General features: G+C 41.4%; 3 protein-coding genes across 5 annotated transcripts; 2 read left to right on the top strand and 1 right to left on the bottom strand.

The window, feature by feature from the left end:
• Window positions 1–4,150: 4,150 nt before the first annotated feature.
• Window positions 4,151–69,222, top strand: COLQ (collagen like tail subunit of asymmetric acetylcholinesterase). Its single transcript, XM_067561642.1, has 17 exons — window positions 4,151–4,256; window positions 33,083–33,195; window positions 35,165–35,269; window positions 39,285–39,329; window positions 40,234–40,260; window positions 41,946–42,017; window positions 44,608–44,670; window positions 48,565–48,591; window positions 49,207–49,251; window positions 51,240–51,275; window positions 52,503–52,583; window positions 58,506–58,602; window positions 61,114–61,253; window positions 64,990–65,109; window positions 66,040–66,160; window positions 67,151–67,253; window positions 69,153–69,222. Exons 1-17 carry the CDS (start codon window positions 4,151–4,153, stop codon window positions 69,220–69,222), a joined length of 1,371 nt encoding a protein of 456 aa, XP_067417743.1.
• A 30,141-nt stretch (window positions 69,223–99,363) lies between these two features.
• PLEKHA8 (pleckstrin homology domain containing A8) lies at window positions 99,364–133,330 on the bottom strand. Of its 3 annotated transcripts, none has more exons than XM_067561975.1 (14): window positions 133,222–133,330; window positions 126,220–126,349; window positions 125,045–125,200; window positions 122,978–123,102; window positions 121,525–121,683; window positions 120,578–120,618; window positions 118,762–118,919; window positions 116,806–116,974; window positions 115,506–115,591; window positions 115,048–115,106; window positions 113,075–113,205; window positions 111,964–112,034; window positions 106,312–106,373; window positions 99,364–105,251 (listed from the first exon to the last, which is right to left on the bottom strand). In XM_067561975.1, the coding sequence occupies exons 2-14, from the start codon at window positions 126,239–126,241 to the stop codon at window positions 105,051–105,053; spliced, it is 1,440 nt and encodes a 479-aa protein (XP_067418076.1). In that variant the 5' UTR covers window positions 126,242–126,349; window positions 133,222–133,330; the 3' UTR covers window positions 99,364–105,050. The 3 variants fall into 3 exon arrangements, with proteins under 3 accessions (XP_067418076.1, XP_067418075.1, XP_067418078.1); XM_067561974.1 differs by having other exon boundaries at window positions 126,220–126,336; window positions 133,222–133,287; XM_067561977.1 differs by having other exon boundaries at window positions 105,146–105,247; window positions 126,220–126,336; window positions 133,222–133,287.
• A 310-nt stretch (window positions 133,331–133,640) lies between these two features.
• Window positions 133,641–143,182, top strand: FKBP14 (FKBP prolyl isomerase 14). The gene is made up of 4 exons (XM_067561978.1): window positions 133,641–134,552; window positions 136,798–136,949; window positions 139,922–140,049; window positions 141,761–143,182. Exons 1-4 carry the CDS (start codon window positions 134,356–134,358, stop codon window positions 141,917–141,919), a joined length of 636 nt encoding a protein of 211 aa, XP_067418079.1. The 5' UTR covers window positions 133,641–134,355; the 3' UTR covers window positions 141,920–143,182.
• The last annotated feature ends 536 nt before the right edge of the window (window positions 143,183–143,718 follow it).

Raw genomic sequence — 143,718 nt, forward strand, 5'->3', positions numbered from 1 at the left:
TTTATTTAATATAGCATCAAATCTGGATTTTTAAAGTCCCAATTTATTCCCTGAAATAAAAATACTGAGATATCCCACTATAACGACCCAAAAGACTAAAACTTAGAGTGGTGTTGAGGGTCGTGGTTGTGGAATAATTTATTTGGGCCAGATCCCTGGGGTACCTCACCTGCAAGATTGGGGGTTCTGTTGAGTTTTCCTGAAGCTAATGGAATTAAAAATAGAAATGCTCCTAAAATCAATGTGCTTCCATTCTATTCACAGTAGTTCTGCTATTGGAGTAGCAATTCCAGGCAAGACATAAATATGGTTCATGTAAAATACACATCTAGTTCAGTCTCTTCTGTAACATCACTGCATGGAAAAACTGGCTTGTGAAAAAGGTTATGGGATCACTGTGGTAGCTAGATCTATGAATCACTTTTAATATGCATTTTAGCCATACCAGTAAACAGCAGATGCAATAAGATAAAAGAAAAAGATCTCTGTTTAGCTTTAATTGTCCTTTGCGTGGTAGATAAGGGGCTTAGCTGTATGAATTCCCAAAACCTTGCCAAAGCCCTGTATTAAGGGCCTGATCCAAAGCCCATTAGCATGATTGGAAGCTTTCCATTGACTTGGATCAAGCCAAAACAGAACAGCTGGGGAAGCGAACCATTTGACTGAGGAGCTTCACTGAATGTAATGCAGGGGCTGGGGGAAGCCTTTAGGCAAACCTAGTGCTGTTTTTTTGCTAAATACTCAAATAATTTTACCATTTCATTTTCATGGAGCCTGATCCTTCTCCTGTTGTAACCAAAGGAAGTTTTGCCATGATTTCAGTAGGAGCAGGACTGGGCCGTTAATGAAAACAAAGCAAAATGCCAGCACTTGGGCCTTGACGGGGCCTAGCTGGCTGACTTCTACTGGGAGCCATTAGGCAGGCTGAAGGTCAGAGGTTACCTTTGAGTTTCCAATGGCAACCTCAGTAATAACTAGTGATGATGCTGAACTAAATCCTCCTAAACCATGTGGTGATGAAAAAGCCCCTTTCTATTTAAATGCAAACATCTCCTATATTCACCCTACTTATGGGGGTGGACATGTTTTCCGTGGTAGTGTTTTGCCTGATTCATTTTTGCTCTCCTTGACACATAAGAATGCCCCTTTGGCACCAGGGCTAGCTTAGGGATGGTTTACCTAGCTCATGCAGGATAGCATTAAAGAGCAAGATTGGATTGTTTGTTCCATAAAAGAGAAGAGGGTTGTTCACAAAACTATTTTTTTTGGGGGGGGCATTAATTTTTAAGCGGAATTCCCCATTAAAAGAAATAGGGAGAAAGTTGATGGAAGGCACTGAAAGAGTTAACTGTAGGTTGCACAGAGACCTGGTCTACACTTAGGAATTAGATTGACCTAGCTACAGTTATTCAGGCCTGTGAAAAATTTCACGCTCTAAGTGCTGTAGTTAGGTCAACTTAACCCCTTTGGCAGCTGCGGCTAGGTCAGCAGAAAAAATTTCCCCTCAACTTAGATTATGGCTACATTACTGAGCTTACAGCAGCGCAGCTGTATTGGTGCAGCTGCACCGCTGTAGCACTGCCAGTGCAGACTCTCTAAGCCAACAGGAGAGAGGTCTCCCGTTGACTTAATTACTCCAGCCCCCGCGAGGGGCAGTAGCTGGGAGAAGTTTTCCCACCAACAAAGCGCCATCTACATCAGCATGTAGGTCGGTGCATGTAGGGCTTATTCACATCCCAGAGCAACATAATTTATACCCGTAAGCTGTAATGTGTACATAGCCTTAGCTATTATCGCTCGGAGAAGTGGATTAACTATCTAGATGGAAAACCACCTTTCATGGATGTAGGGAACACTATGGCTCTACAATGGCGCAGCTTTAGCTGTAGTGTAGACATGGCCTCACTTTTGCTGTATCACTTCTGAGCTATGCTAGCTTCAATGCAGTCGTTGCTTTTGTAGGCACCCTGTGTGCTCTCTGTTCCGGCACAATAGGGGCCTCTGAATAAAAACGTTGGCAAGATTTTAAAAAAATATATTTTTATTATTATTTAAACATTTCCTCTGCAGTGTGGGAATTTTCCCATGCTGTTTTTTCACCAGCTACCCAATTTGGGCCCTGATCCTGCAGAGGGACCTGCCACTGCAGACCTTTATGCCCTTCAGGAGTCCTATTAGAAGGATTCTTCTGAAGGAGCAGGGTCTTAAATGATAAACTCCTTGGGGATGTCTACCCTGCAAAGTGAATGTATGATTGGAGCAAATTTAGGCATACCCATGTTAGCTTTAATCCACGGGTAATAATAGCAGGGGCTTCAGCACTGGCTAAAAACCAACATACATACCCAGGGGCCTGGAGGGCTTGTTACTCTGACTGTTAGCCCCTGTTGAAGACTGTGCTGCCATGTCTACAATCACTTTGCCGTGTAGACCTACCCCTTCTGGCAGGAACCACGTCTTCCCCTATGAATTGCATGGTGCTGAGAAAGTTAACAAACACTTAACTAATAAATAATCCTGTGGCCAGAAGTGAAATGGCCCAGTCCAAAATTAGTGAAAGGCAAAAACTGAACAAACTGCAAAATGATAAGTAAACTAAACCTAAATATATATATATATAGATTTTAGTCATGTATAGTGTTACAATAGAAGAAAGCAATTTTTTTTAAATATTATTTTTGTCTTGAGAGTCTCTAAGGAGAGACACAGTTGTGACAATAATAATCATAGTAGGACTCACTGTTTCTTCCAATTGCAGTTTTTAACCCCAAAATTTCATTTAGAAGGATTCCATTGAATGTGTTTGAAATATATTGAAAATAAAAGGTGAGGCTATTAACATGATCTTTGCGTGTTGGTGTTTTCTGGCATGTTTTCCATGAGAATTAGCACCAAGGATGACAGATCATTGTCTCCAGTGGTGACTGCAGTTTGATAAATGCAAAAATCCCAGTCTGGATTGAATCCAAAGTGTTTCTGTGTTTGCCTGAGGAGAAAAAAAAAATCCAGGTTTTGCACAGATGTGACATCTCTGTCATGGGAGAACTAATGCTCTTTTTCACCAGAAAAACACTGTAGAAAACACTGGATGATTCCCAGCAAATGTGAAAGCTTCAGAAGACCAGCAATGACAGGATTCTCCCCAACCAGTTATCTTGACAATATGAATTTCTTTGCACAGCTCTCTTAATAGGAGTACGTATGAGACCTTTAAAAACTAAGTTCCTATGTGGATATTAAAGATCGGTGTCAGTTTTCACAAGAGTAGGGTTTGTTCCATTTCCTTGGCCACATAATTTCCCTTCCCAATCTGCTGTGCAGTGTGCTGTCAACCACATTTCACACCCAGAGCTGTTTGCATTTCAGTGGCACTCCACAACTACTCATTTGTTGTTTCAGCCACATGTTGCATCTTGTCAGTTACCAGGGTTGTTAGCTCTTTGGGACAGGGCTTGTCTTTTTCGCTATATGTGTGTACAGTGCCTGGCACAATCAATGATAATGTCATTTCATTTTAATACTTGCTGATGATAAGAATATTGCTGAATAGTTTGGGGCGTGCTTTGGGATCCCTCAGGTTGAAATGCAGTTTATCTATATAAATGCTAAGCAGTATGAGTTATACAGAGATGTTAGGTCATTATGAACATTTCTCTAATTTTCAGCCATCAGAAGATGATCAATCAGGGAGCTTCTCTATCTTGATGTCTGTATCTGGTTGTCAGTAATGAGGGATGCTTGTTCATAGCTCAGTTTACTATTTCTCCCTTTCCTCCTCCTTGTTGTTATAGTCCAAAATGCCTTTTGGTTTCTGCTAACAAAAACAGAATCCCCAACACCATGGTTTTAATAGCTAATATCCATGGTGGGGGCATCTGATCCACTGCTTGAGTTAAATATAACCCTGTCTAGTGTAAGGAGAAGATTTAATGGGAAATGGTTGGCATTCTTTCTTCCTAAAGGCACAGAGAGACAGAAGGAGAGAGAGAGAGAGGGAGACATACAAACACACACTGACACACACACTCAGAGAAAGGGGAAGAGAGAGCAAGCAAGACAGACATAGGCAGAAAAGACAGTGTAGAGAGAGAGAGAGATCCCCAGCGCAGACCTGCGTCTCTAAGTTGGAATTCTACAGAGTGCAGCCAGCATGGTCGTCTTCAGTTTAATTGCTTTGGGATTTTATCTTCAGCTTTTTTTCTGCTTTGTTCTATCTCACACTTCGTTCATCGACCGCGTCTTCCCAGTTTCATCAGGTAAACGATGATGTTGCTTTAAGTCTTTTTGTTACTTTTTTTGGCTGGATCTTTCCTCGGCAGCCCAACTTTCACATGTTCTAGCAATTGAGGGGGGTGGGGGGATCAGTGCTTGATTGCACATCTAGCAATCAAAAACCTGTTTCGCCACATGCAGTTGGTTTTTGTTTTTTAATTATTATTACTGCTGATTTCAAACATCCTCCCCTCTCCCTTTTCATAATAATAGACATTCTCAGCTGATGTAAATCAACGTGGCTCCATTGACTTCTATGGTGCAACACCAATTTACACCAGCTGAGGATCCAGCCCGATGATTGTATTAATTGCATGTCTGCATGTTTCTTTCTATTTTGGATGAGCTTTAGGTAGATTAGTGCAAGGGAAAGAAAATGAGTTCTGATGTATAGCTGCTTCTATAAATATATCCCTGACCTCGTCCAATGCTGCTGGACTCCAACTGGATGTTAGCAGAATAAACATCATCTGGCTCTGGCCATGACACTAACAAATACTCAGATGACTTTCATAGCAAACAAGAGCCCACTGCATGGAAAAACCCTGACAGGCAAAAGGCAAAACAGATTAATTGTCAGCTGAGCCAGGGCACTGGAAATCCCATTTAATAGGTTTTACAGTTCTAATCAGCTAGGCTTTCCTTTGCCCACTAGCAGGTGAGAGGAAAGTTGAGGAGAACTATGATTTACATCTCTTCTTTGAGTTGCTTTCATCTTTATATGGCAAGTGTCTTATCTTTTTGCTCCTTTTTTCCTCTATCCCGAATGTGTAAAAAGAGATGACCTCCAACTCAAACCTTGGGTTCAGCCAGCCCTAGATTTGGGTCTGTTCTAAAACCAGATCCCAGTTTTGCAGCCTGAGCTCAGCTGGATCCCGAGATACTGTCTCTGTTCATAGCACACTGTAAGTTACCCAAAAGGTGCATGTTTAAAAACTGGAAATAAAATCACTCTTGAAGATATACTGTCTCCTATTTATTTTAAATCTCACTGGTGAAATCAAAGAACAGATAGATTATAGTCAAGGCATTTAAGAGGGAACAGTGCCCAAGAAGGAAGTGTCTGATGATAGACTTCTTAGCCATACAATATTAACTGCCTGGGTGATTTCCTTTAGGTGTTTTTATTCTTTAAAAATTTGCAGTTAGTTTCACTGGCCAAAAAATGAAACTAATTGCATTTGCTTGCAGAAGGTGTAGTACGAGCTTCTTCTCACAGCTCTGTCAATATCCATGCACTTAAATCTTGATCTGTTTTGATATTCCACATGGAAATCTCTCCTTAGCTGAAACTGACAGTCAAATGTCCCTTTACAGATCAGACTAAAACCACCACATTAATTTTTTTCATTTGGGATCTAATTTCTTTTTTTTGTTGGTTTTTGTCTCAGTCAGATTTAACTGCAGAACTATCATTTAAGCCCACTGCACCCAGTTAGCTCCCTCGGTTTGAACTCCTCATTCATAAAAACATATCATCATTCATGTATTAATATTTTGCTGGCAACAAATATAATGGAGGGAACCCTTTGGGAAAGTCCTGTAGCACTTAATAGGGATAGAACCAACAGGGTTATATAGAAATGTAACTGGCTTCTATGGCAGTGTACTCTTCAAAGCTATAACATTTAAAAGAGAAGTTATAGCCTTTGTGTAGTGTTTTTTTAACCATCCTATATAATTCTGTAGGGCAGCAAGTACTTTTCCATTTCGTTCTACAGGATGTTTCATAAACCTATAGAAATGTTATTATTTCTATTCAATTGCATATGATTTTTCCATAAGGGAAATGTTAATACTGAGCTATTTTTTATATCATAAAGCCCCCTATTCATATCTTATAATGCCAAGTCATATTGGATTGTTATGTAGTATACATGTTATTAACCCTGAAAAAACATTTTGTTTACCTAAATGCTTCAAATCTCTCTTAAGATACTAAATTCTAATCAAAAGAATGAGAAGTTCAGGTCATAATCCTGGCCTTTCTCATTAAATGATTTTCATTAATGCAACATGGGTTTTTTCCTGCTAGAAAGATAACTCACACTGCTGTTAAACAAACAAACAAACAAACCAGGTGGGGTGAGTTTGCCTTCTCTACTGGAAAAGCCTGTTGGAGAGGCCATGGGGTAGGAAAACCTCATAGGAGTTTCCTCACATTCCTCCATTGGTGCAGGAGAGGTGAGTTTGCACCAGCAATGGGGAGACTGAAAGTGCTGAGTCTGTAACTCTGCAACAGCATGAATGCTGAAATGGAGAATCAGTATTTACAAGAAAATTCGGAGTGAAAAATGCTATTCACCTGTTTTACATAAAGATTGACACACCTACAGTGCTGAGCCCTGCACATGGAGCACATGGTGATAGGAATAGGTGGGGACAGCATATAGCACTTGAGAGTGACAGACTAATCTGTTGGCCCTAATATCATGTCTGAAGAGGAGCATGGTCGGTGCCCTGTAGCCCTGCAACTGGCTAGCTGTCAACAGTGAGCACTGGCTGTTCACAGATGGAGACAGACTCTGCTCCTAGGAGCTCAGAGGAGCAGCAAAATATTTTCCATGGTGCATCCCCTATGGCTTGCCTATGAGGAATCCTGGCCAACAGGATTCCCAAAGCAGAGTACATCAGGCAGTGTCTGTGCTCCCCTTCTCTGCACCAACCAGCCTGTGGTCTTCTAGTAAAAGTCTCAGAAAAGGGTGCAATCTATTGCATAAATGTAAATGGAATATAGAGGCTCAGTGATATTAGCATAACCTAGTCACTGTCCAGCATTAAATGGTGTGAAACAAGGTTCGGGGTGTGGCATACAGGGACCTCAGCCAGTTTAGTACCATGGCAAACACACCATTAAAAATATCCTTCTAACCTTTTATTAAAGATAAAGAAAAGAAGGAAACACAGCTAAAGCTTTTGAAATGTAAAATATTAAATATGGCTTTCATTTTAACCACATCCCTTGTTCCCGTTCCCGTTAGCTGGAGAGAGTTTTTTGAAGGAAAAATCCCTTGTTTGACAATCTCTTTGATGATATCAAAGCTGGTAATAACTGTTCATTTGGAGAAAAGAGAAGAAGTTAGCTGAGATGGGCAGGAATTGTTGCTGCCGCTGTTAAAGTCCAATCCCATTTCATCCCAGATGGTGGTTGCGATTCAACTGGAGCCGGTAGAGGTGGTAATGTCATCTGGGTCCCTCTCTCTGGCCAGGTGTAGTCAGGACATTTCTCAGGATCAGGCCTGGTGGTGGTAGGTATGGCTGTCATGATGGTGAAACTCGTTCCAGTTGCCAATTTTTCCTCCTCTAAGTTTTCTTTAAGGACCCAGAAAGGGATTGATGACTGGAGGAGCCCATCCCCTCATTCTTTTGTTCACCAATTAGGCCTAGTTTCCAACACACCAATTTTGCTTCACTGATTTCTGATTCTACTCTTCTCTTGTTTACCAGATGTTATCTTAACACACAGTCCTTGAGTGATGTCTGTAGGCCTTTTTGTTTGGACTAATTTAGTCTTTCTGTCTCCCTTTAGTACCTTTTCCCATCAGCATTGATTGTTACAGGTTATTGGGACATCTGAACTTACACTCACTTTTTATAATTTAAGTCACAATTAGGTAAATTTGTAGGTCCAATTATCACAACAGATCCAAATGTCACAGCTTGGGTCAATCTCTAATTTCAATGATCGCAATGTACAACATGGCAGTTCTGGTTCCAGTGAATCTCTGTTCAGGGTGTAGTTCTGTTTTTAAAAACTGACATTATTATTATGGTAGCAAGTGAAGGCCCGAGTCAAGGATCCAGGCTCCGTTATGCTAGGCACTATACACATCCATAATGAAAAGACAGCCTCTAGATTACAAAGGCCACTGTAATATATTGAAAATTGGAACTCTCCTGTGCAACCCTCACAACTATTTTACCGGGTATGAAATATTTTGTACTAACCTCAACAGGATCACTCTCATTAAGCCCTTGTTTGATACTTTGTAGGAAAAAAGCTCCTAATGGATGATGTAGTCAGAATTCCTCTAAATAATGGTTTAAAAACTCTCTGCGTGAGATCCTGGCCCTCCTGAAGTCATTGGCAAAACTTGCATTGACCTCAATAAGGTCAGGATTTCATCCTTAATTTTTAAACAGTTAGCTATAAGGTCAGTGAATCGTATGCGAAAGCAAAGGGGCTGATCCAGCAACCTTAAAGGAAAGTGACCATTTAGGAATAAGAGTGGGGAACACGAAGGTGGTTTAAGTTTCACAAACCTGGTTTGCATGTCACATAATTTCTACCCTTATTTTAAACTAGAGATGGCCCAAAGAGGTTGGGGTTTGGTTTTAGAAAAATAGTGATTTAAATTAATTTAAAATTTAAAATATGTTTCCAATTAGATGGATGTTTGTACTACCCAGTCATTAAATGTTCTTTATTAGAAGTAATTCTATTCCTACATCTAGGCTAAATGGGGAGAATATATAAACAAATGCATTTATCCTTCAGACCAGAACTTACATTTTCCCAAAGTCAAATGTAACTTTAAGTTAAACATTTTCAAATTCCGTTCTAAATCTACAAGTCACCGTTTTCAAGAGGGATGCTAATTTAGGCCCTGATCTTGCAATGTGGGATCTGCACAGATCCCCCTGAAGTCAAAAGAACCCTATGCAAGGGGCAGGAGTCCATCCACACAAAGCTCAGTGCAGGACTGGGGCCTTAATGGAGGAAATTGTTCTCCCATCCTCTAACATAGGATCAGAATGTGAACCCTTTACTCACACTGGTGAGTACCTGTTTACACGTGTATTGGTAATTGCTTGCTAAGGGGAGCGAGGGACCCAATAATAGGAAAAGGTTTATCAATGACAAATAAAATAACAAGAAGAGATTGCTCTGACTATACCTGGATTTGAAACAATAATCTTTTAAGGAAGAAGCAAAGTTCTGTATCTGATGATAGAAATCTCACATCTGGGAAGAAAGGGGGAAACGAATATTTCACAGTTTGAATTCCCAGTTATCGTAATGGCCCACTGCATTCAGTCACTGTAAGCCTGGATCCCAAGCTAATGATCTGTATTTGGCAACTAGAGATGACTTCTTATTAAAGAACAGGTTTCAACACTAGCCTTGCAAAGTATAAAACTAATCATTTAATAGTGAGACCATTCTTGAGTGATGAGTATTTCCTAAAGTTGTAAAAATACATCTGGCTATTTTCCAGATACGCTTGAAAACTTGTGGTCTTTTATTTATGTCCTCACATATCTGACCATGGCAACAGGTCACAAATAAAGAGGTTATCAGGTCACGAGGTGGTAACTAGGAAGCAGAGATAAATAACATAGGAAAAAAACGTTCTTGATTACACAAAATATTTTGGGACGGAATGACAACTTGGATCAATCTTTTAAAAAGAAAGATGTAGATTAAAAAGTAAAACCCTCACCCCTTTCCACCCTGCTCCCCCACGGATCCTCACCAACCTGGTGCAACAGTGCATCGCAGTTCCTAGAAATCCTGGAAATGTCATGTCAGCACCAGCCAATCTGTTTTCCTAGTGCTGAAACATCATTTCTAGAGGAAATGCTTTAGGGAATAATATTACAGCATGTTCAGGCATGTGACCATGGCTCCACATGTCAGTGTAGCAATATGGCAATAAAACCATGGGGAAGGGCGGGTAACTAAATCCCTACTTGTGGCATCAGGGTTATTTAATGGCGCGTTGTTCTCAGAGGGTCCTGCAGCATCGCCTGCTAAAGATGAAGGGTGGCTGAGTTGCTTTATCATATTTTTCCAAAATTCTGTTCTGGTAGGTCCTTGCACTGCGTCCATCACCCTGGCATCTGAGTGACTCTGCTGTACAATAGAGGAATGAAGTAATTAAGTATTAATGAATTCTAAGAGCAAATTCTCACTCATTTTTAGTGGGGTTAAGTGAATCAGTTTGGAATTTCTAAGAAGCACACTGAAGCAAACCTTCAGAGTTCAGAGCAATTAAAGATCCTTATTATCATTGTTTCTTTATTATTAGCAACTAGGAGCCCTGAGCATGGGTAAGAACCCCATTGTGCTAGGCGCTGTACAAACACAAAACAAACAGTCCCTACCCCAAGGAGCTTATACACTAAGTCCTCTCTCCCTTTCCTAGTGACCCAGCCTGAAGGTTCCTGAGGGTTGTATAGAGAGAAGGGAAGCCACGTAACATGCTGGAAAGCCACAAAGTGGGCAGGGAGGAGGAGACAAAATATTGGGATGATTAATCTGACAGAACCCTCCCTTTTATGCCCAACACAAATTTGTAACATGATTGAATTATCTTCTGTGGGCTTCTAAGAATATTGATACCCAGTCCTATAAGATGAATGTGGTAGATTTCACTGATTTAAAGGGCTACAAAAAGATTATAAAATGCAGCATTATTGACATTATTGCTGCCATTATTTTTGCTTGCTCTGAGTTACAATGATGATAAATGGATGCTTTTAGATGGTGTATTTTTCAGTGAAAAGGAATGAAGTGTTATGCTGGGGGTTGGGTGAAACCTCATTGAAGCCGGCAGGTGTAAGAGGATAAATGTAAGAAGCAATTAAACTCCTTTATGGAATAGCAAGCTAAACAATAGGAACCACCACTCAAAACACAGGCCACATATAAGGTTGGTCACAAACTGAGTTATGTGGGCAGAAGGGTTTCACTAGGAGTTCAGTGTGAAGATAGGGGGCTGGGTATTGTTTGAGGGAAATGCATATGTGCGGAAAGAGGCAGCAGAAATACCACAGAAAGTGGCACAGAAACACCAGAAACAGCCAGAGAAGCATTTGCAGCATGATCCTGAGAGAGAGAGAGAGCTTGTGGGCAGCATATTGGCTGGAAAGAGGCTTGGAGCTATGAGCAAAGAAACTGCTTCCTGCTGTTTGATTGCTGCTGTGTTCTGGGAAACAGGACTGTGTACATTCTTTAGAAAGGAACAGGATTGCATCAAAGAAACAGCTGGCTCTATCTCAGTTTCTCCCCAACTGGAAACAACCGGCAAGAATATTAGCTAACCACTCAGGTCAAAAGGATAACAATGGTATATCCTCACCCCCTTACCTTTGCTTTCTACTTTAGACTACGTGTTTTTTCCTGCAATAAATATCAGTTTGCTAAAGACCACTAAACACAAGAGGAAAATATTTAAAGAGGTACAATAGGATAGGATAGGACTTAAGGCATAAACTCATTTCCCATTGTGTTGCATAAACTCCTATCATATCTGCTCATTACTGGAGATATTTTATTTAAATAAGGAATTTTCCCTCCCAGCATCTCTTCTCTTACTGGATGAAACAATGAAGACATAATTCTGAGTTTCCACAGTAATCACACTAATAGCCACAGAAACAGACTGTGATGTCACAGTAACAATTTGTGACATTGCAAACAAAGGAATATGACTTCATTGCCCAATGGAATAGAAGATGAAGCTGGTTGGTGAAGGAGAAAGCTCCTCTTCAAACACCTCATGAAAATAATAGCCAGGGGACCTAATAGCCAAGTGAGCTGAATTTATATAAATGTTCCCTTTCTGTTTGCTTTAAAAGTCCATCTCCCCTGTAGAAAGGGAATGTCTTTTTTGACTGGAACTCAGAGTTGTTTAATTTTATTCAACCTGCAGGGAGGGAAAGTTCCCTTGTCTGTCTATCTTCATCGCCAAAGCGCCTCATAACCTTTAATGTATTTAGCCTCACCACATCCTTGTGAGGTAGGGAATTTCTCTTATCTCCATTTTATAGATGGGAACCTGGGGCCTAGAGAGGCAAAGTGACTTGCCCACGGTCAGACAGGAAGCCTGTGACAAAGTGGGAATGAAACCCAGGTCTCTGGGCCACAAACTCAGTGACAAGGCTGTCCTGCTTCACATGAAATAATATGGTATATAAACTGTGCATAGAACTACTGTATAGAAAAGGTATTGTGGGTGCTCTCCTGCTTCCCTCCTCCCCCACCACACCCTTTACCAATGCAGGATTATTCCCAATGGTGTATATTTCTCGTGCTAATGCTACACTGAACTTTTCTCAGTTATTTACTTTATTTTTTAATGTGAAAATTGGGACTAAGCTTTGAGGAAACAAGTTTGTCCTGTGTCTCAAAATGTAAAACCAGCTTGGTCAGCGCACTGGAGTACCTGTATTTGTCTACACATCCTGGCACGAGGGTAGTTTAGAACTTTAGATGACCTAAATAAAGGCTTTTCCATCTCTTAACTTCTACACTTCTCTGAATATCTCTTTCCTTTAGTTCAGACTTAACTCCCACACAATTTACACCCAGGCATGGGTATGAAATAATGTTGGTGTCATCCCAAGCATTTTCAGCTGCACCATCTACACACCCCTTTCCTTTCATCTCTGGATACACAGGAATACATTACAGGCACTTGTGGTATAGTATACTGCCAAAATAACATTCACAGAGCTATCAGTGCTGCAAGTTGTTAGCACCCCATTTCCTCTCTTAGTGCCACTGGGGTACAGCTCTCTGATTAGGAGATAGAGACACACATCATTCTCCAAGAGTATCTGTAGTGTGGCATCCCCAACTGGGAGCTGGGCCACAGTTTTTTGCACTAGTTCTAAGTACCATGGCTGTGGATCTGGGGATGTATGGCCTGGCCACTTTTAAGCAGTGGTCCTGTACTAAATCAGTACGGCTTCTGCTGGAGTGGTCCAAAGCATTGCTCCGGTTGAGTGGTCCCAACATCACTGAAATTTGACCCTGCTGCCCTTCCGTACAGATGGACGGGAACTGGGCCAAATTTCAGTGAATGGCATTCAAGTGGTTGCGGCCAAGCACACCGGGTCTCAGTGTCACTCAAATTTGACCTGGCTGCCCCTCTCTCCAGACAGGGGTGGCCAAACCAAATGGGTCGCAACCTGGTGTATGGGGCATCTGTTCCTGCATGGCAAAGTGCAGGGGAGTCTGCCAAGAACTTGATGACACTGTCTCATGCACTGCTTGGGTAAAAAAGAGGGGAAACTCCGTGGCCAAGGGAGACCTGGGGTCCCTGCGGAGGGCAATGAGTGGGACTGGAATGCAGTCCTGCTGGGGGAGAAAGGGGGCGACTGGAATTTTCTGTGTTGGAACCACTATCAACCAGTACCTACTATAGTCCGTTGTATGTATTTATCCCTTCTACTCTTGAGAGGCCAGAGAAAACCTTCCTCTCAAAAGTACCGGCTACTATTCCCCTACCAACTCAGTCTATAACAACAGATGGCTCAGGTCCAGCTTGGATTAAAAAACCCAAAAAAACCACGTACACTGGAAATTACAACAGCGAAAAAAGAAAATACAAATATGATTAAATACTAAATGCCTGACACAGTTTCTAAAGAGCTCCTGCAAGCTAGTGCTAGCAATGCATTGTGTAGTATTCACGAGGTATGGAAAGGCCCAATTCACAGGTCAGTCGAAGCAGGTGGGCCTTCCGCAGCAAGTATGTTGCACCATCTTAGGCCTTGTCTACACCACAAATGTGCTGCCCGTAGAGCTAAGACTAGTGCAGCTGTGCTGGCAGAGCCTCCAATGCAGAAGTAGAGTGCACTGACAGAATTTTTTCTGTTGCCATAGCTACATCTACATTGGGGTTTTTGCCAGCATAGCTGTGTAGACCACAGGTGTGCGATTTTTTTTTTTTCCACACTTCTAACCGGCACAGCTATGCCAGCAAAATGTTGTAGGGCAGAATAACCAGGCCTTAGATTCCCAACACTGACTAATGTGCACCCCCTTACACATCACTCTTGATTTTGGCCCATTAGTCTTGGGGCACCTAACGTTATATAATTCCAGGTGAATGAGCTGGAAAAGAAGGGTATAGCAGGAAAAGCAACGACTCGGAGGACATAAGAAAGTTTAACTTAAAGTAGGTCACACCCTTCTTGTGCTGCCTTCCGGCTCCTCAGCACAACATAGACCTATTTGCATCCACTTAACCCCACCTATTGGACTCTAATTTACACCCCCATCAAGGTTATCTCTGAAGTTAGCCTGAAGTGTATTTTAGGATTTCTTCTCCCTTTTTGTAAGGTTTCAAATACAAACGCCTTTGATTTGAATCAAACTGAACTGGTGTCTGACTGTTATCTGGGGCAGCAGCTGGCAGGTGCACGTCGCAGGAACTGAACGGTAGCCTCGGAAGAGGACTCTAAAGGTAATTCTGCCTGTGCAGCAAATCATAGGCACAGAGACAGTGGTGATCTCCCTTTTTAGCAGTGCCACAACGCATTGTGAAAGCCCGGGCTGTTGTTTGGGGTGCAGATGGTGATGTTATCCTAGACTTGGGTTAAGCAAGGAGTCCCCAATGCCCTGCCGGCATTAATGCTTTAATGCTGCTTTGCTTGACAGTGATCAGCAGCAGGAGGTGCCTGAGTCCTTGAGTTTTCTGGTGAGTCCACATCTTCTTCCTCTTTCACAGCTCCCTACTGACCAGGACCTACCCCCTACACATGTAAGCCCAATGGGATCAAACTGGGAGGAGACAGAAATATGTAGCGGCACCAGTGCCAATTTGCAGCATATTATGGTGTCGTAACATAAGCGACTTTACTAACCCACTCAGGCCCTCTCTCTGTGGCAGGAGAGGAGGGGGGAAGAGCTTTAATCATGGGCTTTGGGGAGGGAAAGAAGAAAAACTCCAGCTGGAAACCCCCTGCTCTTTTTCTTGAGGGAGATAATACCAGCCTTCCCCCACCTCCCAGGACCATCTCCCCTCACCCAAAAGAGGCCACTGGAGCTGGCGCTTGAGCGAATGAGACAGTAATGGTCAAAGGCGAGCGGGAGGGGGCTGAGAAGATGGAGAGCGATGAGTGGTGGTGGTGGTGGGGAGGGAGGCCGCCTACTATTTTCCTCAGCAATTGGAGCCTGGCAGGAGAGAAATGGGGTGGGCAACGAGCTTGTGTAAAGCTGTGTGCATATGGTGACCTCATTTACATGGCACACCTCTTGTGGCGGCATGTAGGGTATGCGTTGCTACACGCACAGTGAAAAGCAGGCTGCAGCCACACTGCAGCGTATAGCTACCCATGTCAGTGAAAGGATCTGGCAGCGGGACGCAGAGGGGAAAGGCTCAGCAGCGGGGAGCTACCAGAGCCTTCCCCCCCCCCGGTCCTCTCCCCCGGCAGAGCCTTTCTCTGTGGCGGGGAGAAGCTCCAGCAGGTTGCTGTGGTGGTGGAAGGTTCCCCACTGCTGCAGTCTTTTCCCACTGCTGGAGCCTTTTCCTGTATCAGGGAAAAACTCCAGCAGTGGGCAGGCAGCAGGACACTAGACTGCTAAAAATAGCAGTGTAGACATGAGAGGCACTGTTTGGGTGAGCAGAGAGCTGTGTAGGGCATACACGCAGGCACATACCTACAGGCTTCAGGTGTGTCTTTACTCACCTAAGCAGTGTCTCAGCATGGACACTGCTATTTATACTTTTATTGGTGGGCTATGCAGTGTATGTACTCTGCACGTTGCTGAAAGGAGTGTGCTGTATAGACATAGCCAGTGTGTGTTTGCATGGTGTGTGTGTGTGTGTGTGTTTGTGTGCACACATATGTGGGGGGTAATAAGGGGTGTCCCCATCTGCAGAGAGGCTGATTGACCTAAGGAAGTCATGGATTCAGTCTCAGTTTTCTTCAAATAGATGAATGGATTACTCATGATAACGTTCCAGAAATTTCAGAGGTACAGGTTTATGCACTACACCGTTATGGGATTAGTTTCTGTAAGAGTCAGGGGGGAAAAGGTATCCCTGCTGTGATTCTACTGAAGCCAGTGGAGACACACCACATAAAACTGGCATACAGATTCATCTCAGAAGTCTTTTGAAGAGTACAGCAGCATCTGCATTTACATGGTTTGACATTTTGACCCATTTCTGAGGCGCCAGATTATTCTCTTGCCATTGCAGAAGCACAGTGCTGGTGTTCCACTGTGTTATTGTTACTAATCTCTCAGATAAAATAAGATAGAACTGTATAACACTGCACTGCATACAGTGCTCTTGTGGGACTGATACAGCAGCCTTACTGCATTGGCCCTGAGGAAGCCCAGGCTGCTGATGAGTGCTGAACTTTTACTAGTTATGAATATTTTGTTTCTTTTAGTTTTCTAATGGTTTCTGAAGGTGTTCTGGCTGCATTACAGGACAGAGAAAACCCCAGGCTTCTGCTAGGGCTGGTTGAACATTTATTGTCAAAACTGTTGTTGATGGACAGTTGAGTTTTCGACAAAACTAAATGTCTATGCAGAAAGTGCCTGTTTCCTGTGGAAAATTTCAAATTATCATTGAAGAATTTTTGGCTGAAAACTTTCCAGTTTTGGATGAAAAATTTGATTTTCTGACCAGCACTAGTTCCTGCTCTAAAGAATTTACAGTCTAATCTCAGAGGGGATGCAATGCAGAGATTAAAAAATACAGTTGGAAGGGGACTGGGTCTACACCAACAAGATTCTATGGTTCTTCAGTTAAATCTTGTGCATATACCAAAACACTGGGTGGGTCATTAGAGAGGGTTGACCTTAGAACTTCTAGTTCCAAAGTACACTCCTCTACCACTTGAGCTAAGAGATTAAGTTTGCTAACTGGGCGCAGTAGCAAGCAGCTATCTTCAGTTGATCAGCCACAGATGATGGGACATGCTGCATTCACCAGTGTTACACATAGGTCATGATGGACCAGATTTTTTTAATACTGATGTCATTGCTGACTCGCTTCTTTTGGGGGTTGTGGGTTTTGAGAAGGGGTTTGGATGAGGAGAGCGTGGTGCTCATACCTGCTCTGTTCTGTCAATAGAGCTGTCTCGAGAACTGTCAAAAGGCTTCCTTCCCAGGCATTAAATCATCATTAAAAACAGGATAGTGCCTTGGCCACAGATGTTTTCACTCTAAAAATCATAAATATATACCTGAAGGCTGCTGCGTACAGAGTGATGTTGTCCTTGTGGGGAGAGAAAGAGGAGGCTGAATGAATGAAAACAAGGCAGAGGAAAGTTTCACTTTCTGGTGAGTGAGCACATACACATTAAGAAACTGGCTTGCCCAGCTTGTTGTTTATGGTTCGTTTTGATCAGCAGCCAAGTGGGAAATGCACCTGTGATGGAGTGTCAGTGACTAGAGGTCTCTCTCCGCCTGACAGAGTCTGTCAGTCAGAATTTGGGCAAGCCATCAAGTCTGATATTGGGAAGACAAGTCGTTAGACAGCTGCTGTGATTCCAGTCAGGGATGAAGGTGAGAATGGCCACACGTAGTGGAAGACAAACACGTTAAATATTTTTCCATGCTATCCCTTTGTCTGGAAAGCTGGTTCAACAAGCTAGACTTTTTTGAACTGAGACTAGAATTGTTTTTTATAAATCAGATAACTTTGAGCAATGAAAAACGGAGAGCCAGATTCTGAGCTCCCACCAGTATTATCCTGCTGTATCTCCATTGACTTCAGTGGATTTTCAGTAGTTATCCATGTATAAGTCCCTATGGATCCTGGGCCTGCAAAGGGATGCTATTTGAGAGGGCCTCTGTGTGGGCATATGGGCAGGACTGAGGCTTTAGTTTAGACCCTGTCTCAGATGGTGATTTTCCAAACCCTAGCTGAAATAGGCAACATGCAAAAAGAAAATTAAATGCCACAGCAGTTTAGTCTTAAAATATTTTTTATTTTGAAGCAACTACTAGACACAAAATACATGCATAGGACTAAATAGTGTTCATATCCTTGATTTAGCTATAAAAATAACCCAGACTCCAACAACAATTTAGGTGAAAAATTATAAGCACTTTTTAATTCAAGACTGATCCTGTTCCACTGAAACAAACCAATGGGAGTTTTTTGACTGACCTCAGCAGTGCATGGTGTTTTTGAGCAATCAAATCAAAGCTTTCCCAAAGTGCTTCACCATAACCTGTATTTATAACATCTATACAGGCAAATCTAAACTGTATTATGAGTAGTCCCACTGAAATCAGTGCGTTCAATCATGGAACAAGTTACTATTAAAATGGGATCAGAATGTAGCCTATAATGATATCGAGTGTTACTATTTTATTATATATGGTTATAAGGTGCCCTTCCCTGTAGTATTATGCAGTTTGCTCCAGTTGCTGTATATAGGAGAGAAAATCTTGCCCGTTCACTTGAAATCAATTTAAAGAATATTACTAATAAAAAATATGTCATCTAAGGTCTATTTCCAGGAATAGCAAATCACTGGTATTCTTTTAAATAGTAGTATTGCAATAAAGTGTTGTAATAAAGAGCCCCGCATTAAAATGTAAATATTGAAGCACAATTCAGGGAAAATTAAGTAAACCCATGTTTAATAAGGGCCTATTCTGTTGGACTTTGAATCAGGCTCCTAGTGCAGCAATACAGTATACAATCTTAAGGCCTGATCCGACTCCCACTGAAGTCAATGAGAGCTCTTTCTTCAGGAGTAATGTTGATGATGCTCTTGCATACTTATACCAGATGTGCCACAATCTTGGAATTAAGGACACCATGGCAGTCTGCAATATTAAAGATCCAAATTCTATCCTCTGTTACACCCATACAAGAAAGGTTGAATTCAAAGTAACCCATGGCAGAATTTGGCCCTACGTTTGTTTATATTTTATTGTGTTGTGTCTAAGCTAAAGACAGGAGAATTCAGAAGAATGTACAGAACCACCAAACCATTGGTTCTTTCAGCTCAAAGTCTTCAAGAAGCACTTCACAACTTTTTAATGTGATGATGTTTTTTTGTTTCTTTTACCAAAGATAGAAATCTTTTTCTTTCTCCCAAATAGAATAAAAGCTTCTGCTGAGGTTCAAATACCACAACCTAAGAAATTCAAAAAGGTGCTTAATTATGGATTCTTTCTGTGGGTGAATTACCCATCTCTAAACTCAGCTAAAACTATGTTTTGGTAGGAATGCTGAATAATATAAACAAACCCAATTTTTCTACAGGTGCAATGCAATAAATATTCTAATCTCTTAAGTAAATAAAAACCTTCTGCAGCTCTTGCTGGTGAAAGTGAACCGGTCCCATCTTGTAATAATAGCTTCATTTAGAAAAGTGATTGGAAGGGAGATCTGTGAAATGTGGGTTTTTATTTTGGATCTTGTGCCCAGAATGTCTTTACCGCCAAAGTGTGTGATATAATCTGGCATCAGTTGAGTCAAACAGTAACTGGATTCTATTCTTGGATAACTATATTCCAGAAGTGTTTTTCTGGTTTAACTGACAAATCCCAGACCTGTTAAAACACCTGCTGTCCTGCTTGTTGGGTAGCTACTGAAAACATGTTCAGAATCACATTGCTGCAGACAACCTCTTTGTGCATGGAAGTAATGAGGCTAAGATTCTCTAAGGGACTGATCCAGTTCCTATTAATATCAGTGGGTGCCGCATCAGGCCCTAAACTGGTAGGATGAAAATCAGCAGGGAGGAAAATCTGGATATTGTATTTTGATTGGCTGAAAAAGAGTGCCCAGGCTGCCAGGATTTAGGGCCAAATGTTGGTACTATTGAAACCAATGGGAATTTTACCATCAACTTCAATGGGTTCAGGGCTTGGCCATTTGAACAGAGTTTTTCACTATCTGAAGTACTAGAATAAATAAATTAGGAGTAGAAGAATTCTTCTGTGATAACAAAACATTATGGATTAGAGCAGTGGTTCTCAACCTATTTACCGCTGTGGGCTGCATATGCAGCTTTCTTTGTGTTATGTGGGCTGCATCCGCACAATATATATACTACCTGTATGGCCCTGAGGATGTCACATGGGCTGCAGCTGTGTACTGATTGTGCTGCAAGTAGAGTGACTGGGCATCCCGATTTTATAAGGACAGTCTTGATATTCAGGGCATTTTCTTATATAGGCGCCTATTACCCCCCTATCCCCATCCCAATTTTTCACATTTGCTATCTGGTCACCCTAGCCACAAGCGGCCCACAGGTTGAGAACCACTGGGCTAGAGTGTGCTGTTGGGGACAGCCCTTTGCTCCCACCAGACCACCACAGGAGGTCATGGAGAGCTCTCCTGGAGCACAGGGAAACATGCATTCGGCTATATCCTTTGATGAGGTCCTGCTCCTTTGGGCCAGTGTGGAGAAGGGGAGAAACACAAAGTCAATGGGACTACGCACGTGCTTGAATTTCGGCATGTGCTAAAGTGCTTTGCTGATATGTTTCCCCCTCTCTCTCAATCAACTCCTGTTCAAAATTGCTCCATTTGAAATTTTAAAAAGCAATTAGTCTAACTGCCAACAACTTAAAACTCAACTTGAGTCTGAAAAATCAAGCCACTGCAACCATTATTGGTTGCATGGGGTCAGATGGACTGGCTGCAAGGAACTGTGGGGCTTCTTTATGTCCCATGAAGCAGGCTTTCATCGATACACGTGTGTCAAGTTCAGTACTTGTGGCACGCACAGAGCTGGATGTGAGAACACTGTGGTTTTATTTATTATTCAGTACACATGGGCATGTAGAGTGCAAATTGGATGTCTCAGATGCTGAGACTTACAATATTTTTGTGTAACAACTAGTCTTGGAAAGAATTTAAAAAACAAACCCAATTTAAAGGTGCCTTTCCCTTCCCGGCTCCTGAGTGTCCTCCAAGCCAGCAGAGGCTGACGCTGTACCTGGGTGGAAAGTCGGTGGTGAGTCAGTGTGAAGGAAGTCAAGGATGCTGCAGCCAGGCTTGGGCAGTGGGAACTCAGTGGCAGGTTGGGGTGCTGGGCACACTGCAGCCTGGAGAGTCGCTGGGAGCCTGGGGTGGAACCAGAGCTGAGCAACGTTGGGAGCTGGGTAGCCGGGTCACCGGGACAGCAGCGCCCCCTGTGGGAAGCAGGAACTGGCACACTGAGGGGAGATGCAGGGACAGGATGGGGTCTGTGGGGAATCACTCCCTGCTGCCCTAGGCCCTCCCTTGCTCCCACCATTGCATCTTCTTTCCTTCAGCTACTTCTGTTCCCTCCCAGAGACTCCCACTGCCCTTCCCTTTTTTTTTTTTAACAACTCCAGCACATCACTAACAATCAGAAACAACACTTGGAAAGGCTACTCGACAAGGGAGTCCCGTTCCTTTTGAATAGTGCTGTGTCCTCTTGTCCCACTCTGCAGTTCTATAACTGGTGCTGACAGCTGTCTGGGACATCTAGGCTCAGGAGGCTGAGTCGTTTCGTAGCTACAAAATAAACCTGGACTCTTGACAGAAAGTAAACCTTGACTCTTCCAATAAATTTTACTCTTTGAGTTTTGAGCAAGCAGTAGGATGGCCATCAAGAAGCCAGTGTTTGCCTTGGGTGAATAACAGGGGTCCTGATTTAGTGTTTAGCTGCACTGCCATTTATTCTCAATGCCTAGAGGCCCCAACCATTACCTGGGACGCTGGAAAAATACATTGGGTATGTCTCCATTTGGAGTTAGGGGTACAATTCCCAATTTGTGTAGACATACTGGCATTAGCTTTCATCAAGTTCACATGCTAAAGATAGTCGTGCAACCAGGGCATTGGTATCGTGGGCTAGCCGTGCTGAGTACAAACCCGTGAGTAAGTATTCAGTATGGCTAATCTGAGCTGCTCAAGTTGCCCAGCCTACACGACTATTGTTAGCATGTTGACTCCACAGGAACTGGAGTGAGTATGCCTGCACAAGCTGGGAATCACACCCACCACTCCAAGTGTAGACATATCCAGCGTGGGGGAGAGTTCCTGCCCCAAAGAGCTTACAGTCAAAATAGACAGAGAGGTGACTTGCACAAAATCTCATAGCAGGGCAGTGCCCGGGTCAGGAATAGAACCCAGGTCCCATGCCTCCATGGCCAGGGCACAAACCACATTGCCTCTTTAAATGTTTTTCGCATCAGTGGAAAAGCCTAGTATAGACATGCTACAGAATTTTAAATTGGAATAAGATCCATTGGGACAAACCACTTTTTACACCAATGCAGCATGTACACTATATAGTGTACATGTATAGTGATTGTCCACCAGTGCAGCTACATTGATGTAGCTATACAGATACAGAAGAACCCAGTGCAGACAAGCCCATAGGCTGATGACTCTCTATGGAACGTGGAGGTTACAATTTAAATGGAGATGGTAGAATACCTTCCTACTCATCATTCTTAATTATTTTTATTAACACTTTTTATGTGGAGACCTTTTCTAATTTGCCTGCAAAGCTAATGTTAAATAAATAAAAATGAAGGAAAGTCATGCATATTTTATTAAATAATGGTCCTTAAGAATTAGCCCCTTCTGCTTCTGCATAGGAGTCATGTGGCTAAAATCCTGTGCCATGCTTTGAAAATGGCACAATAAGTAAAAGCCTAGATTTAAATGACAAAGATATTCATGGTAATTTAGACGTAGGGCCTGATTCTCCATTGCCCTAAGATGACACTGCTCTCGTGGTGAAAAAGGGATGTAAAGGGGATAGATACATCCACCAGGGAACTCTAGTATACACTGACTCTAGGTCACTCCTCTCCTCACAGCTCTCAGCATGGGGCATGCCAAGGGGGTGGCCAAAGGAAAGTGGCATGGCCTGTTGTATTCCGGCTTTTTGTGGTTGTTGAAACAACCATTAAGAGACCTAGGTAGCTCTTCATAAATTCATAAGGCTGCTCTAACTTATGTGAGGCCCCCCAGGCAGCCCCAAAATGTGGGGAAGATGTATTGCATAGCTCAAACCAAATGAAGAATCAGGCCCTGGAGATTTAATTCACCAAATGACAAATATTCTCCCGGTAAGTATTACAGGCTCTCTAAACTCTTATGTGCCATGTGAGTTACATGCAGCCCCTGTTTTAGGAAGAGCTTTTAGCTGAAATTATGTAACAAGTTTCAATCTGGAACACAACTGGTCTTTTTGACCGATTTAAGACAGACTTTTCAATGTAATTTTTGTGTGTTGTGATGTTACAATAAAATTCCATTCCTTGTGAAGAGTATGGAATTGCATTAAAATGGCATGTTATGTGAATAAGGAGACAGAAACAGTCCCATATCCAGTAAATAAGCACTAGAATGTAACTCCTCAGATGTCTGCTTCAGCTAGGGTTGTAATTAATCTCCAACACTTCTGTCAGATTTGTTTTCCTAGAAACTTAATTTGGAAATTTTATATTAATCCCTGTCTTCTAACAGTGGCCAATGCCAGATGCTTCATAGGGAATGAATGGAACAGGGCAATTTTTCAAGAGATCCATTCCGTGTTGTCCAGATCCAGCTGCTGGCAGTCAGAGGACATCCAGATCATGAGACTGTGTCCCTGACCATCTTGGCTAATAGCAGTTGATGGACCTGTCCTCCATGAAATTATCTAGTTCTTTCTTGAGCCCACTTATACTTTTGGCCTTCACAACATCCCCTGGCAATGAATTCCACAGATTGACTGTGCATTGTGTGAAGTACTTCCTTATGTTTGTTTTAAATCGGCTGCCTATTAATTTCATTGGATGTATTATGTAAAGGAATAAATAACAGTTCCTTATTTGCTTTCTCCATTCCATTCATGATATTACAGACCTCTATCTTATCCTCACTTAATTGTCTCTTTTCTAAAATGAACATTCCCACTCTTTTTAATCTCACCTGTTCCATACCCCTAATCATATTTGTTGCCCTTCCCCGTACTTTTTCCAATTCTAATATATTTTTTTTGAGATGGGGCAACCAGAACTGCATGCAGTATTCAAGTTGTTAGCATACGCTGGATTTATATAATGGGAGTATTATATTTTCTGTTTTATTATCTATCTCTTACCTAATGGTTGCTAACATTGTTAGCTTTTTGACTGCCACTGCACATTGAACAGATGTTTTCAGAGATCTATCCACAATGACTCCAAGATCTCTTCCCTGAGTGGAAACAGCTAATTTAGATCCCATCATTTTGTATGTATAGTTGGGATTATGTTTGCTAATGTGCATTATTACTTGGCATTTATCAACACTGAATTTCATCTTCCATTTTGTTGTCCAGTCACCCAGTTTTGTGAGATCCTTTTGTAACACTTTGCAGTCAGTGTTGGACTTAATTATCTTCAGTAAGTTTGTATTGTCTGCAAACTTTGCTACCTCACTGTTCCCCCCTTTTTCCAGATCATTTACAAGTGTGTTGAACAGCACTGGTCCTAGTATAGATCCTTGAGGGACCCTGCTATTTACCTCTTTCCACTATGAAAACTGACCATTTAGTCCTACCCTTTGTTTCCTATCTTTTAACCAGTTATTGATTCATGAGAGGACCTTCCCTGTTATTCCATGGCTGCCTACTTTGCTTAAAAGCTTTTGATGAGAGATCTTGTCAAAGGCTTTCTTCAAATCCAAGTACATAATATCCACTGGATCTCCCTTGTCCACATGTTTGTTGACACCCTCAAAGAATTCTAATAGATGGGTGAGTCATGATTTCCCTTTGCAAAAGTCATGTTGACTCTTCCCCAAACTATTCATATGTTCTTTGAAGTTAGGCTTACTGATCTGTAATTGCCAGGATCACCCCTAAAGCCTTTTTTTTTTAAATCGGCAGTACATTAGCTATCCTCCAGACATCTGGTATAGAGGCTGATTTAAGTGATAGGTTACATGCAACAGTTAGTAGTTCTGCAAGTTCATACTGGATTTCCTTCAGAAAGCTTGGGTGCATAGCATCTAGTCCTGGTGACAGATTGTGGTTTATCAATTTGTTCCAAAAACCTCCTCTATTGACACTGCAATCTGAGACAGTTCCTCACCTAAAAAGAACGCTCAGGTGTGGGAATCTCCCGCTTATCTTCTGTAGTGAAGGCCAAAGCAAAGAATTCATTTTGCTTCTCTGCAATGGCTTTGTCTTTCTTGAGTGATCCTTTAGCTCTTTGATTGTGCAGTGGCCGCTCTGATTGTTTGGCAGGCTTCCTGCTTCTGATGTGCTTAATTTTTTTTATTTTTATCTTTATTTAATTATTTATTTATTTATATATTTGCTGTTAGGTTTTGGGTCTTTTGCTAGTTGCTCTTAATTCTTTTTTGGCCTGCATAATTGACCTACCAGACTTTATGTTCCTTACTATTTTCCTCAGTAGGCTTTGACTTCCAATTTTTAAATGATATGCAGTGTAGTTGTAGCCGTGTTGGTCCCAGGATATTAGAGTGACAAGGTGGTGAGGTAACAGACACTGGTCCAATAAAAATATTACCTCACCCACTTTGTCTCTAATTTTTAAATGATTTCTTTTTGTCTCTAACTGCCTTTTTTACTCTGTTGTTTAGCCCTGGTGGCATTTTTTTTTTGGTCCTCTTACTGTTCTTTTAAAATTTGGAGTATGTGTGTGTGTATATATATAGTTTGAGCCTCTATTATGGTGTTTTTAAAAAATTTCCATGGAGCTTCCAGGCATTTCACTTTTCCTTTTAATTTCCATTTAATTAGCTTCCTCGTTTTTGTTCCATTACCCCTTTTTGAAGTCAAATGCTTCTGCAATGGGTTTCTTTGGTATTTTTCCCCCTACAAGGATGTTAAATTTAATTGCATTATGGTTGCAATTACTGAGCGGTTCAACAGTATTCACTCTTGGACCAGATCCTGTGCAGCTCTTAGCAGTAAATTAAGAATTGCCTCTCCCCTTGTGGGTTCCAGGACTAGCTGCTCCAATAAACTGTTATTAATGGTGTTTAGAAATTTTATCTCTGAATCCCATCCTGAGGTGACCTGTTTCCAGTCAATATGGAGGTAGTTGAAATCCCCCATTGTTATTGGGTTTTATGTTTGTGTAGCCTCTCTAATTTCCATGAGCATTTCACAGTCAGTGTCACCCTCCTGGTCAGGTGCTCAGTAATATATTCCTACTGCTGTATTCTTACTATTTAGGCATGAAATGTCTATCCATAGAGATTCCATGGCACCGTCTGAGTCATTTAAGCTTTTTTGCTATATTTGATTCCATGCTTTCTTTCATATGTAGTGTCACTCTGACACCATTGTGACCTACTCTGTGATTCCTATATATTTTGTACCCTGGTATTACCATGTCCCATTGATTATCATTGTTTCACCATGTTTCTGTGGTGCCTACTATATCAATAACCTGATTTAATATCTAGCACTCAAGTTCACCCATCTTAGTATTTAGACTTTTTGCATTGTATATGAGCACTTATAAAATTTGTCAATATTTAGTTGTGTGCCTTCATGTGATGTAACTGAATGGGACTCTTTTTCATTTGACTTTGTCTTTAGCTCCTACCCTTATTCCTGAGGAATGACTACAACTATGGAAGAGCTAGGCAGATTATTCTGTTGTGCCCCATCCATCAGCCAACCAATAAAAGTGTCAGCTAAATTCTGGTTGCAGAATCTTTATTACTAGTGATGATGGATGAGTCAGAAATAACAATAACTTGATTTTCAGTTCCAAGTTAGGAAAATCTGTGCAAATGTGATATGGAAGCCATTGAGGGAATACATACCACTTCCCTGATTGGACTGAAACTTTGAGAAGTTTAGTGGGAAAGTGGCACAAAATGTTTCCTGCGTGAATACCAGCGGCAAAGGGCAATATTAAGATGCAGATTCAAGAAACTTTCCTGGACGAGAAGAAATATCATTTGAAGTAATCTGTATGGTACCCTTCCTTGGAAGCAAAGTGGCAGGGCTTGGCTACATGGGGAAAAAGCTTGCAGTAGCTAATGTGCACTAGGTACTCTGAACTAGCTACTTCACACAAACTCCCTGTGTGAATGCATTTACTGCACCCTAAGAGTGCATTAGTGTACAGTAGCTTAATGCACTTTGGGAGTGCATTAAGCTAAACCACCCAAGGGCACTAAGTGCGCAGTAAGGGTATCCACACAGGGAATTAATACGGAGGAGCTAGTGCATTTTGCATTCACATCCTAGGTTACTGTGCACTACATTTTCCATGTAGAAAGCCCTCAGTCTTGTCTGGTGAGTGAATTTAAGGCATTTATGTGCTTATCTCCCTCTGAAATCAATGGGAGTTTGGTGCCTACACGCCTTTGAGGATCTGGGCCTAGACGCCTTGACGAAAGGTTTGGTTGTCCCTCTGATGGGTGGCGGAAGGTTGTCCAATTCTCTGAGAGAGAGACTGAGTGTCTGGGAACCCAGGTAATGCTTTTAGACAGGGATGTTTATCTTCTCTAAGTCAAACCGATTTTAATTTGGTATTTTCTTCGATGTTAGTGCTCTTAGTAATTTCTTTGTGTGTTGTTATTCTTTCAAGCCTGGTTGAATTCTCCGGTTCTGAGTTAATATATTGCTGCTCGCAATTATTAAGATTGATTTACATACTCCATCTCCTTGTCTATGGCAAATGCATTGCTTGAACTAGCAATAAAATGCAAAAGGTAAGGAACAGAATCTATCGTGAGCATGTTTTTGCATATGGAGCTCACTGTTCCAGAGGAATCTGGGAGACGTTTTCAATCATAATTAATTTAAACACTGAAAATGAGGGTTAATTTGGCGGCAGTAGAAATCTAGGGCTAGATTCTGGCCACCCACTGCAAATGTTAGTTCAAGAAATGCATTTGCCATTCCACCTCGGCAGACAGGGCCTGTAAAGAGGCTACAATGGGTCCGAGGAGAATTCCCCAAGCAAAGGAGAGGAGTAGGGCTGATGTAAGTGGCATTATGCTGCCCTCGCTGGCAGCACACAGGGATGGCTGGCTCACCTGCCTTATGGCTGGGGAATGCAAGCGAGGAACATCTGAAATCATCACTGCCTCCTTCAAAGAAGGCATTCTATCAGCCACCCAAGGAAATGCAATAGTCCTGCCAGTTCTGACACAACCTACACTCGATGCCAATGGCCTGGCAAAGTAACCCCCCTTCCCCACGCTGCCCTCACTTCCAGCCTCCCCTTCCTGAGAAAAGTGAGCATGAAGGTGATAGCAACAGTAGCCTGGCTCCCACACAGTCAGGCTTCAGGCCAGGCCATGGCATAGAAATGGCTTTGCTGGCACCAGTGGTATGGGAGAGCAGTTCCTGATCAGGCCTCCATACTTATTCTGCTTGTTCCCTCTGTGAGCGATGAGACCTCTGATCTACACACAGCACATAGCAGGAATGGGGGGAATAGCACTCTGCTGGCTCTAATAATTTCTTGTAGAAAGCCATGCATGATGCTCCTCCTCCCAGATGGAGTCCTGTTGGGCTCAGCATTGTCATCCTTTCTCTTCAGCACAGAAAGACTGTGAGATGAACTACTGATCAGCAGTATGCTGAAGGCATTCAGGTGCATGTTACTTTCTGCATTAATACAGCCTCTGCCATCACCTAGTTGCCACAGTGCCGCGGGTGGGACCTCTGGTCTCTTGCAAATAGTGCATTGGTATTTTAAAGCAGTGTTTCTCAACCTTTTGAGTAGCAAATACCCCCTAACTTCTGAAAATTTTAATAAGTACCCCAACACTCACTTGTCCACAGGATTTTATATTTACAGACTAATGTGAGCCATATGTTGGAAGAAGGGCTGAGTATATAAGGCCGTGATATGACAGATGTCTGATCTAGTGTGGGTAGGGTTACCACCTTTACACCAGGGGTGCACAACTCAAGTATGTACCTGGGCTAGAGGTGATGTTGGCCAAAGCTAGGAGGCTTTGAGTGGCATGCCAATGCTGGGGAATATAAAGTGCCGCGTCAAATTTTTTGCCATAGATTTGAGAGGAGGAAGGGGTGAGAGAGAGACAGGGAAGGAGGGCAAGAGAGAGAGAGACAGGAAGAGCAATGAAATTGACAAGTTTTCTGGGCACTGGGCTTTGAGTCAGGGAGGGGGGTTGCCACCTGGGCAAGTTGCAGGCGGCTGCCACCTGGCTGCCAGCCCGGGAGGTGGGCGACTGCCACCTAATCTGAGCTGGGGCAGAGGAGGCTTCCACACGGGCTGGGACCCAGGGATGTGGGCAGGCAGCTGCTGCCCTTCTTCAAGCCAGGGCTCTGGAGGCTGTTCTTCAGCTTGGAGCCGGGGTGTGGGTGGCTACCACCCAGTTGCGAGCCCAGCTCACGAGATGCAGGAGGCTGCCACCGAGCTCCCACTTGGGATCCTGGACCCGGCGGAAAGTGGGGGGCTGCCGCTCGCCTCCCCCAGAAGCTAGTGGCTGCCTCCTGCCTCCCAGCTGGGAGCTGTGACCGGGCGGGAAGCAGGGGGCTGCCGCCCGCTTTCCCCAGAAGTTGGGGGCTACCACCTGTCTCCCAGCTCGGAGCTGGAATCTGGCAGGAAGCAGGCGGCTACCGCCCGCCTCCCCCAAGACCGGTGGCTGCTGCTTGCTTCCCAGCTGGGAGCTGGGACCAGGTGGGAAGTGGGCTGCTGCTGCCCGGCTTCCCCAGAAGTCGGCAGCTGCCGCCCTCCTCCCCTTCACTCTGTTTTTCCCCAGATACCCCCTGCCTATGTCTCGCGTACCCCCAGGGGTACATGTACCACAGGTTGAGAAACTATGTTTTAAAGGACCATGGGGGGTCAAATTCTCAATTCTAAGTCTCATCCAGAAAACAGAAACCGCAAGCTGTGCAGTGCCCGTCGTTTAGTATTGTTTAGTATAGTATTCTGGCTGAAAACAGCTATATGACAAGTCATTAGGTTTTATATCCTCAGAACTCAGCAACACTGAGAACAAGAATAATGCCTGCCTAGGAAATGACATATGCAACTAATATTCTGATTGGCTGCACCTCGGTTGAGTGAAAAATTATCCATCTTAGGTGGCAAATTGGTAGGGTTTTTTTCTGCCCCTTTCACTTCATAACTTCATAAGTTTGAAAGGAAACTTCACTTTGTAAGTTTTAAAGGAAAACCTCTTCATTCTGTAATTCATGGCCATGGCTATTATAATGCTGCCTGCAGTGACTTAGGAGCATGAGTACCAGCCTCAGTGCAGATGGTTAGGAACCAGGGCACAAACTCCAAATTGGTTGTGAGTTCTATACTTAGACTGCACCATCCAATTATCAGGTGGAAACTCCTCAGGCACTATAAGAGCCTTAACATGGAGTCACAGACAGTGCTCGTGGGTACTTCAATCTATCTTGCCACCCAGGTGGCCATACCTTTGTGCTAGATGGTCCTTTCCACCAAAAATCAGAGCAATATTCAGGGTACTCCCAGTCCCAAAGGAACGTCACTTACCCCAGGTCAGTTGCACCTTAGATCTCACATCAAAGACCACACCTGTAAGCAATCCTATAATAAACTATATAAAGCTGTATAAAGTTTTATTTAGAAGGAAAAGGAAACAAGAGTGTTATTTACAAGGTTAAAGCTGGTAAACATAGATACACAAATGATTTACAATCTAAAGTTCCAAAGCTTCTAAAATCAGTAAGCTCTATATGTCCTTTAGGGCTAACCTAGGCTAAGTAGCTGGGGATCTCTTACTTATTCCTAGAATCACCTTGGCTCTCCCAGTCCAAAAGTCATAGAGATATCTAGTTGCTTTTGTTTCAGGTTTTTATCCCCTTCCTACCATGTGTGCCCTGAGCTGAAACTCAACTGATGGGAGGAGTCCACTTGTATGACTCATCTTCACTGGAAGGAGAATAGAACAACAAAAGTATTTTGTCCTCTTATAGATAGTACATAGTGAAATTCCAGTTGTGATGACCCACAATAGTCCATCTGCTATTGATGGACCTTTTCTTTTGGGAAGGGCTTAGCACTTTCTATGCAAGAGCCACCCTTCACACTAATTAATATCGCTCTTCTATCTAGGGGTTTACACAATCACAGAGGCTCACAATACAACTGCTCAAATATCACCTTACAATATGAGATTCAGATATCAAAAGTGAGATTAATGCACATGGCAACTCACAAGGATTCAATAAAATCTAAACATATTCTAATACCTATTTGAATAATACTAACGCAGAGGTGAGCCAGACTGATAACAGTTAAATGTAGCATTTCTAATATTCAAATGCTATTCAGTCCTCCACATCCAAATATCAACCTTAAATCCTCCCTCCTCACTAGAACCCCTGGAATCTCCTCTCATCCCGTAGGTCCTAGGGATACTTTGCCACCACTTACCTTCAAGCATTTTCAAGGTGGGTAGCCCAATACCCTTTTATCGCTCCTTTCCTCTGATATCTTTTTAGTGATGGCCAGCTGGCTCCTGGCTCCATTTTCAAACTTTTGGAGAACCAAAAAGTGCCTCTCCCAGTTCATGGAAACGTTTTTAGAGTAGCAGGCTGCTTGCCTGGTCCACCTTCTCTGTTCAGCAGCAACAGAGCTGGAAAGTCTCCCATCACTAGGAGAAAGCTGGGAAACAATTTTTCCTAGTTATTATAGTTCCAGCTGGAGTATTTAAGGCCCTGTGGTCAGAATAGCAATAGGAGCAGGGGCCTTTCTGTCTCTGCTGCTACAGATCAGGCAGTCTGCTCCCCTGGGACCCTTTCCATGGACTGAGAGAGGGTGCGCCTCCTCTAGGACTGGAAATCTGGGGTGGGGGCCAGAGGACTATCTTCCACAAACATTGATGGAGGCAGAGAGGGGGTAAATGACCACTGGATATCTCATACAAAATATAGTTCAGTCAGAGGAAGTGGGGAAGATGGAGCCCATATGGGGCAAGAAGTGGGCTTGCCAGGTGCTCCTGTACACCTAAAAGGTCAGAGGAATCCTTGCTCTTCCTCTCTAGTCTCTAAGGAGGGGAGCTGGGCAGAAGGGATTTGCTTCAACTGCCCTTCCTCCAGGGAGGAGAAGCTGTGTGCAAAGGGCCAGAGAGATTTTTTCCCTCCTCTATACAAAGAGAGGGGCCTCAGCACGCAGAAGGAGGTGAAGCTAACCAACTTTCCTTCTCCTGTCACTCTGCCTTGTCCTCCATGTCAGCTCCATAGAATCATAGCATTGGAAGGGACCTCAGGAGGTCATCTAGTCCAACCCCTTGCTCAAAGCAGGACTAACCTCAGCCGAATAATCCCAGCCAGGTTTTGTCAAGCCTCCAGGGGTGGTTGAGTATTTATCAGAATATGAGCTGGATTTGAGTAATATTTCACTTTACCTGTTCAATCTATGTGTGCTGTTTATCTCATGAACTATTCACTCCATCCATTCCTAGTAACAAGCAAAGGTAATGTGCTTATTAGACAGCAGATTATTCATTATACAGAATGACAGTAATAATGCCTTTAAACTGGAACACTTTTTAAAACATTTTGGATGAAAGTTGTGTTTTCAACTGCTGTTGATTCTGCAGTTTACCAGTTGCTAGCTAGCAAAGGTCCTAAAAGAACATTATAACCTCCGTATCGTTATATATGTTCTCCCAGGGCCCCCACATGTGGGGTGGGGGGAAAGGTGCACTTTACTGGAGCCCAGAGGCCCGGCCCAGGCTGCAACCCCCATTACCATGAGGAAAAAATTTTCATGGCTCATGAGATTGTATGTATGGGATGAGGGTTTGTGGTATGTGTGTGGGAGGGGGCCCGTGTTGCTAGTTTGTACTGGGCTCGAAAAAATTATGCTTGGGCCCTGTGTTCTCCAGCTCTGCTTGCTTTGAACTTTCTGCAACAATCCCATTTAACTGCTATGTTAAGGGTTTAGGCTTAGTTTCATCAAGGCACTCAGGACTGTGCATAACTTTAAGCACATGCGTGATCTCATGAACATCAATGAGACCATGCAAATGCTTAAAGCTGTGCGTGTGCTTGAGCACGTTGCTGAATCAGAACCTTCACGTGAACAGTGGGGCTAATAGGTGCTCCTCTGCAACTAGTCTATTATATAAGAGCCACTGGAATCTAGCAATGTTAGCCCATTAATAATGGCTGTGTTTCTTTTGAACAGACCTCCCTTGCTTGGAACAGAAGAAACGAATTAATAACAGAGCATGCTGTCTCCTTGCCCCTCCTCCACCACCGTTATTTCCACCACCATATTTCAAACAGGGCTGGAATTCTGTAAGTATTGCCTGTGAGCATTTCTCTTGCCTCCGCTATTTTTTTTTTTTTTTAAATACTTGTGTATTTCTTAGCATTTTCTGGTTGTTATAGTCCAGCCATCCCATCTTGCCATACAGTGCAGCAACAGGAAACATCATTTATGGTTATAGCTTTGAATGGATGCTGTCTCAGTCTCCAATTGTTTGTGGGCCAGTGCCTGGGTTTGAGTAATCTGATATTGGACTCAACACCTCCGTATTTGTTTGTTTGGACAAATAGGTCAGCCAACACAAAACAGTCTCCCTACCACATTTCCATCAGCTTTTCCGCAGCATTGCAGTCCCATCCAGTCTGTTTCCTTGCCTCAAATAAATGAAGCTCTTCAAAGCATGCAGTGTGTATGGAATCCCTGCTTTGAGTCAGATCTCTAGCACTAGGATCAGTACTCAGTGTTACTCAATGAATTGGCTCTGGGCCTGTCTTAGCACATCGGTGTTGTTTGCTTACTTACAGACGTCACTAGGCTACACTGGCTCCCACACATTTTCTCCCCAGGAGAGAGAATTTTCTCGCTGGTCTCTTATTAATTTCTCTTTGTTAATGCCACACACCTATGGCATTTTTATTTGAGATCCCAAGCAAATACTCTGGTGATTTCCAATACTGCACAAGTTATATTATACTGATATTTTAGAATCATAGAAATGCAAGGCTTCAAGAGGTCATCTAGCCCATCCTCTTGTACTGAAACAGGACTAAGTATACCTTGGCCATTTTGTCAAGAACAAAGAGAGGGTGCGATCTAAAGCCCTTTGAAGTCAATGCTAAAATGTCCATTGACTTCAATGGGTTTTGGATTGGGTTTATAGCACTAGTCCTACCAAACTGAAGAAGCCAGAACGTTATAATAGTCTGAAGACTGGCCAGTATTTAGCATGAGTACCTTATTTTTTGTTTAGTCTCTTAGTCAGCTACAATACTTAAAAGCTACTGTTTATATCCTATTGTAAATCGACAGTAGAGACTTTTTCCTAAAAGCATACCTTATCATTGTCTTCTTATATATATATATATATATATATATATATATAAAACAAACTAATCACTCTGGCGCTAGGAGCCCCATGAATTAAACACCAATATTCTCTGCTGTGGGGTTCTCGGCTTTCGTTCTAAATTCCTCCTGGAGGAATGGATCTTCGCTTTTGCAGGTGAAGACTGCTTTTGTTGATCCCTGTTACTCCCTATCATTATTCTTATGCATTTCAGCATCGGCATTCTTATGCCACCAGGCGTAAGCAAGCCAGTTACTGATGGCTACATACTGTAGTTGAGGGAACCAGCTCTAATACTGTGCTCAAGATTTTGTGACATACTCTAGGTTTCCCCTCTGGGCCTTCACAATCAGCTTCTGTGCCGGGCACTGGTGCGTGCTCTAACCAGATTACAGCCTGTGCTCACATAGGGCTTCATCCAACACCCATTGAAGTCAATGGGAGATTTTCCACTGCCTTTCAAAGGAGTTGGATCTGGCCTGTAATGAATGAATATCCACCCAGTTAGGTAACATTAGAGTGAAGTTTGCTAAGCCCAGTGCACAGGTTAATGTAGTTTGTATTATTAGAACAAAGAGGCTATTTCTGGAGATGGGCTGTTACGCATAAATTGTGCCTGTAGGGAGCAGAGTCAAGTTTAATAATAGATCCAGGTCCACGCTGGCTGAGAGGGCAAGGTGCTGGCACACTGTTATGACCGTGCTGTGAGACAGGAGGATGAAACATGGGATGGGACAATATGCTGAAGTGATGATAATTAAGTATCCATGAAACTTAATAAACCACAAGCTTGCACTGGCTCCTTGTGAATGAGTGGAATTAAATCCTCTACAGATCGATACTGTTGCTGAGTGATTGTTCATGTCTCCCTTTATGATGTGTACTGATGTGTGTGTGTGTGTGTGTATAAATATATATTTCTTTTTGTTTAGAAGCTGCTTACCCTTGATACGAAAAATTTATGTCAAGAGCTTCAGATAACACAAGCTTCACGTGACCCAGAATACGATTGCCCTTCGGGACCTCCTGGCCCCCAGGTTAGTACTGTATCTTTTCCAACCCTACCAAGCTCTGATCTTTTCTAAGCTCCTTACAAAACTGTCGCAGGTTTTGAAAATGGTATTTAATTGTTCATAGTATTTTAAATTTAGTTTTTCAATTTTTTTTCAAGTTGGCATAAATAATATATTTGTCCATTTCCTCTCTCTCTGCCTTATGCCCTCCAGGCAAAGATTTGAGTTTGCACTTCATTTTCATCTGCTTTAAACCAGTCTAACATCTTGAATCATTTAACCTCCATGAAAATTTCAGGAACTATCATTTCAATCTTTCATCTGGTCTGTGGTTTTCTTTTAATATTGGTCTGTCTTGTTTTCTACTGGAGGATCAACAGCTCTAGGAATTAGTATTCTAGTGGACCCATTTCTCTGTTTAAAAACGTACTTGCCAACTAGAAACAGTAGGAACCAGCTGAAAATTTTTGTTAGGAATTTCCACTAGTGAATCTATCCTCCTAGCCATGGAAGACTGGATAAGACTTGCTGGAGTACTACAGTGCAGTTCCAATATTTATTAGTGAGTGACACAAAACTCTTCCTCAATTCTGAGTGCAACATTTCCACAAGCTGGGCTGTTGAGGACCAGAAAATGAAAGGCAGGGTCCAAGAGTTGAACAGTGTTTCACACATATCAGCACAGAAGACCATAAAGCCTCAGAGCCCTCACAAAATGGTGTGTTTCACAAAGGTGGCTTTGACACAGAGACACAGATGAATGCCATATTATGAGGGAAGGTCCCCAACACTGATTAAAACCCATGTAGTTTTAGCTTAGTGAAATACCTGTGTGATAAATTAAATACTTACAGTACACACATTAGAGGCAACGTGGTGCAGCTGCTAAGGTACTGGGCTGGGACTCCGGAGACCTGGCTTCTATTTCTAGCTCTGCCACTGACCTGTTCTGCAACCTTGAGCAAGTCACTTCATCTACCTGTGCCACTTTTTCCCCTCCCATTCTTTGTCAATTTAACTAGTAAGAAGAGTGAGTCAGGAATTTTTTGACAGAACGTTTTGGTCCTCTTGAAACGAAATCACTTTAAAATGTTCCTCCCAAGGAAAATGTCACATAGCCAACTATTCATTGCAATTCAGAATGACATTTTGTTCTAGAAATGTGGAGTTTTTCATGAGAGAGAAATTCCAGTTTCCGCTCAGCTCTAATTGTAATCTCTTTGAGGCATGGGCTGTTTTTTCCTATGTAATGTACAGTGCCTAGCACAATGGGGCCTTGATCTAGGTCAGGGCTTCTAGACACTGCTGTAATATACAAAAGTATATACTATGCTATAGTAGAATCTCCCTAATGCATGTTTCTGACTGGAAGATCTTTTGGGAATCAGTGTATTTTACAAATGAATACCTGCACAAACACAATTTTTTAAAGCAATGGTAATGCATCACAATATGGGCTTTGTTCAAATAGATTTTAGTTTTAATTATTTATATACTAATATTTCATAGTAGACTAGTAACTAGTCTGTAGTATATTTTGTAGAATTAATAAGGTCTTATTTTAGGAGATCTCATTATAGCACCTCATCATTATATCTTTACTGAGACATGGGGTGAGGCGGACATATTCTGTGTATGGTGTGTGCAGCTTAGTGAAGTGCAAATGATCATTGTTCTCTTGTACTATATTGCGCAGTGTCTTATGTATATTATTATACAGTCTCACAATGTACTTGGCAATGTTCCAAAGGATTTCGGAAGCTGCGATATGGGTGAAAAATGACAACAGTTATTCCATTCTAACAACAGAACTCCAGAAAAATTGAATACTTGGTCCTCTTAGCATCCATTATTACTTTAACTAAATGAGCAATAATGCTAAATGTGATGCTCTACAAAGACCATTGACACTAATGGTATTAATTATGTGGCTAAAGAATTTATTAAACGAATTTTGTTAGAGAACTTGAAAACAATTGGCTTGGCAGGTCTTACCACCATCATGAAGTAGCATGTCCCTTGGAATTTTTAATTATTGTTTCAGTCATTGGCAATGGAATACTGGTACTAAAACTAACTAACTAAATACATCTAAGATAGGAGCTCCAAACACTATTTTTTTGTAACTTTGAACGTCCTTGACGTGAGTGAAACTGAATGCTCTCTACTGAATCAGAGATGAATTTTACCTTTTCATTTTACCTCATTTCTACACATAGGAGACTAAATTCTACTCTGAGTTACACCATTATAAATGTAAAATAACTCCACTGACTTCCAAGTCACTACAGTTGAGTATAACTGAGAGTCGAATCTGACCCTATTCATACAGCATGATGATTCGTTTACATTGTATTTTGGATAGTATAATTGCTACATGAGACAAATAGGTGGTATTCAAAATTGAACCAAATAATTTGTGTGGTGGGAGTCAAGTCCCTCCCTACAAAGGGGATACCCTCCCCTGGACAATTTTTAAAAAATATCTGCCATCTGGTACATTGTAAAACCCAAACAGTTGTTTTTCAGAATCGTTCTGAGCTAGAGGCTCAAAGTCTCCCCTGGTTTAGCAGTAGAGGTGGCTTCACCTGAAATGGAGAAATCCCTAAAACACTAAACCGAGTTGTGAAGTTTGAGGGACTTGAGTTTCAAAAGTGCCTTCTTTGTAGTCTTTTAACAATGACTTATGGATTGTGTCATCATTGCCCATGATCTATGTCTTGTTGACCAAAGTCACAGTAATGATTTCAAGTGTAACTTCAGGGAACTTCGAAATGAAACAGTTTGATACAGTTATATGGCCTGATACTTGAAGAGGCTGGGCCAACACCCTCAATGAGGTGTAGAGTGCCCTCTGTTGTTCAGTTCATTGAAAAGAGTCCCCTCAAATCCCAATGAGATAAAATATGTAACAGCAAATATTTGGCCTTTTTGTTACATTTATGAGAAGGTAAATATAATTGGTTTTGCAAATATTTTTCCAAAAAAATGAAAGATGGATTTTGCTATTGGAAACCCTTTTTGTTTGGGGGGAAAAAAAATCATATCAATTCACTAAAATGAGAAGTTTTTAAAAATCACAGCAAAATGTCCATGATCAGGAGTTTTCAACCTGGAGGTTGTGATCCCTGCAGTTTGTAACCACTTTGCCTTTCTCTTATTGTTAAAGGGAAGGAAAGTCCTGGCTAGATGGGAAGGACATTTCAGGAAGGGGGGAGATATCCTGGTAAGGAAAAGGGAGCCACAACTCTGAAAAGGCTGAGCAGTCCTGTCCAAGATAATAAGAATAAGATAATAAAGAATTTAGGGCCAGCAGGCACTACTAGATCATCCTGTCTGACTTCCTGTGTATCACAGGCCACCAACACCACCCAGCACCCACACACTAAATCCAATAACCAAATTAGACCAAAGTATTACAGCCCAGGAGAGACTAAACTATTGTGGTGCTCATGGAGAGAATAGGAAGGACTGAGGTGCACCCATGCCTGAGGCCCTTGCAATGGCAGGGAAAATAATGAAAATATTTCATTGGTTTCATTCTGAAGAAAGGTTTACAGAGTGTCACAACTTCCCATTACAATATTTTTGCAAAGCCTAATGAATACATTTTAGACTATTCCACTCACAGCACTTTGTTTGAACAGATCTTCTCTATTTTTGATCCTTTAGCTCTCCACACTAGTTTCAGCGTTCTCTCAATCTCTTGCTCTCCAGAGTTCCATCAGCTTCCTTGATGTTTGGTCCCTTCACCGCACTCCAGACCCTCTTCTTGCTATTTCTTCCTGACCTTCAAACTGCCCTTTCTCCATTCACCTCCATAGGCCTCTCTATTTCCTGCCATTCAATGATGCAACAGCACTTACAATTAAAGAGGAACATGGACCGGAACACCAAACACCCATGAACCTGGGGGGAGCCACTTCCCAGAAGAATTCTCAGTTTTCAGGATAGACAGATGGACAGAGCTCAGGGGAAGGGAAATAACGAATGGTTTGTTTTTTTTGTAAGTTTAAATTTCCTTCAATTTTCTATGTAGGGCCCACAAGGAATTCCTGGTGTGATGGGACCAAAAGGGGAAAAAGTAAGTACCCACTCTTTTGGAGTTTTGTTTGTTTATTTGGAGGATGGGTGGGAGAAAGAGAGAGTAGGTGGCTGGGATTTTGTTTTGCTTTGGGTTTTTTTTTTTTGGTTGTGTTGGGATCTTTGAATGCGCAGGGGATGGAGTTTGCTTTAACACCAGCTGGATGCTGCAGATCAGGTTCAGACTGTAACTTAAAGCTTTAACTATAACTATTCAGTCTCATTGAAGGCATATTTTATGGCTTTTCATGATGTAGTAGTAGGCATCCTCAGTCTCGAGAGACCATGGGTATGCACCCCAGAGAGGTAAAAAATTTGCTCAGTTGGTTTTATGGCAGCCACAACTGTGGCTGAAGAGACATGATGACACCTTCTATATCTACCAAATGCTGTAGGACAGGCTGATTGCTAATACCCTGTGGGTGGGATTTTCAAAAGCACCTAAAGGGTACAAGTCCTACTGGAAGTCAATGGTCCCAAGTGGTGTAGTAACTTCTGAAAATCGTACCCTATTTGAAGAAATGGAAAACAGCCATACCATGCAGATATAATAAATAGTTTGCACATTATTTTTTTGGCCTCAATTCAGCAAAATATTTAAGCATGTGCTTAATTCCACACATATTCAGCAAAGTACTTGGGCAGAAGCTTAATTTTAAGCATGTACCTAAAGCTAAGCATATGTTTAAGTGCTTTGCTGAATAGGGGCGGACTGCTGAACTGGGACCTGTATATAGGTGAAAAGGCCATTTATTCTGTTATGTGAATACTGTCCAGGTTAGCTCATAGAGTAAAGTCCAAGACACAAAGATCTTCCCAATTCAGTTTTTAAAGTACATTAATTTATGAGCTGCTGTTCTTCAGTTGGTGTCTACACTGCTAATATGTTTTTTTCCCTGTGGCAGGGGGAAATTGGCAGACCAGGAAGAAAGGTATGAATCGAGGTTTATAGCATCTGGCTCATTCACCAGCCTCATAGCTGACATGTGGCACATGTTGGGGTAGACCCAGAAATTATTTAAATAAAAACTATTTAAATAAAGCTGACATTTAACCCATATGTAATACCAGACATGTGCAGTACAGAACTTAGGTTATATGCTACCATCTTCCTATGCACTGAAGTCAATTGGAGTCAATTTGAATTCTGTATAAAAATGGATGACAAGATGTGTCCTCACCCACACTATTAAAAGAGAGTAGAGAATAACCTTAGCTAGATATTTGTGCCCAGAGGAAATAGACTTCAGAAACAGTTATAAAAGCTGTAAAAAAAAAATTAAAAACCAAAATTAAAATCCAGACTGATCCACGGAGAAACACAAGCCTAAGTCAGACATTCATTGAAAATAGGGTTCACTTAAAAGAGCTTAGTGCCAAAAGAGAAATAACTGTGAGTGGTTATACTTGAGGGGTTCTGGTCCCAGCACAATATGCTGACTGCAACCTTGAACTTGCTGACATGTGAGCTATGCTATATTGTCAACAGTATGTGCCCCTGAAAGTCATGATACAAAATATTTCATCTCCCTGGCTAAGTGCTTCCATTTAATGTAATTGATTTTCAAAAGAAGCCAAAAAAATCCTCTGCAGGATGAAATCAGAGATATGCAGAGATTAGGTCATTCCACCAAGAAAAGAGCCACTGTTTTAAATAATACATAAAATATTTTAACAATAGGCACAAATCAGTCATTCAAATTAATACAAAGCATTAATACAAAGTAAATATAAAAACTATGTATATATTATTGATTTATTTAGATTTCAAATGCCACACAAAAAAGAAATAAATGACTTGTATAGATCTGAGTTTCCAGGAACAGTAATATTTCAGTGTGTGTCATCAAACATGATAAAGAGATGGCGTAACTTAGACACTGAAATTCATGCTCTTCTGATTAAAATCATCAGATCTCAAAAGGGAGGTGGGGCCAAATTCAACCTTACAGTAAGTGTACTGAGTATAGTCAAAGCTGGCTGGCTTATTCTAAGGCTTACTTTTAGCCCCAGTGGTCTTGATCAGAGTTTTAAGGCCAGCTCCTCAGCTTGCGTAAATGGGTGTAGCTCCAGGATCTGGTCCTAGAGTCTTTTTTTACAAATAACATAATAATTAATAAAGTATATCAATATCTTAGGATAACATTTGAAAAAGAAAGTAAAGGAAATCTCTAAAAATGCAGTATTAGTAAATACGATGGGTCTGGTTCTGTTCTTCCTGACTGTATATTTGGTTTGCATTGGGGTAACTACAGGGGGTAACTCCTGATTTGCACTGGCATAAGTAAGAGCAAAAGTTGATTTACTGATCCTGTTTTTAAGGATGAATATTTTAAGTTGCATATAGATTTCTTCCATCACTGATATGTTCCTATGCATCAGTATATCTTTGTGTTTCTGGGAGTCTAAATTTCCCTTTTTAAAATCAACGGAAAGCATACTATGGGATTTTTAAAAAAGCCAAAATAATGTATCAGTTGCCATTTTTTTCTTGAAGATACTGTACTGAAGATATTCAAATATCTCTGCTCTCATGTGCACCTCCTTTGTGACAGAAGCCTGTGCGCTGGAATGGTATTAAACCCATTGTCATAATATTTGATCTTTTCCTTTTAAGGGTAGACCAGGTCCTCCAGGTGTCCCTGGAATGCCAGGACCAGTTGGATGGCCTGGACCAATGGGACCTAAGGTAACATTTAAACACTTCTACTACATGGAGTTTGTTATATTTGTTATATACTGTTATATTGAGCAGAATGAGTAATCTTTTCTTGCTCTTCAGGAATTAAAATATGTTAAATGAAAATTGCCAAATCAAGTCTAACAGAGACTTGCTAAAAATTATAGGTCTCTCTAGCTTGCACATGATTGGTCATTTTCCTCCATGGCCATTCAGTTATCCCTTTCTTTGGACATACTGCATAGACTTGCTGACTGCATAGCTTTTTATTTTGGTGCTTCCAGGTAACAAACTCGGCTGATACCAGTGGAAGGGGACTAAGATCTGTGTGTACACTGATCACATTTTTAAAATACGGCTTCATAGTGTTGTTCAATCAGTCATGATAAAAGTTTCACTGGATATACTGTCTTTATACTTTTCCTAGATTACTGCTGGGGACATGGCTTCAGTTCAGTATCAAAAAGGTGTTAATTATAGTGACTATCATAGTAAACTACATAGAAAATGATGGGACAAGCCATGTGTTTGCTATAATGGAATGGTCAGTGATGAGTGCTCATTATACAGAAGCTGTAGTATACGCCTTCACTGAATACCATCTTACATATGAGATGCACAGCTGTCACAATAGTTGAGATATATGTACTGATAAACGTGCATTTCCATTCCAAGATTATCTCTTCAATCCAATAAACCATCAGGCAAAAGGATCGCATACAGTGGTTGCCATTAAAAAGTCAACCTTTATAAACAGCATTTCAGATTCTCCAGTTATATCTTGCTTTTTATATAGGGAGATGCTGCCATGTCTCAGAAGCCATGTTGTGGGGACTGTTCGTAAATGATGACAGTGGGATGTTTATGATTCCAAACCAAACTTGGAAAGCAGACTATAAAGGCTTCCTCCAACTGGTTGCTGATAAAAGTTAGGCAAGGAATATCTTGCTACTGTACACGGTAGCATCTGTATTTGAGGCATCTCTGAACTTCATCTGAACAACGGCCATTACCATTAAAGGGGTCAGAGCTCCATTTGTGGTGCGAGTGGGGAAATGATACTCCTCAAAAGTGATGGTATGCACCAGTTTTTTTCCCCAATGGCAGCAGTGACAACTGGGAGAAGGCACAACTATCTTGCTCCCCCTCAATTTGAGCTCTGAGTGCAGAGTAACTATATTTTAAAAATGAAAAACTGGTTCACTTGGGCATTTCCATCCATGAATCCTAGCCCTCTAGTGCAGGGTACCTTTCTATATTCAGACAATTTTCTCCAGTCTTCCTCTATCAGTATGGCTTTTACCCTACCCCTTACAGGCCCCACTCCTTCTGATCTATAGCTCTTCCTCAACCCTTGACTCCAATTCCTACCTTATTTCTTGTTCTTTTGCTTCTATTCACCCCCTCCATTCTCCTGCTTCTTTTATTCTTTAGATTTGTGTCTTGTTTCCTTCTACGCTTCACATATTTCTTTTTCCCACCATTCTATGGTAAGGTTGTCTTGGCCTAAATAGACTTCTATAGGTGCCTGTGCTTGGTTCCCTAAAGTATGTTCCTCTTTCCCTCCCTTTTCCACACCCAGGTCTTCTGTCTCCCTCTTTCCAACCTCCAGAAGCCTTCCTTTCCCTTAGTTATTTTTCCAGACTTTTTTCTTTCTTCAAACCTCCTGTAGGCTGTTTTCTCCCTCTGTTCCCCATCTCCAGGTCTCCTTTCTCTCATTAGTCCTTTTTCAGGTTTCCAGGCTCCCTTAGACATAGTACTCCTCCAGGTCTCCTCACTCCCACATTGCTGCTCCAAGACTTTTCTTCCCCTCCATTAATTCCTCCCTTGCCTAAGATGAAGCCAGGATGAAGATCTTGCTCACCACTGAGGCTGTAAAGGCCAAAGGAACTTTCTTCTTCAGTGAGCACGAAGAGCCCAAGTTCTCCTCCCTGTGGGGGCTGCACTTCTGCAGTGACTCCAGATTTTACCCTTCTCCAAGGCTCAGCTGACAGGCAGTCAGTACATTGGCTGACAACAGCCAGAGAAGAAGCTGCAAAGCCATTTGTGGACACAACAGCTGCCAGGCAACACTGCAGGCTATTAAATGTCTGAGGCCTTTATGGATACCAAACAAAATCACAGTTAGAATAAAACCAGCCAAGACCTATCCCTCCAAACCAAGAGAATCCCAGCAAACTACAACATTTGGTCCTTATAATGCAGGGAGGTGGTAGAGTGAAGGCACAGTAGGTTAGGAATATATGCCTTGATGTAGGGAAAAATGCTATCAATGATCATTTGCCCACATGTACTTTTGCAGGGTCTGGGAAAACTAAAGCATATATTACTTAGAAAGAAAATCATATCCAAAGAGATGAGAGTAGAAGAAATGAGAAAATGCCTGATGATTCAGGCTAAGTCAGTTGGCAGTGTACAGTTTGGATTTACCACTATAAACATTTTAAGAAAATTTTTAAAGAATTTTAAAGACATTTTTAAGATAATTTTTAAAGTCAGGCATGTTTCATACACTTGACACAAAAACCAAACCATCAGTTGTTCCAATATGACATCTTTCAAGAGCCACAATTAATAACTCTTTTTTTGACCTCTTTAGGGTGAAAAGGGCGATTTGGGTGTGATGGGATTGCCAGGTACAAGAGGACCAATTGGCTCAAAGGTTTGTTAACCCAGCTGCTGTACATTCAGACATCAGTTTCTAACAGTCTGCTAACAGCTACTTCCCTCAAGAATTGGTTAGAAAGGACTTGTGGAGATTTTGGTTTTGTTTCAAATACCAGAAGGCTTTTGGCATTTCTTTTAAATACGATTAAAACTACAGGATTTTCTTCTTGAAAAGCTTACACAATATGGCAGGGCAGGGCTACTTTTCTAACTTCTTATTCAAATGGTTTGATGTAAATTAATGTAACGAGGAAGCGATTAATTTTAAGAGCAAAGTGCATCCCACTATTTTCCCTCCTGCCCCGTAAGATTATGTGGACAAATTCAGTCCTCTGTTATATCCATGCACTCTCACTGATGGGTTTAATAGTGGGAAGAATTTGGCCCATGTAGACCAGGGTGTCTCTGGACAGCATATTTATTATTATTATTGTATTTATTTGTATATTATGGCTTCTGAAAGTACACCTGTATGACACAAAATATGAGGGAACTGGAAAAAGTAAAATATGAGGTCTTCTCGCTGACGGTGTAGTCCTTCCTTCAAAAGTGCTAAAACCTGTGTCTCTTGTGGAAGAGGAATGGCTGCCCTGGTGGCTGCACAGAACTTGCAGTACAATGTCCTGGGGCTAGCGCATCAAGATTCCTGACCTGGGCTTTGGTACAACCAAAGAGTAGATTGCCACCAAGACTCTGGGAGCTCAGTGAGAACTGTGTGAATACTCCAGTAATTAGGACACAATCAGTCACAGTTGTGCTGCTCACTAGGCCATCTCAGTGCATAGATTCCAGGAATTTTCAGTTGCCTGGTATGCTAATTATATGCAGAGCCAGAACTTCCTTTCTGAGCAAAATTTTGGGTCACTTATTAGCTGACTTATTGGCTTTACATGTGTGATACCAAGTCGGAAGTTAGAGCACAGTGTGCTAGAGCAACCAGTAACATTTGTTCTGTAATACTTCTCAAGGTATTTCCTCTGTGTGCAGGTCTGCAAACTGTTCTGCAGGTGGTGCAGGATATGAAGACTGTTCAACCAACAACAAATATGACCCAAACTCAAATGTCAATTGTACTCTGACCAATGCAGAGAGTGTTATTTCATCCTGCTCTTTTCGTCACTACTCAAAACAGAGCAGGAAAGAAGAAATAGATGCAACCATTTTAGTCTGGGAGCATAGGGTAGTAAAATCTGATTCCGCTAGTGATAGAAAGGTAAGGGAGGTGCCATTTGTTTTGTAAAAATCTACGGAATCATAATTTCAATGGTGTCGCCCCCAGCGCCAGTTCCTCAGGTTGGTGGAAATTTTGATAGTACAATGTCATTGGAAATGGATTGACTTGGGTATTATTTGAAAGCTCTTTCTACCACAAATAAAATGGTACCAAACAGGACAAACCTAGAACAATTATGTAGATGTGTATTCAAGAAAATATTTAAAAATCAACTTTTTCTAATTATGCTTTAACACGGGGATGCATTGCTTACACAAAAAAGACATTGATCTTTGGTAATCCTAGGGAAGTTAGCCCTGACATGTAGGGCTGAAAACATTTATTCATCAAAGTCATCAGTATTGTCTCAGTCTAGGGCACCTCTGCTAGACACATTGTCCTCGTCTGCATCACACTTGTACATCTCTGTACAAGGCAAGCTGCTGGCCAAACATTTGCAAGGCAGTGAACATCTGGTCTTTGCACACAAGCATTTGATTAGCTGAATGATTGATTCCGGGATGCCTGGTATTTCACACATAACTGATGTGCTCAGTCCATCCTTAAGGACCCATCCATAACCAACAGGGGACGGCAGTTTTGGATGTGTCCAGTCATCCCAGAGCCATTCCATTGCTTGATAATTTGCCATCTTAATAGCAGGTATAAATGCCTCTTGTCAGTGGCAATTTTTATCCATTTGCTTCTTGGAAAATATCAACCAATGTAGCTCTGCTAATGCTGGTCTTCAAATGATAAACTCAGCATGCGAATGCCGCCAGTGCATTTGACCTCATCAGTAATTGTCTCAGCCCTGCTGAACATCTCCAGAGTGAGGAGAGATTCTTTGGAGGCTGAATCATAAAATTCCCATAAAATAATTTGGTCTGGGGCTGTCAGGAAAAACTAGGACAAGATTTGATGCTGTGCTATGCCTACCACCCCTCCATGACTTTCATTGTTATGTTTTCATATTCTAGGGCTTCATCTGAACCAAGTGCACAGAAGGGAACTGGTGACCTTTTAACAGCCCCATTTCCTTTTTGAAATTCCTCCTGTATGTCAGGGTCAGACTTTTTTCTTATTTCGGGAAGGTACTGAGCGATCAATGTAGAATAGCTGGTTAAGTCTAAAGCAAAAAAATATTTCACAAAGTCTTCCATGGCTTCAAGGTGCAAATTCCAATGAGCAGTTCTGACAGATCAAATAAAGAACAGCAAAAATTTGCCCACAACTGATATTTGTCCCAGCATCTTCAACTTTTTCCTGGTACTCACTGTACTTCCTCTCTATCCTTGTCCAATTCAGTTTATAAGTACACTTCTTATAATGTGTAAGGTGCCACTGAACTTTGTGCTTAACCGGGTCCTCCTCAATGGTATTCTCCAAAGATTCAGCTACTAGTCAGGACTCTTTCTCTCCCCACTGATATCTAAAAATGAGCAAGACCAATGTAAAAACAAGAATTGTGTAATAAAATACTTTGGGATTGCAACTAATTATGTTATGCAATATATGTTACGTAACTATGTGCATACCATTTGCAGATGGATTCCAGTAATGTCTGGCTGGATGCTGATGTCTAAACTTGTGCTTCATTACAATTTTTTTGGCATAATAGACAAAACTGATAACCAATGCCACTGTGAACTGCTTCTTTCTATCTTTCTTTTTTTGCTAAAGATGGCAAATCAACTTGGTTGACCTTCCATTTTATAGTAACCTGTAACATTAAAAAAAAAAAAATCAGGTGTCATGCCCTGAGCATTAACTGATAACACAGTGCTTCATTCAAGGGTCACAATTTTACTGTGTGAGGGCTGCAGGTTTGATGCATGTATTAAAATATAATTTTTTAAAATGGGTTTTTAAATATTGTCTCAACTCCATATCTACATAATTGTTCAAGGTTTGTCACGTTTGGTACCATTGTGTTCATAGTAGAAAGAGGTATTGAATTATATCAGATTCAACCCATTTCTGATGACACTGTATTATCAAAACCTGAGGAACTGGTGCTGGGTGATGGGGCAGAGTGGGACAAGACCTCCTGCCATGCTGCAAAGGGTGACACCATTGAAATTATGATTCTGTAGATTTTTATTAATCAAATGACACTTCCCTTACCTTTCTATCGTTAACTTGCCATGGAATTACATACACTCCCAGGCTATTTGGTGGGTATTTCTTAAGAAGGAAAAACTAAAAGTCATAGTAATCTTCACATTGGAAGATTGAAATGTATTTTAGGGACTTCACTTCATATTTGCCACTTTGGAGGGAAAAAAAAGGCGGTTGGGGAAATTATTTCTAAAATTGCTTGGGGTTATTAATTGCAGAGACTGGATAAGATTTAATTAAACCAGTAATTATATTTGCTTTCTGCTGTTTTAGTTTTTAAAGCAATTTCAAACATGATTAGCATGCTTGCTTTACTTGCTGGCTTTTTTCATGCTGTCTTATGGGCTGCAATACCTTGCCTTTGTCTTGTACATTCATAGCTATGCTTTTTCTGTGCTGTCTTACAATCTACAAAGAAAACATTTGGATTTAGAAGTTGATGCGACTCATTATTTGAGCTTTTCCCGCCTGACTTTTAAATTTGCAAGATATGAATTCACTTCTCAGAAGATCTAGAAAATGTGATGAATGAAAGTGTCTATCTTTCCCTTTTAGGGTTATCCTGGAACTAGAGGAGAAAAGGTCAGTGCTACAATAACTTAACCACTGAAAGCAATGATGGACACTATTGTAGAAATGTACTGTATGCCATTAACAATTTGGGATGCTGAGTATGTGAAATCAGAAGGCCCCATGAAAAGAGAACGGTATTAAGACTGGTCCTGAGAAGAAAGATGGGCATGTGGTTTAAGCTGTGGCTGAGCTACCAAAGCACTGGACCCAATTCCCAGCTCTTCTGCAGACTCTGTATTTGAACTTGTGCAAGTCACTTCCTCTCTCTGTTCCCCATTTGTAGAACAGGCATAGCAATCCTTCCTTTGTTTATCATCTGTTTAGATCATAGGCTCTGTGAGGCAGGGGCAGTCGCCTAACATGTGTGAATATAGTGCATAGCACAATGGTTGAGGCCTCCGGAATAGAGCTGGTTGAAAAAATTCAAGTTTAGAAATGTTCTGACAAATGTGTCCCTTTTTCCAATGAGCTCTAATCTAGATACTGGTGTAATATAAATATTAATAAGGCAAAATTTTAAGTGAAGTAATAATCTCCTTTCCACCACACACTGAATGTTACTATATGCTGCCCTCCCCTATGAAATGGTAATAATTGTCTTATTTCTACCATTTTTTTCCACAGGGAGTCAGAGGAGAGAGGGGTGACAAAGGCCTCAAAGGAGACAAGGTATATATTTTGGTTTCACAGTGGCTTTAAATTAACCTGAGCGAACATAAGCTAGCCTAAAAATCCTTTTCAAATGGTTTTGCCTGATGATATAACATTGCTCAGAAAATAAACTGAGATTTTATTACATGGCGTTTTTACAATAAAATTAAATTCCCAACCCGACAGAGTGTGAATCCCTCCCCATGTAAGTGCAGAAGTCTGATTAATGTAAAAGGAGGTAATGGGCTTAGGGCCTTGTCCACATCAAAATATCTATGGCCTTTGGGGGTGAATGAGGCTCTGTGTGCTAGTCACAGAAAATACTGGTTAGCTGTACGTGGCCCAAAAGTAACCAACCCTTTCTTGTGCCGTGCAGTTGCTACTAGGGAGGAGAGTTCATATAAAATCCTCCATCACTGACCCTAGAGTAATTCTTGGGTTACATGGCCCTTTCATCAGTCAGTTAGGAGGAAGAGTTTCAGGGCCCTTTAAATTTCAACCAGTCAGTGAAGAATATTCTCCCATGTTAGGGTGCTGGGACATGCTGAACATATTGCACTGTGTTAAGACCCTTGGGATCTCAGATAGCCCATGCTGGCTAATTAAAAGAGCCACACACAATCCTGGTCAGTTTGGCCAGGAATGGCAGTCTGGTATCATAGAACTGGAAGGGACCTTGCAAGGTCATCTAGTCCAGTCCCCTGAACTTATGGCAGGACCAAATATTATCTAGACCATCCTTGACAGGTGTCTAACCTGCTCTTAAAAATCTCCAATAATGGAGAATCCACAACCTCCCTAGGTAATTTATTCCAGTGCTTAACTACCCTGACAATTAGGATGTTTTTCCTAATGCCCAACCTAAACCACCCTTGCTGCAATTTAAGCCCATTGCTTCTTGTCCTATCCTCAAAGGTTAAGAAGAATAATTTTTCTCCCTCCTCCTTGTAACAACCTTTTATGTACTTGAAAATTGTTATCATGTTCCCCCTCAGTCTTCACTTCTCCATACTACAGAAACCCAATATTTTCAATCTTCCCTCATAGGTCATATTTTCTAGACCTTTAATAATTATTGTTGCTCTTCTCTGGACCGTCTCCAATTTGTCCACATCTTGTGGCTCCCAGAAATGGACACAATACTCCAGTTGAGGCCTAATCAGCGTGAAGTAGAGCAGAAGAATTACTTCTTGTGTCTTGCTTACAACACTCCTGCTAATACATTCCAGAATGATGTTTGCTTTTTTTTGCAACAGTGTTACACTGCTGACTTGTATTTAGCTTGTGATCCACTATGACCCCCAGAACTCTTTTTGCAGTACTCTTCCCTAGGGAGTCATTTCCCATTTTGTTTGTGTGCAACTGATTGTGCCTTCCTAAGTGGAGTACTTTGCATTTGTCCTTATTGAATCTCATCCTCTTTACTTCAATCCGTTTCTCCAGTTTGTCCAGATCATTTTGAATTTTAATCCTATCCTCCAAAGCACTTGCAACCCCTTTCAGCTTGGTATCAGCCACAAACTTTATAAGTGTTCTCTCTATGCCATTATCTAAATCATAGATGAAGATATTGAACAGAACCAGGCCCAGAACTGATCCCTGTGGGACCCCCCTCGATATACCCTTCCAACTTGACTGTAAACCATGGATAACTACTCTCTGGGAGTGGTTTGCCAACCAGTTATAAACCCACCTTATCATAGCTCCGTGTAGGTGGTATTTCCCTAGTTTGTTTATGAGAAGGTAATGCGAGACAGTATCCTCCACATATGTGACTTTCCAGGGATTTTTCCATCCTTAAGCTGCTGTGGCACAAGAAAGGCTGCTGCCTGTTTATAGTGAAAATGTGTCTGGACATGCCAGGCTACTTGTGCTCTGTAAAAAACAAAACAATCAAACAAACTAATACATTGTCTCCTTTGGATTATATCAAAACAAAAACGGATGCTATTCTGTCAAAGATCACTCAGCATGTTTTTGATTACTCTTGTTTTTTTGCTTTACAGGGGTATATAGGGTTCCCTGGAATGCTGGGACAGAAAGTAAGTAAACATTATATAAGGTTGCCTTAGAAATTTGAGTAAATATCCACATAGACACTTGGTTCAATGAGTGGTCAGTAGCATCGAAGTTCCAGAACCATGGGTCTTGGTCACAGGGTGCCAATGAATTGAAAGTTTCATTTTAATGAGATAACCAGTATTTTGCATTCATTGAACCAAATCCCACAGTCTTTTTATTTTAGGTGAAGACTGCAGATTTTAGCTCAGTAGAGTTATTTTTTTCATTTCTCTTTTCAGCAATTTTTGTTTGATCACAAACTTGCCTCCACTTAAAGTTTCCAAACTCTTGTCTGTGACTTTATAACCTATCCAATTGCACTGTATATTAGCATGGTGTTATTAAACATCTCTATTAAACTATATTCTGATTCCGAATGATATTCTTATAAATAGCAGGGCTTACCCTGACCAGTTTTGGTACCTCCATTCATCATGAACTAGACAACTTATTATCATTCAGTTTTAAAGATCATTTTATGGGCAGAATCCTTAAAGGAAGGTCTATTTGTAACAATCATAATCACAGGTTTTGTCTGAAGGGGATAAACTATATTCTGAGAATGATATTCTTATAAATAGCAGCTTACCCTGACCAGTTTTGGTACCTCCATTCATCATGAACTAGACAACTTATTATCATTCAGTTTTAAAGATCATTTTACGGGCAGAATCCTTAAAGGAAGGTCTATTTGTAACAATCATAATCACATTTTGTCAGCAAAACTAGGTTAAGAAAATTCCGGCTACTTCTGAAGGGGATAGCAGAGGAGAAAACTGGTCACCTTTCTTATTAATAGAAATTATATTGCTTACGGATCCTTGCAGCAAAATTAGATAATTCTAAATGTGTCAAAGAGAGGGTTGTTAGTCAAGTTGTCTGCATAACCCCATGCCTGTTAACCTGTTTCTGATTTCCCCAGTTGGCTTCCTCTTTAAATGAGGAACCTTTCTGAGGGATTTGGGGTAAAAAATAAGTAAGAGGATTTTTTAAGTCTTTTTTTTTTTTTTTTAAGTGTTTGAGTATAACCGTGAACTGGCAATATATCTTACAATGGTATTCTTTAAGGGCCAGATTGTGCACATAGAGTAATAGTGTAAATTGAAAGTACTGAATTACCTGCTGGGTTGTATAAGACATGTATTACCATTTTAATACATATTTCTGGACTTAAATACTGTTTCCTTTCCCTCCCACCCCCCACTAAGGGAGAAATGGGTCCAAAGGGAGAACCTGGAGTGACAGGGCACAGAGGACCTATTGGAAGACCAGGAAAACGAGGCAAACAAGTAGGGACCCTATGTTTTCTCTTTACAAGTTTTCTGGGATTTGAGTGGTTGTGATGAGTGACTAGATCTTCCATCACTTCCTGCACCTGTATTTTGTGACATTGATGCTCTCAACTTTTTGTGCATAGAAATAGAAATGATTTTAAATATATTCAGGTGTGTATGAGGGGGAAGGGTGCGTGAGCAAGAGTGCACACGCATGTGTGTGCATACAATGAGTGTTCTACCTATGTAGGAGTTCCAGCCTGGCCAGTCATACATTCAGAATTTGAAGGTCAAAGATCAGACTCTATGTTGTTTGGAATGTAATTTTTCCTAGATTGATAACAAGATTTTGGTTTAGCGTAACTTTAGGCAGGGCTGTGATCTCCCTTCCGAATGCCAATAGCATGGCCGGGATGTGGTTCTTACAACTGCTGTCCTCCATACCCTGTCCTCAGTGGTATTTCCTTGTCTGAGCTGGCAGCTAGGAGATCTCCATTATGTCTAGACTCAATTCAGGGCCCAGTTCTCTGGTTCCATTGAGTTACAGTCAGCACAGGACAGGACCCGAAGTGCTGGGAGCAACAGTGGTTCCAAAAATCTTTGTGGCTCCCCAATGCTGAGGGTGGCTTGGAGTCAGCGCTGCTCTAATTTTCTCCCAGATGTCAATAGCCCAAGAGACTGTTATGGCAGTCAGGGATACCCACCATGTATGTTGCTGCCATTGGGGGCTATGAAGAGGGATGGCACTAGATTTTCAGGCTAAGCTGTCTCAGTTGGCCAGATAACTTGGCTTTATGGACCTTTTGGGGCACTGGAGAAGGCATAGTGGAGGCCAGCATCTGGTCCGTCCCCCCCCCAAACTAACTTTCTCACCCACGTGGAGTTGGGGTGCCACTGCACATGATCAGTACATCCCTAACATCCACCCTCAGCCGCAGAGTGGGGCAGAGTTCATTGGCTGTGGTGCAAACACTATGCAGTATCCCATTTCCTCCCTAAGGAAAGGTGTAGAGTTTTGGAAGTCACAAGGGTCCAGAGCTGGTCTTTAACCTTGGTACATATTTCTTTCTATCCCTATGAAGCATTGCCACTTGGATTAAGTACTGTGTGAGGGACTGTAAACAATGAGTAATGCTATATGGCAATGTACAGACTTGGGGAACGAGTGCAGCAGAGTGCAAGGACTGACACTGGCAGCTTTATTGTACATGGTGTGGAAGGATGGATATAGCGCACACTAAGTAAATATGCAGATAGTAAAATCTGGATGGTATTGGAGCCATCACTGAAAACAGCTATCCAGTGGTGCAAAATTAGAAATCGGTGCGGGAAATAGCAACATTACACTTAACCTGGAACAAATACATTGAGGGAGGCAATGCTAGTGGTTCGATAATGTAATGCCTGGTATGCTATACTCGGAGTACAAATCTCAGCAGGACCTAAATGCACTTTTAGTGGCTCAGTAGTGCATTGGACTTCGAGAGCTGGGAGGGCATTCAAAGGTTGTGAGTTTGAGTGCTACCACAGTTGCACTTCTAGTTCCTTCCTCATTAGTATAGAGGTGCATATCTCTGTCTGTTGTGTAAGAGGCCAGAGTTTGATTCCCTGATGGGGGAAACTGTAGTTTTTGAGGGCAGAATAGATGATAACCACAGTGGTCCTCTCTGACCTTTTAATCTATGAATGAATATAAAATACAAATAACAAGTCAGAGGTAGAAAGCTGGGAGGCAGTAATGCTGGAGTAAATGGGGGCTCTGGGTTTGTATATCCAGGTGTCACGTCAGGCAGCAGGTGATAATCTGTCTCCATATGGCTCTGGCAAGGTCGCCACACCTAGAATACCATGTACATCCTGGGCACCACAGGCCAGAAATATATCAACAGATGAAAGGAGTTGAGTGAAGAGCAAGAAAAATGGTTAGGGGCTGGAGGAATTGATTTACAAGGGGAAGATTAAATATGTTCAGCTTGGCTAAACGGTGACAAGAGTTGCACCACCTCAACTGAGAGAAACTGCTTTTGTGCACTGGAAGAGAGCCATCTGGCACTCTAATAGAGTAGATTAATAATTGTGGGCTAACAAGAACCATTGGTCTGCACTTCAAAAACACAGTAACATAATCTATTCCTAGTCTGTGCCGTATTTTAAGCACTAAGTATGCATCCAGTGCCACTTTAGACTCCAATCCTGCAATTGGATCCACGTGGGCAGACTTTTGTGTCCAGACACAGCCTCCTTGAGTTCAAATGGGCTTTGCAGGGGCGTGTCTGTCCATACAGATCGGATTGCAGGGGCCTGGGAGGTTACCAAACTTCAGTGTAAAGAAAGGAAGCTGTTATAAAACATTCTTACTGTCTCTTCCTCTCTGTGGAGTAGATACTGAGGTCACATTGATTAATCATCCTGGGTATGTGTATGGAACCAGTACTACATCACAGTACTACATACAAAGGGTAAATCCATTGCACTCTGAAAATGGTGACAGAGGGCACGTAGCAACTTTTTAAATAAAAATGATTGAAATCTGGTACAGATAAACCAGATGAAATAATATTATAGTAACTAGTTCTTATTTTGGGTTCAAAATAATTATATTTATAGTACTAACATGTTCAAGTTCTTTGGGATTAGGTGTAAAAGCTGATAATTGTATGTAGAAGTTGATGCAAGCTTCTCCAATACAAGTTGTTTAGATTTCTCCAAGTAATTAAAAGTATAACATTAATGACTAACTCAGAAGAGCTAATATGCATCACCAGTTGCTTTTTTAGTGTATGTTTCGTCATTGCTTTCTTTACAGTCTGAACCAATTTTAAACAAGAATATTTACATACAGTTGCAGGAGCTCCAGCAGCTCCTTTGTAGAAGCTTATATCCAATGGCCGGTTGAAGGTATCTTATTTGCAAGATGGTTACACCCAGCACTGAAAATCTGAGTCACTGGCCTGATTTGCTAGTAGTGCAATGTCATCAGCAAATAGTCCAGGTGAGACACCACCTTACCATGTGGGAAATTTTTATATATCAGTTTTTTGCAGGGTTAATCATAAAAATAGATCACAAACCAAGTGCAGAATATCCAAAATAGGTCTGTCACATGACATGGAGAGAAGAATTTTGCCCTTTCAGATGTGAATTTTTAAAAGTTGCTATGTGCCCCCTGACATCTTTCTTAGACTATGTCAATTTGTCCCACCAGAAGGAACAGGCCCAGAGGTTGCTCTCTGATGCCTAACTAGAGAGAAGGCACAGTGCTCACAGCTCTGCCTTAATACTTTGAGTTGCAGTAATTTTTGGCCGTACAAAAGGCCCAGTTATTGATCTTGGGAGCTTTGTCACATTAAGTGGTATCTTATCAATAAGTAATCCCATTGATTTATGGGAGTATTTCTGGTGTAAAGTACCATTCAGCATGATTAAGGGTACTTTAATCTGGCCCTAAATTAGGAGTCAAAATCCCACATTTGGACATTAACATCCAAGTACCTCTCTGGGAGTCTAAATGTCAATTTGAGCACCCAAGATTGAAAATTGGGTTTCCTTTTTTGTTGTTGATCAGATAAGTTGATATTCTTTTTTGCTTTCTCTTTTTTTTAAAAAAATCAAAAACAAAAACCTTAAAATGTTATTTTAAGGCTTTCCTGGCCTGGTTGTTATATGTGTTGCTTGTGTTAAATGGGAAATCTGTATTTAAATAGCTATTTGTTAAACAGAGAAGATAGTTTTCACCCACGCAGAGCCGTTTCCTGTCTCCAGAAACAGCTGACATCCCTGTATAAATGCTTGCATAGCAGCTAAATTAAGAAAGTGTTACTTCCAGTTCCATTCTGAGATCCATCTTGATGATCTCATTGGCTTCTTCAGCTCTGTGCTGAGTCTTCAGGGGCATATCCATTCTGAAAAGATAGGCAGACTGTGGAACTCATAAGTCACAGCCTCGCCGCTTCCAAACTGACACAAAAAAGGCCGTTTCCTCAGCTTTGCTGCATGGAAATTGACACTAAGTAGCCAGCCCAGGATTTCAGTGTTGACAAGGTAGAATGCCTTATATCAGTCATCATGAGCAAATATTGTTACTTGGTAAAAAGCCCTTCTAGAGGGCTGGTTCCCTGATGCTGAGAAGATTAATTTTTTTCTTTGCGAAGAGCTTTCCCAAGTGCTGTAGCGCGTCATGAAAAGAAACAACACAAAAGACATTCTATTGTAAATTATTGTCCTGGTTTGCTCAATCTGCATCAAACTAGGAGTGTTCGTTGATTGTTCATCCAGTGTGTTGCACATGGAAATCCAGAACCTTTCAAACAGTACAGTATATGACAGTTTATTTCCTCTGTCTCGTATTCATTTTGTGGGGGAGGAAGGTTTCTTAGTAAGTCTCTTGGTTGCGCCTCAATTTTTTATTCTTGTGTTCTGCCAGTTTTGTTCACTCATTGCATAATGTGAGTAATTATTGCCCATCATCATGAATATTCACATGGATACTAAGGTTCATTGGTGAAACAGATTATTTAAATAAGGCAAAATATTACATTAATTCTGGATGGGCTGTGGCTGCAGATAATCAGGCTCAATTGAAATACTGCAGATGACATTTAAAGTTATCCATGGGATACAGAGTATTATATAACACAAAATTATTTTAGTATACATGGCTATGTGTACTCTCCATTACTCTGAAACAAGACGTGCAGTGGCCCGTCGTTATCTTCTGAACGCATGTTACCCTAGAATTACACCACCTCAGTGGAATTCATCACCTTTGGGATTAAAGGAAAGTTAATACAGTATATACAGTTTTTACCATGCAAAATGGTGTGTCTTGCTGCATCAAGGTCAAACCAGTTATGTAAACGGTGGACTTCACCATGGAATTCTGGATCAGTTTAAAAAGAGAAAGAGAGAGAGAAATGTAAACCTCACATACTGTACAGATAGCAAGATAAATATAATTATTTTATAAACAAGTACCATCATATTAAATTCAGAAACCTTTCTAGTAGGAGACAGGATAGCTGGGCAAATTGGTTTTAATCTATTTTTCTAATTGCATTTCTTTTTGTTTTTTGAAGGAAGTATTAAAATCTGCATGGGTGATTTTAAAGCTTATGAAAGAGGCAGCACTAGCTAGAGACAGGCAAAGACCTGGCAGATGCTATGCAGTCCCAGGGCTAAATTTTCAAATGGGTCTAAGTAAAAGTCAATGGGACTTGGGCTCCTAAATGCTTCGATTAGTTGTATAAATGAGACTTAGGCTCCTAAGTCATTTAGTGGCTTTTGAAAAAATTAACCCTAGCACAAAAAGTGACAATAAAAAATGACATATTTATTGCGTCTCCTGGATTCCAGATCAGAGTTGCTCCATTTACAGGTGAAAAGAATTTTGTTTCTGCCAGCCTTGAAAACTCAGCCTAGGATCAAAAATCAAGCTTCCCCCTTCTTGTGCATCATCCCCAGTTCTAAAAGTTCTGCAAGACAACCCCACTGTCAGCAAATTATGCCCTCTTCAGTCACCTCAGCACAAGCCCAGCCGCAAAGAATTTGCATGGGTATTTCTTGGAATTTGGTAAATGATTCTGTAGATGATGCACAATGAGCAGGAGAATCCAGTTTATTCTGCGTTGCCTCCTGCAGGGCTAACAGGAGTAAAAAGCGGTAAAAACTAATTTGAGTTGCTCACATCAGCAGATAGGACTCTGATTATGCACAGAGAACAGATCTATTGAGAAAGACGGTGCCATTTTTACATAGTCTAGTCTCAAAGCAGAATCACAATATGGACTCTCCTCATTCATGTGTGAGAATAAGGTATATTTCCTTTTTCAGTATCTACATGCATGGTAGGGACGAAGTGCACGATGAATGTGTATCTGCTTTGTTTACATTAAATGTAGCAGATACTAATTTGCTGTGTGGATATTTTTCCTATGCTAGGGACAAAAGGGAGATATTGGACCTGCTGGAATTATGGGTCCACCTGGCAGGCCTGGTCCTTTGGGTCAACCAGGTCCACCAGGACCTTCAGTATCAGGTAAGAGGGGCCACCCTTAGCAGTCATCTTCCCCATCTTCCCTCCCTCACTCCCTCTCCTAGCCTGTATCATGTTGTTAAACAAGTCTAGGTACAGAAAATTCCATGACATTTTGGTTATTCAGCCATAAGCTCCTGGCTTGAAGAAGAAACTTCCCCCGTGGGCAGATTATTTCATAATGGCCGCTATGCTGGTTCTACTCCTTCCTCTGAAGCATCTGTTAAGATCGCTAATATTTAAATAAAAACAGGCCCATAAGATTCCCTAAAGACCCTTGATTGTTAATATCAGCAGTTGCTGCCTCAGTATCGGCTTTTACGTTGTCGCACATGCCAGCCCACCAACGGTAATTGCGGGCATCAGGGCAGAACAGACAATGGCCCCCCTAGAAAGGGATGGCTGAGGTCTGAGGTGGGCTTCTGTCGGAAGTTTTTCCTGATTTATTATGTGCCATGCAGGTTCCCGGGTGGCTGAGGAGATGGTATCTGCTACTCAGCATCCTGGGTCCCTGGGACTCCCCAGGTTGATTATGATGAACCCGGGAAGCTGAGTAGCAGATACTGCCGCCTCAGCCTGCCCGGGAACCTGCATGGTGCAAATTACATAAACTCAGCTCAGGGGAGGGGCGAAGAATGGGAGCGGCGGAGGCCTCGGGGAAGGGGATGTGTGGAGGAGAGAAGGATACGTATCCATCTTCCCATCTGCCTGGGCCCTTTAAATCACTGTGCCCCTGGGCAATTACTCCCTTTGTCCCTCCCTTTGGCAGGCCTGCTCACATGTCTAGCTTTCTTCATCTCCAAAGAGAAACAAAGCTGCCTAGGATTTGTGTGAATTTGTATAATTTTCTGTAATAAGATTACATCCTCCCTCTCCCTATTCTCTGTCTGCATCTCTGCAATACACACAAAATGCAGATCGCACAGAGGCATTTGCAGACACGTGAGAGAGAGTTCTTATCCTAAAACCCCATCCTGTGGTGATGGGCTTGAGAAAGAGGAAGAGCTATGGCAGCCTTGGAGGACTATTGAGTCTTCATAGTAGATCAGGGGTTCTCAAACTGGGGGTCGGGACCCCTCAAGGGGTCATGAGGTTATAATGGGGGGTTGCGAGCTGTCAGCTCCCATGCATGCCATGGCTGCAGCTGTCAGCCCCAGGCATGGCAGACAGCAGAGCCCTTCAGAGCTGGGTGGCCGGAGAGCAGCAGCTGCTGGCCGAGTGCTCTGAAGGCAGCCCCAGCCCCAGCAGCAGCGCAGAAGAAAGGGTGGCATGGAAGGGGTCATCACTTTATTGGGGGGGTCTCACAGCCTGATATATTTTCAAAGGGGGTCCCAGGAAAAAAAAAGGTTCAGAACCCCTGTAGTAGATCATGTGGGACTAGAGCCCTCTCCTCCTTCTCATCAAAATGTTTCAGCTTACAAAGCAAGATGGCGCCATCTAATCACCTGGTGCAGGCTCACTCTGCACTGCTGTGCAAACAAGAAGAATATCAACTACAAACTGATGCCACAGTACTAGCTGAGAGGAGGTGGTGAGAGGAGATGGGATAAGATGAAAAGGATTCTCTATTTCTCATGTGTGCTGCAAATGCCTCTGCATTCTGTGTGTATTGCAGAGCTGCAGACAGAAGTTGGGGGAGGGAGGAAGAATCTTATTACTGAAAATTATACAAATTCAAGAATATGAATTCACTCAAATCCTAGGCAGATTTCTGTTTCTTTGGAGATGATGAAAGCTAGACATGTGGGACAATACAGAAGCTGATACTGAGGCGGCAATAGTTGATATTAACAGGCATGTTTTTCCCTAATGATTTTATAATGAAGCATAAAAAAGGGTCTTAATTATTTTTTACAAAAACAAATGGCTGGAAACCAATAACGTCTCAGACAGGCGCCAGCTATTTGTGCTGCCGCTCACCTGCTCAGTTTTCTCTTTTTCCTTGTCTCCTCTTGGCTTATTCAGTGGGCAAGAGTTACCTTCTGTGGAGTGGATTGGAAATGGTACACTTATGGGGCTGGTTGTTGTTTTCATATAGTTGATGTCCCCCAACGAGAAACACCTAAGCGTAGACTAAATAAGCTGGAAAATTTCAAAGCAACATTTATTTTCTCCACACTGCTGGGAAGGCAACCAAAATCTTGAGATTAATTTTAAAGGTTCTGCTCCACCTGTAGAAACCCACACATATCAAATTTGCTTAATTCCAAACCGTTTTTGTCCAATAATTTGAGTTGTTATTCTAAAACCCCATCCTGTGATGATGTCCTGCCTCATACTGTTAATACAGGCGCTCTTAAGACCTACTCCCACAGAGCAATGAGTTCCCTGAAATCTCAGAGAAGTCTCTGGGAGATAACAACACTCCACGCCCCACAGCACCCAGACCTTAGACAGATGTGAATTCCTCTTACTGGTATTATGTAGTCCGCATTCAGCTGTTTCCTTCTGAGGCTGGGTTTGTGTGCTGTACAGTAACCACATAACATGACAATCTGGTATTTTGCTTCCTAGGACAACTAGCAATAGGACCAAAAGGGGAAAAAGGGTATCCAGGACCTCCAGGGAGATGTCTCTGCAAACCCCCGCAAAATGTGAATATCCCACCATATGAGGAATCCTTGACTGGACACAGCTATCCAAAAGTCCCTGCGGTAAGGCGGCTTGTTAGGAGGTTAAGTAAATGATATTTAAGTACTTTGATTTAAAAGGCACCGTGTTAGCTAAATTTCTGGAGCTAAGGAGGAACTTGTCTAAATGTCATCTATGTGCTTCAGGGTTTCATTTCTAGTATACGAAACCTTGGGAGTCAGTCTAGGTGAGGGAACTATATCCTATAACAAGCTCCAAGACTTGGTGTGATTGGCACTGCTGACTGTCTTGAAATAACATTGTCTTGGGTATGTCATATAGCACTTTTCTAGCACTCCTTATTTTGGGATTGAAGACATTTGCTCTTATCTCAGTATATTTTGAGGTTGCTTTGATTATTGTCACTCAGTTTGAATATTTTAGTGGGTGCTGGATGAAATTTTGCTTAATTTTCTGTGTTAAATGGAGATTTGGGCATTGAACACAGGGATCAAACATATGGCATGCATATAATAGACACCAGGACCTTCTTCTCACACAATGCAGGCCTCTTCGACTTGCGCTAATAAAAGATCTCCATTAGCTGTCAGTAGTAATAATGCTTGTCTAATCCTCTTTGTAGAACAGCCACCAAATATAAAGATAACTATGAATGAACACTTTTGCAGGTCAGATTCTGCAAATGGAAATATACATACTAGCATGGTAACTACTCTGTAACACATAATATTGTGATATACATGTTACAGATCACATTTTAATCTCTAATTTTTATGACTGTATCTTTAAAAGCCAGTTGTAGGAAGCAATTCATTGCTGGCAGGGAGTTATGTTAGATGACTGAGGACTTTTCCATCTCTGATTTCTATGACTCTATAAAAGCTGTTACTATATTTTCCTTCAGCTGGAGCCTGCCGTCTTGGAGTCTGTGAATACTAGCACTTTGCTATATCAGCATTGAGAGAGCCACTTCTCTGCTGCTCTACAGAGCATCATTTGCTGCTGTACACAGTGGAGTGTTATATGGTGATATCTTTTAGTTACTGAATGGTAGTGAATGAGGAAGGGAAATGGGTCGCTCTGTTAACCCTCAAATCTGTTACATATTTTTAGAAAAACGTGGAGGCATGTGGGTGTGTAGAGCACACAATCCATACACTTATAGTTTTATTCTTTAAAAGTGGGTCACTTGAACCCGATCCTTTGCAAGATCAGGTATTAGTTACATATGCTGCCCACCTGGTCAGCTTTAGTTTGCATCTGTGCATTACATTACCAAAAGCCCGATTGTTTTTAACTACGAAGGAGGTTTTCTGGAACTCACTAAGGGACTTTCTGAGCTAGAAGAGCAAAGCTCTGAGGCATCCTGAGTCCAACAGCTGGCCTAAGTGCTGTAGCTGGAGATGCATTGGGAGGAGGGGAAAGGAGGAAGTAAACATCACTGCAGCTCTAGGGCTGAAGTAGTTTCCATGTTGTTAATGGTCACCTCTGCAAGGGGAAGAGAGGAAGGTAGGATCTGCTGCTACACCAATCTCCTCAACAGCTTCCCTTGCTCACTGGTATGCTGGAAACAACTGCAGAGCTGAGCTCTTCTCTGTGCAGGAGCCACCTTCTCTCTGGCTCCCCAAAACCCTGCCTCCTCTCCCAGCTGCACTGCTTCTGACGTCTGGGGACACTCCATAGTTGAGGAGGCATAAGTCCTGATAGTTTTAATGGGGGCTACCTGGCCAAAACCCCATACACCGACCTGAAATGTACCTTGATATCAAATTAGACACAACAGTCATGGTGTATGCTACATCTTCCTCTTTTTAACTGGCACATGTGAGAAGTGGGGGTGTGGTATTACCTATCCATCACACACTGGTGCATACCTCCATATGTCATATCTTATACATTATGAATTATTTATACTTAGCATACATATATCGTACATGGCATGCACTATACTCATCCCTCCCCCTCTTCCCACTTCTTGCACTGTTTGATATTTGATATTTAAATATGCTAATCGGAGCATAAACACCTGTAGTGCAAAAACAGCTTTTTCCACTTAGCTCTACTTGGCTCTTATTGCTAATAATCAAAATGTGATCTCAGTTCTGCCAGTTAGTCATTCCTCAAGGAGGCAATCTTGGAAGCCATGTACATTCATGACATCATAGCCTAATAAAACTGGGTTGTTGTTGGTTGCAACCCACCACCTGCTGAGCAGAGCTCCCTCCTTGGCAATTCTACTCGCTTACTCGATTTAACCTTGCTCCCTTGAGTGTTAAGAATTTGGTTTTAAGCTTGCACTTATATTTCTCCTCTTCAAGCCATCTCTGTGCACCATTGGAGCCCTCTTATATCCCCTAACGACAATTCCATGCTGAAATATCCATAAAAGACCAGGAGAGACACCTCAGTGCCTTGATTGCTGGATTTTATTTTGAGCATTCTAATCAAAGCCAAATAATTCAGTAGACACCGACTTACATTTTCAACTAATCATTCCTTTTTCAGCATGTCACAAACCCAGTATCCTGAGTGGCTTCTCCATTCTTGGAGCTCTCTGTTGGCTTTGTGTAAAGGAACACCTTGAGTTTTTCATTTAATTCATCATGATTTAGTCTTGTTCTCAGTAACTGTGGTTCATTTTAATTTTTTAGATCTTTTGTAATTTTAAGGCTATTAAGGGTTTAAATCTGAAGTTGTTGAGAAGATGAAACTACCATTTGATTTCAACTAAGTTAGAGCCTCTGCATTAGGCCTTCATCTTTTAACTATGAATACTTTACAATTGCAGAATCAACTCTTGGTGGGGGGAGGGAGATTCTAGTCCTCATTGTCTTCATTCATTTGAACTGAAGGCATTTTTCTTCAATGCTACTTTTAATGGCATTGAGATTTGTTAGGGGCCCTGGGATATTGTCATGCTATGTAAAAATTAATTACCCTTGATTTTTTAAACAGAACTAATTCTGTTTATCTTAGTGGAAATCAGGCTCAGACATTATATTACTAAATCCACTTTCTTCAGATACATTCCATTTACTTTTTCTTAATTTAAAAATGTTTTGAATCCTACTAAAATTAATTTGATTAAACTACTAAAGGGAGAGATTACAGCTTAATGCCTCTTGCTGCCAAATTTCAATGACTCAGACATAAAAGAATTTGGGAAGGGAGCAACTCATTCTATTTCTCCTAGATTTGAACTAATTTTTCTATTCAATTAAAGAATTTGCTTTTGGATAGAAACACACACACATAAAAAAGTACAGATTTCAGTGCCAGTGAAGTCTGAACAAAGTAATAAAAGCTAAGTAGGGACTCTAGTGATGAAATTCATTATTTTTTTGCAATGAATGTGCATGAAGAAATGTGGGTACACTCAATGCACCCACAAAAAACCCTTTTGTATGCATCTGTTTTGTAATTGCTCCTGCAAATACCCATATCTTCATATGAGCTTTTGCATAGGCAATGACTTGCACAGGCATTGTTGTGGGAATAGCTGTCATACTGAGTTTTGAAAATTTGGCCCATGGAAATTTAAGTATGTAGGCACCACTAGCTCTTTAAAACTCATCTCTCTTAACTATTGCTTAACTATTTGATGACCTAGAAGTGCACAGGTTTAAGTTTCAGCATAGTATTAGGAATGTAGTGCTGCTTTTGGGATCAATCTATTTAACCATTTTTCTGTTTGATTATCAACATATGTAGAGATGTTTGTCAACCCTGCAAACTACACTGCATGACTGAAATGCTATTTGAAAGGGTCCTCAGTTCTTTCCTTTTCCTGTGTCCCAGATTTTTGTAGTGAACAATCAGGAAGAGTTGGACCGGCTGAACACTGAAAATGCCTTAGCCTTTCGAAGAGATCAGAGATCTCTGTATTTCAAAGATACCATTGGATGGCTTCCAATCCAGGTAAAAATATCATGATTGTCTCAGAAGGCATCTGATTTCATGAAGATTTAGGTTCCTTTTTAAAACAAGATTTGTGCTTTTGAACTTTGTATCACATAAAGAAAAATTAAAACCAAAGAAAATGCTCATTTTTTCCAGTGTTTGAGCATCCAATTATTTTCTGTAGAAATTTCTCCTAAAAAGTGGAGTGCTGACAGAACTGAGTACAATTCTTGTCTTGTTTACAGGTGTCTTAGCTATTGGAGGTATTAACTTGTCATTGGTTCCAGGTTTTGGAAACCTCCCTGTGAATCTGGCTCAACTGGTGAACAAACCAGGTTCAGTTTTGTGCATTAGGGTGGCAGAGAGGTTTTGTGTTTGACCCACACAAGGCAAAACTTAACAGATTTGCTCGAGTGTTTGGCTCCTGTACAAAACCATAACTCATGAGAAGATGTGCAAAAGAAAAGTTTTGTATAAATACCTGCAAACCAAAACAACTGAGTTGCACACAGCTGCAAGGGTTTGAACCAAAGTTCACGGAAGTGAACAGAAAAATGCCTATTGACTTCTGTGTGAAACCCATGTAGGGCACACTTTGAAGTAACAGGCACTGAAATACCTGGTTACAATGTAAAGCAGTTCACAGAGGTTCCGCTGTACAGACACTTCCTGAAAAATGTCTTAACCTCACTCTTGGAGGTGGGCCCAAACCAAGACCTTCAAACATTCACTAAACCTTGAAGAAGTTTAGATCTAGATCCTAGGCTCCCAACTGACTCAATAGTGGGCCCAGACCAAATCCTGGAAACCCCCCGACTTTAAGAAAGATCACATTTGGATCCAAACTATGTGGCTTGTACCCATCTCTGTCACCCACTTCACCTTTTTAATGATGACAAGGAGGCTTATAGTTCAGTTCTAGTAATTGTCATGTGTTTATTTGGATAGCTTACCCCTTTCTATCCTGTGGATTACCCTGTAGAGGATGGCAGTACCTGTGGAGATGGCATCATCCAGGATGGGGAAGAATGTGATGATGGCAATACTATTGTGACAGATGACTGTATAAGTAAGTTACATCTATTCAGTGTTATTTCTTTCTTTATACTACATGCAAGTGCATTAGATTTTCCTAAAATAAACAAACTAATGTAAATCACATGTGCAGTCCATAACATTTTATGTGGGACCTTTAGGCAACTGTTTGCAAATTGAACATGGATGTTGAAAAGGAAGGTATGGTAGCTGCATTATGAGCAGATTCATCAAGAAAATTGGGCATGCAAGTTGCTATAAACACTAGGCAAAATAATAACTTGTATGTATTGTATCTTGTCCCAAAGGATCTCAAATGTGCTTTTCACACCTATTTCCCAAATAGGAATCACCTGTGAGTTAGAACATGACAGATCTATTTTCAAGGGCCTGATCTTGTAATTGTTTTACATTCAGAACTTCCATGGAAATCCACTGGGATTTTGAGCGCAAGACAGTGCCTTACTAGTGCATTGCACAATCATTTAGAACAGGAAGTGGAGATGGTTGCTCTAACCAACTGAGGCTATAGGTAAGGATTTTAGGTAGGCAAGATCTAATTACCCAGCTGGTAATTTGGCCAGGATATTGAGACACAAGTGTTCCTATTTATGCTAGAAGGGATTAATAATGGGCCAGATCCTTGTCCCACTGAGCTCAATTGCAATTTTGCCATTGACTTCAATGGAATCAGATTTTGGCTCAATATGTTCACTTCTAGGTCTACCCAGGACCGGTTCATGCCAAGTAAACTTAGCTTTCATTTTGCTGTTCACTGAAAGCAAAGGCCAAATGATAGCATACCAATATGGAGCAAAACCTTCAGAACTACTTCTAGCATTCACCACTCCATCCCTTCCCCAGATATAGAGCAGCTCTTTCTGAGTGGGCAGTCTTTCTATGATGCTAGTTGGATTCCCTGGTTCATGTTGTACCCTTAATAGTATGGTTCTGATTGTCTTTCCTCCATCCTTTACTTGATTGTCTCAGTTGTGAAGATGCCCTTTTCTTGCATGTTCATTAGGATGCCATCGTGCTTACTGTGGAGATGGCTACCGACGCGAGGGAGTAGAAGATTGTGATGGAAAAGATTTTGGATATTTGACATGTAAAACATATCTCCCTGGGTATGGACAAACCCATCTTCATTTTAGTTTTTGGCTGAGCACTAAAAACGAAAGATTATCACGAGAATGTATTTCACTAAAGCATGTGTGCTTATTAAAGCATGAATTGGAAATGATGTATATTTGTAGTCTAACTGTATTATATTGACTGTTAAGGCTAAGTTCTACCCTCAGCTACATGCATGTGATTCATACTGTGGTTAATGAGAGTTGGACATACATGCTGTATATATGGGCATAATTACCCTTAATCTTGTAAATATATCCTGGAGAATCTCAGTTTTCCTGCTTTTCTGTTGTTATCATTAGACTAGTTTTCATAACATTTTCAAGAGTAGGTAAGACCAGAATTTCTACTATAAAAATAAGGACACCATTATTTACATCATAAGAAAAGGGTAGGGGGAAAGGCACATGTCCAATTTCATCCTTTACATGTCCCCTATAATGGGAAAGAGCCAGGTTTGTGGGTTGACAGCCTGGGATGCCTTTGTTTCTGAACCAGTCAGTCATATATTAGTGCAGCATTTTCAAAGACCAGAACTATCTGCAAAAAATATTAAACAACAAATGCAAAGCTGTAATTCTGCCTGGCAGCATACTTCATTGTAACATCTGTTTATTGTTGATTGCCTTGTCTGCATTTGTGTAAGTGGCTTCCTCTGGTCAGCATTTTACCTCCAATAGCCTTACCTCTATCTCGCTGTCAGGTATTATTACTATCTAGCAGGAAACATTTAATTTGTAAATGAAATTATCTGCAGAGTCCTCATAGTTTGTGAAACAATAATGTGCTAATTGACAGGGATAAGAAACCACAGGACATTTCTGCAAACTGCCTGTTGTGTTAATCCTCATAGTGCAATTGCTGGAACAGTCACAGAGTAAGAGGCTGCAGGGCTTGATAGCATCTATTGCTTAGGCCAACATTTACAAAAGTGACTAGTTATTTGGCCTGAATTTTAGGTGACAACTTGATATGTCTTCAAGGGGTCTGGTTTTCAGAATGTGTTGAGCAACTCCCTTCTAAAAATCAGTCCCCCTTTAATTGTCTTAAGCTAGGTACCTAAAAATGGAGACACTGAAAATCACTAGTCAGTTATGAGAAACCTCAGCTTCAATGTATGCCTAGATTGCAAAAAGTCATTTAAATCATCTTTTTAAAAAACCCTCATCAAAATTGCATTTGTATAAAAATCTCGGGGTCAGATCCTTAGCTTGCATAAATCATCACAGCTCAATTGAAATCAAAAGATCTATGACAATTTCCCCTGCCTCCTGCACACACACGTGATATCATAATAATATTTGGCCCCATATATAGTGTTTTTCACCAGATATCTCAAAGTGTTTCACCATGATGTATGTATCATTATCCCTATTTCACAGAAATGGATAATTGAGACATGGAAGATAAGGGTCTGATCTAAATCAATAGAAAGACATTCATTGACTCAGTGATTTTGGACTAGGCCCTATGAGATTTACCTAAGATTACAAAATTAATTTATGAAGGAAGTAGGATTAGAAAAATTCCCATTGACTTCAATAGGGCCCAGATTTTATCCTCGTCTATATTGGACTATGCTGGATCCACATCAGTGGCAGTGATGAATGACATAGAGTATAGCTAGAAATTATACCTCTGTTTTTCTGTCAGATGTATTGGTAGTTGGTACTTCCTGATGTTATATTTATGTGAATGGACTTGATTCCGCCAGAAAGCTACTGCCAGAGCCCATGTACAATGTGCTGGAAATTAGGATACTAAAGGACTCTAGCAAATTAGGCACCACCAATCCATATACAATATTTTGTAAATTTATAAAGGAAAAAAAAATGCATGAATGGTCAAATTTTTCATACATTGCAACTGATGCACATTCTCTTTTATCTTAGATCTTATGGAAAATTACGATGCACTTCTTATTGTTACATTGACTCTACACAGTGTCGGTATTTCACATGAGGAAAAATGGAGGTGGGTAGCATCCCACATGTAACAGATACACCAGGTGCTACACTATCATCAATCCGAGAAGGACTGGGAAATCTATAAAACCTCTATGTGGAAAAAACAAATATGCTGCTGATGGCTCTTTGAGATGTGTTTTTTTTTAAAATAAGTCTGACTGGAAGAAAATAGGACCACTGCATCCTGTCTTAACAGAAAAATGTCAAACAGTGTTTGCCAATAAGACTTGTGTTTCACATGGCTGCCTATGGGAACTGCTCTTTGTCAGAAGCACTAGACTAAACCACTGGAAAACTGAATTTCACTAAACTGGAATATTGTGTAACAAAACAACAATACCTCGACTTAGTACTGTTAGACCTAAATACAAACTCTTCAGGGTTTTTGTTTTTAGACTTTCTCAGCATAAACACAAGGCATATCCTGGATGCGGTGTTTATAGAGACTATTTACGCTTTTACTACAATGCGAACTTTGTATGCATTGTATCCGCATGAATTCTAGTTTCAGTGACTACAAATTAACTTCTGAATCCTCACAGGTGGATTCAGTCCAGTAGGTGTTTTTAAGGACAGCAAATCAGGGAAAGGAACTGATTAACTTTATGGACAGTTTATACAGTAAATAAGACATTAAGGTATGTGTGTGTATATACTAAATATGCAAGTGACTCATACAGGGCCCACAGTTGTTGAACATGAAGGCCAAACTGGATGGACAAACTGTGGAATGGCCAGGAAATGTGGTCTCCTGGGAGGAGATCAGACTATAAAAGAAGACAAAAATGTAACACAATTCATTTTCTTACCCTTTGTCAAGCTGACTGTATTATATGTTATTACTGATCCCACTCAGATTGGAATGGTTTAGATTTAGAGCATCCTAGGATTACATAAAAATGATTGTGAAAATTACAGTGTGGCTATTTAGTTGTTGACTTTCACTTTGGTTTTTACACCAGGAGTCATTACTTTCCCCTTTCTTTCTCTCTGATCTTAATCAATTATTTGGTCAAGTTCTACACTCCAGATTTCCTGTCCTATTCATTGCTGTCTGTTTCTACTCTTGTCAAGCGTTCAGTACTATTGAATATACTCATTTTCATATCACTATAGGACTAATCTCATAATAGTGTGTTAATAGCTTTTCCTTCAGTCTATATGCTGTGTAGATTATATATATTTTTATTTTTCAGAAAAGTTGGTCAAATGATATGTGAAATCCAATAGCATTCAGGGTAATTTATGTATTTGTTTACTAGTAGGTGTTTAAAGAGCAAATTTTATGTGTGAAGAACATTGAGGATGCTACATGAAAATGTAACACAAGTTTGCAATCAAAGCAAGTGCTACATACAATGACATGTGGAATTCAGGGTTATAAGCCTCATAGTAAGTCATCATTTTCATATGGGCCACTTATTTCTGCTTTGTGATAAATCCTGTATGTGAACATTTGAAATGCATGAGTTACATGTACCAGTGATAGCACTGCAACAGCTGTCATATATACAGTTACTTCTGTAAAGGTTAAATAAAGGAGGATGCTATGTTACAATAATACATTAAAACAACCAACAAATATATACATCTTTTACCACATGTGTAGAAGACTTGGCTTTAATTCTGCATGTCCATAATAATATTGGAATCCACTGGTATAAAAATAAAGGCAGTTAATTTACTCTCTATGGCTCTCTCTTACCTGCATTATTTATCCTGTTATGAGGCAAGTCCGATATTGTTCGCAAGTCCAACTGATTGATCGTATGATTGTCTTTCTTTTCTTTCTTCTTTCCATTTTTTTAAGCAGAGGCATTAATAAATTACCATCATTTAGTTAGATTTTGTGTGTTCTGTACATTTCCAATACTGTGGAAGAACAGCTACTTAACCTTCATTTAAGCAAGCTCCATTCTGGTACAAGCTGAAGGTGTAAGCTACAGCAATATCATAGTAACGCTGGCCATATGTTCCTATGGTGAGGCACACTGCAGAAGGAGTGCAGTGCTAGAAATTATCCCCAGCACAGTACTGGGGCCTCTGATAGGACCTATTCCTTTATAGAATTTCACAGGTGAAACTTCTGTAGCAACCTTTGATCCATATTAACTATTTTCTGCTTAAAGAGACTTCTAAACATCTATAATGGCAGGCCCTTCCTTTATCTAAGTTTGTGCTCTTTTGTTTTTGGCCCCGTCGTCCTTTTGAACAGTTGTATGACATCCACCTTTTCTATATTCCTTAAAGAACACAGTTCATACCTCAGTCATATTCTTTCCCCTGCACGCTCACCTCTCTTTTTCCAGTGAATTCATCTCTATTTCTTCTAACCACGCCATGCTGCTGCAATTTCTGAGATACTCTACAATCCCAATGGCCCTTCTCCTTTAGTTTTTTAATAGCTTTTCTGCAATATACAACACCCAAAAAACGTATGTTAATAGAATGTTATGGTTGCAAAGCCGAGCACTCGGAAGTTAGGAAATGCCAGAATTAAGGTTGCCCATGCTGTGATCATGTAGTATGTGATCATGTAATTAAAGTCTTATCATAATGCATACACACAAGAGAGCCAAATTAAGGTTGCATGGTTAGCCTTAATACTGGCATTTCCTAACTTTTGATGCGTGACTTCAAAAATGTAATGCTCTTTTAACATAGTTTTGAAAATATAATTTCCTATTAAAAACCACTTTTTCATGTAGAACAACATGGACTGCTCAATTCAGAACATCAACAGGGTCTGGATTTTAGTGCCACAGCACAGACCTCTACCACTTGAGTAACTGGTAGCAACAGCAGGCTGCTATATATAGGCCAACTACTAAAAGGGGATGAGACACACATTTTGCCAGTGGGTTTTGCAGCTAGTTGCTGACAGCAGAGGGCTGCATAGAAACTCTGGACTCCTGGGTTCAATTTCAGGTCCGAGAGAGTATACTCTACTTGTTATACTGTAGACCCTTCAGCCTGCCCCATCCCCTGCTCTCCTATCAACTCCTCTGCTTCTATCCTCCACTTCTGCTTTCCTCCCCCTCAGCTCCTATCCAACCCCTTCCTTTGACCCAGCTGCTGCCCCCTTCACCACTGCTCCTATCCACCCCCTGCTCCTGCCTTCCTTCCCCCCTGTACATAACCAATCCCAACCTCACCCCAGCTTCTGCTGCCCTCTCTCCCCTGCTGCACATATATATTCCGCTTCCCCTGGTCACCCTCATCTTCAGGCTCTTGCAGCCTCCCAGTTCTTCCCCTGCCTACCCTCCCCATCCTGCATTCAAATCAGGCCACTTCCTTTTCACAGTCTGGATGCCAGCATTGAGCACACAGAAAAGACAGTCTCCTTCCTCTCATTTCCTGTGCCTGGCATCACAGCAGTCATGAGCAGCAATTGCAGTAAAAGTTCTGTTCCACCCCTATAGCCCTGGGTTTATGCATGCTCAGTGTAGATGGAATCTTCAGAGAATTTAGCTGCCAAACTCTAACAAGTCTCTACTAAGCATGTGAAAACTGAGATTTTTCTAGAGGCTTGTGTTTTGGCCATAGTTAGGTAAATTTTCACAGGGACTGCAAAATACTCATGCCTGACTCCTGGACAAATGACTTCTTGCCAAATTCCAAGCCCTTATGCCACATGATGGGGGCACTGAACCTTCTCAATGAAATGGTTGTGAGACTGTTTTTAACATGGGCCAAACAATATATTTTTCTTGACTATTATTCCCAGTGGAACTGTTTTAGCTGAAACTTTAAAAAAGAAATCAGCTTGAGGCAGATGCCAACCATGGGAAATTTTAGTCCAAATGGCTACAGTTTGTCAAAGTTATAAGCAACTGTAAAGCGGGTCTTGCAATCTATTTTAGACATGTGCTTCTGGATAAGATGGTTTATGATTGGCTAAAGCAGACAATAAGCCTATTCTTTTAGACATTCCAGATAGTGTAGGACACGGAAAATTAGTGGTATAGTCCTATTGTACTGCTTTGACAGCCATCAGATGAAATACAAGTGCATTTTTTTATTAAAAAATTGGATGAGGTATGAACAGTACCTTCTCAACCAATGTATCTGCTCCCGGTACTTTTTAGGGTCTTATCTGCTGCAACAGCTGCTTCTCTAATGCTCCAAACACACACATTGCCTCACATCTCCCTTCAGGCCATTCAAAATGCAACTACTAAACATGTCTTCCTTGCTCTTCAATTTGACATATAGTTTCCCTCTTTGACCACTTCCAGGTGCTCCCAACCACTGTTGCATCAGATTTAAGTTTCTTATCATCACCTTCAAAGCTCTACATAACGCTGCCTCCCCACATTGCTCCCAGCCTCATTTGCCCATTGGTCTCTCAAAGCAATCACCTCTGTGCCTTCTTCTACATGGTTCCTTATGTATAATACAACATTTGTGAGCTCATCTGCAATGCTTCTAATCTATCCATGTTTACAGACCCATTTCTGCTGCACTGCTTACAGTGACTCAAATTGACATACATATAAATCATCTATAGTTCGCCTAGTGTTCTTCCCATTCCTTTTTCCTCTGACCTCTTTCTATGTCTCTGCCCTTAGCGTGGGCTGTCGTTCTTGAGCGTTTGGAAAGCACCTAACATTTAGTGGGTGTTACCATAAGTGAATGAATAATAATATAGACTATGAAAATCCCTGTTTAGCACCTGCTACAAGTAAAGCAATAATTATGGCACCACAGTACCACAGCCATGCAGATACTGTGGTGAGGGGCATGATGTGAAAACCGAGAGAGAGAGAGACCAATACTTTGTTGTATTTCTTAGACGTGTATCGTTTACCAACAACCATTTCTAGAGTGTATGCGATGTGCATATCTTAAAGAGGTTACTCAAAGTAGGGGGCATTCTAGTTCATAAAGGTAGAAATATATTTTTAACTGACTTTCAAGCTCCTTCTTTAACATGTGAACTTTGACATTGCCATTTTCAAGCGTCATATACTGCAAAGTAATTGTCAGTCCCTAAAAATCATTCTACTAAGTGGAAGACACTGAGTAATGGGTTACTGAACTCTGCTGTGGGTAACGTATGTTGCGGGCAGGAAGATGAAGAGACTCAGACAAATGGTGAATGTAAAACTATTGTCAATAATTCAGTGTTGAAGATCTGTTGTCTATTAAATCCACTAGGGACTATATACTTTACAAACAGCCTGAGCACAGCCAGACCAAATAACTTAAATCTGGGAAATCCCCTTTTCTCCACAAATAAGACATTTTTCTGTGTCTTTTGTTCTTTCCCATTTCCAAGGTTAATATATTAATGCATTCAGTTATACCCTCAGAGATGTGTTATATGCTGTGAACTGGAGTGCTTCTCGTTTATATATTGAATGTTGGCGTCACTCCAAGTTCTAATAAGCCAGAGCAAAAGTCTGATGGTATATTTTGATTGCATTTGTAATTACTCAGACAGTTAAGAGAGTGGACCCAAGCCAGTTCAGCATAGGAGATGTGTCTGAATGGGGCAGCCAATCCAAATTATATTACAGGAGTATACTCCTGCTGGAAATTACATTAGGATTTTTTTTGCTGGCAAAGAATCTGGACTAAGAAAGAGTTGAGTTATACTCTTCCTTCCAGTGCTTTTAATTTGACAGCCTCCTGGATTTTTTTGTGTCAGGATGTCTTTGGATATGCTTTTTTCACTTAGGTTCCCATTGGCACAGCTGTCTCTCTTTCATTTAGTCAAAGAATGCATGGGGGTCCAATCATTTAGCTTTTAGCACAGCCTCACTGGGGTCAAGCTGCATTTGTCAAGAATCTGGATTTGCTAGCTTTCGGGGCACTGAGTAGAGGTCATAATTTCCCTGGGAAATTTGGGGAGGATATAGACTGAAGGGCTGGTGCGGAGGAGGGAGAAGTATATTGAAGGATATGACAGATTTTTGGATGAGTTATTATGTTGGACATGGTTGTTGTATGGGCTGTTCTATTTATAACAGTGTTGTGGATTCTTTTGTTACAAAATTATTTGTTTTTAAAATTATCATGTATTATTTGTAGTACCATAGCACCTAGGCACCCCCATCATGGACCAGGACCCTCTATGTTCTAGGCACCATATAACCACAGCCTAAACCATCAATAAGTCATTAGAATGCAAGACAAGCATTAGGATGTGGGCCTGCTCCCATTGAAGCCAAGACCAGGCTGTGACACTGGCAGACCAGGTGCCAGCTCATATCAAGGGCCCTAGGCCTCACAGGACACTGACAAGTGCACAGCTGGAAATGACTCTAGTTTGCCTGTGTGTTAGTATCATTAAAATAGCTATTAGGGTTATAAGAATGTGTTTAGACTGTATGAAATGCTTGTAGGATGCAGCATAGTATTAATCTTACTTATAACATCTGTACACCATGTTATATAAGGTACTATTTGTTTGCTCAAAAGTGTTTGCTCTAAAACTGTAAACCGCCCCAGTCTACAGAGACACATTAGCAAATGTGAAATAATAGTTTACCGTAAGAGGAGCCATTTCCTCTCCAACAAAAGAAGGCCCCTGGACACCAGACAAGCTATTGTGGCACATCAGTGGACAAAAGATTTGGTTGATTGCTCCCCCCACATCCATGGAAAGGAGACATGCACAAACAACTGTCTCACCAACTTGAATTCTGGGGACAGGGAAAAATCTCCATCAAGAGAAATTGTTATCCCTATGCTGCTTGGACTTCAGGGAGAAGGCAAGAGTCTAAGCATAAGAAAGGAAGCCCCAGCTGTTTAGCTTGGGTTAGCCCTGAAAGACATATAGAGCTAGTGCATTACAGCTTCTATTACTTTTTGAAACCTAAGACTGTAACTTATTTGGGTATGTGCATGTTTACTTGCTTTAACCTTGTAAATCTCTCTCTTTTTTTTCTCCATTAATAAATCTTTAGATAGTTTATTACAGGATTGGCTATGAGCTTTATCTTTGATGTCAGATTTGAGGTACGTGACTAGTCCTTTGGGACTTGGAGTAACCTGAATATTATTGTGATTTTTGGTGTACCATCTATTACAAAGGCAAGCTTGCCTGGGGGGCAGGGGAGACCAGAGTACCCAAGGGGACTGGCTGGGACTCCACGTTAAGGCTGTTACAATGCTTGAGGAGTTCACACCTGATACTTGGTTGGAGAATTCTAGCTATAGAATTCACTACCAGTTTGGGGTTTGTGCCCCGCTTCTTATAGTCTGCGCTGAGGTTGGCATTCATGGTGCTGAGCAACTTCAGACAGCTTGACACAGGCCTCTAATGGTTATTCAGCATAGAATAAATGATTCTGGGCTGCTTACATCATAGGTGAAAAATAATACAGCAAGAAGACAAGCAGTATAAATAGTGGCGCTGGAACAATTTTTATAGTGGAGGGGCTGAAAACCATTGAACAAAACTGTAAACTCTGTATACGATGGAAACCAGCATCTATGAGTGTAAGCTCTCCCTACCCTCCCCTTCCAGTTTTGGGGAGCTTGCTTGCATGTCCCCTGACAGAGGTTATGTATTCTCAAGGAGGACAGTCACCTGGTAAGAGCACTAGTGGTTCAGAGTCAGTCCAGGTTACAAGTCAATCCCTTGTAACCTTCCCACATAAACAGGCATGTTATTTATCTGGGAGACCATTACCCATTTGACTGGCTTGTAGAGCAGTGCCCCAGACATTGAGTAAAACACGGCTCTCTCCACAGTTCCCCAAGCATGTCATTTGGTCAGTTCTTCCAAGGAACACTGCTGCAGACAAGCCCTTCCGATGAGCAGAGATCCATTCTGCAGCCCTGTGAATGTCCCTGCTTCTAGGACTTATCATGCTAGTGCACAGACAGTGAAGGGAGCGAAAGGGAGCCTAGGGCACTGTTGCTGCATTACATTACAAACCATGAAACCCACCGAATTGAGAACAACAGACTCAGGGTCTGCCTTACTTGTTTTGATGACGCAACTCTGGAGAACTCGGCTGAGTATAAAAGTGAAGCAATACCATGACAAAGCCGGTCCCTCAGAGGGAGAGAGCGATAATGTTAAGCTTCTCACCAAACAGTGTATTTTTACAATAGATTTTTTTAAAAGGTAGAGAAATGGCAACTGATGTTCTCCCTTTAAAACAAGCAAGCAAGGTCTATTTTTAACAAATCAACTACAGCAGTGAAAACAAACCTCGGGCAAGGGAGGCCCATTCTATTAGCATGTATCCTGAATTACATTACATAGAACCATAGAGTTGGAAGGGACCTCAGGAGGTCATCTAGTCCAACCCCCTGCTCAAAGCAGGAATAACCTCAGCTAAATAATCCCAGCGAGGGTTTTGTCAAGCCAAAACTTAAAAACCTCTAAAGATGGAGATTCCACCACCTCCCTAGGTAACACATTCCAGTGCTTCACCACCCTCCTAGTGAAAAACTTATTCCTAATGTCCAACCTAGACCACCCCCCACTGCAATTTGAGACCGTTGCTCCTTGTTCCGTCGTCTGCCACCACTAAGAACAGTCTAGCTCCATCCTCCCTGGAACCCCCTTTCAGGTAGATAAAGGCTGCTATCAACTCTCCCCTCATTCTTCTCTTCTGCAGACTAAACAAGCCTAGTTCCCTCAGCCTCTCCTCATAAGTCTTGTGCTCCAGCTCCCTAATCATTTTTGTTGCCCTCCGCTGGACTCTCTCCAACTTCTCCACATCCTTTTTGTAGTGGGGGGGCCCAAAACTGGACACAATACTCCAAATGCAGCCTTACCAATGCCGAATAGGGGGGAATAATCACTTCCCGCGACCTGCTGGCAATGCTCCTCCTAATGCAGTCCAATATGCTATTAGCCTTCTTGACAACCAGGGCACACTGCTGACTCACATCCAGCTTTTTATCCACTGTTACTCCCAGGTCCTTTTCTGCAGAGCTGCTGCCTAGCTCGTCGGTCCCCAGTCTATAGCTGTGCATGGGATTCTTCCTTCCTAAGTGGAGGACTCTGCACTTTTCTTTGTTGAACCTCATTAGATTTCTTTTGGCCCAATCCTCCAGTTTGTTTAGGTCCTTCTGTATCCTGTCCCTACCTTCCAGGATATCTATCACTCCCCCCAGCTTAGTGTCATCTGCAAACTTGCTGAGGGTGCCATCTACCCCATCTTCCAGATCATTAATGAAGATGTTGAACAAAACTGGCCCCAGCACCGACCCCTAGGGCACTCCGCTTGTGACCAGCTGCCAGCTAGACATGGAGCTATTGATCACTACTCATTGAGCCCTATGCTCTAGCCAGTTCTCTATCCATTTTATAGTCCATTCATCCAACCCATACTTCTTTAACTCGCTGATAAGAATACTGTGATGCATGTATACATCAATGGTGGTCAGTGCTAGATGCTTCAGAGGAAGGGGTAAGAAACCCTGCAACAGGCAGATTAAAATAGATAAGAAGATAGTCAGAAGGGAGGGTGAAGCACAAGCAATCAGACAAGAAGCAAAAGAATGGGACAGAATTGGAAAAGAACAAAAAAATCCACACTTGGTAGAAGAGTGTGAACAGGATCCCCACAAACAATAACTTCTGAAAACAATGAAAACGGAGTTCTTTGTCTTCACTCAGCTTCATTTTCTTTCCTCGTGGTCCCAGCCTCTCCTGAATAGGCAGGACACCCTCTAAGCCAATGATATGATGAAATCTCCCCAGGGACAGCTTCTGCCTGATCCAGCTGAATGACATTTCTAATTTAACCTCTAACTGATTCCTACTTAAGATTTAGAGAGGAAGATATACTATAAATCAGAATAAATGTTATATCCCAGCCATTATGTCTCTAAGCAGGGGGGAGGGAGCAGCAGCCTGACAGAACTGCAGCATTGAGTCTCCAGTACAACCCCAGGGACCAATGTGTTCTGGAACCTTACATTTTTCCACTTGACCTGAGGAAGGGAGTATATGTATTTTTAAACAACAACTCACTGGAATTCACTATACTGAGCAGGAAATCCCCAGCAAGAGAGAATTATAAGTTTCTAGGAATGTTCACATTTTGAAGTCATTTTTAAATGTCACACTTCAGGATGCAATCCAGACCAGTGAGAGGTTACGGCACCACCTGCTCCATAACCCTGGATGCCTCACAATACTTTGCTAGTGTAGCACCGAACCTGGGCTGCCCATGAACAGCCTGCAGGTCACATCCCCAAAGTCTGTATAGCTGCAGCCCTGTTCTAGCACCTCTGACCCAAGTAGCCTGTCAGCAATACTCCAGTCATATCCTTGCTTCCACCAGCTCTGGTTACCACTTTCAGGGTGGCCCCCAACACACTTCAGTCCTGAATTTTCCTCCAAAATGTGTGTTCTGCACTGTCCAACCCTCTCTTGGGCAGTTCAGATATGAGAGGTCCAGTGCCCCTGTAAGGGGTCAATATCCAACAGCCCACTACTTTAAATGGCGTTACCAAACAGCTTAATTTAAACACAACACTGGAGTAGCTTTGATTAAAAAATGAAACACTTTTGTTTAAGTACAAAAGAAAGAAAGATGAAACACGTAGTAGCTAAAACTTAACAAGCTAGCCTTAATTCAAGATAAAATCCTTACTGCATGTTCCCAGCAACATTACTGACCAATGTCTCTGCCCCAGAGTCAAAGGGCTGGGTCCTTTGTCTTCTTACATGAAAGGGAGAGTGGTAGAGAGATCAGGAGATAGCCCTTGAGGTGTTTCTGCCCTTCACTTTTATAGTCCAATCACCTTTTGAGGTGGATTCTTCTGAGGATGACCTTCAGTTTATTCAAACAGTAAAAAGGTGATGTGGAGTCTGATGGTGAAGGTGGCACCATGCTCTTTCCCCCTCCGCCCCCCATGTATACTGAAATGCAGCTTTGCCTTGTCACCTGCCATTTTCCCCTCTTGCTGTCAAGGACCCTGTTTACTACTTGTAAGTAAACATTCCTTTGTTTAGGATAGGCCTATTTAACAACTTTTGCCTGTGCAAGTCTGTGTGGATTTCAACATGTGCTAACAATATCATCGAGGGGGAATTTCTCGCTTTACATATAATGCTGCTACATACGTTTCCCCATGCTATTATTGACCAGCAAGTTCTTAGTTTTCAAATGATATCTCACAAGGTATATTTTGTACAAAGATTAATACACTGGTGTGTAGAGTGTGAATACAAGGGTGCTTTCAGTTACATCAAGCAAAAAAAGAGGGGAAACATATGCTGGAACTGAACAGAGGTGGTTCACAGCAGCTGAGCATTACAGAGAAGATTTCCTGTAAATACAATACAGCTAGCTTCTTCATGCTTTTTGATTTATAATATGTGAAGTATAATTAAAAGCTGGACTTCAGATGCATTGCATTAATGCATTAGACTAAAGAACCATGAACCATCTGCTGGCAGTAATGATAGTCAGTGTGTTTCACTTCCGTTTTACCGGTTCCAAGAAATTAGTTTTAAAAACATGGTTGCAAACAGTGTGATAAATCTGTTGCTGTTGCCCTCTTCTTTCTTTCAAAGTGCAGTGAAGTTAAAAAAATGCTCTTTATGTACCAGGATTTTATTCAAGTAGTACAACATCACGTGCAAAATCTTTAGGCTTACGGCTTCTAAATAACGATAAAGGCACATAACCTGGCCCTGCATGTGACTAGGAGTCTCAAGCCCCCTTATGGAGGTTGGTTTGAGCCGTCTGAGATCTGTAGACCACATTACTGCGTAGTTTAGATGGAACAAAAAGCACTTTGCTTCCCTGGCCCATGAGGCCCTGTTGGCTGACAAGGATTTACCTGCATATAGAGTTGCAGCGAGAGAGATCCACTTAGGGGCACATTCACCATGACTTCCACTCCATGCAAATCCACGGTTTTCAATTAATTTGCACTAGGTGTAGGCCAGCACGGACTTGAGCCCCCAGGGTGCAAAAATAACACACTTGTTCCTCAGTCGTTCAACAGTTAGCTGTTGGAATAAAATATTTGTGGGCTGAGACAAATGAGATGAGAGACAAATTCATGCCTCTGTTACCGCTACGATCCTATGTACTTGCATTAATGTTTTTTTTGGAAGAACACTTCAGACTGTGTGGGACTGATGACCTATTCTGGAAACCCTTGTGACTGGAAGTCATTACACTTATTTACATTGCAAGCCTTCTGAGGGCAGGGATTGTTGTTTTGGTACACCAGCACAATGGGGTGGGGCGCTAAGGCGCTACCACAGTACAACTAATCATAACAGCTATGAAATGTTGGCCCAAGGAATGAGCATTTCTGGCTGTTCATTTTATATATGCTGCTCATAGCACAAGGCAAACAGCAGCACACTGCTTCAGTGCTCTCAACAATTGGCTGGTGAATTATCTTTTTGTAAATAAATCATCTGAGCAGTTCTGATCACAGACAAAGTTTAATTGTTACAATATAGTTGCTATTGATAATTGAATTTTATGTGAACAAATGTTAACCAATGGCAAAATGGTCTCTTGGGCTATTTGCTGTTTGTGGTGTGTCTGATTGGTCACTTAAGTCATGTGGTATTGTTTCTGCTCCCTTATTGGAAGACTGAAAGTTTTTAAACAGGAAAATAATCAATGAGTTATGAATACTTATAATCGCACAAAAACTGCCTTATTTGCATGTGATTATGGGCATCTGTGCACAGAATACTCATCCCTCTGAAGAACAAAAGCTCATTCACATGAATGTTTGTGGAAAGCAAGTAAAAAGGGGTGTGTGCATGGATGATCTGAAGTCTTGTCTCCACCCCTCCCTCTTTTGGTTGTTGCATGACTTGCTGAGTCATGCTGAAGTTAAATAATATGTGTTTTGGGGGCAGGGACTTTGGCCTAGATTTTTAAAGAGATTTAGATGTGTCAAAAGGCCTACGTGACTTAGATGACTTTCAAAAGTGGAGTAGGATCCTAAGACTCATTGACTTCAGTAAGACTGCCTCCTAAATGCCTAAGTTGCCTTGACGACGGAACCAGCGGTGGCCTTAGTTACTTTGCTGCCCAGGGAGGAAAATGTTTTTGGCAACCCTGAAGAGCCAAGCAAAAGTAAAAACAAAACAAAAAAAACCAAGTTCCTGATTTGCTGGAAATTGGTGCCCAGGACAAACTGATTACCTGTTCCTGAGGTCAGCCCTGAATGGAACTTAGCTACTTAAGTCAATAAAGACCAGATTCTCAAAGGTATTTAGACACCTAACATGTGCTGATCAAGGCCATCGCCTTTGCAACACTGAGCAAAGCAATACCTAAATATCTTTAAAATTTGTTGTTTGCAGTGATGTTGTAGCCATGTTGGTCCCAGGATATTAAAGAGACAAGGTGGGTTAGGTAATATCTTTTATTGGACTACCTTCTGTTGTTGAAAGAGACATGCTTTCAAGCTTTGTGTAAGCTTGAAAGCTTGTCTCTTTCACCAGCAGAAGTTGGTCTAATAAAAGATATTGTCTCTTTAAAAAGCCGGGCCTTTGTCTTTATGAAGCACCTTGCACAGGGTGAGGGCTTGAAAAATACGACATGATACATTGCTGCATATACTGATGAACTAAATAATGACCACACATTGGGGGGCACATTGTTGTATTTATAAAACCAACCACTGACTAAGTCGTGTCATTAACTTTAATATCCACTGGATCAGGCCTTAAGGTAGGTGCTATCAAGTAGCATAATGTAATGTTATTCTAGGATGAGGAAGTAGACAGATATGTGACAAATAATTTTAAGATCCCCCCTTCTTCCCACTCTACATACAATTACAAAAATCTGACACATTGTATTGATTATATAGCTTATATGATTCTTGGACAATTGGAGACCTGATGCCGCTGTGTGACTGTTTAATCATTTTTATTGTTTCCCCTTTTTTTTGTATGTGTGGCACCAATTCATTGTGTTCTACTCAGGCCTAAATGGTGGCATCTCCTTTCTTTTTTCATCAGAATGTTTGACTGAATTGTGACATGCTTTCTCTTAGACCAACATATCTTAAAAATTGAATGAAAAAAAAATCCAACATTGAAAGTGCAGGAGTTAAAACGATGAACTGTAAAATCCATGGCAAAAGCAATCTAATGAGTGAAGAGGCGTGTGTCATGCAGCAGTGGGGTGGAAGATACTTTTTATAGTTAGACACTGTACAGTACTAATGGCCTAGCTTAGTGCTGAATAATAATTACATTGTCTGCAAAGTCTGGTTCAGACAACCAAACCACATGGATTCATTCTATTTGATAAAACATATGGACTAGATTCTCAGCAGGTGTAAATTGGCATAATGCCACTATCTTCAATGAAGCTATACTAATGTATATAAACTGAGTATCTGATTCCACAGAGTCTGAGGCAGTCATTCCCCACACAAAAGTAATCGGTCAATATTGGAACATACTCAAAAGTGCTGGAGTAAACACTTAGCTGCCCCTGCCCTTGGCGACAGTAAGTTGAGCTGCGATTTTGTTAGAAACATTTCCGGTGTTTCCTACATTAATAATCTGTTTGGAATCTCGTAGTGATGCAGCATAGTCAAGGTTGCAGCTAATGAATGAGCTGGACAGAGATAGCAGTGAATATAAAAACTAGAATATGTCACTAATTTTGACATATGGGTTAACCAAGCATAAAGAAGAAAGGATCCTTAAAATGCTTAGGAAACTGTTGTGCACTGGCTCAATAGAAAATATACTGTGGAACAGATGACTGATTTGTCATGGCTTTTCAGTGATAGGATAAACAATCCTGAATAATGCAACATTTCTTTAAAATTCGATGGAATAATTTTCTTTTCATAAATCATACAGAATTTGCTAGGAAGCATCTGTAAGGAGTGGTTTCTAGTTAGTTTTCTATGCTACAATTGAACTGTTTCTGATTGCATCTGGAGCACAAATATCTTTTCTTTTGGGAAGGAAAGGGTGGCTTTGACTTAATTAGGTTTTTCACATTGTGTTGAAGGCAATTTGTGTTTGGCAAATGGAAACTCTTCATTAGCTGCCTGGAAGAAAGTCAATAACCGAAGAACTTTATACAATATGTTCCCCAAAGATACTGCATGCAGCTGCAATACCTTTCATACTGAGCCCCTGCCTCATCAACTTCAGTGGGATTTGTGAGTACACAGTACTTCCAAAAATCAGACTATTTATTATGCGTAGGGGATTTGGATTATGAATATGGATTTAGGAGACTAACTTTAGGCACCCAGGTTTTGAACATTTTGGCCAGAGCTTTTGAGATCTCAAATTTGGTTTTAATTTATTCTCCAGGAGTATTATCATTTTTATGCAATAGCATACACAGTTTGTCAGCTCACTGCCTAGAAGAGCTACAGAGCTTACCTACTGTTACTTATGGCATCTACAAAGTTTAGTGGCACAGTCTAATCTTTATGCGACAAGGTCTATGGACATGACAGGAGCTGGGAGGAGTCCATTACAGTTAGCACAACAGTCACAACATTCCCATACAGTCTGCCTTGACACCTCCCTCCTCTGCCCCAGTACCATATGCACTTTCACAAGGCTGGTCTGAGAGTCCCCTTTGTCTATTATAGGCTGGAGGGATAGGTACAATTCTTATAATCATGCAGCAAAAGACCATGTTGTTGTAATGCACAGGTGCAGCAGGACAGACGCATTTGGTTCATGTAGCAACTGCTGCAGGGTTTCTAAGCAGTAAATGAAGGATGGAAGGTGCACGGGGGGGGGGGGGGGGGGGGGGGGGGGGGGGGGGGGGGGGCAGAGCTAAGGTTAGTGTCGGCGCATTCACTTTTTCTAAACGTTTCTAGCATAGGCTATTTTATTTTGAATAACTGTAATTTGTGACCTGTCACATTGATTGAAATAAAGTTTTTGCCTGGATACCTGTGTATACACACAATGCATGCCTATGCCTTTCCTCGGGTCAGCAGCTCGATTCAGCTTCTTTTTTAGCCTTGATGCTTCATCGCTTTCAGGACATTCAGGTGCCACATGATGTGCAGGAGATGTTGTTATGTGTCAAGTTCAGCAGGGTGTTGTATCCCTGAGCCCATTGCTCAAATATCAAGTTACAGAGAAAGTGCTGTAAGTAAGCCATGGTGAAGGGACAACAGCACAATGATGAACAGCTTCTCAGTGGAGGAAGGAGGTTGGGTACCAGCTGTTAAGCAAAAACCAAGTGGAAAACTCTGACCTATAGGAAACTATGTGAAGCATGTCTGGTCTCTGAAGATTACAGATGAGCTGACAATATCAACACTGGAAACAGATGCTAAATTAATTGGAATAATCTTGGCTGAAAGCCACAGTCGGAGAGCTGTGGCCTCACCATGAAGATAGGTCAATACAAAACCGTATCAATGCACTTCACATTTATTTGCGTTTCAGTATGCCAGTAATTCTTCTCTCTCTGGCATAGCTGCCAGTATTCATCCCAAGCAGATGCACAGATACAGAGCATGTCTGTTTCCTTAGAGTTAGGACTTGGCTGGCTTGCATGGTGATCAAACAGGGGAGCTGAGTCTAAATTGTTCCCTGGTAACTGGGGCTGGGAGTACTGGAGAGTCAGATCTATGCTCCCACTGCTGCAGGAGAAGCACTTGCATCAGTAGTGGCCAGAGGAGCATGAGGATGGTATCAACAGATCCTGGCGAAACCTTATCAGGTTGCTTTGTTGCTAAGGTTGGAGGTTAGGGGAGACGTAAGAGAACTTTAACAAAAGGTGCTTGGAAAAGGCTTGTTCCCCAGTCCACACTTTCAGGCCCTGCTCCTGCGTTGACTTCAATGACTGCAGTGGAGTTCAGCATCTCTGGGGCCTGCGGTGGAGAGGGATATGATAAGTGGTTCCAAGGCCAGGGCATATTTTTATTCAATGATACACACATTTACTCTCTTTGTCCGTTGTTCCAACTCTAAATTTAAGCTTATTTAACAACTAGCTTGGCCAAAATGTCTCAAATTACTAAACAGAAAAAAGAAAGGTCTGGATTAATCACAGGTGGTAACATCTGGGACTGAATTCCACAGCTGTGGATCACAACAAGATACACATTTCTGATTTACTACACCTTTTCCTGCCCTTATTTTTTCTTCATTCCTAGCATCTATTCATGAGTCTTGCCTTACCCAGCCAGTCCTGATAATGGCAAATATTCAAAAATAACTTACTTCCCAGGGCTGTGATTATAGAAAGGGCTTATAATTAACTGATCAAGCTGGTATTCAACATGTGTGCCTTGGTTGTATTTTTGAACTACAGATCGCGGTTCTGATATTTTTTAAAAAATCTGTATTTCAGTAGCTGTTTCCATTCCCACTGGCTGGTAAAGGGTGCCCTGCCGAGCAGCCCAGAGTGAACAACAGAGCAGCATTTTTCAGCTGGTCTAAAGAGGCAACAAGTGGCTAGGATTTTCACTATGTTTCCGGATCACTCAAACCTTTCATGTCTTAAACCGTGTCTACGCTAGAAAGTTTCATTGACGCAAGTTGCAGCGATGATCAAAATGCGCTGTAATTACACTTGTGCCTGTCTACACAGCACTCGTTGTGTCATCGACACGCATCTGCAGTTGGGGCTCTAGCATCGACAGTGAGAATAGTGCACTGTGGAAAGCCATCCCACTGTGCAACACACCACCTTGTAACACTAGGAGTTGTGGGAAGACAGAGAGGCACACAGTGCACCATGGGTGTGGGGTCTATGTCCCATGATGCAGTGATTTCCATCCTGTCATTCCATGGGTTTCACAACATTTTTCAATGGCCCCAGTTTCCGGTGCGCCCGCCATCTCTATCTGAAAGGATGGATCCCGCACTGCTCTCCACTGTTGGTGTCAGTTTCTGAACACATCGCAGCTGGTCATGCAGCATATCATGAGCTCCCAATGGGAACAGGAATCCGAGGCGCCTGACCTGCTGCGTGCCATGCCAACAAACAATGCTGGATTACCGTTTGCATTCACGGAGCATCTGCACACAGTGCATTGCTGCTTTGGGGTGCGTGAAGCAGGCACTGAGTGGTGGAATCACATTGTTATGCAGGTCTGGGATGATGAGCAGTGGCTGCAGAACTTCCGAATGTGCAAAGCCACCTTCATGGAACTCTGTGAGGGGCTCACCCCTGCCCTGCAGCACAACGACACACAAATGAGAGCTGCCCTCTCGGTGGAGAAGCACATGGCAATCGCTGTGTGAAAGCTGGCAACTCCAGCCTTCTATTGGTCAGGCACTAATCAGGTGTGGAGGGACCTCAAGGGCACATCTGTAGAAGCCCAATAAACAATGAACAGAAGCATGACTGTGAGTGCAACTAAAGCATTGATTCACTACTGTAAAATACACCTCTTTATCACTGTCCCCTGTCAAGCGCACAGCCTGGTGATCAGCTAGGGCATGGTGAGTTGTGGCCAGGGGGAAAGGGGCACTCAAGCTGGGAAAAAGGTTCTGTGTGGTTGTTTGGTGTATTTATGCAGGTAGATAAGGACAAAATTTCAAATTGTGCCAGCATTGTCCATGGTGGGGCGGGGAGGGGCATAGAAGCTGATAACTCACTCCTGAGAGTAAGCAGGAATGCTAGGGTGCATCTCCTCCATGCAAGCAGCTGCAAACTGGGTCCCTATGCTGTTCGCCAGTGCTCCGCTTTGGTCCCTGCACAAGTGATTGGTGCGAGAAAGTTTCCTATGATGGGGGAAGAAACAAAGCAGCTCTGACGAGGAATCTCTGGCAGAGGATTGGTGAGTAGCTCCAGGAAAGCTTCCTAGAGATCGCTCTGGAGGAGTCCCGTGAAATCTCAGTGTGCATTAACTCATTTTTCTGCCGCACTGCCTAGTTGAACAGGGGAATAGGAAACACATGGAAACACAACTACTCCTGTGCATTTCTATCCCTTCAACCAGCTGTATAATGCAACAAACCAAAGTTTCTTAGAGATCGCTCTGGAGGAGTCCCATGAAATCTCAGTGTGCATTAACACATTTTTCTGCCGCACTGTCTAGTTGAACAGGGGAATAGGAAACACAACTACTCTTGTGCATTTCTATCCCTTCAACCAGCTGTATAATGCAACAAACCAAAGGCCAGCTGTACCTCATATAACCAATCAGAATCAGCTCAAAAAAATCACTTACCCAAGCTCCCTTCTCCTGCATGCCAGAGCTAGAGGGCTGGGACTGGCTTGAAGCCTCCGGGGTAGAGAAGAGGTCTTGGCTCCTCATGTCAGCAAATGATCCAGCCCCTGCTCCGCATCATCCTCCAACTCGACCTCCTCATTCACAACTTCTTCATCGGGGTTGAATTTGATGTCTGCTACCTCTGGGCCCACAGAGGTATACAGAGGTCTCTTGGCCATGGAAGTGGTGTTGCCGCTGAGCATGGCTTCCAACTCCTTATAGAAGCAGCAGATCTTTGGCTCTTCACCAGAGCAATGGTTTGACTCCCTAGCATTTTGCTACCCCTGCCACAGCTCCTTGATTTTCACACAGCACATCTCCCATTCATAGCACTTCCCCACCATTAAACGAGAAATTTGTCTGTACATATTGAAGTTCCTTCGGCTGGAGCAGAGCTGGGACTGCACAGCCTCCTCTCCCCAAATGCAGATCAGATCCAGATTTCAAAAATTCCCAGGACTTTAAAGGGGAAGGGGCAGATGGCTGCAGGACAGCGGAGTTCAAACCGATGGCCAGAGCAATCATGATGGGCATTGTGGGACACTTCCTGGAGGCCATTTACCATGACATAAAGAAGCGCAGTGTCTACACTGACACTTTGTCACTAAAAGTTTGGTGCAAAAGCTCTTTGCCTCCTATCAAGGTGGTCACAATTTAGTTTGTCACAAAAAATCAGGTTGGCGGGAGGGCAGGCGGGGGGGAGGGAGGAAGGGGGGATTGCAGTGTCTACACCACCACAGTTTTGGTGTAAAAAGCTGACTTTGGTCGACAAAATTCTGTAGTGTAGACCAGGCCTTATTCTTTCATTGATTTGCTCCCTCAGAAAAAAGTTACCCAGCCCGGCTTTGCCCCAGAAAAGTGAAACGAGGAAGAAATGCCAAAAGAGTAATGTAAAAAAAAAATCAGTGCTAACAGCTCCTCTTTAGGTTTCCCAGTTTAGCTGCCATATGTACCAAGCCCCCACATCCCCCTATAAATTAAAGCACTTTAATTTGTTGTTTTTTTGAGCAGTGGAGCCTCCCAGTTTCTTCAGAAAAAAAATCTTTGAAAAAGCTACCGTCAAAACCATGATATTTTAACAATGAATTTTACAGAGATGCTGTAAAAGCTTCAGTGGGCCCAATGGTGTTTAATTTATTTAGTTTTTCCTCTCGCTCCCTTGCTTCAGTCTATCCATGATCCTGTGCCTGCAACAAATTCTTAACCAGAAGTACTTACAGCTACGGTAAATTTATCTTGAAGATTTGCATTGTGTACGTGGGCTCTGCCATGCATGACAATTGTGCATATTTTCAAAGGAAGTAAGGTTGTTCCCCTGCAGTATTTTTGTATTTGGATTAATAAGACTTTGCAAGTGGCAGTCATTTCCACTAGCCTTTATTCTTCATCTCAGACCAAAATCTATTTTCTGGCAGCACAAATTCAGAATCAACTTTTTCCCACTGTTATAAACCAACTCCTGAAATGCTGTGGTGTTATTTGGAGGTTAAATAAAGTGTTAGGCATGCAAAATAAACTAATTCCACGTCTTTGAAAAGCTTCCTGTACTTTTGCTTCCCTCATGCTGGTTCTTGCACCCATGTTTGGGCCTTGATGGCGCAAAGGTTAGCCCCATTACTTAATTCTTAAGGTCATTTCATGCAATAAAGCATTTTTATACAGCACAGACTTGCATCCCTTATTAAGTTTACAGTAGGAGTTCAGCCAGAGAGACCATTTTATAGAGGTGACTGCAGTGACTCATACTAGCAGATAAGACTTCAGTCTACACAAGTATCATCCTCCTGCATACAGGGTATGCTTTCTGCTTTGTTTCTGCACAAAAGCAGGATGAGATGTTTTAATTGTAAAGTGAGATAATACAGAATTAGCTGGTTAAAAAAATCAGGATTACTTTTAATTTTGAACAGCTGTCCTTTGAGGTGTTAGCTCACATATACAATACTTAGTCCTGTCTCCTTACAGGGGACTGGACTACATGACCTATTGAGCTCCCTTCCAGTCTTATGATTCTATGATATTTGGCATATGATAAATTGTAGCAGTGATCGTGCAGCAGGCCTGAGAACAGTTTGCTATGTGTTCCCCTGCAGGCCCCAGACATGAGCTAGAGAGGAAATGTGCGGAACAACTGTTTGTCATGCAGCTGCACCACACACAGATTTTTTGAATCAGGTGACATCTCTCAAGAGGACATTGGCACTTTCGCATTGTTAAAACTGCTTACTCCCAACTTTGATTTGGAAGCTGAAAACGAATGCTCTGTTGCAATTGTATCTTCAGCCCTAGTCGCAAATGAGAAACTGGGACAATTATATATCTTTAAACATTTAATGCTAGTGAAAAAATTAAACAGTTGTGATGCCATTTTTTAATGGATGTCTCTGTGTGTGGGGAATATAAATTATTATAATGGCTTCTGTATCTGTAAATATTGGCAGGGCTGCCCCTATATAGGAACACACTGAAACAGGGGAATTTTCATACTAGTTCAGACCGGTGGTCCATGTAATCCAATATTCTATCTCCAAATGTGTCTCCCAGATGCTTCAAAAGAACAGGCTAGACTTGCTGAAATGGATAATAGTGAAATTAACTTGAGCCCTGCTCATTGCCTCATCACTAGTAAATGTACTGTGTCTCTTTATTATTATAGCCCTGGCACTCCCTCGCCCATCCCCTCAATTGTCTATCACATGTACTTGCGGCAGCTTGTCTCATGTACATTCACTAGCAAAAGGTTTTGTGGAAGAAGAGTGAAAGTTGCTTAGCAGTGTCCCCTGCCTTTCCAGAATGTGGAAGTTAGCAGCTGAAAACTGAAACTTCTGAAAACCAGGAAATCCATGCAATGAAACAAAATGCAGATGTTAGAAGACCAGGAAATGCACAGTTAAGGTAATGCCTTCCATGCCACATCCCCCGACAACCTTAACTCTGCCCTTTCTAGCCCTGCTCTGAGAAGTCACTCAGGGAGAGCGGAGGACCTTAAACCTCCCTCAACCGAATTGCAGTAATGCCAACCACCAATGTTCAAAAATCATATATTCCAAGGCCAGAAGGGACAATTGTGATCATCTAGTCTGACCTCCGGTATAGCACAAGCCACAGAACTTCCACAAAATAATCCTTAGATCATTCCTTTTAGAAAAGTATCCAATGCTGGTTTTAAAATTGTTGTGACGGAGAATCCATGACAACCTTTGGTAAATTGTTTCAATGGTTAATTTTAATAAGTTTAAAAATGTACATCTTGTTTCCAGTCTGAATTTGTCTAACTTCAAATTCAAATTCCATTGGATCATCTCAGACCTTTCTCCACTAGACTGAAGAGCTAATTATCAAATATTTGATTCCCATGTATTCAAGTTGCCTCTTAACTGTCTCTTCGTTAAGCTAAATAGACTGAGCACCTTGAGTCTATCACTACAATGCATTATTTGCAATGCTTTAATTATACTCATAGCTGTTTGCTGGACCCTCTCCAATTTATTGACATCCTTCTTGAACTGTGAACCGGATGCAGTGTTCAAGCAGCAGGTGTACCAGTGCCAATTACAGCGGTAAAATAACTGCTCTACTGCTACACGATATTCCCTTGTTTATTCATCCCATTAGCCCTTTTGGCCACCATGTCACAGTGGGAACTTATATTCAGCTGATTAGCCACCATAACTCCCAAATCTTTTTTAGAGTCACTGTTTTCCAGGATAGAGTCTCCCCTCCTGTAAGTATGGCCTACTTGCAGATCCTTTGTTCTTTGGTCCTAGATGTATACATTTACAATTAGCTCTATTAAAATTCATACTGTTTGCCTGAGCCCAGCTTACTAAGCGAGCCACATCACTCTATGTCAGTGACCACTCCCCAAGTTTTGTGTCATCTGCAAGCTGCATCAGAGCTGATTTTATTTGTATTGATTAAAAATGTTAAATAGCATAGGGCCCCAAACATCACCGCTTAAAAATCCTGAGATTCAGTAATAAGATTAAATTCTGGCTTCTCATCTGTTTCATGATTTTTGAGCTCCCCCTGCCTACCCACAGTGTGTGTGACAATTACGGTACTGCCCTCTCCTGAAAATGTATTGCAAGCAAGAAGGTCTGGGCCCCCTGCTCCAGGCAAAGAGCGTTTATGTGGTTTTGGAGCAGATAGATGCCCAGAGGCCTCATTCCCTGACTCTCATCCTCCCTGGCCCTGGCAGCCACCTGCCCAGGTTTGCACAGTTGCACATGAGACGTCTTCCTGGGGAGACAAAGCCACTGACTACCCTGTCACTGCTTGGAGGGCCCAGGTGACAGATAGTAGAGTTTCTAGCAAGGAGGGTCACACAGGAAGATGCATAAGACAATTAGAGTCCCCTACCTTTGTGTGCGCCTTGCTTCCTGCTGTTCTCTTGCAGGAAGCCCTCAGCTAAAACTTTGGCAAGTCGAGGAAGATGCTGGAATCCTAAGTCCCCCTTTACTCCTGGTCAGTAGCAGTAATGCCCACAGGAGGAAGGGAAGGGCAGAGTTGCAGGCCCTGCAGCTGGAGGCTGAACACTGAGGACAGCAGGGCTCCAAGCAGCTGCTGGTTGCTAAGGGAGCAGTGTGCAGGCATTGCTGAGGGGGTATATCTCAATGCCTCCCTGCGCCCAGGTAGAACAGTGAGAAAGGGGCAGGGGGGGCTCAGCCTTATCCTCCAGGGGACAGCGGGGAGAGGTGGAGGCAGAATTACCTTGCTTTACTTCACAGGATGGGAAGAGATTCTCCCTCCCCACAACCGACCCCTATGTGTAAGAAGACTAGTCCCTGCTTTTGGTAGGCAGAGGTCTGGGGGAAAGCCTAGTCTCAGCACAGAGATCTGTCTCCCTGCCCCTCTATGGGTTTCCACAGAGGAAATCCCCAAACTGCTGGTGGTGGGGCTTTCCTAGCTCTGCCTTTAACAGGCTAGGCCTAGGGCTTAGCTGGCTAAGTGTAGGACCTGGCAGTACCCAGATAAAGACAGTAGCAGCCCATTGGATTGGGGGAACAGTGGGGTCACTTGGCATCCTCTGCGAAAGAAGATGGGAGGGCAGGCCAGTCAGTATCCAGGGCCAGTTACCTGCCAGGGCTGGGGCGTAGGGAGCACTCAGGGCAGTGGGAGGGAAGGAGTGGGGAAGCAGGAGCTCCAGGAAGCCAGGAGGATGGGGCCAGACAGCCACAAAAGCTAAGACAGTGGGAGGGAGTGGAGGGGTTGGGAAAGCCGGTAGCTGTTGGATGCAGAGAGGGGAGAACAGGGAGGGAGGAATCGAGAAACAGGTAGGTGCTGGAAACAGGAGGGCATTTTAAAAACAGGTCCTTTTGTATGGCTCTACCATGGGACACTACAAAATGATCCCAAATTTGCCCCTCAAGTTCTACCCAGGACCCTCAAAGTTTTAGCCTCCCTGTGTCTGAATGTGCCTTTTAGTGTACTCTGAATATTCACCTTTAAACAGACACAGTGTTATTTTCCTGTCTCTAAGCCAGCTCCTACTGCTCTTCCAAACATAGCTTTCAGCAGCCTGCGCTATCACGCATTGTAAAAGATTTTGTGGGGCAATGGATGTGGGAGAGGGAGAAGGAAAAAGCGTCAGAGGGACTGAGATACCATGGTACAGACTAGTCCAGAATAGACTAATTTGAGCCAAACTGCTCTCTGACATTTGCCTTAAATTACCATCCAAGGCACCAGCAAAATCAGCTGCTTAACATCGAGTTAAAAGCTGACCAAAACTATACAGGAAACCTTTAAAAGCAGCTGTATAACACACAAGGACAGGTCCTTAGCTGTAACTGCTTAAAAAGTTTCACAATTATGCAGTTCACTTACTAAAAGTTAGAAAAAAGACTCAGACTGCATACTAAATTGCCGTCCCCTGGATTATTTAATAAACTTGGTGGATGGCAAAGGCAAGGTCCACACCCTCAACACCTTATCTCTGGGTAATCTCATGCACAAACAAATTCAGCAACTATCTCTATGCAGGAGAGACAGGTTTAGGGCCCAGGTGCTCAATGGGACTTGGGTGTCTAACTGACAGGCTAGAGGGAGGTGCCTCTCTTAAACCTTCTCAGTCCTAGGTACCGAAGCCAGGACAGCCCTTTCTCACAAAAAAAAAAAAGCCAGGGAGAGACAGAGACACATTCCACCCCAGCCAATGGGCAGGGCATTCACTCACGGGCAGGAGACTGTTTGCAAATCCCTGCGATGTCTGAGTTGGAGCATAGACTTGGATGAGTGCCCCGAACACCCGGCTGTGTAGCAGTCAATGGTGGGTCTCTCACGCTCTCTCCTGTAGAAGCTGTTCCACTTTATATAAATAATTGAATATTCATTGGGCCAGTAAGAGGGGGGGAGTAAGCAAGAGATTGACTCCACCCCAGTGTGTCACCAGGGATATGGAAAAGTCAGGTTCAAGGCCCTGCTCCATTTAATCACGTACACAATGTGGAAAACTTTCAAGAGGCGAGATTGACAGATGCCTGCCAGTAGCCGAGAGGCTTCTGGAAGGGCACTCAGCTAAAATATGGGACACTGGGGGTCCAGTCCCAAATCAGGCAGAGTGGGTATTCAAACCTGTCTCCCCGAGAGCCCAGCTAGTGCTCTAAGCACTGGGCTACTGGCTAAGGGAGCTCGCAGCCAGCTTTCACACAGGTTGTGTGCGCTCTGAGCACTCTGATCCCTGCAGAGGTAGGTGGGGAGCAGGGGAGACCTGCCTAATTTGAGATCCCTGCTGTGCTTAAGTGTTAGGCCTTATGGGGTTTTGTGCACGCTCACCAGCAGAAAAATAGGCGCCTACAGTGGTAGGTGGAAGCTGCATGGGGCTTTGTGAATGGCAGTGGAACCTACGTGTTGGCCTTAGGTGCCTAAAGCAGCCGTTTTTGAGCTCAAATCCCTTTGTGAATCTAGCCACACAGGGATGGTAGCTCACCCTCCCCTCCCCCTGCCTTGTTCAGCATACACTGACAGCAAACAGCTACACCAACGTAAAAACAGCATTTAAAGTGTTCTGTGGGCAGCGTCAGAAACACATACGAATAAAAATGGGACCTATCAACTTGGTAGGCAAGCAGTTTGAAAAGTTCAGATAATGCGCCTTCTAATCAGGAGGGAAAGGAGCCCCACCCTTGCTTAAAATGTATCAGACACACTGTAACAACTGACAGCTTGAATGAAGCAATAGGACAACCCCTCCCCCCCCCACTCCATCATTAGATGTTTTCACAGTGGAGGACAGGACAACAAGAGGAAGATTAGGGAAAGTGTGGGCCCCTTAGAGAATGAGAGAGGCAACCTAGTGACAGAGGATGTGGAGAAAGCTGAGGTACTCATTGCCTTTTTTGCCTCTGTCTTCACAGACAAGGTCAGCTCCCAGACTGCTGCACTGGGCGACACAGAATGGGAAGGAGGCGAACATCCCGCAGTGCTGAAGGAACAGGTCCAAGACTATTTAGAAGGATTGGACATACACAAGTCCATGGGGGAGGAAAGAGGATCCAGGGAACTACAGACCGGTTAGCCTCACTTCAATCCCTGGAAAAATCATGGAGCAGGTCCTCAAGAAATCCATTTTAAGGCACTTGGAAGAGAGGAAGGTGATCAGGAACAGTCAACACGGATTCACCAAGGGAAAGTCATGCCTGACCAACCTGATTGCTTTCTATGATGAGGTGACTGGCTCTGTGGATGTAGGGAAGGCGGTGGATGTGATATACCTTGACTTTAGCAAAGCTTTTGATACTGTCTCTCACAATATTCTTATCAGCAAGATAAAGAAGTATGGATTGGATGAATGGACTATAAAATGGATAGAGAACTGGCTAGAGCATAGGGGTCAACGAGTAGTGATCAATGGCTCCATGTCTATCTGGCAACCAGTCACAAGTGGAGTGCCCCAGGGGTCAGTCCTGGAGCCAGTTTTGTTCAACATCTTCATTAATGATCTGGAAGATGGGATAGATGGCACCCTCAGCAAGTTTGCAGATGACACTAAGCTGGGGGAGTGATAGATATCCTGGAAGGTAGGGACAGGATACAGAAGGACCTAAACAAACTGGAGGATTGGGCCAAAAGAAATCTAATGAGGTTCAACAAAGAAAAGTGCAGAGTCCTCCACTTAGGAAGGAAGAATCCCATGCACAGCTATAGACTGGGGACCGACGAGCTAGGCAGCAGCTCTGCAGAAAAGGACCTGGGAGTAACAGTGGATAAAAAGCTGGATGTGAGTCAGCAGTGTGCCCTGGTTGTCAAGAAGGCTAATAGCATATTGGACTGCATTAGGAGGAGCACTGCCAGCAGGTCGCGGGAAGTGATTATTCCCCCCTATTCGGCATTGGTAAGGCCGCATTTAGAGTATTGTTTTGGGCCCCCCACTACAAAAGGCTAAGGAAACTGGGCTTGTTTAGTTTGCAAAAGAGAAGAATGAGGGGGGATTTGATAGCAGCCTTTAACTACCTGAAAGTGGGGTTCCAGGGAGAATGGGGCTAGGCTGTTCTCGGTGGTGGCAGATGACAGAACAAGGAGCCATGGTCTCAAGTTGCAGGGGGGGGGAGGTCTAGGTTGGACATTAGGAAAAAGTTTTTCACTAGGAGGGTGGTGAAGCACTGGAATGGGTTACCTAGGGAGGTGGTGGAATCTCCATCTTTAGAGGTTTTTAAGCTGAGGCTTGACAAAGCCCTGGCTGGGATGATATAGCTGATGTTAGTCCTGCTTTGAGCAGGGGCTTGGACTAGATGACCTCCTGAGGTCCCTTTCAACTCTAATATTCTATTATTCTATGATTATTTTACCAGCTTTTTTGATTGTTATGAAGTAGACAGAATCCACTTTGTCCAGGAGTTAGTTGGTCCTGCAGGCTACTGAGAGCTGGTGAACGCTGTTAGGACCTTTCTCCACCCACTTCACTAGCAGCAGGGAGGGCCCCTGACAATGAAGCCTGTGATGCAACCATGCCTTTAACCCACGCCGGATGAACACTGGCCAGTAGGGATTGGGTGGGAGTGCTGGGAAACAGGCTACAGTCAGGGCACAATAGTTTGCATGCCCATGACGATACTTAAATGAAGGCGTATCAGTTAATTTTGTTATTTCCAGCCCCTTCCTCTGCCATCCTGGAGCACTGCCTCATCCGAGCATGTGGGAGAGCTAACCTTTGGAGAGATGTCAAACGCAGTCATGGAAGGCCAGCCCCCGACATGGAAACATTTCTGGCAGCTCCCCGGAATCCATCCGTCACAGCCAGCTCAGTGCTGATTGCCGTGAGTAACAAGGCGCCACGCTCAGCAGCTGGAACGGTGACACAGCAGCGTGCTGAAGCCTCATCACTGCAGGATTAAAACCTCTGCTTATTGAAGGATCCCACCTCTGTGGTTGTTGGCTCACTAGAGCTCTGGGAGCCTCTAGCTGTGCACATGAAGCTGCTGCTTGGTTCACAGTGTATAAGTCCCTCCTCCCTCATTCAGATGTGGCTGTGTAATGGTGGGTGAGGCTTGTATGTAGACTCCTACTACTCCAGCATGCAGCAGACACCCCGGCACTCACCACTTTCTTCTGGCAGTTGTGTGTGTCTGCCCCATCCCACCTCTCCAGCTGAAGAAATGCCTGTAAGCAAGGGAGGTATTTCTGAGAGTTCCACCCCTGAACTCATGGAGAACAAGTTGGCTGGCTGGGTCAATGGTTTCCATTATCCTTCAGCTCAAACAGAAGGGGTCAGAGTGCGCCTCTCCTCCTAATCAATGCACAGGAGACCCTACCACATGCATTCCTCTCCCATGGTCATGCAGGGAAGAGACAAGGAAGAAGTGAAGTTCTCTCCACTTTCCCCTAACGTTTTTAAAGGGACAAGCCATAGGTGAACTGGGACTTGTGTAGCCAACTATTTTGTTATTGATATACAGGTATATACTAGGTAAGATATACATACGTATTAAGGCAGTACTGCAAAAGCCTACAGGCCTCAAACCTGTAATACAATAGCTTAGCCAAACTGAGGGCTAAAGACTTGACATAAGCAACTACCCAGTTAACTAGTTTTGGATTTTTTAAGATAGGAACATCCGCAGATGGTCAACTGCAAAAATACTATGGTAACCAGTTAACATACATGCTTTCTTGAGGTAAGATAGTATATAGTCTATAAGAGGACACCCAACGTTGGTAGGATGAATATGTATGGTGACCATGCACCCTGTAATGTGAGGGCCAACCTAGGCTTAAGCATTTGGGATCTTCCTGGGTATGCCAGAGTGATGATCACTTGCTGATCATCTTATTTACTTCAGTTTCCCGCAAATAGCATAAGCATTCAAGTGGTGGATATTTTGCATTCTCTCTGACTCTACTGTGCCATGTTGCAGGGTTTCTACTATTGCTGATTGCACTGACGAAAGTATCACAAATTCACAAGGTCTTCCCTCATTCTGAGTCTCTCTCCCATGTACACAGGGGTGCTCATCCTCACAAGAACACTGTGGCCAATCTAGAGGCAACAGAACACTACCAAACCATGGCACATTAACTTGGAAACACGAAATACCTAATAATCAGGCAACACTTGACTTCACCTGTACCTTGGACTGATGCACAAATTCCTCCAGCTCTAGAATTGGAGACACTCCATTCAGTTTTATGACCTCAGCAGACAGGGGGTGATGTTTTAGGAATGGGGGAGAGCCTGGCCTCCGGTGGACTATCTATCTATGGCATTCAGGAGCTTGTGTGGCCCAAGACGCCACAAATATTTGCTGGATTCAGTTCTTCGCCCTCATTTTTTTATTCTCATAAATCAAAGAGGTTCTATTTGTGTGAGCATTCTCATTAAAAAAAAAAAAAAAAAAAGATACATACAGGCCATTCCCACTAACCAGAACTGACTACAGAGTGCCTAGAATAATGGAGCGACAATCTTGACTGGAGTTTATAAACCCCACTGTAACACAAGTAATAAATAAAAGTTATAGACAAAACTTCTGAGGAAACCATGCAAAGAAAATGAGATTTTAAAATATTCTTATTTAAAAATAAGTTTATTACTAAATATAAAAATCTGACAGATGTCTTCAAACATTTCTCAAAAACAAAAAACCCCAACAAAACTAAATCTGAAGTATGGAATACAATTCGGTTGAGAGAGTCAGCACAGGTTGAAAGCAGCTTGGTGTCTGACCTGCTTTCATTTGGTTTGGTATCAACGTGGTTACAACACAGAAGAAATGAGGGTTTTGTTCATTGGTCAAGACAAAGTAAAATTAAACTAATAGGCTATATACCTTCTCACATCTTAAATAGAATAAATCTTAGCAATGCTCACTATAAGTCTAGTTTAATGTTCATACAATTAATACCCAACCTGTGGCTGGAAAAAATGAAGGCGCTGGGAGAGGAAAATACACAACCAAAACACTTCACTTTTCAGTTATTTTATTCTGGAGTGTGATTTCCTTGCTATGCTTAGTTAAGTATAACTACTTGGAGACATGATAAAACAGAACAATACATAGGAACCTCAAATTGACTTTTTTTTTTAAAAAAGGCTCAAAAAAGCAAATATGGACCCATGAACAGTAAGACATAAATTAGGGTAAACAAGCTTAGAGCTAAAACCTAGTCAGGATATTGAAACAGGGAAAGTTAAAATATAAAATAAGCCTTTGGCACTTCAGGGGTGTCCCTCTAGATATAGACTAAGGTAAGTATATTAAAAAAACCTAACACCCAACATTTTGAACAAGTATGCACACTAATGCAATGGGTGATTTGTGTGCTTAAGTAGGGCATTTACAGAAGTGTGCACACATCTGTTTAAGACCCTGATTCAGGAAACCATGTAAGCATATGCTTTAGTTCATCCATGTTCAGGACTATTCTTAGGTGTGTTCTTAAAGTTAAAACATGCTGAAGCACAGTCCTGAACAGGAATACCTTCCTGAATGAAGGGCAAAAATTATACTCTAAACAGTGAACTCCAAGTTTTCAAGTTGGTTAGTTTGGCCATTTTCATTTCAGAGAAATGTTTAAACCTCAACATGATCCATGTGTATGGCCAGGCTTATTATAGGGTAGTCTCACTTGTGTGCTAGGAATCCGTTCCCTCCTACGACACTACCCCTGTAAACAAATGGTTTTTATACACTTGGAGACCATGTGGAAGCTTAAAGCCTTTAGTTTTTTGGGAGGGGAAGTGCAGCCAAGATTCAGTTGTCCTGCCTCTCCCACCTTGCCCTCTTATCAGCACTTTACAGGCCCAGGGAAAGAAAGAAGCCCATCTTAGAAACTGTGCTTTCACCAATAAGAGCTAGAAATTGCCACTGCTAAAAGTGTATCTGGATTTAGGTTTCATAAAAGTCAAATGAAAACTTTAGAATTTTAATTTGACTAGAAAAGCACTGCAGAGCTAGGGAGAGACTTCAAAGAAGGGCAGCACATTCTTCACGAGCTTCCTTTTGCTTGGCTGTTTGGCTCTGGGCCCACCTTCAAAGTCTCTGTTTTTAATCACTTTAAATACACTGCCCCATGGCTGTTTTAAACTCCCCATTTTAGCTTTGCAAAGGAGACTTCAGCCTGAAAGCAGTGTAAGCTGGCTGTAAAGCAGGAATGAGATGGCAAGGTCAGGTGAATGGGAGTTTTTAGCCCGACAAGGGCGTAGCTACTGCTTGTAATAGTGCCTCATGGGAACCCGGGATTCTTTTAACCATCTTTTGCAAAACTAAACAGAAGTTTGACGCACCAGTGAGGGGAAGCGGCTAGAGAGAAGGAAAGAAGTGCACTGAATGAGGGGAACCTTTATTAAAAAACAAAAGTCTATAATGGTCAGACACCCCTGAAGTGAAGTATCAGCACTGCCATAACTTACAGCTTTGGACCAGCTCTGGAGAATACTGCAGCATATTTCCATACGTAAAATCTCGCAACTACAAAAAAAAGTTTAACAATCCTAACCCCACGAAATATGTTCAGTGCAGTAATGCAAACAGGGACTGTACATTAGCCCAAACTATTGATTTACTATAAAATTACTTCTGCCAAAAGTGAAAGCATAGGACCCTTAAAATGCCAAACACAAGTTTAAAATTAACTTCAAATTTAAAAAATGTTGCTCTTAAAAGTTAAGGGCCAGACTATAACATCAAGATGAGATTCCTGGGTATGTTTCAGTGATCCATTAATCTACATCTCTAAACACTTGAGCATGAATAGTTCACCAGAACATACTCTATGGTGCCATCACATACAATTGTTGATTATGTTATCTTAAAGTACTGAATAGGTGCTAGAGTATGTTTGTTTTAAAAATAGCAAAAATCAAATAAAAAAACGCATATACTTGTAGGCAGATCTCTATTTAAATTATTGGGGAGCTCTGCTTTAATGCCAATGACACTGTATTACAAAGAGTTATGGTCTTTATTAAAATACGCTGACAGCCATTGTTCTCTATAATATTTCTATCAGGTTGCTTTGGGATTTACCCATGTCTCAACAAACATGTGCTTGGATAGTCTGTGCTAATGTCCGGCTTTTCGCTGGAGTTCTGAAATGAACTGTAAAAACATCACGCAAAAAGCAGCCTTGTATTGTAAGGCTGCTCTATTTTTGCCGTGGCTATGTAGAATCCCTGAGAGTATGCAAATGTCAGACATCAAAAGAAATAGCTGAGAACATTTCTAAAGGAAACAAATGTAAAACTTCAGACAGATAAAGGTTAACAAATCAATGCAGTTCATGTAAGGTATGCAGAACAGAGCTGTAACAGTGTCAGCATCTGAGAGTAAAATCACATTTTAATCCAGTAGCTGACAGATCAGTTCCAAGATGCATACTTGTTACTCGGCGATGAGGCAAACTAAAAAGTGTCAACCCATGCTGGGGAAAAAAAATCCAACACATTTTCATCTTTGAACTTGAAAACTATCAGTAGTGTTAGAAAAACAGAGAACAAGATTCCTTTGATTTAGTAAATATAAAGAACAAGCGATTATGTATTTGGCCGTGGCTGGCCATCTGGCATATTGAATAGTTTAGTTTTGTCACTGTGTCTCAAGAAAGCTCCTGACCATCTAATTGAAAGTAAAAAAGCCAATTCTGCAAGGAAGAAAGGAGACAAGGAAACTTTCCTGAAAAGGCAAGTGCCCCCTACATGCAAAACCATTTATTGGTCTGTCTGCCTATTAGAAGTGGTAAAATTGGTGGAAAATGTCAGTTAAAGCTAAAAATTCAAATGAGATCACTAACAGTGGTCTACTTCAGCAATTAAGATCCCTTTTCTCTTTGCACCAGCAAGTTTGGATTTTCCATCTGCTAAAAACATGAATGCTGGGAACTGCCTCCCATCATGAGAGAGGATTAAAGCAAAAGAAAACTTCACTTTTTATTCATTCTAACTTCACAATTAGTTTCTTTTTATATTTATGTTACAAGACGATCACTGTCCTTTCTTCAACCATTTGTGAGACAATGTCTCTCCTTGTGCAATCACTATCTTCCCAGAGCATCCTGCAGAGAGCTATAAAGCCAACTTCCCCACATCACCTCAGTGAAGAGCCTTATCTGTCACCCTGAAGAAACCACTTACTGAGAGACGAGGGCTGGGGTTGTTCTATTGACATTTGTGTGGATTACGTAGCATTTATGCTAAAGAGAATTACATGTGTCAAGCCCAAGGGTACATGGCTTCATCTTGGTACTGCAGCTAGTGGAATAACTGAAGCAAAACTCTAGCAAAAAAAAATTTCAGTTCCATATGTAAGCATGAATAGAAAATGCCTCAATTTTCAAAGGGGCTCTGTACCTGCAGCTCTGAAAATCAAGCCAATTATTATTTATATATTGCTTTTGGTGTCTACCTTGAGGCACCAACTTTAAAGCTTTTGGTCTTTTCCTTTGGCTCTTTTGTGCTTTCTTTAAAGTTGGCAATTTTAGGCATCCCCTGGATAGAATGGTTTGAGTGCTAAGTATATAGCTGTGCTTCGACCATGGAATTATGCTTAACCTGTTCCCTAGGAATCCAGGCACAGAGTGCACTGCATATCACTAGAGTGCTCTTGGTATCCTTGATTTGCTGGATCTAAGCAAAAGCATTTCTCCTGCAAGATGGCAACAAAAGTTTCAAAGTACCACTGAAGAGTTGTTTTCTCCTCTATTTATAATGGCTCACCACTCTCTCAAGCACTTAATTCAAAAAGCTTCCCCTCCATCTTTAATATACAAGGTGAAATTCACCCTGAACAGAAGGCCAGCAAAAATCCTATGCACTAAAAACCTACTTAAACCAGGAAGTGGGACTAAGTATTCCAAATACCTTGCGCTGGCCCCCTACACAAGATTGAATTTCATCTTCTATCATCTGACTAACTACAAAGCTATTAATTCTTTACTATACCAGTGGTAATCACCTGTTTCTTTTACTCGAATCAGTGGGAGGAAAACATGGCAAAAATCTCCATTATCCTTAATTCTCAATCAAATCTAGATACTTCTGAATTTTAGCTTCCAGCTGCACTAATGTGTGATGATTTATTGAAGAACTATAATTCCCCCTAGGACTGACTCATTTCAAACCCAGACGTTTGTAACCACCATTGACAAAAAGAAACGAACATCAATACCTCCAAATGCTAATCTAGAGCATTTTTATAAAACCTGTTAGACTGCCAGCTGTGTTTAAACCACACAAATAACAGCAGTTATAGGATTTAGTTTTGAATAGGCCCTTTAAAAAAAGGCGGCTATGGGTAAACTTTTCAAAAGCGCTTATGTGATTTAGACACTTAGGATCCTACGTCCCAATGACTTTCAATGAGACTTAGGTATTTTTGAAAAGTTTATACTGTCTATTACCAGGCTAAATACAATAAGACAGATCTTCAACTGCTGTAGATGGGTGTAGCTCCCACAGAATCCATGGGGCTTTGCTGATTTATATCTGTTAAGGATCTGGCCCAGTGGCTCTAGCACTTCGCACTGAAGCCATGTTAACCACATAAGGGCAAAGGAAGTAGTCACGATACTAGTACCAAGATCATGGCAATGCATCTTGACAACCTTCTCTCCCTCTGCAGTAAAAGTTTTTCCATATTTTTTTTAAAAACAGGGCTGGGAATACAATCGAGTCATCAGTATAAAACAAAAGGATGCAACCCAAATTTCTCTCAAGATGGGACCTGACTAACCACTGTTAATAAGGTCAGTTAATAAGGTAGAGTCCTGTGCCACACTGATAGCAGAAGATGGGGCAGTAGCTCTAGCTATCCCTGTCCCTCAAGCACAGCCAATGCAGATGGAGAGAAGACCAGTGAAATGGATACTCGCATCACTGCATGGACAGGCACAGAACACTGTCAGGGAAAATGATGTCAGCACACCCTTAGTGCTCTGTGCTACCATCAAAGTTGCCCCACCGCATATGTGGTGTCGGTGCTGAGCACTGGAGCGAGAAGGCCTAATTCTGCTCTGTTACATTTGTGTAAAAAGCAGAATTATTTAGTCAAAGGGATTCACCAAGCAGTCAGTAACAACGGCCTCCAAAGAAACAGCACCTCTGCATTTAAAACACAAAGATTAAAAATACACACGCGCACACAGCATTGATTCCTCCCCCTCCCACACTAAGGAAAGATACAATGAAGAGAAACGGCGTTTAGGAAAGCTTGTTAACAAACGCAGTGCCTGAAGTTTCGAAGTATTGTCTCATTGTGGTTATACCACCTCATCTGACTCCAAACCATGTACTTCATAGAGAGTGTCCAAGATATTTAACTGTTTTTCCATGGCTGGCAAGTAAATGTTCAAGTCTCTCTGCATTGCACCATAAAAAGTTTCTTCTTCTTGATCATCACACTTCTTTACAGATAGCGCTGCCACGAAGTCTTCATATGTTGGAGCTGCCCTTAGAGCTAACTGGGAGAGGAGTAGAAGTTTAAGATTTCAGACTTGGAAAGCACGGCAACGATAGAGAAACAAAACCAAAACTACTTATGCCCATTGAATTTCTGGTTCTCTTCAGTGATTGTGTGATTTTTCAGTGGTATTTTGTAAATTAAGACATTTTATTCTGTAGTATTCAGAATTTAAAAAATGCACAGGCAGAACTATGGTAGCAACTTCAGACAAGATTTTCAAAGTAATTAGTGATTTTTGATGCTTCAACTTTTGTGCCCCTGTGATGAGACACTTTAAAGAGACCTGATTTCTGAAAAGTGACTGTACAAGCATATTTCAAAAGGAGCCTGTGTCCCATTTTAAAGAGTTACGCAGGCACTTGGAAGTCTAAGTCCCATACTTAAGCTTTCCCCCCTCCCCCCCCCCTCCAATTTTACTCCAAATCTTCAAGCTTCTCCCTCAATCATGAAAAGTCTTGTTATTCCATCTGGCTGGGATTTTACGTATTCTCTCCAATATAATTTATAACAACAGACACCAGAGGGAGCTGCTAGCCTGGATGCAGGACAACAGGTTTCCTTGGTTACGCTATTTGAGTAAAATGGCTCATGTTTTCACAGATATTAAGTTTCAGTCTTTCCTCCCACTCTGCTCTCATGTTTCATGCATTGGAGGCAAGAACATCTCCAGAAGACAGAATCTATTTCCAGAAATGCATTTTAAAATATTACAAAAAGATGCCACTAATGACCCCCTCTAAGATATTCTGACTATTTTTATTTTTTAAAAAAGAGATGTGTGGCAAGAGACATTTCTAGATGAAATATAAATAAACAAAAATTCTTAACTAAAGAAAAATAGATTCCTCCATGAAAATCAAATATTATACATAAAACGATATCCCCAACTCTTGTTCGGGGGCAGAGATCTGACAAACTGAACATCCCTGTTAATTCTTTCAGTACTCCCATTTCGGTATGTTTATCAAGTACCCACCAGAGCAGAAGAATGAATTAACAGGTGAATGCAGCCCAGATTCTCACTAGCCGAGTCAGTCAATAACTTGATAGCCACTTACCGCAAAAACCCCTCGCACAACCCAGCCGTGGTGCTGTCGTAATGTCTTGCCATAAGCGTTGTCTTAAAAGAAAAAGAAAAAAAGTTTCCAATTTTCTTCCAGCTCAGTAAAAACTACTTACTTACAAAATCAAACATAAAAATACAAAAGTGTCGCAGCACACTAGTACTGAAAAATTGCTTACTTTCTCATTTTTACCATATAATTATAAAATAAATCAATTGGAATATAAAAGTTGTACTTACATTTCAGTGCATAGTATATAGATATAGAGCAGTATAAACAAGTCATTGTCTGTATGGAGTTTTAGTTTGTGCTGATTTCACTACTGCTTTTTATGTAGCCAGTTGTAAAACTAGGCAAATATCTAGATGAGTTGCTGTACCCCATGGAAGACCTTCATGTACCCCCAGGGACACATGTGCCCCTTTTGAGAACAACTGAACCAGATCACTGAAATGGGCATGAATGAAGACTCTTGAAGGAGCGCTAGTGAACCACATGGAAGGCAGCTGAGCATGGTGCTTTGTTACTCAAGGGCCAGTATGGGTAAGTGTGTGGCAGGCACACGTGCACTACAGCCTGGAGACAAACAGAAACATGGAGCCTAGCACACTTCATGAGCAACCGGTTGAGAGAGAGGATTTTTCTTACAACCCCGCACAGCATTTCAGTCTAAGCAGACGGCCCTCAGAGCTGTCCCGGCTCCCAATTTCTTCCAAAGGGTGCTCGTAAGCATGGGAGTGAGCCACTATTCCTGTGTCTGGCAGTAGCAGTAACAAAAAAAACTTTAAAATGGCTGCCCTATATGTCATTTGCTTTTGTTTGTGGGCCTCGGAGAACATTCTGCTCTGGCTAGAGCTGCTCAGATTACTTGCTAGACATTACATTACTTCATGAGAAGTAGTTTAGCAATTTTCTGCAAATGAAGGAAGTTATTCACCAGAACAGTTCTTCATCATCCGACCATTTCTACAGATGGTCAAATAGGATTTGGCAAATAAGTTACCCAATAAATCCCCTCTGTCAATGGAGACCATTTATTTGCAAGTACCATTTTTTGTTATCTAATCAGGCCTAGTTCCGCCCATGCCTCATCCCAGTGTGCTCCTACTCTCTAGTACTCAGTTCAGTGCAAGTTGCTGAGCACTGTGCAGACTTCACCCTGCTATGGGGAAGACCCTCTGCACAGGGGCTGAGCAAACACTACGCACTTAGTACTGTCATTTCAGCTCTATGCACATTCAGCAGCACCCACAGCCAGTTCATAGAATTATAGAAGATTAGAGTTGGAAGGGACCTCAGGAGGTCATCTAGTCCAACACCCTGCTCAAAGCACAACTAACCTCAGCTAAATCATCACAGCCAGGGCTTTGTCAAGCCACAGCTTCAAAACCTCTAAAGATAGAAATTCCCCCACCCCCTAGGTAACTTATTCCAGTGCTTCACCACCATCCTAGTGAAAAACTTATTCCTAATATCTAACCTAGACTTCCCCCACTGCAACTTGAGACCATTGCTCCTTGTTCTGTCATCTACTAACACTGAGGACAGCCTAGCTCCATCCTCCCTGGAACCCCCTTTCAGGTAGTTAAAGGCTGCTATCAAATCTCCCTTATTCTTCTCTTCTGCAGACTAAACAAGCCTAGTTCCCTCAGCCTCTCTCTTAAGTCTTGTGCTCCAGCCCCCTAATCATTTTTGTTGCTCTCCGCTAGACTCTCTGCAACTTGTCCACATCCTTTCTGTAATGGGGAGCCCAAAACTGGACACAATACTCCAAATGCGGCCTCACCAATGGGATGATATAGCTGAGGTTAGTCCTGCTTTGAGCAGGGGGTTGGACTAGATGACCTCCTGAGGTCCCTTCCAACTCTAATATTCTATGATTCTATGATTCTAAATAGAGGGGAATAATCACTTCCCTCGATCTGCTAGCAATGCTCCAACTAATGCTGCCCAATATGCTATTAGCCTTCTTGGCAACCAGGGCACACTGCTGACTCATATTTAGCTTCTTATCCACTGTAACCCCCAGGTCCTTTTCTGCAGAATTGCTGCCTAGCTCGTCAGTTCCCAGTCTGTAGCTGTGTATGGGATTCTTCCGTCCTAAGTATTGTTTAAGCTCTGTGTTTTCCCCATGTATAAAACGGATACAGCACTTACTGTGCTTACCTCACAGGGCTGTCATAAGGCTTAGTAAAGAAAAGCCCTATATAAGCATAAAGTTTCTGATAAAGTTTTAACTTGCTTTAACATACGGTTTGGGGTGGGTTGTTTTTTTTTTTCTTCATTTTTAATTACAGGAAAACACACAGTTTGGGCAGTGGGAGGGTTGTGGGAAATAATCCCATCAATTACCACTGATGTCAGCCTGAATGCCATGATGAGAACCTTCCTTTGCTTTTGCTCCATTTGGGATAGACTACATAACTCCTGCTTTGTTCCAGGTACTCAGCACATGGCTCTCAATTTCTTACAGGATCATCTTCATCAGTGGTTCTCAACCTTTTCCATATTGGGACCACATATCATAACTGAAAACAGTTTCAGGACTAGAGCCAGGTGAAATTTTTCAGATGAATAGTTTATTCACCAAAAAATGCCATTTCAATTGACCCAAAACTACTTGCGAATTTGACACAAACTGCACAAGTTTCAGCCAGAAGATTCTGGAGGGGGCTAGATTTACAAAACAGCTAGAGGTGTTGTCACAATCACCTTCAGTTTATAACTCTAAAACCAGCAATTAGGCCATGAGAGAGACCTGTGTTCACCAGGGTTTCAATTCTGTGTCTCCCATGTTCCAGGTGAGTGTCCGAACCACTGGGTTTAAAGTGCCCAAGACCATCGCTACCTCTCCTTCTAGGCATCTACCCTTTTAAAAATGCCCCAAAACAAAATGTTTTGGGTTGAACGACATGTTTCATTCAACCTCAAATGGACTTTTCTGATTCACCAAATTTTGGGGGGATTTTCGGATATAGTTAGATCACAGCAAAACATTTTTCTTCTAATTTTTTGGACCTGCCTGCAAACCAAAAAAATCCAGTTTTTCCACCCAGCTCTATTCAGGTTCCCCTTCCAACTACCCAGAAGGAAAGGGAAGGTGGTCACCACCTGCCTAAACCTGTTCAGGACCTCCCGGTTGAGAACCCATCAACTAGATGATGGGACCATCCCTCAACTCCCCACTTGTGTTGGCCTGTAAAGGTAGGTCCATCACTTATTTCTGACATCCAGGCCCTTACACTGCCATACTGCTGCTATGCTTTGGTGAGCTTATCTTTTCCCCAATTCAGAATTGATTCTCACTCTTTTAGAACATCCCTACTAGTTTTCTGAATTTCATCAAACAGGTACTAAGAACATTTTAGGATATAAAAAGCCATTCCAGTGCCAGGAATATGTTAAATTATTCAGACTGCTTTAATACCGAATAAAGTCTCACTCTCACCTATTTCTCTTACATAGTAAGTAATGAAATATAATATCTCTGTAGAGTAACACAAATCCAATATGATCATAAAGGCATGTTCTTTGAAATCCAACATCCAGATCTTATTGTAAAAGGATACAGCATATTCCGTAGCTACCTTGGCCATGTCCCTCTCCAGTTGGTGCCATCTACACTGAGTTCTGTAGCAATTGGCTGCAAGTCCCTTGCACCTCTCCAACCCCTTTCTGGGCAGGTTTTCTGCTGCCAGAGGCACTACACCCTAAATTGCACTAGCATAACTAGCACAGATTTTAAGGCCAGAATGTACCATTTAGACTGACCTGGTGCAGAACACAAGCTAAAGAGACATGAGGCCAGCTTCAGTTTTCCCCATACATACAAATGAATATTGTGTAGTTACAGAAAGAAAAGAAGATTATAAACCAGTATGATCTGCTGCAGGGAATATTAACACATGCAGACAGAGATGCCAATGGACCACTTGGGCAATATACCTCATGTAATTAATTTAGGTCTCCATTCTCTTTAAACTTGGTGTCAAATCCTGACCCCATTAAATTCAACAGGACAAGGTTTGACCCATAATTACTAAAATAATCCCGAATGCCTCCCTTTCACACACTCTCAAAATGGAGTTCTTGTTGAATTTCCGCATTATATTCCCAGCTAGATGATCTCACCAATGTTTCCAAAATGTATTTATCTTTAATTTGATTTAACTTTTTTTTTTTTTTTTTGCAGATACAAACTTTCCATACACAAGGACAGAGAAAACACAAACATCTTCTATCCTTAAGAACATTCCATTCTTAATATTTGTCACTTTGGTGGAATTTGTAAGATATTTAACTGTCTCAGCAGTTTTCCCATACCTATTCTCATTGATTAGAAGAGAATGCATACAGATTGCTGCCATTAGGAAATTCACTACACAGAGGATGAGCAATTTTCCATAATTTGTGTTTGAAGTCAGTAAACCCCAGCTGCAGACTGTGCTGTAACAGGAGGAATCAGCCTTACTCGTCAGCCTAATAATTGGGAAATGTGTCATTTTTGCCTTTCCAATAAAAGGCACAGGGTACATGGGGATAGGGTTACAATACGAACAATGAAACATTTATACTGTTACCTCTTCTTTAGTATGTACACAATACGATTATCAAGTCTACCTATTTATTTTGGTCTACCAGCAAACACAGGGACATTAAAAAGAGGAAATACAGTGAGTTTTCTAGTAAAGAACATTTTCTTTCTAAATATTTGAATGCTAAATTCAACCATAACCGTGTTTACACAGGTTTCCATGGTGTTTCTGGGGAATAGAATGTTTTATAAGAAGGATTAACTTTACTCGAACTTTAAACAAGGAGCCCTTTAAAATAAAGGCACTTAAAAGTAAAAACAAAGCTATCCTGGAGTTTCAGATATGGAAGATCGTTACTAGGGGTCAGAGCAGGAAATAAGCAGTGCACCTGGGCTCTATTCCTGGTGCTACCACTGACTTACAGTGTGATCTTGTGCAAGTCAATGCCAAGCTTTTCAAACTTGGATATTTAGAGTTAGGTGCCCAGGTCAGTATTGAAACACCTAAATAAGTGTCTTGATTTTCAAAGATGTTGAACATGCACAATTGAGAGCAAAGTCAATCTACTCATACAGCTCCCAATCACTGTAATATCCACGGGCCTCTCACATGCCTGGAAGTAAAACCTATTCTTCTTCCTCTTCCTCATCTATAGTGGAAATATTGTTAGTTTTTTAAATACTCTAATATTTTAATACAAAATTACATGCACACACACAAAAATGCTTCCTACCTCTCCCAGACTGTTACTTTAGACGTGCAATGTTTGTCCTCCACAAGTTTCCATATTATCCTACTATTAATTATACAAAAATCCAGTCATGAAATCATGTATTTTACCTTCTTAGGTAAGAATTAACCTTTCCTGCCAAACCAGACACATCCTGATCCTTCATCAAACAAAACACTCACCATGTACAATGTAGCTATCTGTAAATAGGGTACTGGCTCAAGGTTATGGTTTTCAGAGAAGGTATTTCTTGAAGGCAAGCTGTAGGGAACACTAATCTAATATTAATAAGAGAAGAATACTCAGACCCCGAATAATGGAGGGAAAAAGCTCATTTATATAAATGTAAAAAATAAGAACAATAAAGTAATTAGCACTTACTCAGAGCTGTTTGAATATTCTTTTCTCCATTCTGAATTTCTGTCAAAAATCCTTTCAAAAACTTTAAGCCTCTGTTAGGAAGAAACCAAAAGAAAGCAAAATGTTTATCACCAGGCAGCCCCCCAAATTGCTTAGTGAAATAGAAAGTTGTGTAACATCACAGTACATATACAAACAAAATCATTGGTTTCACATACAACTTCAACATTAATAAAGGCTGCTCTCTGTGAGCAGAGCCCCCGTAACATTTCCTAGATGGAAATGCCTGAAGAAAACCCAAGTGAAGTCTCCTCTTGGTCTATTCACTTATAACAGCAAACACAATATTGACTAGCCATTCTTCATCTGGGCAGAGAGATGTATCCATTACTAGCCCCTTTCAACCACCCTCCCAAACTAGGTGCAAGAAGCAGAGGTGCAGAGGGTGCTGACAAACCCCCTGGCTTGAAGTGGTTTGCATTATATAGAGAGTTTACAGTTTGGTTCATTGGCTCTCCGCACCCCCACTATAAAAATTATTCCAAAACCCTGCTACCAACCCCCCAGACAAGCTGTGCTGCAAGTCAGAGTTTGTGTGCTTTAGGCCTAGGTCCTCTGGATGACTCAGCAGCGTGGCAGGAACAGTCACTCTAGAGCAGTGTTTCTCAAATAGTGTTCTGTGGGTTCTGCGGGCTGAGCTGAAGGGTTCCGCAAAACAGCGGAACCGCGCCGCCAAAATCAACACAAATCGCGCGGTGCCGAACAGCTGAGCGCGCCGCCAAAAACTGCTTACAGACCGCGCTGCCGAAAAGGGGAAGATTTCCTGGACTTGTCGGTGGAGGATATCTCATGGCTGCGCAAGGGTGCCGCGGCGAAATCTAATTGAGAAACACTGCCCTAGAGGACTATTCAGTCATTTCTCTAGGGAAAAAAAAAGAGTATTTAGACCTTGTGCATGGTATGCCCAATACTGGGACCATGAGTGGGATGTTAAATTTGAATGCTGTGTGTTTGGACTGCTCAGGTGTGCAAGGAAACTCGCAAGAATTCCTTCCTGAGCTTGGTCTACATTGGCGAAGGGATTTGGGTAACATCTTAGCACCTGCAATTAAACTGAAGGTTAGGCAGTTACCTTTTTAGCCACAAAAGGGCCTCTGTAGCAGAGTTTCTAACATGTGCTACCTCAGCACTCACTTCATGGAGCACTATCTTCTGGAGAGTGTTGAACTCTTCTCTGTTGGTAATGTATTTCTGATTTATTTTCTGGAGAGAATGCAATAGTTTATACTTTTACATGGTTCCACTTTGCAAGACAAAACATTCTAGATCACAAGGGCTATTTGCCAGGCCTCTCACACATAAGAGGAATTCCGGCTCCCAGATTAATTCCTGGCAGCATACATGGAACAGTTGACTCCTAATTTGAGAGGAAGAAGCTCCTTGCTTGTTCAACAGCCACCCAACATTTTAAATCAGCAGTGGCAGTGATGGGCCATGAAGACAGTCCTGCCCATTCTCCCCTGGAGGAAGGTTTACCTCAACTTTCAGAGGGAGGAGTTCATGCTCTGAGCACTTAAGGGAAAAGAAAAATGTAGTTAAGGTATTACTACAATGGCAGTTGGAGCTGCAGATTCTCTAGAAGACTCAGCCACCATCAAAATGTTTTCATTTTATTTTTTTTATAGTGAAGCTTGTTTCATACAGCCACCCTTGTAAAATAAAATAATTCAACAACCAGAATGTCTTAACAGAATGTCTCTTGGTATATATTGGAGATATATGTTGCCTTTCAACTCTCAGTATCATCTTTCCCAGGCCTTTCTGGTTTTTCTAGAGCTTTTTTCTATTAAATTGTTTGCTTTTATGCACTTGCTCAATGCTAGTAGCTACAGCCATACCCTGCGTTGTGGTAGAAGAGAAGCAGGCACATTGGGTAAGTGAGGAAGCTATTTATTTTCCACTTTTAAAAAGTATTTCTTTATATTGTGTAAGCCTGAAATAAGTTACATTCCTCATTAGGCCTTTAATTTTTTTTAAGTGATAAACATTCTTTTACTTCATCTTGCGAGTAGCAGCTGAAACCCTTTCAAAGCTTGGAGCCAAAAAAAAGTGATAAGATACATTAACTGCTATAATCCAGCATGCTGAATTGTTTATACCAGACCATCACTCAAACGGAGTTTAAAAAATCTGGTTACACACAAAAGTTGGACTGTGTTGAAAAATACATTGTGTGCTGTAAGTACAGAATAATGTCTATTTCTGCATTTGGATCTGACAGAGAGCAGCATTATGCAGATGTTACAATACCTCCAGATGCCAACCCTACAATAAAAATTCCTATATATTCTATGTGCCTCCACTTGCCCCAAACACACCACACACTTACTTCTTTTGTAAGGGTTATTGTATTGCATCTCATCCTACATCACTTTGTGTTTCTACATACAAGTCATAACTGTAACAGCAAGTCAGTTGGACAATGGATGTGAGGAACTAGAGATCAGTAGATTGTAAACTCAATATCTGTCTAGCTAAAATACACATTTAAACTCATCGGTATTAAAGACGGAACTAGCCACTTCTTGCACCCACAGAATGAAAGAGGCAAGGAGGGAAACGAGTTCTTTAGAGTAGATCAAGAAAGTGTTATTTGAAGTAATGGGGTGAAATTAAGCAATGTAAAAAGTTAAGTTGAATATTGAGGGGAAAACCCATTCTAATGGTGAGTGCTATACGAATGCTGAACTGTCTTTCAACAGAAGTGGTGCCAGCTATCCCTTGAATCATTTAAAAATCACAGTGGAAAAAGCACAATTTTCATTATTTGAGCGTGCGCTCCCCCCCCCCCGGATTGTTTGAAGGGTAGAATAGTGGATTTGATAAAGAAAAGGCCTACCTAATTTCTATGATTTTAAGATAAGCTATATATTGAGTATAGGATTATTGTTAATATGGTTAGACATCAGTTTGGGTGTGAATCCAGATTTAAAGAAACCGGTATCCACATTTATGCACTGTTTGGGTGTTTCAGCATCTGTTTAGTCTTATGTAGAACATTAAGTTATGTTTTGTTTAAAAGTCAGAGCTAGAAATGGCTATTACCTTGATATTACCTACAAAATCCATTTTAACAGGAGCAAAGACTGTTGGTCCAAGTTTGTCTAGAAGAAAGAAGGCAACATTTTTAAAGCAGTTTCTCAGAACTCATGACTCAGCAATATCCATTTCACCTGCTACCAAAAAGCTTTTCTGAATAGGTAAAAGGAGAAAACAGAAAGATGCAAGATCCTTCTGTTTCAGGGCCAAAAACTCGAGTCTGCACAAGAGCCAAAGACACCAAAATAACAGTACCTAGCTCTTATAGCAAGTTTCATCCATAGATCTCAAAACACTTTACAAAGGAGGTCAGTATCGTTATCCTCAAAAGGATTAAATAACTGAATAATCTTAGTGAGTCTGAACCACACCTCAGCCATTTCTCTTATTAGGCAGCAATCAAAAAGGATGCATCGGATAGCTGCTAGAGACATTTAGTGTAGTGAAAGTAAGTAATCATTTACCCAAGACTGGCACTATTGCGTAACACGATTGCAGAAATTCCTCTGTAGGGATGCCGTCATCCTCATGGAGTTCAATATCATTAAACCTGGAGATTTCAACACGAACAGAAAGAAAATGTTAAATATGCCTTACCCACAAATAATGGAAGAAGAGTTTGCTTTTTTGGAAGGAGGTCACACTGCAATCAGTATTTCACAAGAATTACATACCAAGTTTTGTTTTGCAGAGGGTATGAATGTTTGAATGGAAATCTCAAGTTTTATATACAAAGACAAGACACACCTCTTGTTTGTTTGCTCACAAATAAGTATAAGAGCTGGAATTCAGATTTTTGATACTTACGCATTTGCTGATAAGGCCAAATTTTTACATTAAGTCTGTATATGGTGAGGATAGAAGGATGAGCTTATGGTTAACGCACTGGACTGGGAACACTGGGAAACTGGTGCCATGCCAGAAATTGAACCTAAATTCTTCCTTGTGCATCTTGGCTATTTTGACTGTAAGCTCTTCAGGGAGGGGACTCTCTCAAACTACATGCAGGTGCACTGCCTAGTACAACGGGACCCTGATCTCCGATTCTGAATTTGGGGGCAGATGAGAGAGATCACTGTTTCAGCATGTCCTATACCGCTTAAACATTAGAGAAATCTACTTCCTCTTTCGTGCAGTTTCCATGGAGAAATAGTATTACATACCTGCTTCCTTTGAATAAGGCAAACTATACATGCCTTGAGCCAGTAGAATAACCAGATCCTATTTACTTCAGTTTCACTGTGCCACCTTATGCTATTGGTGAATGTAGCCCAGTGATTTTGACAGTACATAAACAGGCCCATATCAAGGAAAAATAATTCACAACATCGAAAAGTACCATAGCCAATTTAGCAAAGACAGGTTATTTACAATAACTTTTCCAACTTGTGATTAATTGACCAACAATCAAATTTTCAGAAGTTCAACAATTATCGCTGCCAGTTACTCTTGCAAAGAATCAACTATTTCTACCCTATGGACAGCTGAGAGGGGAAGGGAGGGGGAATTTAAAAAAAAAAATCACCCCAAGTGATAGACCTTTTACCATAGTACTCAGCTATTAGACTTCCCTGTTCCAACTCCTAGGACTACAAAACATATTATAGTGTCACTAAACAGTACAATTAAATAAATTCTAACAGATAATTTTGTAAAGTGAATCCACCCTAGCATGGACCAAATACTCAGTTGATTAAAGGTTTTAACCATATAGTTTCAATATACCAGCAAGTGTTCATCTACCGCATGCAGGATCTACACTACCTGTTGCTCATGACACTGAAAAAGGTAGGTAAATCCTCTTCTTTTCCTTCTTCCCAATGTGACAGAGCGGGTCCACTTATAGAATCCATTACCGGCTGCAGGGATTCGTTAGCACTATCGCCCTCTATGGGCAGCATCTTGCTATCTCCATCTTCTTTAACTTCACTACCTTATACAGTTAAAAGAGAATGGAAACCTCAGATGCTGAATGATACCAGTTATCTAATTTGAATGAGATTCTTTGATTAGTTTTCTCTTGTTATCTACCTTATTAATTTAATGGTGTCTTCTAAGGTATTCAGAACGAATGGCTCTATTGATCTCTGCATACACTCTTTTCTACAGCCATTAGCAGAACTATACAATATTGGCCGCTCTGGCTACTCAAATTGGAAGAGCACCAGTAAGGTTCCATGAAAAAGATGTCACTTTGTGAAATGTCATCACATTTTTACTTTAGTCTTCTTTTTCCTTTGTCCCTTGAAGGGAAAAAAAATGCAACTAAGACTAAAAATGTGTCAAAGGATGAGTGTTTTCCTAAAATAGTCTACTGTCAGTCGTATTGAACCTGCTGGAAAAGGTTAAATGGGGGTCTGCTGACTCTCACGTATCTTGTTATCTTACCCAGATAGAAAGGGCTATAGGAGTGGCTTAATGGAGAAAGGATCTAGGATGTGGGCTGAGCAGTTCTGCAGTAGGAACCTTAAGTTCAGCCAGGACTGGGGAAAAGGTTTGAGCTGAATATGTCTTATTACTGTGAATTTCTAGGTAAACAAAAAACAAATCCAGGTAAAAAGGGAGGGGGACTTGGTTTTAGAGCAGGTGCGAAGACCATGGGAGGTTGCCTCTAGTCAGACAAGGCACATCAACCCTCAGTTGTTTTCCTTTCCAGTTACTGTATTTCTGATTTTTCAACTATTTCTTCTGTTTATACGAGACCAAACTAAACTGAAGAGGGAAAAACAAGAGCAAATGAAGTTCTGGAAAGCCAGTGGGAGAGCTAAATACTTGTGACAGGCAGAGCATAATTTGGTAAGCTGACAGGAGCCTTGATACTGCTTGCATTTGTGCACAAATTCTGCTAGATCTGGTTGCTAGTGCCTGTTCCTGCATTATGTACAGTAAGGGAAATACAAGTGATTTGAGACTGATCTAGTCCATTCAACAAAACAAAAAAAACCCTCAAACACTTCAACATAGCGTCTAAGGGCTGGATTCCATCATATATTGAACTGTTTTTATATAACCACTTTAGCATAAGTTTCACACAATTGTTGGAAGAATGCAAAATCAAAATATAAACAAAATGTTTTAACTTTGCTTATCTAGGCTAGATGCCAGCTAGGGTAACGGGTATTTTAATACAATGTTGTCTGAAAAGTGGAAGAATCTTCCTAACACAAAGAACCTCTTAATTTCGGAGGGAGGCGTTTGAGGGTTTTGTTTGTCTTTGGGTTTTGTTGGTGCTGTGTTGGGTTTTTAAGATATGCTACTGCAAGTCTGAGTGAGCTGAAGGCCAGCCTTTCGGAAACAGGCACACACAGCTCACATATGCACTTCTGACAATACGGCCCTTAGTATTTGAAAAAAGGTGCTGATGGAGAGCCTTGAGGAACGAAGCCCACAGAGCACGTGAAGTGCAGGCGTTTGCCAGACAGCACTGCCAATTTCTGTCAATTGTGACTCAGAAGAACGTTCTCTAGCGTGAGAGAGCAGTTTAGTCACTACACCTCTTCAGCTCTTGATCTCTCAACCCAGGTCACCAACAAGGGTGTGAATTCTGTTGGGAAGATTTAACCCCTGGGAAATTGACAGAGATCAAAGTAAAACTACAGTAAACTTGTAATAAATCCCGACCAACTCCATCTCTCTTGGGATGCAAGATATCCCACACTCTTATAAGACTGTGTTCAAAAGTACTAAACAACAATCCTGGATATTTTGTGCTACATTTACCTGTCAAATTCTCTTCTACATGGACTTCAGCTGAAACATCACAGTTCCCCTCATTAGTTTTCAGATGTGAAGATATCAGATGGTTTATCAGGGTTTGCTCACAATGATTAGTTTCTGCCTTTATGGAGCCATTTTCAAAACTGTTCAATTCCATCTGCCTGGAGGAGGGGAAGAAAATAAAATCTAAACCAAAGGGCAATGTAATACTTTGCTTGGCATGTCTTTTCCTGTGAAACTGTACACAATGGCGTGAAAGAGGGACTTGAATCCAAAACTGTAGCCTGTTCTAGATTTCTGTGAGCAAAATATTTGTCTAACAAAATATTTGTCTTAGAAGGAACCACACGGCTCCAAAATATGTTTTTCCACTGTGTATATTTACTGAAACAACCCTAAGCCAAGAGCATGGAATATTTGAGAGAGAAAAAAAAAGTACAGTAGAATCTCAGTTACAAACACGTTGGGAATGGAGGTTGTTCATAACTCTGAACAAAATGTTACGGTTGTTCTTTCAAAAGTTTACAACTGAACATTGACTTAGTACATCTTTGAAACTATACTATGCAGAAGAAAAATGCTGCTGCCCCTTTATTTTTTTAGTAGTTTACGTTTAACACAGTACTGTGTTTGGTTTGGGGGTTTTTTGGTCTCTGCTGCTGCCTGACGGTGTACTTCCAGTTCCCAATGAGGTGTGTGGTTGACTGGTCAGTTTGTAACTTTGATGTTCATAACTCTGAGGTTCTACTGCACATACATTATTAAGAGAGGGATATAGCCCGCAGTTGATTTTTAAAAAAGTAAGGGGCAGTATTGTGTCTGAAACAGTCCTGCTCCCATGGTTTTAGTCATATTTTCCTATGTTTTTCCCCGAATATCTTTTTCTCTGCTGTTTTCTGAGTCAATGGCCCAAACATACATAACAGGTGAAAATGGCCATACAAATGGGAAAACAAACTATACACAAAGTGTCATCAAATGCACAAAGAATTCCCCCAATCACAGGTTATAATAATTTAAGGTATTACTTGTAACAATAATATGTAAAAAAGTTTTCAGACAGAAGTAGGTTGCCTTTAAGGAACTGTTCATGCAATTACAATAAATCAAAAATGTATGCTAAAAAGGAATTATATGTTTATTGGAATTAGTCTACTTTTAATAAAATTAAGAAAGTCAGGAAGAAAGATTACCCTTTTCAGTGAACAGAACATGTTTTTACAGTTCTTGTTTTTTAAATACTTGGCTTAAAAGCTACATCAGAGACCTGGGGAAAGTATTAGCTTTGCATTGGAGGCTGAAAGGGGGCACATCAGCAGTACAGAGCGAAGGTGTTTGGAACAGACCAGATTTTAAAGAGATGTTCCAGTGGCAGATTGTACTGTCATTGGTGGTATTATCAGTCATTGCTGCAATGGACAGCTCATTCATTTATTCCTTAATTCATTGGCTCCTGTCACCTCTACTTTCTGCTGCAGCACTTGTCATATAGGCAATGCGTGGGAGCAGAAACCAGAAGTGGGGATGAGAGCAGTAAAGTATGGATGAGAAGGTTGGCTAGCCACCAGCAGCAGAAGGTTGCAATAAGGATAGTGGTACAAGAAGTCACTGGGAAATAGCCAAGAGGGAAAAGTGTGAGCCAGGTGACAGACAATCCCCTTTTCCTCTAGTCATTTCAAGATACGTAGCTTAGAAGCACAAACTCTGTTGTGCTATCAGGTATTTGTAATATCAATACGTTTAAAAAATAAAGTAACAATATGGGAGAGTCGGACATAACCAAAAAAATTACGCCATTCTTAGCAGAGTTTTAATATACCTTTCTGTTGTAGTGCTACTGGAAGAGATGGGAGGATTTACCTATAAAACAGGAAAATTTATCATTAAAAAAAAAAAAGCAGCATTTTGTCTTCAAACTTCCACGTTTAACAACCCAAACTGACGTCAATAAGAAAATTAAGCTTGTGTTTTATATTTCCCTGAATTGGAGCCCATATGAACAGCCAAGGAAGACATGCAATAGGATTTGAACTATGAAAATAATTGGGCCCTTCTCAGGCAAACAGATCTATTCTGAAGATTAGCTGGCAAAAATCAAAAGATAGACTAATCCTCAGGCAGTGCGTTGCTACCTCCACAAACAAAACAAACTAAGTATGGGAGCTGGAGAAAAGGTAAGCACCTCCATTAAACAAAAGGCCAGTGAAAGGCACGGTAAAGGAAAATGAAACCCTTCTCCTGGGTATGTTTAAATTAAAAAAACCTACACACACCAAAAGAAGAGATGTGTCCCCCTTCCTCCCTTCACCCTAATCTGTTAGCCAGGAGAACTGCTTCAACTTCAAAGATATGCCTGGGGAATCTGAGACAGTGATAGTGAGAAAAGTTCTCCAACTTCTGTGTAGCTTGCAATTGCAGACATGGTGGTAGGATTATTTTTAAAATTCATTTTGGGCTTCCATTGCAGCCTAGCACACAGTCGTAATATTCTGGGACATTGATATTCACAGCTGGATCAGGTCCCAAGTATTACTGGGCAAGGAGTTTAAACTGCTATTAACAGTATGTGTATGGTGACTAAAATGTACATTTAAAGAGTTCTGCATCACTTGCAAGGCATTGGACAAACCAGGATGTCACCGTGGATGGTTACTATCTCCATCCTGGGCTAAAACCCCCTATTCCCCTCTTCCACAACTGCTACTTTCTAGAAAAGGCAGTATGCTTTCAATGTTGAGACCGACAGCAGAGATTGCACAATGTTACCTTGTTTGATTTGAGGACAGCCAAGTGTGGAGATTCTGATGGGGTATGATGTAATAACTCAGAAGAGAAGGCCATATTTGCAAACAACATACATTCTTCAAGAGTTTTCAGGAAGGTGTTACATGTCGATTTCAACAGAGCTCCCATATCAATTCCATTCTGTGAAATAATTGGAAAATACTTTATTTGCCATCAAAGCCTAATTTGGGAAGACTGACGTTTACAAAACCCATCATCCCTACAGTCATGTTTCTTAATCATCAGAAGCTCAATATCGTCAAAGAACTAAACATAAGAAGCACTCTGATCACAGCCATGACAGCAAACACTGGTGGGATTGCATCTTCTCAAGGTATGCCTGCTGTTGTCAGCTGCCTCCAGTTACACCAATCTCAAAATGCAGCATTTCAACAGCAACATCTGTTTATATGCCATATGCTCAGAGTTAAAACATGTTAAACACATGCTCTGGTGAATTCAGTACTGGTCCATGACCTGACATTCTATTAGATTGGCATGACTAGAGGACCCCATGACAAGAAAATGAAAAGCTGACAATTCAAGGATACAAGTGATCTAGGATAAGATTATTTATGTATTGTACTTAGACCCAAAGAAAGGTGACTGCAATTGAACAATATGTAAAACTAAGTCCTATGCTGCCACCAAATCCCTACGTTGTCTATATAACGTACTCAGGGCAAAGGATTATATCCCTCCTGACCCTTGTGTACTAGATGTAATTTGTTATTGACAGCAGATTGCTATTAGGCTAAACCATTCCAGTTATGAATAATCAATTGCAAGGTAAAGGGACATTAAAAAAGCACTGACTCATTTTCCTCACAACACTGAATTATGAAGTGGGAAAATACAAATATTATATGTATGTTTGTTACAACCATTCTAACAACTGCTTACTGGTCCTTTTTACAAGACCAAATTGGATACAGGAACATTAACACTATCACATAGTTTGTTAAATCCATCATCAAGGCTTCAGCGAGTGTGTCTACTTGGCTGGCTTGGACACCACAATAACTCCCCTTCATGCAGCGATCTGCCAGCTCCACAAACTTGTGAATAAAATTCTGCTGGGAGGCACCACAGGACGACTGTACAACTTGGCACTGCATACCTTTGCTCCCAGCGGCTTATGAGGCATTAGTATCCTGATTATAGTTACTGTATATGACCTCAGTACTGGCCAGCACAATGGATGCTATAATCACCACATTACATAGCAATATAGTATCATTTTATAAAGCAAAGTCTGTCGCTTGGGTACTTTTCTCCTATATGCATTTAGCAGGAAAGTCAGTGCAACATTAAACAGAAGAACATCCTTCTTTATGTCATGATGGGTTCCTCCTGTGAGGTGTTCAATCCAACAGGACAAATTCAGAGTGCTAAGCCCCCAGTGGGACAGGGCTGTATGAAAACAAAGTTGTACCTCTGATTCTGATACATCAGAAATGCTAGCTTCCTTAGTTTTATTCACTTGCTGAACAAGGAGGTCACAATACAGTCTAAGCTCTGACATTTTGGTTTTCAAGGCTTCGGTGTTTTCAGTGAACTCTAAAAATGAAACAAGAGGAGAGTTGGACACACCCCATCAGTCTTTGCAGTAAATGTTTTTGGAAAGTTGAGGAAATAGCTAGTGCTATTTCAGTCCAGTCCAACCCAGTTGAACAACATTTCAACACATTCTCTATTAATTCGAAGATGTAAAATTTAGAACTAGGTTGACCATACATTCATTTTTATGATAGTTGACAAGCATGCATCTTTTGATATTTGCCAACACAACCAGGAACAAAAATAGAAAGTCTCAAATACAAGATGTCTGACCTCATGAGCCTTTTTATTCAAGGACTAAATCCCACACTATAGTGTGCTTGTTTGCTAAATCATCTGAGGTATAAATAACAGTAATGTCCGCTGGTCATAGCTTTTTGTTTGTAAAGTACAGAAGGGTGGGAAATGGAGTTTGAGAAAGAAAGCTCATCTTAACACCCACCTCATTATTAATAATTAAGGGACCTGAATGCCTGAAAGCTTGTTTAAAAAACCCCAAATAGATTACTAATGATCCACAAATTTAATACATTAAATACATTTAATACATTACCAATCCTTCCGGGAAGTGGGTCTTTGCAGCATGTTCAGTTCACCTTACGCAGAAGTTGTGCTTCCAAAATACCCCCCCAAACCTACCTCTATTTATACTAACCCAGTTTACAAATAAAAAAGAACTGTGTACATCACCCAAAACTAATATGAAAATATTGGACCCCAATTACCTTGGTTTTTTGGCAGCAGAGTGTATCCCTCTTATATCTTGTTTCAGAACAGAGCATTCCAAACTAACTAGGCCAAGAAGGCACTCCTTATCTGTACCAGGGTAGGACATTTACATACCTTCCCTTTGACAGTTTCCCTATACCGAATGCTGAGTGGTATTGTTACAAGGTATTGTGGGATACTTACTACAAGTGAGGAAAAATAAGCATAATATGATTTAGCATGGATTATCCAACACTTGTATTGAATACATACCATATTAACACCATGAGCATAATGCTATTAATGGGGGGGAGGCAGATGTGCAGGTGGGTGTGTGACCTATATGCATTGGCTAACAATTCCCTATTACAAACTTGCATTGTGGAGTAGACCCTCCATTTTGTGTCTGACTCTAGTTGGTGTCTTGTGTTGAGAGCCAGTCTGTATCGGAGTACCCGTAACCTGATGCAATGCATAGCAAGTCTGGAGATTAAGGGGATGTGTCTTACCTTGTGGAGCCTTAACACAGGAAGAGGCACCCTGATGGCTGCCAAGGACTATTGACTTGCTAATGACTCTTATCTGCTTTCCCACCCACAAAGGTGTTGGGCAGGAGAACTCAAGATGGCTGGGGCATGAAGTCGCACACTGGGACTTATGACCAAGACTATTCTTAGGAGCAGAAAGCTTTCTGTGTGGAGGTGGCAGACCACTGCCAACAGCAAGAGGGACTTGCTGCAGGGAAACAAGGAAGTCTCCACTTAGCCTGAACATGAGCAGATCTCAGACCCAGAAGATGTGGAGGGAGGGAATTGTTGTTTTCCCCCTACATCTATAAATCTCATGTGCTTTCTTGTGTAAGACATTCCTTTGCAAAGTCTGTGTTTCCTATTTAACGGTCAGAGGATCCCTGAAAGGTATAGTAGCCCATGGGATTAGGTTTTTTTTTTGTTTGGTTTTTTTTTACATAATTTAAAATAAACCAAGATCAAAATCTCCAAACCCACATGGTTAGAGTCAAGGTCCTAAATCTCTGCTTAGGCCTGACTTTCAGAGGTGCTGAAAGCCTGCTGCCCAGATTTGGACACTTTGGCACATTCCTAGCACACATTTTACCATTCCTAGGTGCAAAACTGTTCGAAAAAAATGAGGAGATAAAGAACAAGTATACAATGCACTGTTCAGGGAAGGCTAGAAATGCCAGAGCTACACAGCTCTGAGAGAACATTCTTGCCTTTTTCCTTCTGTGTCCTACTGTCTGTCAGGCAGGCCTTGGCAGTTCCTAGTGCAACCAGCCACTTTTGCCTCTCAGGTGCGTTTCTGGCTTTCAGATAGAAGCACTGTTCTCCAGGAATAATCAGATCCATCCGAGTATTATCTGCAGGGTGAACTAGGAGTAACACAGATTAAGGTCACTGAATCAGATTCCTTTCTGTTTGAGTCAAACCCCTCCAGTATGATGTAGCCAACCTATCCTAAACTTCGCAACAGAAAAATACTGGGATTCCTGGAAACGTAGGGAGAAAAGTTGAGGTCAAATAACTATCAGAGAACTAGTTTTCAAACAAACAGACAAAAAAAAAAACACAACTTTCCAACTTGCCACTACGCAACCCAGGCTAGGTAGTTTTACTTGTCAGCCTCTGGGCAAAGGAGTGCTCCAGGCCATGAAACAGAAAGGCCTTCCACCCACTCACCCAAGAGCAACACTGACCTCTCACTTATGTCCAGCTGGACCCTTGACAGCTACAATACAATGGAAAAGGAGTGCAAAATCAGGGGAGGGAGTGAGAAAAATAAATGGAAGAGGGGAGAACACATGCATATGTGATATATACAGGTGTGAGACAGTCAGTAAAGCTCTCTGCTGTGAAAGCCAGTTTTGTGGATTACACAGTACTACCTGGGACTCCTTTTCAGAGGAGGCAATTTCCTGCAACAAGTCTGCATCTCTGTCCATCTTTCCATTTTCCTGCCTATACTTATACCTCAATTTGGTCATTACTAGTCTGCTCACTCCTAACGGATAAAGGACTGAAGTGGGAAAGTTTATTCATGATTTACACGGTCAGAGTGGACTTTCTTGCCTCAGATCCATGCCAGGGAAGATTTAGCGGGACCTATATCCCCCTACACTATGGCTCATGGAAGAAATTCAAGTGTTATGACTCCATGTGGCATGCCCATTATACTAGATGGTTATAGTTCTTGGAATCCTTTTTTCTTTATTTAGTTATTTTAAAGTTTAATACAGGTAATATTCATGTTGTGCTATGGGAGTGTACGGAAGAGAAGTCATGATACCTGGATGACATGTCAGATCACAGAAAGGATCTTTTAAGGACCATAAGGGAATAAGAAATTTACTAGAAGAATTTTATGCAACAGATTCTCAAGTTCCTTAGTTACCTTGAATTTCACACACGGCCATTTGGATGCTTCCCTTACAACCCTTCCAGGCATCTTCCCGAGAGTCATAATATGACAAGATACCTCCACAGAGAAGAAACCATCGAGGCTGCCAGCCTGAAAAGCAAAACTGCATTTCTCAGTGAACACACATTTCTTTAGTTCGACAACTATGTGGATTTCTTGTGGGAATCTAACAAGTAAAGCCCAAACAAGAGATACTCACGATGGTTAAAGCTCAATTAACCTCATTTCCTTACAGATTTTGACTGTGCATACCATAGCAGCCTTTGGCAACAATTACAAGCCTTTCCTGCAGCCCAGCTGGATTTGTGAGATGCAGGCGAAAATAAGATGAGAAGATTTAGTGGAAGAAATTATCATCCCTTGCTGAGTATTAAGCCACAGACTAATTTTCTCGGTCAAGCATACCGAAGACAGCTCAAACGCCCGTGTTTTATAGGAAAAACCCTGAAGTTCCAGTGAAAGTGCCTGTCAGAAACTGTTTGTAGCCAAACACAAATCAGCATGCCAAAAAGTTTACAATGATCCCTGAATTCTAAAACTACAGGCAAAACAGATAGATGCCTGGGTCCATTCCATTTACAAGTAGTCCTGTGGTACACCAAGCCAATAGACTGAGATGGAAGAAAAAAAATTAAGCTGAAATTTGATTTCATACTTAAATTTCTACAGTATTTTAGATAATGAGTATATGAATCGCGTAGATGTTATGAGAGAGACTTTTTAGAACTCTTGCCATTTACTGGCAACCTTGTTTCTTTGGTTTGAAAAAAAACCCAAAACACTATACCTTTTTGTAACAGGTACATATGGGGAAAAGAACAGACCACACTCAATTTGGGTTATTAAGTAAAAGCGGGGGTGAGGTGGAAGACAAAAATATCAAGTCATTTCTGATTTTAGGCAGCATGCAGTAAGGTGGAGTTTATTCAACACAGAAGAGCAGTTAATTGCTTCAGACCCTTGATAGTGTAGAAACAAATTACTTAAATAATATGCAACTCCTCGGTCAATACAAGACTAATTCAGACTAGGGCTTCTGCTATTCATAAATAACTTTAGCTAGGCTGTTATGGCTTAGTATTGCCAGAACCCAACTGAATTACAGCCTCTCAGTCAAGGACTGTACACAGTCTAGGAGGCAAAGAGCACCGTCTACACCTTGTTTAAAATGTATTTTAAAGCAACTGTATTTGTATTTTAAATGTATTTAAATTAACTGACCCGCTGCAAAACAAATTAGCCTTTTGCTAAACATCTTACTTATCTTTCTACTAGATCAGCAAACATAGAATGATTCACAATTCTCACTATGTAGAACAAGCAAGCATGAAGAATGCATTTTCAGAACAAAATCATTACTGATGTATGAGAACTCAAAACTTTAAAAGCATATAGTAATTTTCCTGTGTCAGATTTTAAATATTAAAAAGGCCCCAGTTTTTTAAAAGGTCAGATAGCAAGGATGTTGCTAGAAGATATATTTGCGAACTGGGACCCAACGATACTGAGCCAGGAAGCCATCAGAAGATTATCCTGAAGAGCCAGCTAATAGTACTAGATGGCTAAAAATTGCTGATATTGCAACAGGGGCATTACCTTTCATTATAGGAGCTTTAGGTTTGATTATGGTCACAAAACTAATCCTATAAAATGGATCTCTTTGTGTTCTAAAGAAATTCTTTCCACACAGACTTCCATATCATGTTTGCAAGATGATTTTCCAACTCCCAGAGCACCAAAAGCTCAACCTAGTATCTGAAAAGTTAAAGCTGTGTTCTTTCTGTTTGTTAAAATTGACAATAATAAAGATTCTGGAATAAGAAGTTAGCTGGTGCACTTTCATTGATGAGGCACTAGGCAGACCAGATCAGAGATCTGGCAGTAAAACTTTGATGCTGTCTGTAAAACAAGCAGATAAAACTAAAGAGGCATTGAAAACACGTCTATCCAGGGCCCAATCCAACAGTCACTGAAATCAACAGAAAGACTCCTGTTGACTTCAGTGGGCATTGGATCATGTCCTACAATCTTGTACTCTTATGTATACTTAAAATTAGTACCTTTAGCAGCTGGTCATTTTTATCTTATTACCCATCAGAGAGATGAATAAGTTTGTATCTGCTAAGGATTCCGCACTGTCTTCACTTTTCCACAAGCTGGAAGGCCTACTTGTCTACTTTTGTTTTCACTCCTCAGGAAGTATGGATGTCACTATCAAACAAGGTCAGACTCGTTCAATAATAATAGGGCAATAATAGGGCTTAACTTTGGACACAGTTCAGATTTCAATGTTGTAATGAGTAAGAATCCTAAAAGTCTTGGTTACAGACTGCTAAGACAGAGTTTACAGTTTAAAGACATGTAGATCATGACAGACACACAATGCAAATCCAGCTGGGATAACTAAATACTGGAGAATGCAGAGAAGTGGAACTGATTTCAAGTATAGTTTTCAAGTACATAAAAGGTTGTTACAAGAAAGAGTGAAAAATAGTACTCCTTAACCTTTGAGGATAGGACAAGAAGCAATGAGCAAGGGAGGTTTAGGTTAGACATTAGGAAAAAAATTCCTAATTGTCAGGGTAGTTAAGCACTGGAGCAAATTGCCTAGGGAGTTGTGGAATCTGCATCACTGGAGGTTTTTAAGAGCAGGTTAAACAAAGACCTGTTCGGGATGGTCTAGTTATTACTTAGTCCTACCTTGAGTGCGGGCGACTGGACTAGATGACCTATTGAGGTCCCTTCCAATCCTACACTTCTATGATGACCTGGAAAACGTGCTCTGATTAAGAGATGCTAATTTGGTTGGGTTTCTAATGATACCACGGTAAGAGACACCAAGATATTTTTCAGCCACTGGATTATGAAAGTAATACTTTATTTATTTACTTCTTGGTATTCAAAGCACTTTACAAACATCAACTGTTAGATCAACTAGATCAGTATTATTATTTTTTTTTAATTTCATAAATGGAAAAGAAGGGGATGCACCTATATCCTTCCAGGCCAATGATGGCCAGTGGGGAAATACTGACCGGCTAGTGGTTTAGATTGCCATTGTTTCCCTAAAGCAATGGGGGAGAAAGAGTCCCAGTGACCTTTAGAGGAGCTAGTATAAGGCTCTTTCTTGATGCAGACATTCTTTCTAACGATAGACCTGTATTTCTTTGCCCTGTTGTGAAAAAGGTTATTTAGAGGGATATAGCAGAACAACTGACAATTTCTGGAGTCCTTTGCTTTCTTTGATCTCAGTTAATCACATTTTATGCCTGGATACGGGACAGATTCTGAAGTGGCTATATTGGCCAGTGAACTCCTCCTAACAGGAGAAGAAATTAAATTCATGCTGAGTGTTTTAGATTTGTCAGCTGCTGCTGCTGCTTCCATTGGCTGTTAAGTTTTCTTGACACATTTGCAGCCCAGAGCAGGGTTGCCTACATTACTGGAGTGGCTCCACTCCTTTCCTTTTTGAGGTCTCTGAGGAAAGTTACTCTGATGCACCAAGATTCCCCAGGCAGTGCACTGCCCGTGTCTGTCGCCACTCCTGCGCCAAATAAGCGGCATCACTTATTCAATATGTTGACACTCAGTTATATATATCCAACACCTCTGCCTGATGGTGCAGCTAAACACAGGACCAATATCTGCATGAGATTCACGGCTGGATGACAGCTGTGCAAGTCTCAGTTCAGATGAGACTGAGGCAATATCGATATACTGAAGAAGGCAACAAAAGAGCTAGCACAGATTATACCAGCCCTGACATTTGGAGGAGGATCTCTGGCAATGCCACACAAGTTCGCACTCTAGGAAGTTTATTAAAGCTTGGATTGCTCCTGGATCCTCAGATGGCAACTGTTGCCTATAGAACATCCCCCTCTTTGCCCCGACTGGCACATGGTGAGATTAATACATCAACACCGTTGGCAGCTGGTCCTCTATGTAGAGAAGGAGTATGCCTTCCATTATTAATGAGTCATTATTTTTCAGTTAGTGGAAGTATGTTTATCAGATAAAGCATAGGACTAAGAATCTTCTGACTCAATTCCCAGATCAAACAGAACTGGTAAGACACCTTGGGCAAGTAACTTACGTGCCGTGTTTTATCATCTGTAAAGAGAGGATAATATTACAAAGCTCTCTTACAGGGATGTTGCTGGGCATAAAATTCATTAATGTCTTTAAAGTGCTTTGAGATCCTCACATGGAAAGAAGGCTATCAAGGTGGACAATAGTTGATTTTTAAAAACTTAAAATTAAATACAGGTTTATTTTTTAAAAGAAATCTATTCAAAATTAAATTTGAAATTGATAACCTATGTTGAGGTCTAAACTTCTTATAATCTACTAAAAACATTTAAATTAAATACAAAAACGAAAACAAAAAATATTAAGCAGTACACCTTTGCTGCCAAGCTTTAAAGAAAGTCAAACCACTGAATTGATGGAAGTCATTTGCTAAGCACCTGGAACTTCAGTTTGTTAAAGGGCTAACCAATTTTTGACAGCAGTAACCTCTTCTGTAAGCCACACCTAAACAAATACTCTGCCTCAGTTTTTAATACGGATAATGAGGCGCTTAGTGGTAGCGGCAGGGCAGCTAATGGAAATGAGGATATGGAAGTAGAAATTACCACATCCGAGGTGGAAGCCAAACTCAGCCACTTAATGGGACTAAATTGGAACAAGCACATGAAACTGAAAGCCAAATAGCAAGGATTTTTAATGAATCTGTAAATTCGGGGGCATATTCTATGACTGGAGAATTGCTAATATAGTGCCTATTTTTAAGAAGGGGAAGTGGGGGGCGGGGAACAATCCAGGACGCTACAGACCTATTAGTTTGACCTCAATTGTATGCCAGGTCTTGGAATAAATTTTGAAAGAGAAAGTAGTTAAGGACATAGAGGTAAACGGTAATTGGGATAAAATACAACATGCTTTTAAAAAAGGTAGATGGATCATACCAGACCAATCCGATCTTCTTTGAGAATATTACTGAATTTTTTTTAGACAAAGGAAATGCAGTAGATCTAATCTACCTGGATTTCAGTAAGGCATTTCATGCAGTTCCACATGGGAAATTATTAGTTAAATTGAAGGAAATGGGGATTAATATAAAGAACTGAAAGATGGATAATGAACTGGTTAAAGGGGAGACTACAACAGATCATACTGAAAGGTGTACTGTCAGGCTGGAGGGGGGTTACTAGTGGAGCTCCTCAGGGATGGGTCTTGGGACCTATCTTCCTTAACATTTGCAGATGATAGAAAACTACTTAAGATAGCTAAGTCCAAAGCAGACTGTGAAGAATTACAAAGAGATCTCACAAAACTGGATGACTTGGCAACAAAACGGCAGATGAAATTCAGTGCTGATAAATGCAATGTAATGCACATTGGAAAACAATCTCAACTATACACATAAAATTATAGGGTCTAAATTAGCTGTTAACACTCACGAAAGAGATCTTGGCATCCCTGTGGATAATTCTCTGAAAACATCCACTCAGTGTGCAGCAGCAGTCAAAAAGCTAACAGAATGTAGGGAATCATTAGGAAAGGGATAGATAATAAGACAGAAAATATCAAATTGTCTCTTTATAAATCCCTGGTACTCCCACATCTTGAATATTAGAATAGGAATTGGTACAGAAAAGATACGGAAAAGGGCAACAAAAATGATTAGAGGTATGGAAAAGCTTCTATATAAGGAGAAATTAATAAAACTGGGACTTTTCAGCTTGGAAAAGAGATGACTAAGGGGGGATACGATAGAGGTCTACAAAATTATGACTGATGTGGAGAAAGTAAATAAGGAAGTGTTATTTACTCCTTCTCATAACACAAGACCTAGGGATCATCAAATGAAATGAACAGGCAGCAGGTTTAAAACGAACAAAAGAAAGTATTTCTTCACACAATTTTCAGTCAACCTGTGGAACTCCTTGCCCCAGGATATTATGAAGGCCAAGACTATAACAGGGTTAAAAAAAACTAGCTGAATTCATGGAGGATAGGTTCACCAATGGCTATTAGCCCCGTGATAGGCAGGGATTGCTGCTTGCCAGAAGCTGGGAATGAGCGATATGATGGATCACTTGATGATTACTTGTTCTATTCATTCCTTCTGAAGCACCTGGCATTGGCCACTGCCAGAAGACAGGATACTGGGCTAGAGACCATTGGTCTGACCCAGTATGGTGGTTCTCATGAGATGCAGAGTTACCAATCCCTTATTACAAGGATTGTCCCTTATTTTTTTACATCTCTGTACAACAAGATTGGGAGCAGCAAAAAATACACCTGACGAATGAAGGTGAGAACTGTGTATTATGATTAATAATGATGATGATATTAATAACATAAGGAGGAGGGGTGTGGAAGGGCAGCAGTAACAATCTCTTATTTTTAAAATATAATTATGTCAGCAACCCTATGTTCCAGTGGATTGGTTTCGGGAGCCGTAAAAGTAGCTAAACTTGTTCTGCATTTTTGCATTGGAAATACAGGGAGGTACAAGTGCCAGGAAGTACCAGTGCCCAGATAATTATTGTAGAGTAGGTACATTGTGTCTCCCTACATGCAATAAAATCTAGAAGTCTGGGACTAAAACACTGCCGGATGTGCGAAGACCCAGGTATCAGGCATGTGTTTTGCCGTGTTCCTGCACTGGCCAAGAGGTAAATTATGTCTGGATCCCCGAACCAGAGCCAGGGTTTTACAACACAGGCGCTCTGGGCTGGGCTAGGGTTCGGCTTTCCGATGCAGCGGGCGCGGCGAGTCTGGCTCGTCCTTCGGAGGGGACGATTTGGAAACTTGGGGCCAAAAGTCAGCAGGACCCAACACGTTCCTTTACCCCCGCAGCAATTCCCGCACCTCCAGGGTCGCGTCCCGGGGGAGCACCGCCCCCGCCCCAGCGCGCCCAGGCTGGCACCGCTCGCAGGGCTGGAGGTTAGAGGGGAAGGCACTCACCGCTCAGATAGTTGGTCCACTTGTACAGCACCCCCTCCATGGTAGCGAGGCGCCCCCCATCCAGCTCTGCTCGGGCCAGGGGAGATCCCGTCTTCCCCTAGCACCTTTTAAGCCTTCAGCCCACCCGGCGCCCCCCCACAGAGCCACCCATACCCAGGTCCATCCTGGGGCGTTTCAGAGCAGACCCTCCCCGCCTCCGCCGCAGGGCGCTTCTAGCGCACAATCAAAGGCTTCCGCACATGCCCAGGCGCCGCCGCCGCCTCACACAGGCTCAGCCGCCTGCGCGCAGGAGGTGTGTTACTAAGCCGCTTCCTGAATAGCAGCCGCCGCCGCCGCCGCCACGTGACTAGCGTACGCGGAGTCGGGAAGCGAGCCGCTGGAATGCCCAGAGCGTGGTGGCTTCCGGGAACCAATAAGAATGCTGCGAGGACTGCAACGGCGCCCCCCGCTCGGAAGCGCACAGGAGCCGGTTCTATTGTGCGAAGGTTCCACACAAGGCCGGATTGTGTACGAACGTTCTCTTCCCGAAGCAGCCTGCACCAATCACTTCCTCCGACTCCGATCGGCGCTGGCTGTGGGTTGGGCGGCCGAGAAGACAGACAGGTCCACGCGTCCCAATAGAGAGGCGGCCTTCGCTGGCCAGTCCCTCCACCCCAAGAGAACCAATCATGGTGTGTGTGAGAAGGGGGCCGCCACCAGCTGAAGTTTTGAGCGTGGTTTGTTGGGGGCGAGGTTGCCACGTCTGCTGCTGGGGTCCTGCAGCTGAAGAGCTGAACTGAGGGTGGATGTGGCTCCCTCCTCTTCCCTCAGCACCACCCACCCACCCGTGCAGGGGGCTGGAGTCCCTGGGGAGCCCCCAGGCTCTTTCCGTTACAGTGAAACCTGCTTTAAGTGCCCTGCAAAAATCAGCGCCCGGGCCACAGCGGTGTCTAAAGACTGAATCCCCTCGTGCTGGCAATAGTGGGGGCGCTATAAGGTGGCTGCTCAAGGCACGGAGTGTAATTGACCCAGGAGAAGGAGAGGTGGGGGTGTCTTTGCTCCAGGCTCCCTGCTGCATACAACTGTCATTTACGTATCAGTCATCCAGATTTTTTTTTTCCTCTGCGAGAAAATAGCCCTTGCTGTGATTTAAGGATGAGGGTTGCATTTTGGGCTCCCCTGTTTAGTGTGGTTGTTACTTGTGTGGCTGGGGCTCTTATCCCAGAAGCAGAAGTGAAGATTGAGGTGCTCCAGAAGCCATTCATCTGTCAGAAGAAGACCAAATGGGGAGATATGATGCTGGTCCATTATGAAGGCTATTTGGAAAAAGATGGTTCAATGTTTCACTCCACGTAAGTAACTCTCTCAAGCATGTAAGATGTGTGCCTGTAAGTAAGACACCAGGTGCTGGTTTAAAGCTTTCCTTGGCAATTTTGGTGATCTTCAAAAAGAGATTAGCTGTGTGGATAGTGACTAAGCTCCAAGGCACTAGGATATATGTATAAAACTGCTAAATCCTATTTATATATCCACACCCCAATAGACCCATTTTAACAGAAAAGTGTCCCTAATTCATTCCCTTTCTCTTTCAATATAACTGATGGAATGTACTTGTTTTTTAAATTTGTTTTAGGAATGTGATGGTCTGTGTTCCCACCTTCCTTCTCACCCCCTTATTGGAATGAAGACCCAGAAGTAAAACTCTATTTAGCTTCCAAACATCCAAGTCGCTCCATGCAGATAGACCCTCATGGAGCTCTTTGAAGGATTGGGACTTTAGGCAACATGATTTACAATTCAGATATTGGCCTCCATCTTGCAAATATACACAGGAGTAACTTTATACTCATAAATAGTCTTGAGTTAGCTCCTTGGGCCTTCTCATGTGCAGAAAGTGACATCGGATTATAGAACAAGCTTCCAGAGGAGATCGAGCCAATCCAGAGCCCGTCTCTAGGAAACTCTGCAGAACCTTTCATTTTAAAAAATAACTTTCCACTACAGGAAAAGTGACAATTGCAACATTGATATCTCCTATCTAAACATCACTCTTCCACTCTCCTCCCCAAGAAAATGTATGTCTTTCTAAAAAAGTAAAACTACAGACTGCTTGTTCTTTTTTTACAGATCAATCCTAACTAAAATCTCTCACCAAATAGTAAATTCTGACCAATTATCTCTTATAAGAAAACCTTTTATGTCTCTTGTAAAGGAATTATATTAATGTTTGTCATTCTCTCTAAGAAATTTTCCATTGCTGGCTAACTTTTGTGTTTTTTAAGTATCTTCTTTCAATATCTAGTAAATACAGCTGGTCAGAAAAATCAGATAAAAACAAAAACCAAAAGATCAATGAAAGTGGTGATAGATTTTCACAATGTTTCCAACCAGCCGTTCCAGTTAATGAAAAATTCTAATTGCACAACTTTGCAGTGCTACGACTTAAACTAAACAAGGTTGGGCCTAGTCATTACTGGGCTGGGAAACCTAGAAAACCTAAATGCTCCATAAAGTGGTTTTGGAGGCACTTTATTCCTATTATAATACTAAACTAATATTCCATCATAGTACACAGGAGCACCAAGCTGTTGGCAGTGACTTCTGAATGATACCTAAAGTAGAGTCTTGTAAAAAGCCCCATTTCAGCAAAGTACTTAAAAGCATGTTCTTTATTTGAAATGTGCAAGTGTCCACGCGTCAGATCTAAGTAAGCATTTGAACATGTGCTTAAAGTTAAGCCATGTTAAATCCCAGGGAAGTCAGTGGGATTGATTCAGTGGAACTTTATTGACTTAATTTTTGTCCAAATGTTTTGTTAAATAGGAGTGTGATTACTCACATGCTTAAGAGTGTTGAATATAGTGCCTAGGAATTCTATGGATTTACTGTACAGTGGTTATTGCCCTGGTGTACTAGCCAAATTTCAAGTTTGGAAGGTCAGGGTTACATTCTACCTATTAAAACTTAAAAATTCTACCTCTATTCATTTATTTCCCCTATACTAAATTTACACATCTGTTGTGTAGTGTTGTTGCTTCATAATGGCTGCTGTGTGTTTCTACCTGACGTGGTTATTTCAAAAGACAAACACGGTTAACAGTTTTAAACATAATAGATTTTCACAATCTGCCATCAAGGTTCAGAAATAAACCTCAGGCTTTATCATCTACCAAGTAATCAATACAGCCATGACTGTGTGTTCTTAACAGTATGATTCCATTTCTACAATGATTAGTAACTAAATGGAAATCAATGATCAGAGAAACAAATTATTAGATTTGCTGTTTACAGGACATAAAGAAAATGTGCTGGCTCTAGGCACAAACATCTTCATGTCCCAATATATGCAGGATGTATTTTTGTTTTGTTTATAATTTCACTGCACTGTTTAGCTTTATTTCTCCTTTTTAAAAAGACCATGCTTTAGATATGCAAAAAGTAGGTCTGCTATCAATAAAGAGGTGCAAAGTTATTGTTTAGGGTTTTAGTTCTGTAATGCTGCAGTGTGAGCCTGTTCAGCTTTGTGTAATGGTTAATTTTCATGCACATACTAAGCAGGTTAGGGGCTAACTATTTTGTTCAAATGTTTTTTTCTAGCCACAAACATAACAATGGTCAACCTATGTGGTTTACGCTTGGCATAAAGGAAGCCATTAAAGGCTGGGACAAAGGTTTGAAGGATATGTGTATCGGAGAGAAGCGGCAGCTAACTATTCCTCCATCCCTTGCTTATGGAAAAGAAGGGAAAGGTAAATAGTTTTAAATCCTCCTCAAGCTTAACACATTCCTAAGCCTCTACTGCATTATCTCTTTTGGCCTAAGTAGTTAACAGATTTTTGAAGTCTTGCAAGTTGTTTTCATTAGGAAGAGAAATTGATGAGTCAGACATCTCTGTGATGTAATCCTGCTTATTTACAAAGAATGAACATCAAGTCCTGTTTTCCTGAACACAACAGGAATCAAACAGCAGGAGATAGTTTCTTCGTTCACAGTTCCAAGCCAGCACTCAACTAAAAAACTGTCCCTTTTTCTCAGTGTCATACTACAAGTGCTTCTCTGTCTGACTATTGGCCTTCCTTGCTGCCTTCTCAGTATGCTTCTCTGGTGTGTACACACCCGCAGTCACATCACTTGTCTGCCCCTGTGTGTGTTATTAGACCACTGGGAAATCCCAGTCATTGCCCAGGCTTGCATATCTTAGTATTTGTGTCGTGGTTTTCCATTGTTTCAGCAATTGCTAAACAAAGAGGCATTTAGTTGTTCCATCATTTAGCCCAGAGGTTCTCAAACTGGGGATTGTGACCCCCAAGGTTACTATGGGGGGGTCATGAGCTGTCAGCCACTGCACATGTTGGTAAGGGTGGCATGGCATGGGGGGGTCATCACAGCCTGAAATATTTTCAGAGGGGGTCCCAGCAAAAAAAGTTTGCAAACCCCTGATTAGCCTGCCCTGAATGGAAGTTAGCTACTGCAGCTACTTCAACAAGATGGTGTGATTGCCCAGTTCCTAGCATACCAGTGCTGCACTGCACTGCAAAGACTTGTCTTTCCGCTGTAGTATTGATTTATCAGAATTGATGGTCGTTATGTGGCTCTGCATCACTTTATCTAGCTTTAGCAGTGATTTTTCATTTTCCAAGATGGTAAACACTTCCAAATGTCTCTTTGGGACAAGAGCATAAAAACTGGAGATAGGCACCTGTTGGGGTACAACGTTAAGTGTTTTTTTAATTATTATTTGAACAATTAATAGTGCTAAATATTTGCATCAATGGACGTTGCACATGTCATGTGGATCTAAGGCAATGTGTGCCTATAACTCAGAAGGAGTAAGTGTTCTCTGAGGAAATTTAACTCTACTACTATACCATCTTATAATCCAAAAACTAATTTAGGAATGGGAAATACTTGACTCCATATACTCTGTGTGTGTATTCTAGCAAAATTGGAGGAGCCAGGGATGGCAGGTAACTAAACACACTTCCCCTTACAATAATATTTTCAACTATAGATTTCTAGAAGCACTGTTTTTTGGCTTCCAGAAATGATGCAAGAAACAAAGCAAGCTTTTAGCATGTAATTTAAATTAATACACCCTGGCCAGTCTTTTGCCAGCAGGATACCCATAGCACCTAATTCTCTACTACCATGCATATGTATAAATAACTACATAAAAAGGATGTCAAATGCTACCATTTCCATTTGGTGCCACTTCATACACACTTAGCACAAGTGTAAATAATTAAGATACAAAGCAGTGGAGAGCTCCCCGCCAGATTTCCAAAGAAGCCTTGCCAATACACACAGCACGACTCTGTTTTTTATGTTAAAAGGCCTGCTGAAGAATTAAACAAACCTGCCAGTTGCAGTAAGAAATGGTTTGCTCCAGAAAACTTTGTAAAGAGTGTGCCTGCTTACCTGCTGAGTGTATTATTTGAAAACAGCTGTATGTGGAATAACTGGTCCATTTGCTTTCTTCATGCTGCCTTCCTCAATACACACATGCTGTCCTCAGTCCCTCTATCCTTGGCGCTGCCTTTGCTCTCTCACCTGGAGACCGAGTTGCACTCTTTTTCTTGTAACCCTAAGAATTACCTCCCAAGCACTGTCCCCTTTCAATTGTGTTCCCAAGACTCAGTGGCCATTTGCACATGCTAGAAGGCTGTTAGCATCTCTTTTGTGAACTAGTTGCTAACTTGCTAACTCAGACTAGTAGCTGAGCTTTCTAGAGATCATTAGCACCCTATCAGGCAAGTAGCAGAAGAGATGGCAGGGAAGAAACTGTCTCGGAGCTCTGAGGATATTGTCAGGAGCAGGGAAGGGGTTGTCACCTGGTGTGCAAAAGCAAGGATGTGTATTCTATTCCTGTAGGCTTTGCACAGCAGGCACAAAATTAAGTGGTGTGCCAAAGATGGAAATGTGCTTCTGATAGTTTAAATGATTGTTTGAGGCACGTAGCTCTTTTACTGACTGGACCTAAATGCTAAAAGATAACATGTTGTTAAAGCCAATGTGTGGTAAATTTAAAAATTCAAAGCATGTTGAGCCAAAGGTGGACTGCTTTCTGTGTCACTACCAGAAAACCTGCAGCCTAGTCAAGCATCTAATACGAAGTAATTCACCTAGTGTACGTATGCCAAGCATACAATCAGATTAACCAACATATTTAAAAGGTTGATATTCTGTGGTGCAGTCCTAAAGCCAGCAGAGCCAGCAATGGGAGAATCACCCCAGTGTAGAGTAATCCTGTGACACCCTTCTCACCTCTGCTACTGGTATAGGGAACAAGGCCAGGGCTTTCTCAAGCCCTGGCTATCCTGAGCTGCCATATCAGCCCCTTAGTGCCATCAGCATCCAGCCTAATCAGGATTGGGGCACTGCACAGAGACCACCTTTTATAAAAGCATCGCCTGATCTACCCTGTGCTGCTGTTTATGGATTGACTTAAATGCATACCTGTCTTCAGTGGGACAGCTTGCATGTGTAAAGTTACATATGTGTTTTGTTGTCTGCAGGATCAGAGGCCACTTACAATTTTAACTGGTCAAATACACTACCTGCACTCTGCTACAGATACAATAATCCTTATTCATTCAGTCACCAGCAATCCTAAACAGCTTTAATGAAACTGCACTAGTAGAAGACTGCCCAAATGTTAACGGACTTTCTAAGGTACTGAATGTAACATTCAATTTGTCTCAATATTTAACATCTTTGGTAGGAAAAATTCCACCTGAGAGCACACTGATATTCAACATTGACCTTCTAGAAATTAGAAGTGGACCGAGATCACATGAGTCATTCCAACAGATGGATCTTAATGATGACTGGAAGCTATCCAAGGATGAGGTGAGTGTGCTAACTAACTTCTCAACAAAGTTAAAAGAATGAAATAAAATAAACAAAAGGGAACTTCCTTTTCATAAAAGATTGAAGTAAAATTTGATACTTGTCAAGAAATGGTCTCATGGACTATGGCTCTAACTAGTGCTAGGCAAGGGCCTTGAGTTGATCGAGAGTGCTCCCATGCCTAGGTGCAGGATGGAGGCCTAGGTTTGCACCACACTTAGCATTTTTCTGTTACTTTGTCTGATTTAGAACTTTTTAGAAGTGAAAATTACTTAAACCCTTCTTTCAGTCAGTTGCTGTTTTTTGTACTACAGCCTGGATTTCAAATCCTACTGCTGTAATACCAATATCCGATGACACTTCATCATGTTACTTTCCTGAAAGGATGCAGCATTTAACATTGTTCATCCTTTGCTTGACACTTTTCTAATTGGGACTCTGCTTTTAATATAGAACTTAATGGTGGAAAGAACTGCAAATTTCAACACTTATTTTTTAAACACAGATCATAAAACTATTGTAGTGGTTGTTTATTTTATTTTAAACTGAAAATAAAAAACTCTAGCCATGCAGGATTAGGGATGTACCACAATCCTGCCCTGGAACTCTCCTGGTATTTCATACTTGGTTTCTTCCTGTTGAATCATATTGGTGTATACCAGCTATACGAGTGCAGCTTTTGTGATGAGCAAAAATATCCATTAGGGGGCTAGGTGAGACCACTAAACTCCTTTTTTTGTTTTCAGCTGAGGACTGGAATTAGAGCTGAAAGACTCATCCAGTTCACTATTCCACTGTTAGCCATCCTAGCAAAATATCAATCTATTAATGCCTGTTGATTTACCATAACATATGCCACAAAGCAGTGTACTGATGTGGATAAAACAAACTTCAACGTTTGGAAGATGTGACCCATTGGCTTGGTGTTAATTCAATCCTAAACAAATCTTGGGTATTGTGTGGTAAGTCAGCTGTAATTACCTAATGCACAATATCTTCCTACCCTGGTGGAAGGTTGTACAATTTAGAACTCTCAGGCTTTAAACTGGATAAACGTCAAACTGAACAAGGACTGAATTGTATCACTCAAAACAATTAAATGTTCCTGTTATCCCCTTGTGGTATGTTCCAGCAGGAGTTTAAGCAGTCTTTAAATGGATGTCTCATGGGTAAGATTTTTGTTGTGAGTTTTTTTTGGTGTTAGAATAATTCTTTAATATAGTGATTTCTGTTCCAGCAGTAAATGCTAGTAGTGGACAGTTTCCCAAATACATTTTGGTCTGGAAACTCAACCCAATAAGTTGATAGTTTTTTGTTTTTTTTAAATTTTGGTTAGGTGGATCTTATACTGTTGTTTGACATTTGTAAGCTAGACAAATTTTGTTCTCTAAATAACTGGTAGCCAAAAATTTCCATTCTTAGTTATATTCACTTTACCGTACAGACTAAAGGACACACTTTCACGGCTCATTTTTCTGGCATATACCTAAAGCTATGATGATTTGTGCCTTTGCTATTTTATTGCTTCTGATAACAAAAAGACCTTGCTATCATCCCTGACCTGGACTGCTAAAAATCTATCAGACAAGTTTATTATCTACTTCCCATGCCACTAAGAGGATAATTATTATCTAGTATGCCCATAACAAATATGGTAGCTTTTCCTGTACCTGTCTCGTGATGCAGACTATTAATCTATCTTCCCCAAAAGGTGAAAGCGTATTTGAAGCAAGAATTTGAAAAACATGGAGCAACAGTAAATGACAGCCATCATCATGATTTGATTGAAGACATATTTGATAAAGAAGATGAAGACCGTGATGGATTTATATCTGCAAGGGAGTTCACGTACAAACATGATGAGCTGTAGAGCAGCCTGGCAGAATTCTCCATGACACAAGGGTAGAAGTGATTTACAAAGTGTCAAGTTTTGTAACAGTTTTGATTCAGTGTTCAGAGCTGACAGTTGCAAATGGAAAAGAAGAAACACTCCCATTTTTCTTTATTCAAAAGATTGTCTATTGATGAGACAAAATGTTTTAACTATTTTAGGTATTGAAATTAAGCCTTTTTCTGCAGCAGTTGAAAAGGTTTATGCAGTAATGGAGGCTTTCCTTGTACGAACCCTTATCTTGTATTAACTTATTTTGCAATTATGAAACACAAACTTGCCATATAACAAACTTTCTAAAATCGAAATCCAGCCCTTTATCTGCCTTGAATTTGCTTCTTATGTGCTATATATATTTCATGTGACTCTCTTTAATAGTATAAAGCTTGTTTAATTTTAGCTCAGTGACTTCAGTTATGTGGCATTATTTTCCTATGCAAATCTATGTTTGAAGAGCACAAGAAAAAAAGTGCCAACTAATTTTCTTGAGGCTGTCAAAAAGAAGTACACTACAAAGGTGTGACAGATGTTACTGGTCTTCTCAGCTGTAGCAATATAGTGTAATCTACCTGGAATGGAATAAGAAATGAATGTCTTCCACTGGTTTATTTTTATAAATATAGTAAGTTTCCTTAAAGTATCCCAACAAGCCAATAATGTATTTTGTATTTATTTCAGTGATATTAGTTAGAACCAAGGTAGTAGTTAGATGTTGCCAGTTATTTTTTGCTATTTATTTAAACTCTTATTTAACAACATTCCATTTGGGTTGGAGAAAGGGGGATGTGTACAAATATCTCAAAAATAGCAAGCTACAGCAGAGCACACACACTTCTAAAGAGAGAATTTACTATGCTAGTTAAGTGCCTTATGCATTGGAATTAAGAAACTGGCATCCATGCAGAGAGAGCATACATTTCTCTTTGACCTATTTAACATGCCTTTGGCTGAATGCTCAAGTTTCAAGTTGCTTTGCTATGAGGGAAAAAGGTATCCTGAGAGGAAGTGGGTGTCCTTATGACCACTTCACACTGATCTAATTCCTGTGTCACTGCCTTAAATAGTTTGGGGATGGGGGGTTGTTTTTGTTTTGTCATTTTTTACATTGCCCATGGAAAAAACAGTATTTAGAGGTGCACACTGTACAATGCAGTATGTTTCTTGCAGTATTTCATGAGTGGTACAAAAATTAATTGACCAAGTGTGCTAAAATTTTAAACAATAAATTGACTTAGAAAAATATGAAGGTATGATTGTCTTATTGTGCTGCTTTGTCATTGTGGAGAATGTGGAAGATCTTTCTTTTATTGTGAACATTATGTTTACCTGCTTGATATTGCTTAGTCTGAATAAGGGAGTTAATCCAAAAGGAGCTCTTAGGAAAAGCAAGCAGGAAACATAACAATGGCCAGAGACAAGAGATCTGCATGTAAACAGCTTCATGGGAATTAAGGGAACAGTGGCTGGACTATTGGGAAGACGCTGCTTCCAGGGGCCAGGCAAAGTTGCACAATTTGTTCACCAAAGCTGAGGCCCCAAGATCAAAAGGGCACTAATTAATTAAACTCTTCCATTAGAGAGGGAGGAGGGTTCAGTGGTCTGAGGCTGTTCATGGAGAACAGTTGAACTGGGATGTGGAAGACAGCTAAGAGTTCCAAATAAACTTTAGGTAAGACCTAGGCATATAGAGCTTCTGAGGTTTTAACCCTTTTCTCTGCTCTTGGGTGCACAGACAGTTTGTCTTTTTGGAAGGAGCTGTCTAGAGTCTCCCTTTAATC

This window comes from Emydura macquarii, unplaced genomic scaffold, assembly GCF_026122565.2.
Source record: "Emydura macquarii macquarii isolate MOO-44397 ecotype Brisbane River unplaced genomic scaffold, CSIRO-AGI_Emac_v2 contig_2422, whole genome shotgun sequence".
Taxonomy (NCBI): Eukaryota; Metazoa; Chordata; order Testudines; family Chelidae; genus Emydura; species Emydura macquarii.

Coding starts and splice junctions, on each gene's coding strand:
- COLQ (XM_067561642.1), top strand. CDS start 4,151: ATGGTCGTCTTCAGTTTAATTGCTTTGGGATTTTATCTTCAGCTTTTT. Junction 4,257..33,082: donor CGTCTTCCCAGTTTCATCAG/GTAAACGATGAT, acceptor TCTTTTGAACAG/ACCTCCCTTGCTTGGAACAG. Junction 39,330..40,233: donor TGGGACCAAAAGGGGAAAAA/GTAAGTACCCAC, acceptor TCCCTGTGGCAG/GGGGAAATTGGCAGACCAGG.
- PLEKHA8 (XM_067561974.1), bottom strand. CDS start 133,261: ATGGAGGGGGTGCTGTACAAGTGGACCAACTATCTGAGCG. Junction 113,206..115,047: donor ATTTTGTAGGTAATATCAAG/GTAATAGCCATT, acceptor CATTCTCTCCAG/AAAATAAATCAGAAATACAT. Junction 106,374..111,963: donor GAATATTCAAACAGCTCTGA/GTAAGTGCTAAT, acceptor TTTTCTTTTAAG/ACAACGCTTATGGCAAGACA.
- FKBP14 (XM_067561978.1), top strand. CDS start 134,356: ATGAGGGTTGCATTTTGGGCTCCCCTGTTTAGTGTGGTTGTTACTTGT. Junction 136,950..139,921: donor TTATGGAAAAGAAGGGAAAG/GTAAATAGTTTT, acceptor CATCTTTGGTAG/GAAAAATTCCACCTGAGAGC. Junction 140,050..141,760: donor GGAAGCTATCCAAGGATGAG/GTGAGTGTGCTA, acceptor CTTCCCCAAAAG/GTGAAAGCGTATTTGAAGCA.